Genomic DNA, 101,491 nt, shown 5'->3' on the forward strand with positions numbered 1-101,491 from the left:
GATCATGAACTGAACTGAAACCAAGAGTTGGATGCTCAACGATCAGAGCCATCCAGACACTCCAGGAATTCAGATTTCTTTTAAAACTTTGTCTCTGTTTCTAAAATTTGGTTCTATCTACTGCTGAATGTAGGTGTTCATAACCCACAGAACTAGAACTTTCAACTTGAGAGATACTCTCTGTGATTTTTTTTACACCCAAGTGGTTCTGATGTAGAAGACTACTGGTCATCGGCATTCTTTTTTGGGAGATTATATGAGGACACATTAAAGGAAAGTCCAGCCTGAATGTATTTCTGTGGCTTTTATATTCACAGTCTTCGCTTAGCTTTCATGAAGTGCAAAAAATCTGTGGCCTAATTGGTCAGCTGGTATACTGGCTCACCCTGAAAAGTAAATATTGTGTATCTGCAAGTGGAAAGTCAGTATGTGTAATCTAGCTGCCTAGTCACGCCTGCTCCAAACACTGTTGAAAACTTTGACCAAGGGCTATAAAACTGTCAAGAGCTGGGGCCCACATTTGCTTCCACATCAAATAGCTTGTAACTGAAGCTATTGGGAAGACAATAGGGCATACATTTGACTTGCTGAGATCCCTTGTTTATTACAGAAGCATCTGGCAGAGCTAAATAGCTTTGTCTTACATCATTTTTCATTTTTTGTTTTTTATTTATTCTCTAGTTGAATTTAATATCGAAACTTGCCCCACCCTCTTCTAAGTACACTCAGAATAAAAAGGATATCTTGATATCAGTGCTATAACTTCAAAATGGAATCTTCAGATTGGCACTTGGACCATTAAAAAATAAAACAAAACAGAAATTTACTTGGTGCCTTTGAACATATATTTAAAAATTTCACCTTCTTCCAAGGTGATCAAGGGCTGCTATGAGACTTCCCCATTGCCATTTTGTGACATTCACAGAAAACTTATTTCCCATTTTTTTTTTCATAATTTCATCAGAATGTTTGAAACATCTCTTGGGAAGGGGATGAAAATTACTGCTGAAGGCACTAATTCTTTCTTTCTTTCTTTCTTTCTTTCTTTCTTTCTTTCTTTCTTTCTTTCTTTCTTTTTCTATTTTCTTCCTTTCCTTATTTCTCTCTTTCTTTCCTCCTTTCTTTCTCTCTTTATTTTGAACAGGAAGTTAATGGTGTTTGTTGAAGCCACATGGTTACTTTCAGAATAGCCTGCTAGATTTAGAACAAGTGATGAAGAATATGCCATTGATGTGCGAGCAGTTACTTCTGTTAAGGTAAAGTAACCCAGGCATGTCTGTAGCTTTTTGTACAGCTAATAGCATGAACTTTCACTCAACAGAAGAAAACATGTCAAATCTTGAACAATTAAAAAACAAGGCACTTGTGTACTTTATTAAGTTGCAACTGGTATTCAATAGCTCTGCATTAATCTCTAAGAAACAAAGGAGGATTTACTCTTTTTATTCATTGCTCAACCTTGCACAACTGATTTTATACTTCAGGCCACAGAAATGTTTACTGCACCATAAAGATTTTTAAATTCTTATATATTTAATTGTGTCCTTTAGAGACTTGGTCTAAAGGGGGGTACAGTTCAGTGATCCAAAGAAGAATCATATAAGAGTTATGTGTGTTGTGCTTTTAATTCTAATTAGAAATCTTACTTGTTTAATGCTTTACTTACTCCATTTAGATCCTTAGTGTATCCAGACTAATTTTCACAGCTACCTTAGATATCCCTTTTAGGAACTTTTCACTTCTTCCCTATTTACCTTGGCTAGAGATGTGGAAGAGTCATCTCCAGACCCATGGTGTGATTTTGAGGGTACTAAGAATTCCTTGTTTCCCAAAATAACTCTCATAGTTTTGTTTGTTTGTTTGTTATACTGAAGTATAATTGACATACAGAGTTATATTGGTTTCAGGTGTACAGCAAAATGATTTGATGTACAAATGATGTACAATTTGATGTACAAATGATGTATGTTGCAAAATGATCACAAGAAGTCTAGTTAACATCTGTCACCATACACAGTTACAGATTTTTTTTTCCTCTTGTGGAGAACTTTTAAGATCTATTCTCTTAATAACTTCCAAATATGTAATAATTTTTATTAGTAATATTCCTTTAAAAGGCACCAAAGATCTTGATGCAATTTGCTTGTTCATGATATCTACTGGTCTCATCCCTAGTAGACAGGGTTTTGGCTTATTAACAGGTTTTTTTTAAAAAGAAGCACAGAAAATATAAATGGCCATACAGAATTAGCCACTGATCAGTAATGAGGTGGTAAGGACTGCAGGCTTTGGAGGCAAACTGATTTGGGTTATAGACCTTGCTCTACCACTTTCTATTTGTGTGGCATCTGTTTCTTATTTCTCTGAGGCTCAATTGCTTCCTCTTTCAAATGGGATGAAAATGTCCATATCACAAAATGAGGTGATATTTGTAAAGCACATCAAATGTCTAGCACAGCTTTAGACCACAGAGTATGGCGTATAATAGCACTTAGTAAATGTTAGCTCTCCTTATCACTATTTAGATAACCTAGGCATTTAAAAAAATGATTTTCTTGGAAAAGGCTAACATAGATTTGCTGACACTAAGGTATACCTTGAAGATGTTTAAAAGATATGCCTTAGATTTTTAACTGAGGTACTAGCCTAAATCCCATTTTAGGAGATTAATGTGAACTGACCAATACCTAAATCCTTGCTCCCAAACCTCACTTAAAATATTTGAATCCAAACTGCTCTGGCAGCTTCTGCCTCTTGCATCTACTTATCTGATGTCTGGTACCGCTTACCTCTGTTGTTGTGGTAGCCAAAGTTTGGACTTTTCCCTTGGTACTCCAGTTCCAGAAAGTTTGGCTTTGTTGTGCCACCTCATCCATCCAGGCCTGACTCTCTGTCCTGAAATCTGTTTTTTTTTTGGCTTTGTTCTACCAGATCAACATTGATGGACTCATCTCATGGGCTCCATATAGGACACTAAAATGTTGAAGTTCTCAGTTAATGGGACTGGTGGACTCTATACCAAAATACTACTGAACAGGCACTCCTATGGAAGATTCTGGTAACCCACTCCCAGATTTAGTTTAATGCCTGGATGTAATTATCTATCATATTCCCAAGTGCCCTATGGCTTCCTTGAGTTTGCTTTGAATTTTTAAAAAAGAACTTTTTTTTTTTTTTTAAAAGATCTTACTTATTTATTTGTCAGAGAGAGAGAGGGAGGGAGCTCCATAGAGAGATAGAGAGCACAAGCTGGGGGGACAGGCAGAGAGAGAAGCAGGCTCCCAGCTGAGCAAAGAGCTCCTTATAGGACTCGATCCCAAAACTCTGGGATCATGACCTGAAGGGAAAGCAGAGGCTTAACTGACTGAGCCACCCAGGCATCAGGATTTTAGAAGTAAAAAAGAACTTCTTAATCTGACATGAAACTCATTGTAAAAAAGGTAATAGAATTGCAGATATAGGAAAGCAGAGGGAAGATAATACAATGTTGTTTCAATCCTATCCCAGAAATAAGCATAGTTAACATTTGTTATACTTTTTTCTTCCCGTACATATATTTATGTGATTGAGACAGTATCTCCTATTTTCTACTTAACACTGTATCATAAACACCCCCTGCTCCATATAAATCTTTTTTTAAAAAAAGATTTTATTTATTAATTTGACACAGAGAGAGAGATCTTAAGTAGGCAGAGAGGCAGGCAGAGAGAGAGCGGGAAGCAGGATCCCTGCTGAGCAGAGAGCCTGACTTGGGGTTCCATCCCATGACCCTGAGATCATGACCTGAGCCGAAGGCAGAGGCTTTAACCCACTGAGCCACCCAGGTGCCCCGACACTTACATATTTATTGAATGAATAAAAAAGTATTGAAAAGGTGACTTGCCTTCTTTAAAAATAAATAAATGGAAATGTGGAAATAAGGATTCTACTTACCCCTGAACATAAGAAGTACACTACGGAAAAGAGAGAATTTTGAGGGGGAAATAAGGATGGGGGAGGTTAAGGGAGAGTTTCCTAACCAGTACCTCCCTTCCCACCTAGGTTAATGATATGCATGCAAAAGGCCTAAAGAGCGAGGTGGAGGGAAAGCAAGAAGGCAAGCTTCACCACAATAAACGAAAAGCAAACAATATGCCTATCAGCATCGTAAGATATACCACTCTGCTAGGAAAACCCAAGACAAAAGAATTATTAGACACAACAGCAACAGTTCAAAGCACATTGCATCTGTCAAAATGTCCATCATCTTGTATAGAAATGTACCATTCTAAGAGAGAAAAGGAAAACTTTGGCAAAATCACTCAGGAACAAGAACTTACTTTGTCTTCTTCATCCGGTCAACTCCTCTATCTGAAAGCCATTTAGCTCCATGCTAAGGATTGTGTGAAAGGACAATAGGGAGGTCTTTTTCATTGCTAAGGACAGGTACACTTTGAAGATGACACTCAAAAGAGGTTAAAATGAATCAACAAACAATTGTTGGACTTATGCAAGGGCATGTGAAGCTCATGTTAAAGCCACACACGCAAGAATCTTGATCTCAGAGAATTCAATTTTAACCTAGGGGAAGGGTGGGATGGAAGGAACAAACATGCAATATTGATTTCATTCCAAAGAAAATTTAAGGGGGTAGAGATCTACCTCAAGATGATTAAGTTAGTGGATGTTCTGGGGATGGTCTTTGTGATTCCAAACAACTACCTACGCTGTGTATTAGAAGGACAGTAACTTGAATTTAAATAAAAATTTGAAGAGAAAAAAAAGAAAGGTAAGTGTAATTTGGGACAAAGTGAGAAAATGTGACTCAAAAAATGATGTAAAATATGGAGGTGGTGCTAATTCCATGCAGGCTATTACATTTGTAAGAATTGTATTTTCTGGATGCACTTTAGAAAATACGTGAACATTTAGGGAGATGACAGGTAAATGGCTAGGTGTGTGTGTGTGAACATATTTAAATGGCAGTTATTACTTCTGTGTAATTTCTTAGATATCCTTAAAAGGAAAGCTTAGAAACCATCTGAGAAGAGCTGATCTAGAGAGAAGTAGCATCGCAGATTTGAATCAGCCTGCCCAGGTTTATGGCCTGGCTCTGCCTTATATAGGTCATGAGACTTTGCACAAGTAACCTAACCTCACAATCCTGTTTCCACTTGTGCAAAAGAAGATAACAGGGATGCCTGGGTGGCTCAGTCTAAGTGTCTGACTCTTGCTTTCTGCTCAGGTCATGATCTCATGGTTGTGGATCAATACCTCTTCTCTCTCTTTCTCTCCCTCTGCATCTTTTCCTGCTCATGCTGTCTCTCTCTTTTTCAAAAAAAGGTGGGGAATAATAATAACAGGTCACAGGAATACTTGGAGCATTAGAGACACTATATCCAGGAGACATAAAAATATATGCTTACACAAAAACTTGTACACAAATGTTTATAGCAGCATTATTCATAATAACCAAAAAGTGGAAACAACCCAAAAGTCCATCAGCTAAAGAATGGATAAACAGAATGGAGTGTCGCCAGAGGATGGAATATTATGTGGCCATAAAAAGGAATGGAAAACTGCCACATGCTACAACAGGCATGAATCTTGAAAAATTATGTAATTCCATTCATATTAAATGCCCAGAATAGGGAAATTAATAGATATAGAAAGTAGATTAGTGATCATTTAGAGCTGGGGGATAGGGGTAGAGTAGAGGGTAGGAAGATGATAGCTAAAGGATACAAGGTTTCTATATGAGCAGGTGAAAATGTAAAATTGACTGTGATGGTGCACATATCTGTGAATATACTAAAAGCTAGTGAATTGTATACTTTTAACAGATGACCTGTATGATATATAAATTATATCAATAAAACTGTTAAAAATTTTTTTAAAAAGAAACAAAAATAGAGAAGGGATACAGAAAAAAATAAACGAAGCCCCAAGTAAAGCTAAAAGTAAATCTGAGAGAAAATTATTCTCAGTGGGTGCCTGGGTGGTTCAGTTGGTTAAGAATCTGACTCTTGACGTCAGCTCAGGACATGATCTCAGGGTCATGAGATTGAGCCCGGCTCCACGCTAAGCATGGAGCCTGCTTAAGAGTCTCTCTTCCTTGGTGATTCACAGACCTGTACCCCTGGGGATAAAAATATATGTTTATAAAAAAATAAAAAATTAAAAAAAAAAAGAGTCTCTCTTCCTTTCTCTCTGTGGCCCTCCTCTCTGTACCCCCCCATTAGCATGCTCTACACCCCCTCAAAAAGGATGAAAAGAAAATTATTCTCTTTTCCAGTGGAACACTCCCATTCCTAGAATAAAGAATATACTCATTTGCTAGCTTCACCATTGAGGTAGAAACTGCTAGCTAGTGACCAAACCCATTTTCTTATCTTCTGGACACAGCCAGACTCTATTTCCCAGCTTTTCAAAGGAAAATGAGCATGGTAATGGAAGCCACTTCCAGGCTGTCTAATAAAACGTTTTCACATTCCATCCATCATTGATCCATCTTTTGATGTAGATGAGCACAGTGACCTTGGAAGACATTTGAAGATGACAGAGCCCCAAAATGAAAGGAGTTTAAATTTCTGAATCTCTGTTTGTAAACAATTGCCTGCCTATCACGTTATGGGAGCCAGAAACCTAGCTCTCTCACTGTCTATGTCCAAGCCATTATTGAATTCATTGCCTCCTATGTGTATTGAATTTGTTACTTTCTCTTCATGCTCTCCACCAACACTTTGTCCAAGTGAACACCTCTTTTCTCGGGCTCCTGGCATAACTTTCTAAAGGGCATCAGTTCTGGTCCTCTTCCAGTTTATCAAAACTTGTTTTTCTTCTACTACCTACACTGGTTCTGGATGCTAAGATGTTAGGACACATTGTATTGTGATAAGATCATTGGATTGGCCTTGAGCCTTTGTGCATACTGTCAACACAGAGGGTAGTAGGAATATTTCTGAAATCAGACAGGAATGAAATTAACTATATATAGAAGTGACTGTGAAACTCAAACAAATGCACCCTCCTAACTTAATTTTTCCAGGTTAGATTCCCAAAAATCCTTGTGACCACTCCAGTGCCATCCACCATGAAAAGAAATATGATGTGATAAAGGAGGAGGGGCAGGCAGGAAGCAGGCAGAGGCTAAGCAGAAAGAGCAGTCCTAATCAATTCAACTAAAATATATTACTCTTGCAAATTTTGCAAAAATATGACCATGTGAACACATTGCTAGGTCCATTCAGGACGTTGGAAGAGACGAGTGTATGGGAAGGGTCTTAAAGATTTATCTTCATTAGCTTCTCTGAAAGTTCACCTTTGAAGGGCAACCAGTTTGTTTTTTTTTTTAAAGATTTTATTTATTTATTTGACAAAGAGAGAGAAAGAGAGCACAAGCAGGGGAACAGCCTTCAGAGGGAGAGGGAGAAGCAGGCTCTCTGCTGAGCAGGGAGCCCGATGAGGGGCTTGATCCCAGGACTCTGGGATCATGACCTGAGCTCAGGGCAGATGCTTAACGCAAAGCCCTGAAGGGCAACCAGTTTTTTTTTTTTTTTTTTTTTTTAAGATTTTATTTATTTGACAGATAGAGATCACAAGTAGGCAGAGAGGCAGGCAGAGAGAGAGGAGGAAGCAGGCTCCCCACTGAGCAGAGAGCCTAATGCGGGGCTCCATCCCAGGACCCCGGGAACATGACCCGAGCTGAAGGCAGAGGCTTTAACCCACTGAGCCACCCAGGTGCCCCGAAGGGCAACCAGTTTTATACAGTAGTCTGTAATTGGACTTGTGATGTGCTTTGGAATCTCACAGGCTCATGGTATTAACCGTATGATTCCACTTTACATAACTTCTTATATGTCTTTGCGTCTATTTCAGAACCATGTGTCTTGGATGTGGTTGGTCCCTCACTTGTGAGGAAGGTGATTCTTGGAGTGGAAAACTAGAGTAGAAGAAGAGAAAAGTAGAGTAAGAAAGAAAACAAAAAAAGATGGAGAATCAACAAAAAAAAAAAGTCAGGAAAGAGGTTCATGTGATTTGAAGCCATCCGGTCAGTTATGCATGCTTCAGGTGTCAGACTCATCATGCATTGAGCTGACCTCAGTCAGCAGATTTTCATGCCTCCTCCAATTCCTTTCAGTCACTTGAGTTTACTGGGGCTGCATTTGAAATTTCTAGCTCCCTGACAGTATCCTTTTGCAGGCAGTTATAAGTGGGTGAGGTGTTAGTGCCCCTGGGGCAACCCCCACAACAGAGTTGGAAGTTAGTAGATAAATGGCCCAGCCTAGGCAGCTAGGCAGCTTCTGGTGGGATGCTTTTGAGGTAAGTTCCACAAGATTTCTCAGAGGCTCCCTAGAGGAAATGTGTACTAGTTATCTATAGTAGTGATTTACTCATTAACTCATTTATTGGCATCTCTCTTCTCCCTGACTCATTTTCCCCACTTCCTTGCCTGTTCTTTCTGAGTTAACCTCTCAAACTATCCACACTCAATTATGTCAGGTTCTGCTTTGGGGGCAATACAAACCAAGACACCTGGTTTATTTTAAGTCACAGGCAAGTAATTTACCACTCAAAGAGAGAAATGTAATCTAAATATTAAAATACAAAAACATGGAATACAGTTTTTAAAGGAAATAAACAATTTGGAGATACCAAGAAAATGCAACAAAATTATTTATTTGGGTTATATGCATCTGTTTAAAAATAATGCTGAGATTCTGCAGAAACTAATTTAGTTTCTATGGGAAGATAAAAAAGAACTGAATTCTTGCATTCAGGTCTTTAAAATTCTCCTGCATTTGTATTCTGACTCTGGCTTAGTAAAGGGGTCTGTGCTCCATTAACATACACATGCGCTTACAATATAAACAGCTTAACTAGACATCTGTGTTGACTACATACAAGAGGCAGTTAACTTTTAGCCTTGTTTCTGTTCAACGATCTTGATATTTTAGTCTGCTGGCCAGATGAAACAAGATTGGTTTTTTTGGTACCAGATGTGTCACAGTTTGGGTTTGTATTTTGCAGGTGCTCCCCCCAGCTGGGAGGATGGAAATGTGCCATCTTTCTGAGAAGATGATTCGGGATAGAAATATAAGTCTGTTAAAAATAATTCGACATATTAATGGAAGGTTTTGTCCCTTGTGGGCTTCTTATGCATACCATATGAGCAGACCAGCAGCTGTTCTATATTTTAAAAGAAGAGTTAGAAAGTTAGAAGCATACACCGCTGTTCAAAACATAAGCAACATCTTGGAGTCATGGAAACAGGATTCAACAATAAACTTGTATTTGTGAAGCTTCCCAAAAATAATAATCCCACTGGGCTGTGTTCAGGTGGTCTTAAGATGCTGAACAATCTTCCTATTTCCATCATTTGGCTTCACTAAAACATCTCCCTTGTAGAGGCAAAGTGGTAAAGAAGACTTTATTTATTCGATATGGGGATTGGTTTCCAACTGATTTCTGCCCTTCAATATTTATATTTTTAAACTACAGTTTTTAAAAAAAATTTTTTTTTAATAAACATATAATGTATTATTAGCCCCAGGGGTACAGGTCTGTGAATCGCCAGGTTTACACACTTCACAGCACTCACCATAGCACATTCCCCTCCCCAATGTCTATAACCCCACCTCCCTCTCCCTACCTACCCCCCCCAGTTTGTTTTGTAAGGTTAAGAGTCTCTTATGGTTTGTCTCCCTCCCGATCCCATCTTGTTTCATTAAATTACAATTTTAAAAGCCCTACTTGTTTTTGCCATTTTTATTTAAACACAGTGTGAACGAACTAAAAACCCCACAGAGGACTGAGTCGTTAATAAAATGAGGCATCTTATCTTACTCTGGGTGATGATGTTCATTTTTTGTTCCTTCAGAAATCACCTAATGTTAGAAGGCATTCATCAAAACCCATGCCCACTTCTCAGGTGAGGTAACTGAAGGCCACAGAGATGAAGTGCCTTGATCAAGGTCACTGAACCAGATAATGGGAAATTCACAAACAGAATGCCTATTTATTTGTCAATAAAGTGCTCACTTTAAACCGTGAAAAAAAAATCCCCTAATGAATATTAACCAATGTCAAGGAATGGCAATAATCTACACAATAATCTCTAACTTTATAATAATCCTATGGAAGGAAGGACTCTGCAAGTGTTTTGGCCCAGCTTCTGAACCGGGAGAGTGTTAGCCTCACTCCCTCTTCACCACTGTTGCTCTCAAAGCTCCCCCAGGCAGAGAGCTACATCTGGATCTTTAGTAATAGACTTTTTCTTTTGGGAATTGCTGTCCTCTCCAATATAGTAAGGTCTACATGATTGGTCCTTGACTTTGAATTTCTAGAGTTTAGGAGTATTTCGTGTAACACGATGACTTCTGCCTCTATGGAGTTTTTAAAGAGAACAAATCAGCTAAAGTTTAAGAAAATAAATGAGAATCAGGTTGGCATCTGTGTTATTTCAACACAATTGCATGTAACAGCAGTGGTGACAACTGGTCACAGCAATCAGCAAAGCTGGTCCACGATTTGGGGTGGAAGCTTTGCAGGAAAGAAAGCGATTGCTTGCTGGTGTTGAAATTTGGAGTATGGCCCATGAAAGAACTTAATCTAAATCAGAAGACCTGCATTCTAGGCACAGCACTGTTGCCTAACAAACTGTGACCTTGAGCAAGTCTTAAAAATAAAATGACCTGACTAGGTGGCATCTGAATTTAGAATCCTATTATGGTTATTGTTATTAAAAAGAAGTGCACCCATGTAATAAGAGGTTTTATGTTTAGAGGGAGTGGAGATAGCAAGTTGTTAAAGAAATCAGTTAAGAAGGAAATTTTGCAGCTGAAGGGATCTTATTTTGGGGGAGGGGGCAGTCTTAATAACCAAGAGGCCTTTCCTAATCACTGTCAGAATGGAACTGTCCAGTTATAGAGCACGGAAGTCTCTGAGCCCAAGAATGGTTAACAGAATGGTGAAGTGATGGAAATGATCCAGTTATGTCTTTATTACTGAAACTTACTAAGAATATACATATTTCCAGGGAAGCATGTTTGGAAGTGTGGGAACCCATGGCTGAACTTTTTTCACTGGTGAAACAAGGCAAAATGACTTTTCATTTAACATGAGTATTTCTGTTTCAGTATCAGTGAAAAGGAGCAAAAGCATGCATAATTTAACAGACCAAATAGCAAAAAAAATATTTTGAATTGTGATTTAAAAATTTATAGCTAGGGTGCCTGGGTGGCTCAATTAAGCAACTGCCTTCGGCTCAGGTCATGATCCCGGAGTCCTGGAATGGAGTCCCACGTTGGGCTCCCAGCTCCATGGGGAGTCTGCTTCTCCCTCTGACCTTCTCCCCTCTCAGGCTCTCTCTCACTTTCTCTCTCTCAAATAAATAAATAAAATCTTTTTTAAAAAAAGTAAAAAAAAAATTATAGCTAAATTGGTCCTTGGCCCCAATTAATGAACCCACAGTGTGAAGATCTATTTTGGGGAAGGCACTATGAATCTTCTCTTCTACCAATGTCCAGTGCTCCCAATAGTCACTGGACACAAGGAGTGCTCAGATGCTTTAAAAAATTTGGCAAATTGAGATAACTTATCTGTCAATGCAGCCCAGGGGCAGGGATTAGTTACAGTTGTTAAAACTGGAAAAGCTCCTTCTTTCAATATCTCAGTTTAATGGATAAAGAAAGCTAAGTATTACAAGTGGTTAATGTTAGAACTGGTTCTTTTATAATACATCACACTCTTAAACGTTGGAAAGGATTACTATAGAAGTTGCTCAATAAATGTTTGCCTCTGAATAATCATGATTCTGGGATGTATTTGTCTTGTAATTCCCATCTATGAGAGCTGGTTTAAATCAGTGTTTCTCATTGAGAAGGGGAGGAGGGAGTCATGTGTAGTTCGAAAACAAAGCAGGTCTTTGTCTTACTGGTTTGGTTTGTTTTTAGTGAACATGTTTACTTTATTTTGAATTTCAAATGACATTAAAAAGAGAACAGGAGATTTTTCTGTTTACTGAGGATTGGTGTACCTGTAAGGGAAATCATGTGTTAGCTTTCCAAATCTCTTTCCAGGATTTTGCTTCTGAGAATGAAAAATATATATTTTTTTCACTAGCTAGTTTTTTTTTCTTTTCTTTTTTTTTAGTTAAAAATGAAACTAAAAATGGGTGATTTAGGTAAAAATGGGTGAAATTAGTGGATGAGTCATCTAAGAATCAGTTTCCTTTTTGTAGCTAAGACAAAAAGGAATTACAGGTGGGAAGAACATATCAGCTTATGTTCCTCAGCTGATGAATGTGAAACAGGGAAACTGAAGGACTCCATAAAAATCTGCTTTTTGCTTCTTTTCCTGGTTTTATTCATGCTAGGACCTGTATCCCCACTTTACACATGCCTTAGAATGCAAATAGTGTATGTCCTCCTTGTAAAGAATAAGGAGTTAACGATTCCTTTAGAATAGAGAACATCTAAAGAAGGACCAAAGCCATCATAAGCATATTCTAAACCACCATTGGAGCTAGACATCTTGACGCCATGACCCCTGCTTCCAAGGAATAACACCTAAGTCCTTGTCTTTGTTCTAACTGGTTTCTGGATGCCTAAGAGGACACATACACCAAACCAAAATCCTCAACAAAAACCTCCAACCCCAAGCAAAGACCAGACTCCCACCTTTCCTTTCTGAGTCTCCCAGACACTCCATCTGTATCCGCTCTCTCTATGTTTTCAGTAAACTCTGCTCTCACTCCCTGCTGGCTCACTGCAAGGACCCTCTTGGCTTGTCCTATGGGACCCCATTCTGGCTCCTTGGACCTGGCCTGCCAGCATCAAAACGGTAAAATGTGGTATGTCTACACTATGGAATATTATTTAGTCATAGAAAGGAAGGAAGTACTGATACATGCTACAATATGGCTGAAACTTACAAATATCATGCTAAGTGAAAAAGCCACAAAAGGGTATCTCTTGTATGACTCTATTTATATGAAGTGTCCAGAAAGACAAATTCAAAGACAGAAACTAGATTAGTGGTAACTCCTGCTACTTTGTGGGTTGGGGAATGAGACGTTACTACTAATGAATATGGGGTGTATAATGGGTATGGGACTAGATAGTGTTGATATTTGCATAACATCGTAATATACTAAAAGTCACTTAATTGTACACCTTTAAATGAATTGTATTGTGTACTTTACAATTAATAAGGGAATCACATCAGTGACATTTCATTGTATCAACCCTTCGGATCTGTCTATGATTTGTGAATAGGGCTAGGCTTTGGGATGAAAGTGCAGCCATTTTGCCTATAGTTAATGCTTTCTCTTAGTTTCTTTCCTTTTTATGATTTCTTTATTTATTTTAGAGAGGGAGAAAGGGCAGAGGGAGACAGTCTTAAACAGACTCCACGCTAAGCAGGGAGCCCAATATGGAATCAGTCTCACAACATGGGACTGAGATCATGACCTGAGCTGAAACCAAGAGTTGGATGCTTAACCGACTGCCCCAGGCAGGTGCCCCTGCAGTTAATGATTTCTGTATCTATCTATCTATTAATTAATTTAATATTATTATAAAAATGCAGTTTAAAAATTCTTATATATTATAACATGTTTTATATCTTAATTACATAAAACAGAAATAATTTATTTACTTATATATTTACATAACATTTAATATCAAATATATTATTCCATTATATATAGGATATAATTATATAAGAGTAATATGTAATTCTACAATATTATATGAATGCTTAGAAGTGGGGGTGGAGGGCCAGGGCTTATACATAAATATTTCAGAGAAATTTCTGTTTCTTCTTCTATAATCCTTTGTAGAGTTATAGATAAGAAACTGTCTTCTTACTTAAAAGTGAAAGTTATTAGAGGTCTTAGACTTTCTTTTTAAACTCTCTCCATTCCCATCACTGATTTGAGAACTGTGTCTATCTGTAGAAAAATCAATAGACTGATTAAGAACAGAGAAGTTTAGATCAAGCCTTAATTTATCTGGACTGCAAGTACTCATGTGGAAGGAGTGACGGGAACGCCCTCACCAGCCCTGCTGTGTTGAGGCTGCTGTTCATTCTGCTTCTTTGTATGGCTCTTGGCCAGACCTGTTCTCTCATCTCCGTTTCTATGCCCCTTTAACAAAAGCCCATCCCCTGTTCACATAAGAAGTTTGTGTTTTGTTTCTTGATTTCTTGGTGAACTGACTTTCTGACAACTACTGCACATTTAGTCAACACTTTGAGAAACACCTGTTTCAGGGCTGAGCTTGCCTGGGTGTCAGAGGTTACTCATATGTGTTTTGAAACCGGATATAAGAGAAAATTGGCTGCACCCTTCTTGTGGTATGATTTTAGCAGTCTTTCCTCCTCCCTTATCTCCTAGATTATCTATTAGAAAAAAACCAAATGGATGTTCTTGTTCTAGCAGCTATAATTAATTTTTTTCCCCAGACAAAATGATATTGACTGTTACTGGTTACACTTAAAAAAACCTCCAAAGATAGAGTGATCCTCTAAAAGAATATTTATTTTTATTTAAAAATATGATACATCAAAGTGAAGCAGTTACACTTTAAACAAATAATACATAAAACCTTTCCTTTGAATTCAGAGGGAGGGCGGTTTGCTTTAGTTCACGGTCACTGTGGATGCTAAGAATAAGAACCATTCTCATTTTCTTCCTCTGTGAGCCTCACATATAAAGATGAGAATTTTAGTTATAAGTGAATCTCTAGAGTTTTAATTTTATTCAGAAGCTAAAGTTTCCTCAGTACAATACCTATTAATACCTATTCTTCATTTTGCTCTACATCTTGTGGAAGACCTGAATTCAGGGATGTACTTACATTTACTGAGTGTTATACATTGAGCTTTTTGTCCTCCCCGAATGCTGAAATCCTAACTTCCAATGTGATAGCATTACAAGTTGAGGCCTTTGAGAGGTAATTAGGTCATAAGGGTGGAGCCCTCATCAATGAGATTAGTACTCTTACAAAACGGACTTCAAGAGAACCCTCTCACTCTCTTTCTAGCATGTGAATATACAAACAAGTCTGCAACCCGGAGGACAGCTCTCATCAGAACGTGACCATGCTGGAACTTTGATCTTAGACTTCCAGCCTCTAGGCTGGAAGAAATAAATTTCTGTCATTTATGAGTCACCCAGTCTATAGTATTTTATTACAGCAGCTTGAACTGACAAATACATTGAATTTGCTTCTTCAGGTCAACTCCAATATAGTTTTAAAATGATTTGTTTTCTTATCCCTCTGTGATGTCTCAGTATAATAATTGTTCTATGGATAACTTATTCACTTTGGGAATTTTGCTTACTGTTTTGTTCACATTCACAATAAAAAATTTCTGACCAAATTTAAAATATTCAACAGAAACGAGCAAATATACAATAATTGTTTATTACTAAGTAAGTAATAAACAACTGTGTTTAGACTGATAATGAAAATAAAAACAACACAAATATGGTAGATCCTCATTTTCTAAAGAAATATATCTTTATTGACTTTTTCCATTTTCTTAAAAAGCAGTTAAAAAATTCATTCTTGAACTTGCATGCTGTTCAGTGTTACGATGGTTGCCTCCTTATGAGACTGTCAGTGGAGCTGTGCTAAGTTTCCTTACGCACCACAGAAGATAATCATTGCTTTGATCCACTTTGACAGAAAAGAATCCAAGTTTCATTGGCTAGGGTATGCTTAGCTCTCTTGAAGAAGACCAGTTTAGTGGATTAATGTCTAATTTATATACAGTAATAAAGACAAATTTTGAATCTTTACAGATTAAATGCCCACTTTATACCATGGTGTAATTGTTTGAATTACTGGTGAGTGTACAGCATATAGATGTAGATGTACTAGATACGTCTATAAATAAAATAGTGCTTTATGGTAACAATATTCTTTGGCTGATTTAAGTGCCTATAGTGGACTCTTTGAAAAGACTAAAATGAAAATGGCCCCACTATTATTGTCAATCTTAACACTGAGCTTGTGCGGAAGGTTCCTATACTGTTCACGGTTAGCATCTCCAGGTCCACGATATATTCTCTTGGTCCTGATAGCGACTTCACCAGCACAAGCATTGCACTTACAGGACTTGTTTGCTAAAATAAAAGAAAAAAGAGGGAGGGAGAGAATAATTTTTCTTGAACTGAAGTTTCTATTATTTAAGAGTATACCAAGTCCTATAAGAATTAGGGGAAGAATTTTGAGGGTAGGATAAAAGTCACTACTTAATTCCTTCTTGGTTTTGACCTTTCTTGGTTCTTTCCCCCTTGTCCACACATAGTCATTAGTTCCATGGTCCTGGGACCTGCTTTCTTGATAGTTCTGTGTTTTCTGTTCATCCCTCTCTGTTAATGTTTCTCTTCACTTTTATTGAGTAGTACCAGCCTTTATAAAGACTGTAGTTCAGGTGAAAATCTGATAATTTTTTTGAACAAGTAAAGAATGTTATTACCTTTCACTTCTTAGCATTATGCATTTGTTTACATTCTAGTAGCCAAAGAAATGTAAATATGTAAATAGTTAATTTCAATAGAACATAGCAAATGCTAAGATACATGAGGTTATGTAGGATATACATAAAGAAGACACACAAAGGGAAAAAGAGGAGGAAACTTGAAGCATTGAGGGGAGACTTTTTAATGTCTGAGGAAAGTCACCAAATATAATTGGAAGTTTTATAAAGAAGTATGTTCAGGAGAAACTCATTCATTTTGATGAAGAATGTAATGGGTACTGGAGAGTAGGTAAATTGGAGGAGCAGGCAGGCAGGCAGGCAAGCAGATGTGTGAATCTGAATGCCAGAGGAAAGCAGGGGTACAGACAGTGGGTTAGGATTTAACAGTTAATGTCCAATGGGTGGACATTTAAACCAGGGGAGAAAATGTATATGTGGTAAGACTGGAACTAGGAGAAGCCACTATTTAAGGAGTGGGCAGAGAAGAAGCCATTGAGGGAAGCTGAGAAGAAACAGATGATGCAGTGGGATACAGACGAATGGCCAGCAGTATCCAAAAGAATAGTAAGGCTGAAGGAGACTGGAACTGAAAAATGCTCTCTGGAGGCGGCAGTATGGATGTTATTGGTGGCTTTTTTCAGAGCAACTTCAGTAGGGTAATGTGAACAGAAGATTGAAGGGTGACTAGGAAGTAAGAATTCAAACACTGTGTTTATAGGCTTTGTTTTAGGAAACTTGGGTGGGAAGGGAGAGGAGAGAGAGGGAAACATGTAGGGGGAGGCAAGTTGAATACGTAGGAGGTAGATGGGAGTTTGATGGAACAAAGTTCTAGAGGAGATGGAAGCAAGAATATAGGTGGTGAATTAGCCTTGATTGACAGAAGTAAAACCTCATCTTTGGAAAACTCAAGGGAGAAGGTAAGAAGGAGGACACATGAACCTAAATTTGTAGGGGATGAGTGGAAAGTTCAGGTAATTCATGTCTCTTGGCCTCAGCTGTTTCAGGAGAGTAGGAGGTGAGGCCACCTACTTAAAAGAAGGGTCCAAGCTGAAAGGATGTCCAGACTGAACTCACTTTCCTCTCTATACTGGCTCCTTCTTCCCTATCTTAATAAATGGCTCCATGATCATTTACTGTTGCTTACAACAGAAACTTATGTTGCTTTGGTGCTATCTTGGTGCCTCCTCTTCCTCCACCTCACCATAGCCAATGATTCACCAAGTCATGTAGTTCTTCCTGTATCTTCATAAATCTCTCCACTGTTTTTGGACTCACTGCTACTGCTGTAGTACCCCATTCTCTTGAACTACTAACTGATCTCTTCATTTCTATTCTTGTCCCACTCCAATCCAGGCTCTGCAGTGTAGCCAGGCATCATTTTTTAACATGACAATATGACAGCCATTCCTCTACCTGAAACCTTAATATGATCTTTAAGGTATTCTGTGATCTGCACCCTGCTCATCTCTCCAGGATCCTCTCAAGCGACTCCACAGGCAGTACTCAGGAGTTTCAGACCAACTGGACTGCTTTTTACTCCTTCCATTTGCTAGTCTTCAACTGCTGGTCTTCAGCTTAAGTCCACTTTTTCAGAGGGTTCTGGACTGCTTCTATCTTCTTAGCAGTTGACTGGGTAGGCACTCATGAATACTTGCAACAATTGTAATATTCAGCATACTTGAGAGCACTTGCTCAGTGTCTTGGCCATGAGCTCCACTGGGACAGGGATTGGCTTGGTTTTATTCACTGTTTTATCTCTAGGACCCAGCATGGTGCTTGACCCTTGAAGGTAATAGTAATACCTTGAAGGCACTAGTTGAATTAATTCATTCATTTAAAAATATTTTTTGAACAACTGCTCTGTGCCAGGTATATTCCTTGGGATGAGTATAGAAGAGTGAACAGTCTGCTCTCATTATACCCACACTGTAGACCATACAAGAAAATAGGCTCAATAAGGCATAGATACTGGGTGGGACGGATGGGGAGAATGGTATTCTACCTTCAGTTTTATGGACTACTTCTTTACACTATATCCTCTTTTCTAAGGAGAAAGGTTTTCTCAGTATTCTCCTAAAAGGAATATAAATAAAATCCTATATTCTATAGATCCTTCAAAGATCATGTCCAGTATCATGACCATCAAGAAACATTCTTTAACTGTTCAGCCAACATTAATTCTTTGATGTCTTGGACCATGGAATTAAACAAACACAAAATTACCTCCTTCCCCCCCCATAGATGTAAACTTTTGCCACATGTAATATTTAAAGCTCTTTAAAGTAAGGAAATATATATTACATGCACCTGACATGGGACTGAGCATACAGTAGGAGCTTAATTAAGGTCTGATTATTGATTTTAATGCATCAAATACCCTCTACACAAGTGGATTTTCAGTAGAAAAATTTTGTAGGATTTAACCCAACTACTTCTTCAATTATGTGATAAGAAATAATCTTAAAGTGACTTTTTATTTCAAATAACTTAATATTTAACTCTGGGATTAGCAAAATTGCCAAAGTTTTATATCATTCATGGAAAAAAAAGATTTTATGTGAGAAAAACACTGTGAGAATTTATACTTGAAAATATCTAGTCGATTAATGCACTGATAGGAATCATAAAACTTTTAAAAGTGCTATGTTTATTGCAAGGAAAATAAAATGCTGGAACTTTGCTTAACTGTTTGTTGATTATGCTAGTAATTTTATTTTCTTAAATAATAGCTAAAAGTTCAAAGTGGAAAACTTTTTAAAAAAGATTTTGAGATGAACCTATTTTATTGCTATGGGTTACAAATAATGTTATTTGTTTGGGCTAGAATTATTAAACTGGCATTATCTGAACTGCATCAAATTCATTTAGAGTAAACTTCTTACAAATATCTAGTATACCTCAAATTTAAAGCATCAAATGTTAAAGAAGTTTATTCTTAGCTATTAGAAAAAAAGAACAGTAATAAATTTTGGGTTGGATTTTTCTCTTCAGAAGTTGGTCATGAGAAATTAATCATTTCTAATTTACTGGCAAAGAAGCAGAATCACATAATTCTGGAGTTGGAAGGGAACTTAATATATCAAAGAATGGGATAAACATGTAAACATTAAAAATCTGTAAACTTTACCACAAGGATGAATTTCCCAATTTATTTTTCATGTTCTTAAAATGAAATATTGGCTTTAAAATTTGATTAAAAATGAAGAGTGCCCAAAGGAGTTTTGAGAAAATTATAACTTGATGAATAACATCCTTAGCGTGAAACAGTTACCGGAACCCTGCAAACTGCTTGGTGGGGTGCCATCATTTGCACATGAAGTGGTGAGCCCTATTTAAAATATGTCAGGATTTTCACCTAAAATGACCTTGCTGAGATGTTGCCTGGGGCCTGGAAGGCTGAGGCACTGGAGTCAGGGAGATCTGCTTGGAAGCCCTTAGAGGGATGAGGGGGTACAAGAGCCAGTTTAAAGGAAGAGAGGCAGGGGCAAGGGGAAGCAAAGATAACCATGAAGAAAGAAATGGCAGAATTGAGAGAAAGATTTCATATAGGCAATGAAAGAAATGGAAAATTCAAAGGTGACCTCACATTGTCTGCCTGGAAGTTTGCAAGAAGGCTGCAACTATTGGCATATTTGGTGCCGGGGGTTGGGGTCATTGCTCAGAGGCTTCTAGGATTCGGTTTTTTTGTGAATGTAAATCATCTTACAGATGTAACAACAAGGAATTTATGGTTTTTGAAAAGCTCTCCAGGCATTATTTTTTTCTATGTACAATGAAAGAACTATCACTGATTTGCGGTATCTATTTGGAGTGTGTATGTATGTGTGTAGGCTTGTGTTCTACTGGTCACACACAACTCCATTAGAGCCTTCAACTTGATATCTGAGTGACTTTAGAGAAGCTACTAAATATGTGTCTCACTGTTCTGCAAAAATGGAGAAGAAGTATCAGTATCTATCTGACAGTGTTACCAGGAGGATCCAGTGAGATAATGCACACAGGAAGATCTTACACAAACTCCTTAAATGTTAGCTTTCCTTCCAAGTGAATACTGCCAAACCACAGCAAACTTGCACCTGTTCCAACAGCTACGGCTGCCCTCAGGGTACTACTCACTCTTAGGTAGAACTCTCCATTTTCATTTCCAGATTTAATCCGAAAAGTATTGATGGTGTTGGCATAAATGGTCGTGGCCTGTATCTGGAAGATGTCTGATGGCACAGACCTATCCGATCGGATGCTCATGTACTTGTAGACTATAGACTGGGGAAGTTCTCGGCACACCGCACTTGAGACTGGGCAAACACATCGGCTGCGGAGAAAAACCAAAGTATTTCCCAGTTTAGTGTGGTAAGATCAGAAGCTTCTCACTTTCAAAAGCTCTGATTTTTCTTACTTCTCTGATGTTAGAACGTAGGGATCTTGACAAGGATTTCGCGGGTAACAACGGAAGCCACCATGGTAATTCCAACACATTTCATCTTCCCGACATTCATTTGTGGTCTCACACTCGTTTATGTCTGTAAACACATAAGATTAAAGAATTTACTGATGTGAGAAAATTGTATAATACTTCGCAGCTTCACTTCTTGTGCTGTGCTGCCCTTGGGCCGTGTAATCTAGTCCCAGAGCATCAAGTCTCCACCCGCATGCCTTGCTTACCAAAACCACACCTCTAGGCTCTACCTTTCTGGGAAGCTCCTGAGTCAGTCAAATGCCCTCTCCTTTGGTTTTGCTTGCTGCTTTGCCAGTGAGAAGGCCCTCCCCACCCTAATGATAAAAATCTCATCTAACCAGCACACTTCAAGGCCAAATTGAGAAGCCTCTTCCTTCCTCAGCCTTCTAACCCTCCAGGCAGAATTTATTCTAATCATTCAGTGCACTTATCCATCTCTTATTTAAGTCCATTTTATCTTAAAATTAACAATTGCCATATCTATATTCTTAACTAAATTATAATCTCCCAAGGGCAAGAATTGTTGTCTTTCACTTTTATATAAGGTCTGTCAATGGCTAATGTCTGGCTTTTGAATTCAACAGTTGAACAACAGGTGCTTGATAAAAAGATCATAAAATGATACATATACACAAATCTGCTCGGAATGACTCAGCTACATCTGTCCTCAATTAAATGCAACTAACTCAGGTCCTATTCAGTCTCACGTCTAAAAGCACATTAAACTTAGCCCAGATCCTCCATACAACCTGAATCTGTCTGGATCTGTTGCACCTTGGGTGGCATAGCTATTTAGAGACAGTGTGGAAGAAGGTGAATTAAAGAAGGGGCTGTGGTGAGAGGCAAGCCAGGAAAAGGCAGTGCGAGTAAGCCAGGAAGGGAGAGAGTCCCAGAAAAAGAGGGCTGTGAGAAGGCCAGGCTGGATACAGACTGGTTTGGGACTTGGGAATTAGGAGCCTCCAGATGACATCTGAGAGAACACTTCCACTATTATATTTACTATAAATATTATAGCCATTATATTTACTATTACAACAGCAACAATGAAAACTATATTAATATTCACATCCCTGGCTATGTCTACCTCCCTTTACATTTGAATAATGATTTAAATTTTATCCATTATAAGGCTTTTCTGAATCTTTCTGCTTCAGTTAACCAGACACTTTCGTTCATTTATTTACTCATTTCATAAGTGATTTACCCAATCCCTGCTGCAAGCCAGAAAAGGGCTAGCTGCTGGGGTTAAATCTGTTTTTCCTATCAGAATTCTCATACCCCATGTTCTTTTTGGGGGGGCCTTTATTGCTCTCTTCTTTACATTATTGAAATCTGCATGTTTGTCTTAACCTTCTCATTAGCTTATAAACCCCTTTAGGGCAGGACTATGGTATCCATCTTTACATCCCCTTACCACCGAGCACTAATGCACACAGGGGCACCTGGCTTTTAAGAAATATGAAATGAACTAAGTTGCTCTTCACACAAATCATGTAGACATAGGTGAGAGAGATATATTCTCTACTTGACATGGAGGAAAAACAAATAAGGGTTAAGTAAGTGGCTCAAGTTCAAACAGGTAGTAACAGGCATCTTTCCACTGTAAGGTAGTACATCTAAATGAAAATAATTCCATGCCTTTTCTTCAGAGGAAAAAAAAAAATTCTTTTAGTTTCCAAACTGGCCAAAGCTATCTGGAACCTAAGAGGAGACTGGAAAATTTCCAAGAGTTTCCAAGGGTCAGTTATACAAAGTGTCTTCTTTTGGACTGGCTATGGCTAAAGAAAGAATTTAGATCCCTTAGAAGAAAGCGTAATTGACTTGTCCTTTCAATATTCTTGACTTCTCTGAAGAATAAAGATGCTGTTAGCTACAAGTTAAACTAGGACTGGTTTGTGACATAGAGACCAGGAATGGCAAAAGGAAACGTTATGTAATAATTTCATTCATTACTTCCATTAATTTAGAGCCTGGCATAATCAATACCTTAATCCTTCTGGAATGTTTTTCAGGAATTATCAATAGTATTAAAATATTTTATGAATGTGCATCTGTGTGTATGTATATTCTCTGTCTCTGTTTCTCTGTCTCCTTCTCTGTGCCCCCCTTCCACCCAAACACACAGAGTTTTCATTTTTGCAAGGTTGTGGAAATGAGCACAGTTATTTCATCCTCAAACTAAGCCTTTTGGTTTTACTTTAGTCTATGAATGAGTTTGGGAAGAGATAATTTTAGTGGAGAAAACCAATTGCTTTGTACCTTAAAAGAATGTTAAGTCTCTCTCATAAAAATGTTTTTGCTTAACTAAACATTCTGGAGCTGCATAGCTTCAAGATATGACACTCATGAATCCCTTATTTGCAATTCCAGTGCATTTTACTCCTTTAATTGTAATGGATATGTTTCCATACACATAGAGTAGGCAGGTAAGATTCTACTGTATGTTAATTTATTTCTGTCTTTTGTGGAGTACCAAATCCACTAATGATCAGAAACACAGAGACATTTATTTGAAGGACTCCAGGGAAACGGGTTAAGATATACCATTGGCTAATATCTTCCTCCATGTAATATTCATTTTAAAGGTTTCAGTCTCAGAAAATAAAATCACTGGAATGCAATGTTTTTCCACAATTAGCATTAGAGTGTCTAGGACCCTGGAAAGGGGTATAAAGGTGTTCATTGTGTGTGTTCTGATTATGCTCATACTTAGTGGTTGGAGTCTAGTTGAATGATCATATGCATACTATAAAATCCCAGGTCCTGGGTGTTTCTCTGAGTTAATATTCTCCTGTAAAATTATAGACTGAGAATCCCTAGTGTCTCCTTTCCTTGATTTTTTCCTTTCTTAAAGGATTTTACTACCATTGTTATGTCTTTTCTCAGTTCTGATTAAAGGGGACTTTCTAGGGCAGATTTGCTACTAATCACTTGTGTTGCTAAGTAAGTTTTATGAAAACACCTTGGATTATAAGGCTTTATAGTTTACAAATAATTTTTATGTATGTTATCTCATTTCATGCTCACAACTCCCTTTTCCAAATGAGAAAGCTGAGGCTTAGAGCTGTTTGATAATTTGTTCAAGATTATACAGCTAGAAGGTGGTACAGCTAGGACTCAAAAAAAAAATTTTCTGTCTTCAAGTTCAGTCATTTTCCCCACTCTTTCACTGCTGTATGTAAATGTAAGTGTCTATTCTAGCTTTTCTAGGATTAACTATACTTTTGATTTTATCTGAGCAGAATTTTCCCTGTTAAAAAAATTTGAAACTACATGTAGCATTGAGGTATGTAGGTATGAAGACCACCTGAATGTTTATTTTAAAACTGGACCCTAGGATATTAGCTATTTTTGGATCAATAGTTTTTTGGTGAAGAATTTATGCACATTTAAATACACATGAGGCTGATTTTCTCAGCACCTAAATTACTACCCAGTTTATAATCTTGGTGTTTTAGAGGGTATGAGACCGCTTTGAGGCTTGTCTAACCCACATATTAATTTTATTCTCTAGACTCAAACTCATGGTGAAATATTTTAATAATTTAATCTTTTTGGTCAGGTGATTAGAAGATGTATATGATAGAGATTATGTAGGCTATATAGAAGAGGTATCAATATTTTATTAAAATTTTTTGTACCTTAAGAAAGAAAAACAATTACTTTAAGTTTTAAGAAGTCAGTGTTGAGGTGCCTGGTGGCTCAGTTGGTTAAGCGACCGCCTTTGGCTTGGGTCATGATCCTGGAGTCCTGGGATAGAGTCCTGCATAGGGCTCCCTGCTCCGCAGGAAGTCTGCTTCTCCCTCTGACCCTCCCCCTTCTCATGCTTGCGCGTGCGCACTCTCTCTCAAATAAATACATAAATAAATCTTTTAAAAAGTCAGTGTTAACTGAATAATTCCCTTTTTAAGAGATGTGCATATTGAAATATGAACAAAGGAAAAAGACCTCAGATTTTATTCAAGAGAGAAAAAATGAAAGTCTATGGTAGAGAATCTTAAAAGTTTCTCCCTGCTTTTACTGGTTAAAAATGAACACTTAACAGATATGAAAACAATAAACTCACCCTGACAGGTTCTACTTCTCACCACTTGGTATCCCTGGGGGCACATACATGAGAATTTCCCAGGTTCATTGACACACTGATACTGACACAGGTAGCTTGAGGTTCTGCATTCATCAATGTCTATGGAATCAGACAAGAGCAGGGACACAGAGTTGAAAAACTAACAGGTCACTACTTTGGTAATAATTTTAAAGATAAAGTAAGACGGTAAAAATACTGCAAACTCAAAAACAGAAATATAATACTTTGTAAGATGCTTGAGGGAAAATTCTATAATATCAGCTCATTTCCTTGAGAACTTCACCACACAAAGAGTTTTTTTACCATCAGTTTTAGTCAATCACTGATGAATGTTTGGCAAATCTTGGACCTAACCATACCAACTGAGCAGACTGAATGAATTGAGAATTAAGGGGAAGAATGCTTTGCATTTCTCAATTGGTGATGTCCTTGTAGTTTGCTCAGATGTGCAGAGGCAGCTGTCCAGAGCCAGTCCCTTTTGGTTTTCAGTATAGTGGCATGATATGAGGCCTCCCTGGGTGGGGTATGACCTTCGTGGCCCCAAGTAAAGCTGGGAGGAAGTCAGAGACCTCAAGTGTCAATGGCATACCCCTCAGGATGTCTTATGCCTTCTGAATTGCACAGTGGAACATGCATGGGCAATGGACTCTGAAGGTCATCCTTCCAATTAAATGGTCCTCTTTTTACTCATGTGAAAAGTGAAACCGAGGCAACTTAAGAAATGTGTCTAAGTCACACAGTGGCAGGAGGAAGGCTAGAGGACAGGCCTCTTGGTTCATATTCTAACGTTTTTGACATGTGATTACCTCTCTTCAAATTTAAATGTGCATACCAGCCACCTGGCATTCTTGTTAAATGCAGCATCTGACTCAGTAGGTCTGGTCTGGGGCCTGACATCTGTATTTCTCCCAAGTAGAGACAAGGAGGTGTCAGTGCCGCTGGCCATCAGATCACTTTGAGAAACAAGACACTGGAACACCCCCTCTAATTATTAGACTCAGCCTACATCTAATACTTCAGTTATTTTGTTCCTTCTCCTTTCACTTTATAACATGCTAAAAAGGCAATTTTATAATTGAACTTAATTATCTGGATCTTAAAATAGAATTTCCATGGTGAAAAATTTGTTTTCATAAACAGGTACAAAATTGGATAAAGCAACAGCAATTATACAGATTGAACTGTTATTACAAATTATTTGGAAAATATTTTACCTTCACAGTTAAGTCTGTCACTGCTCAGCTCATATCCTTGATTGCACTGACAGATGAATGAGCCGAGAATGTTGTAGCATTGCTGAGCACATTGATTGCTAGCATCACATTCATTTATATCTGAAAGGAAACATTATATACATTTATATATCTATGTCTTAAAACATATCCTTGCTTTTTTGTACTTATGTCATCTAATGATAAGTGAATGATTCCTGGGTTGGATTCTTTGCCCTGCAGAAGCTCACTGGAGAATATCCACTCAGGTTTCATATTTGTTGGAATAACTTCAAACGTCTGTCATGTACTTCTTTTAGAAATACCAGAATATTTATTTCTGGGAATGACAGTTAGTTTTGTGTTTGATGAATCTTTCCAAAAGAATTTAATGATTCTAATAAATATACATTCCAGTATCTATTTTCTTTTTATTGTTGTTCAGATGCAAAGTGCCAAGTCTATAAATAATTGATAGAAGACATTCATATTGATACAGTCTCTCAGCATGCTGTGGTGAAGATTTATCTGTGCTATTTATTACTTTTTAAATGGGTTCTGTTAAATTCCATTACAATTATAACATAAGCCGTTGAGACCCATACAGAGTTTTGCAATGCTCTAAGGCACTGAAAATATTGTGAAAAGGCATTTTTCCTGCACTAGATTCTTTCCATGTCATGCCAATCCTAAAACTGTGTGCTATGACACTGCATTCTGAAAGGGGAGAAGCAGCATGTAAAAAATCAGATGCACTTTCAGTGAAAATTTATGTACTTGGACTTACAATAACCCATTGGCACCTTCAGCATTTATATCACACACTGTTGACTAATTAGTGTGTGTATATCAATTGATCTGTAGTTTTTTATATCTTTGATACACCCACAGAGGATAACTAACACCAACAAAGTTTTCCATTCACATCTTGATGTGTTTTAAGAAACAGATTGGTTATTGTCTTTTCAGCTTTACGTAGGGAAGATAATGCCAGTTCACTCAAGAGCACAGAAAACTGGAAATATTGCAACATGCCCTGATGTTTGTTCTGAAGACAGAAATCAGTCACTATGGCAGTTTCCCCAAATCTTACCTACGCAGGTATAGTTGTTTGCGGCCAACTGAAATCCAGGACTGCACTGGCAATAAAATGATCCTGGTGTGTTCACGCATCTTTGGTGGCAATATGGAGGGATGGTGCATTCATCTATGTCTAGGTTATCAGGTACACAAAGAGAACCCCATTATTGACTATCCACAGCTGTTAGTTCTTTAGTTCTCACTGGAACATTATCTAGAAAACCTAGCTGGAGAAAAATCTCATTTTCAAGGTAATTCTTTCCCTCTCTTTCTAAATTAGGATTTGCTTTTAAAAAATATACTTTGGTTTGCATTCTGCAGTTGAGTGAGATGTTAAAAACAAAGACTTCATAAAACTGGTTGAGTGGGTTGAGATTTAAAGACAGAAAAACAATGAAGACTATTTCACATGTGTATATATATATATATGAATATGTATGTCAGTTTGGGGATCTAAAAGATTATCTGTAATTACAGAAGGGAAAAAGGACTATGGAAGAATCAACGGATGTAGCATAAAACTAAGAGAAAGGAGGCGTGGCCTGCCGCTCAGCTGGTGACGTTGGCCAAGTAATATAAACATTTGGCTTCTTGGTTTTTTTTCTTTTGTAAAATGTGGACAGTAATGCTTGCTATGTGTATCTTACGACATTTCTGTGAGAACCAAATGAAAGAACACTGTGGAAGGAGGAGGATGCTAAACAAATTACCTCTTGAGAGTGCCCTCTGACACTCTGGTGAAATGTTCCAGGCTGTGTTCTTCTCAGATAAATATTTCCAGCTATAAAATGGTCAGTTGAGAATGTGTGGAGTAGGATCAACATCTTAGAAGCATAATAAAATTTCATTAACTCTACACTTTGTGACAACTCTAACATGGCGTGTGTAACTTAAAATCACAATCATGCATCTACAAAGTAAGACAGCAGGGACACTACCTTTGGTAAAAAACGAAAACAAAACAATACTTGATGCTGAGTCCCTCTGACTGAAACGATGCTCAAGTGGCCTCAGGGTAACCTGGGATGACTCTTTGTTCTGGCACTTACAAGCATGGTCTTAACCTCTCAGAGCTTCCATTTCCTCTTCTGTAAGTGGTAACCCAACAGTGTGGTAGACTTTTGGGGAGGATAACATGAAATTATATAGACAAACTTCCTCGTAAAAAACAGGTAAAAATAAATGGCAGCTATTATTAATAGACTGCCAAATATATTTGATTTCACTTCAATATTGAAATAAAAGGTAATGACATTGGCATGGTTTTCCACCTCATTTATTGAGGTGTCTGCTCAGATGTCATCTCAGGGAGGCCACCTCTGTCCATCCATATGAAATGGCTTCTTCAGTCGCATCTGTCCTTTTTTTCTGCTTTGTAACCATTTTTTCTTTCTCTGTAGCCACAGACACTCCTTCCCATTGTGTTATGTGTTTATTTGCTTCTTATCTGTCTCCCTCACTATAATGCTTGGCAAATAATACCTGTCTCCTCTTTAGGTGAAGGTAGAAAATTTTTTGTCCGTTCACTGTTGTGTGCTTAATACCTGGTACAGGGTCTGGCATAGTAGGTGCTCAATAAACATCAGTTGAGTGAGTGTAGACTTTATACTAATTAAGACCAATTTTAGCATAGTTCTTCCTACTATCCAGTACTATATCCAGTTGCCAGTATTGACAGCTAATTTGTATAAATGGTCCCTTTTAACAGTTCTGTGAAGAGCGTGATTCTGTAAAATGTAGGCCCAGCACTTAGAACAGTATCTGGTACACAGTCAGCGCTCAGTAAATACTTGATGAATAAATGATGCCTGTCTTCTCAACCAGTGAACATCCAGTGAATCATTGTTACTTTCAAGCACTGTGTTTGGCACTGTAGTTTTATAATGATGATAAATACCTACAGTACATATTATTGCATGGAATGATAAAATCAACGGTAGAAAGCTATACAAGGGACAGAAAGCACCTTTCTGCTCAAGGTGTGATCTGCTGACTACTGTTGGTCCTTGTACTATTTGGACCAGTCTGCAACAAATAACTACAGAAAATGAGGATATGTGTTTAGGAATAGCCATTTGTGTTACCACAACATTTTACTGTACTGTATAATAGTATTGACCTGCAACAGACTGGAAATTAAAAAAAAAAAAAAAGAAAGACTCATTTAGATTTGAGAAGTAGTGAGGTAGAGGAGGGAGTAACTAATCATGGCTGGGTAAATCATGGAAGACTACCCAGAGGAAGTGACCCTGAGCTGGGATTTGGAAACTGAATCGGAGTTTTCCAGGGCTGCATGTTCCTGGTGCTGAAAGATTTTATGTAGAGGCACTAAAGTGTGAAACTGTGTGATGTATGTGGGGAACTATAACTAGTGGACAAGCCTGCAGTGTAATATTCTGGGGGGAGAAAGGTGTTGATACAACAGAGCTGGGCAAGAATTTGATGGAAGAAGACCTTAGATGTTCTGTTGATGATGTGGATTTGGTTCTGTGGGTGAGGGGAACAGCAGGGATGCCACATAATTAGATCTGAATTTAAGAACATTTCCTCCTGCTCTATCATATAGGGCTATGGTCATACATTTTACTCCCTTTAATTGCTCCCATAGTAGGTTGAGTTAGTTCTTTTTCTGTACTTTTTACACCCTCAATTGTTTATTTTCCTGACTAATCCATCAGGCAAAACTTTGGTGCCTGTGGTGTTTTCTACACAGTCTTCTCCTAAATCACAGCTTCAGTCACACAAGGCCTGGGCCTTCCTCAGAGGCTGAGCATTTGCTCCAGTACCTGGACAAAGCCCCGTGGTGAGCAGAACTGGGACAGGGCCCATGACGGGCTCAGTGTTGACATTCCTGATATCGACAATGAACATTCTCAGGCGAAAATTAATGCTAGCTTCCTGTCCCCACACTCTTATCCTCTGTTCCAAAGAGGAAATAAAGACTCCTCACTGATGTATGTTAAAAGGTGGTATGTAAATTGCTATTAATATCATATAGATAGAATTGACACAGGGAGTCAGTAAGAAAGTTTTACTCCTATTGCAGGATGAACCGCTTGACTAAACTTAGAACACATTTACTTTTTACTGTTCACTTCTCATTTGCCAGTCAATCTCCTCACACTGTGTTCTTCCAGTCATTAAAAAATGCACAGAGCAGGGCACCAGGGTGGCTCAGTGGGTTAAAGCCTCTGCTTTCGGCTCGGCTCATGATCCCAGGATCCTGGGATCAAGGCCCGCATCGGGCTCTCTGCTCAGCGGGAAGCGTGCTTCCCCCCCTCTCTCTGCCTGCCTCTCTGCCTACATGTGATCTCTGTCTGTCAGATAAATAAAATCTTAAAAAAAAAAAAATGTACAGAGCATCTACTTGGCAGGCACTTTTCAGGTTCTGGGGAAATAGCAGTGACATAAACCAGACCTGACCCCTGCCCTCAGGTAGCTCAAGTAGAGCTCTCAAGTAGAGACACGTGATGGACTTGGCTTTGCCTTCCCAGGACTGCACCCATGTGCAGCATAATGAATATTTTGTATGTGTCTGTCAATTCGTCACACAATGATAGCACACAGCTCTTCTACCCAGGACTCATCGCAGCTCTAAGCACTCCCACGCATGAGCTCCTGAGTATATAAGTCATTTGTCCAAAGCCTCAACACGAGTCAGGAGTAGAGCTTGGATTTGAACCTCACCATGTGCCCTATAACCTATGCTGTTTTATGAACCAGTGAATGAAGGTCACATAATCAATGTTGTGGTACTACAGCCTCCAAATAGCTAATTTAAAATTATTTTCTTGGTTGCTTTTGTGGTCCCATTCATACTCCAAATTTTTGTTTTTGCTTAGTCTAACATGTAGGCAACACTTTGATATCCAAAATATGCTCACCCTTTAAAGCTAGCTCTTTCCTGTTAATGTGGAAAATGGACCAGGAGTCAATGAAAGAATAATAAGTTGTTAGCTATCCCTCTCCAAATAAATAGGAATGCTTTGTTCTGAATGACTGAGGTTTAAACAAGTAAGAAGTCTAGAACAGGATCTGGGTTACTGCTCTGCTGTACTTACCTACACACTGCTCTCCTCGCTTCTGGTACCCCGGGAGGCACTGACAGGTGAAGGAGCCTCGTAAATTGATGCACACTTGGTCAGTTCTGCAGTTGTGAGTCCCTGCAGTGCACTCGTCTATATCTGGTAAAGATAGCCAGCACAGAGCTTGAGTTGGTTGTACAGATGTTACTATTCCTCCATTTAAAAAAACCCAAAGGAGTATAGTTGACACATAAGTGACATTAGTCTCAGGTGTACAAACATAGTGGTTCGACAACTCCATACAATACCTCATGCTCACCGCAAGTCTAGCTGCCATCTGTCACCATACAATGATACTATTGCAGTACCATTAATTTACCTTCCCTCTGTTGAATTGTCATCATACTTTTTCTTAAAGAAAGTTTTTACTTTATTCTTAAAACAATACTCTGTAATTTTATTATATTAGACATGTTTAAAATAATAAATGATTTCAAGTGTTCAGAAAATAATTTCATAGGAGCCATGCTAACATTAGCCATGCCTGCTTTGGCTCACTTCATTTTCAGAAATGAAACTTTTGAGACATAGCTAAAGACAGTGAATTTTCATCTCTTTACGCATCCACCTACCACTGTCCTGGTAGGTGTGAATCCTTCCCTGAGATGTTTTTATACTTTTATTATAAATCCATCCTTTAGAATATACAGTGTATCCATTAGAATATACAATGTTGTTTTATGTGTTCTAGTGTAAATTGTATAATACTTGCTTTTTCTACCCAGTATACTGCATTTGAGATCATTTATGTTGACATCTCTAAAGATCTGTCCAGATATAAATCAGACTTTAATACTGTGCATTTTCTGTTGCTTTTTTTTTTTTTTTTAACTTTAATTGCAGGGTTGCCTGGGTGACTCAGTTGGTTGAGTCTTGATTTTGGCTCATGTCATGATCTCAGTGTTGTGGGATGAGCCCTGAGTCAGGTTCCACGCTCATTGTATAGTCTCCTTGAGATTCATCCCTCTCCCTCTGCCCCTTCCCCCCATGCACTGCCCCCAAACAAAGAAACAAACAAACAAATAAATCTTTAAAAAACCAAAAAACAAAAATCAAAAAAACCCCAACAAAACGCTTTTGGAGTGCCTGAGTGTCTCAGTCCGTTAAACATCTATCTGCCTTTAGCTCAGGTCATGATCCTCAGCTGGGAGCCTGCTCTCCCTCAGTCCCTCTAGCCCCCTGCTCATGCTCTCTTTCTCTCTCTCAAATAAAAGCAAACAAACAAACAAACAAACAAAAACCCCTTTCATTGCAAATTTCAAGATGCAAAGGATTCAACTTGATCATATTGTTCTAGGAGAGATAGACTGGTGTAGTTTAAAATATAATATTTTCTCCAAGCACTTCATTTCAGTTTAAAAAAGATATTTCCCTAAACCAGTTCTATAATCTACTAAATGTGCCCTAAGGAGTAGGTAGATTATAGTTTTAGAAAAGTAAAATATGCTCAGTCATAATATAATAAATCTGTTATAATGAATTTCTTTGGGTTCAAAATGTGATGTGAATTAGTGTGCCTGCATTCATATTATAGTAATTTATAAGTGAACTTTAATTTTGCCTTCTCAACATTACCTTCGCATTCAATTAACTCTCTCCCATTATGAAGTTAAGTAGGTGAGTTAAGAAGATGAAAGGCTTATGTGATTTTGGCATTCTTCAACAACTGAAGAGTCTAAGCTTTGTTAAAAAACATCGTCAAACTTGGAATTCCTAGATGACAAATTTTGCATGAAAATGAAGAGCCTTAGATCATCACTGTGGCAAACCCAGGGTGGTGCTTTGGAACAGGCAGTGGGCTAACATTCAATACAACAGATGAGCCATCAGTAATGAGAATGTCTTCCTTAATTCCTGCCTTCCCTTAAAGAAACTCAGAGAGTGGTTCCTGCCGTGTTGCCTTTTAAGTCTATTTCCAAGGAGAGCTGTTGCACCAGTGTAAAAATGTAGGAGGTTCCTGTCCTGTGGTAAGAGAGTTGTCCTCAGATATCGGTTTTGAATGATAACAGAGATTCTTTCCAAAAGAAAGAGGGAGGGAAGATGAAAAATACTCAAGGGATGTATGGCCGTTTATTGGATAATACCCTATAAAAGCATCTACTTACTTCACATGATTCTTTGAACGTGGTTTTAAAGTTGTGGTGAACTTTTTGTGTTATTTTTTTTTTTTTCATTTTTGCTTTGACATCCATCATCATCATCATCATCACTATTTTCAAATCAGTGATTCTAACTCTGTCCTTTTAAGGTACTGTGCAGAAGTGCCACGATCTTGCTTTGAAATTATCTGCTCTTTTTTTGTGCGTCTTATTATATTCTCATATGCACTTGATGAAAACATTTCTACTGGGGTTTCTTTCAGAGCTTTATGACTCGCTAATGCAGAAATGACAGCAGAATTCCTATTGTTTTATGTCAAGAGCATCTGCCAGCATTTGCAGTGATAACAGCCCTGAGAGATACCGAAATGTGAGATTCAGATGTGGCAAGTTTCCTCAGTCCATGCTGGCAGGAGATCAAGGACTGGGGCTGGCTGCTGCATTTTCTAAGAGAGGGCTCACCAGTGACTGTGGCTTTTCTTTCCGAGACCTCTCTGCAAACCGCCCCCACCCCATTGCATTCCTGATGTCCTACAATTTCCTTCCTACTTTCTTGTTCAGTTCTAAGGCTCTTTGATAAATAGGCTAATATTTCCAGTGGACTTAATATATCATTAAATGGTTTATTTATTTATTTATTTTTAAGGTTTTTTTTTTTTTTTTTTTAATTTGACAGACAGAGATCGCGAGTAGATAGAGAGGCAGCCAGAGAGAGTGAGTAGGGAAAGCAGGCTCCCAGCTGAGCAGAGAGCCGGAAGCAGGCTCTATCCCAGGACCCTGGAATCATGACCTGAGCTGAAGGCAGAGGCTTTAACCCACTGAGCCATCCAGGTGCCCCCATATAGGTTTTAAACATAAAACTGTGCTACCTGGACCTACCCCTTCCTAAGAACCAGGTCCGTTGAACTTCTGAGAAAGATTATCGAATAAAAATATTAGGCGAGTTAAAATAATTCAATAATAAAGAAATACCACTGCCTCCACTACCACTATATTCTTTTCCTTTCTCTAGCAAAACAAACAAACAAAACTGCTCTAGGACTCACCACACCTAACATTGACTGGTGATATTTTTAACACACTTTGTATATACTTGGACTCACTTTAATTTTTAATTCTTTTGGATGAGAAACTTCCTGAAATTCAATAAAACACAATTGCATGAAATCCCCTCCAAGAAATTATTCCAAAGGAGTTGAGTGCAGGCTTTGTCATATATCTTGAACTGGATCTGCTAGGCAATGAATGGCCTACATTTTCATTTACAACTTCTCCAACTCAAACTGAGACAATTTATCTTCTCCTTTGCTATGAGCAGTTTATCTAATGCTGAAGGACACATCAACAGGATTTCTTTGAACTATCTTCGATTATACTACCAATTCATACCGTTATTTAAATAACACAATTTTATTATTTTAAAAGTTGTACTTTGAGACGCTGTTATTACTTACTCACAGAGCATATGTCATATGAGGCAGTCATGTAAGAATTGTTACACATGTTAAGCTCTCTTACACTTTTTTTTTTTTTTAAAGATTTTATGTCTTAAATAATCTCTACACTCAACACGCTGTGCTCAAACCCACAACCCTGAGATCAAAAGTAGCTTGTCCCACTGGCTGAGCCAGCCAGATGCCTCACACTTTTCTTTCCTACTTGAGTGCCTTTCTGTTAGTCTTAAACATCAGGAGGTTGACGTGATAAGTCACCAAAACCTACGTCTATGTCAGAGACTCGAAGAATATCCATCCACTTGTGCTGGTGTATCAGAAGACCCGGTTTCCCCAGGTTTTTCATTCTATGAAAGGCCTCTGTGTTGGGAGTATCTTAAATGGCAAAAGCACTGCTTTATTCATAAGGTAAAGGACTCAGGTCAGCCATGATTTTCATGGTAATCTAGGAGAAAGTACTCCAGGAGAGGTGTTTTTTTGTTTGTTTGTTTGTTTGTTTTTGTTTTTGTTTTGTATTTAAACAATCTATAATTTATCATCAAGAGCGAAGCTTACCATGTTCTTAAGCAATTAGTTAACACATTCCCTAGGCCCTGCTTCAAGCTCTTTGAGGATGGTGTCTATGTCTTACTTTTTTCTGTACTCCTGATGCCTAGCCGAGTGCATGAACCACTGTGGGTTTTTAATAACTGTTCAGCAAATGGATGAATAAATAAATGAATGAATGATAATCATTTGCTGGAACCCATGCCTGGACTTTGAGAGAAGTAGGATCAGTGTTTTATCTTATGGAACTAACCATTTCCAAGGAAGGGCGATGGGCAAGATGTGAGAAACAGCAAAACCAGCAAGATGTCTGCACACGGAAACTGTAGGAAAACAATGATGTTGAGAAGTGCAGAAATGAGGAGACATAAGGCAGCATTGGAGGCAAGTGGCTGTGGCAGGTTTGCTGCGCCTGGGGAGTTTTGAGCTGCATTTTGAAGAAGGTGGGGAGGCTATTTCTAGGCAGGAGGCAGGCTGCAGTAGAAAACATCTGATGAAAAAACGTGGTCTGCAAGACAGCTGGGAGTCACCATGGCTGAAGGGCCTGTGTGTGAGGAGCCCGCTGCCCAGCCTGCTTGAAGGTGCTCATAAAGTAGGAGCTCAAGTCAAAAGCAAAAATTCAGGACCTTAAAGGTGGGATTGGAATTCGAATTGGACACCACAGGGAGCAGCTCTGAACTATGTAGACACAGCTTAATGTAAACATACCCAAAGAACAAAATAATAGAGTGTGCTTCCTAAAATATCACAACACGTAAATCAACTCACATTTCATCATTCTAATGCATTAAGAATAGCTAAGGGCAGTATTTGGTGATTCCCTCATTTTTCAAAAATGTGCCCACACTCTCCCTCCTAGTGATTTATACTGTTGTGGGTCCCTTTCTTGCTGACTTTGGCACCATCCTTTCTTCAAATAATGCAGTCTGATCTTTGCATGGCTCTCACTCCTAACCTCTTTATCATGCTGACCCCCAGTCTATGGAAATGCTTATTTGGTTTCCTCTCCGAAGTTAATGGAGGCAACTGTGTCCACATCTCTGTGGTGTCCATTAAGTCCCTGCTTAGGCCCTCATTCTCTATGTTTTTGGCTCCTTCCCGTCATTCTGACTCATATTTCCCAAACCCCTGACTCATGCTGCTTTCTCTCTCTTATGCAACATTTTAATCTCTGCAATGTTCTTTTCATAATTTGATAACTTACCACGACATGGACATTCAGTATGTTTTCATGGGCGAATGTTTTCTGTACCTTAAATGCTCTAGGTGACCATGTAGACTTTGCTGCTTTAGGTTTAAAGAATAATTTAGAACTACTTTTCAAATAATACACCACTGACAAGGGATGAGAACATACTGAAATAGGAGGAAGGGACTAAAGTGATTTTGCATCTGTCACTGTCCAGGTGATCTTGGAACATGGCATCAAGTCTTTTTCTCTGTTCCCCCATCTGTAAAATAGGCTATCCATTCTTACTGATGCATGGATTTTTTTTTTTTTTAATTCAGAGTCTTGAAAATATATCTTTTTGTTTCCAGACTGTACACTTTTATAGTAAAGCAGCCACACCTTTCCTAGTTCTGTGAGGAGCACTGTGCATGCTTTGTGAGTATTACTTGATGGCTCTGTCCTTTGAGCTCCTGTGGTTAAAGCAAAGGCAGTGGTTAAATTCAAGTTGCTGTTTCTTCATCTGTATGGATTTATAATCTTATATCTTCGGCAACCATATTAATTTAACCTCATAAATGGAGTAAAGGTAGAAAAAAGGGGTCAGGGATTCATGTTTGCTGTGAGAAGGAGCTACTTTATTCCTAGCCTCTTCCCTTCTGTTCCCTTCCGTCTCCCCATCTTTCCTTCTCACTTTCTCTCTCTCTCTCTTTCTTTCTTTCTTACTATCTTTTCTCTCCTCTCTCCTTCCTTCCTCCCTCCCCCATCTCTCTTTTTTTCTTTCACATTCTTAACAATTTAGATAGATACTTATCTGCTCATCCTTTCTAGTGACAGAACAATAAATTAGTTCCCAGCACTTTTTTTACTTTATAAAACTTTTTAAATGAAAGGAACTCATTGGGTAAGGCTCTTCTTGTTATTTTGGGTCTTTGTTTTATTTTTCGGTATAATCTTGCAAAGTAGGAGCTATCTCAATAAGTGCTGAGAGCATTGCTGTTTTACTACTTCCTCATCCATTCATGGCTCTTAGTAATCATAATGGGAGTATTTAAGACAGTAAATTATATTGCTTAAGCTTTGACTAGGAAGGAGGTGTGGATATTTTATATAACTTCATATACAAATCTATTAAAATTCTAAAATTAACTGGGATAAAAATAGATATTAGCAATAAACATCTATTATTTGATTAGAAAATCTGATCTGTGATCCTCTGATTTAATCCTGATGACAGCTTTGTGGAATAAGTGGTCGCATCATGCACAATTTATGGAAGAGGCAGGAGGACATCACTGAAACGAAGATTCATGAGGTGACCTACCCACAATCACACAGAGTAGCAATTCAAATGACAGATTTCCATTTTGCCCCTAAGTTTAGGTCTCCATAAAGACTTATTTCCTAAGAGCTCTGAATAGCAGACCTTTAACTGTAGTTTTATGTATGTATATATATTTAATTTTTCTTAGAAGAAAAGAGAGGGTCCTTCATCTGTAGTGCCTTGATTCCTCCCTTGTGTCTTTCTTCCACATTAGAATAACATTCACAGCTCTCCAAGTCTTCTGTTTCCCTCCCCAGTCCTTAGCCAATTATCAACAATTTTTGTCAAAGACTTTCTATTTCCCTTGCTGCTTCTTTCATAGTACTGGAATCAGATTTATCTGGGCTAAATGCCCAGTTCTAGTTAGCTTTTCACCCTTCTGAAATTAACAGCTAGAATTCACCCAAGCTAAGCAGTTCTAGTGGAGAAAATAAATACTGATATTAAGTAACAAAAGAGAACTGTCTTCATCTATGGCCAGCAGTAGATTTATAGTTCTAGATTCTTATCTGTTCTGGCAAAAAGGACTGTTAATAATTTGGTGTGCTTTAAATGATAAACAAAAATATCACCAAAATCAACAAACATCAGCCTCCCTGATAGTTCATTTCTTTGTTTTATAGAGTGGTGAATCCAGTGCCCTGGAAGTCCCTGTCACTGCACTGCGTTCTCTCAGAACCTTGAAACATGCTGCTCTCATATGGAAAAATCATGCGACATGTACTTGGAGTTTCTTTTCCAGCAATGATGATTGATTTGCACTGCAGATCGACCTTTTCTCACCCAGTCTCCTTTGTGGCTAGTGGTGTTCATTTGCAAGACGATGGGATGAGGTTACACATACAGTTCATGAACAAGGGGGAGAAAACCAAGTGGCACACAAGGTCAGTTCAACTTGTGACTCATCTTTACTACACACAGACCAAAGGCACCAATTGCTCATAGGCTAAAACAGAACCAGCAAGGAAACAAAGGCCTTAATTATTCTTCAGCTCTTTTTGCACACTGGCAAAGTGAAGCTTAATGCTTTCAGAATCTTCAGGAAAAACATTTTCTACTGATAAATGATTGCTAATCGTTAAGAGTGTTCTCTGGCATCTTTGTGAATGTGTCATTCCCAGCTAAACTTCCTTTTTTACTTCTTTTTTTTTTTTTTTAATTTTATTTATTTGAGAGAGAGAGAGCAAGAGAGAGATGGAAAGGATGAGTGGGGGTGGGGCAGAGGGAGAAGCAGACTCCCTGCAGAGCAGGACCCTGGGATCATGACCCAAGCTGAAGGCAGTCGCTTGACCAACTGAGCCACACAGGTACCCCCTTTTTTTACTTCTTAAACTTAATTATCCATTACAAATATGTTTGGGGAAAGGCGACCTTGGTATTTGGAGTGATATTATAACCAGTCATCAATCCACAACCTTATGGAGGTAGGACTGTATTTTGAAACAAGTAGCGTCATTAACCTTTGCTTAAATATTGAATTAAAGATGGTCTGTGTGAAAGTTGAAGCCGAGTCTACACGAGCTGGGGACCAGCTTCCAACCTGAAGGCCTTCACAGGAATTATGATCCCATCTTATTACGGGAGACCTCTGAACTGACAGTTAGTTTCTGGTGCCTTACACCTCTTTGCCTTATTCCTCCCAACCACCTTCCATCCCCAGCTCCAGATCAAACCCCTGGAGAGTGATGAACTGAATGGACACTACATTCAGCGGAGTCCACCAGGCCCTGCCTAAGCACTGGAACTTGATTTCTGGCCCCCTCCCCGAGCCTTGCAGCCAGATTAGTCAGTCTCCCTAGCCCAAAGCACACACATTCTTGGCTTACTCCTTCAGGCCAATCATCGCTTGAGGTCGCACAAGCCCCTGGCTATGGCAATGCCAATTATAACAAGCATGGCTTGGTGACCTCCTAATTGTATGAAACCAATTACATTATACTTGTTGTTCATTCAACAATAAACAGCTTTTGTGCCCACTAAATTGGGGCCCACTACTAAATTTGCTGAGTGTAATTTGGCAATACTTCTCCAAATCATTAACTGCTTAAGGCTTTTTAAATAAAGCATATCTTTGTGCTTCTTGCCTTCAGAGCATGTTACCTCCTTGTGTATATTTTCCTACCCATTTCATTACATCTTACTTATGATGTTTCTGCACAATGTTTCCCCATATGCCTCAGGGCCCTTTTGTTTTTCTGAATTCCAAATGAAGCTGAGGTAGGATGAAGGAGGGGTGGAACTCACCAAACTTGCACTAAATTCCTTTCTCTCTCTTTTTTCTTTCTCTTTTTGATTCAAAATTCCAGCACAATGAAAAGCAATGAAAGGATAAATATGTGAGTAAATCTAAATGAATACGGACTGTATAAAACAAGAATAGGAAGGTCTTTTGGGATTTATAACATATTTATAATTAAAATACATGAGAATAGTAAGTTGGCAGGAAGAAAATAGAGTTTAAGTACTTGGCGGTCCTTGCATCATTAGGGAAGAGGTAAAACTACTAATTTATTTTAGACTTTGATAAATCAAGGGTGCATGTTAAGTAGCCCCTAGGGGGAAAAAAACCTAAGGGAACAGTAAAAGCCGAAAAATACAAATCTAATATGGGGGAGAAAGGAATAATATAAACTGGTCCATTATTTTAGAGAGAAGGCAAGAGAGGAAAGAAAAGGAAACTAAAATATGCAGAACAAATAGAAGACAAATAGTAAAATGGCAGTTTAAACCTAATCATAGCAATAGTTGCATTAATGTAAACAGATTAAATGCTCTTGCTAAAACCCCAAATTCTCAGATTGATTACAAAAGCAAAACCCAAATATGCTGTTTCAGGAGAAACAATGTAAGGATGGAAAGAAAAGATAGGTTAAAGAAAAAAGATTACTATGCCAACACTAATCAAAAGAAAGTTGGCTTTGTAATATCAGTATCAGACAAAGTTGACCTTATGGGAAAAAAAAGGATTACTAGAGAATAAAAAATACTATGTAACGATAAAAGTTTTGGTTTACCAAGAAAATACAGAAATTCAGAATTTAACTACAGTTAATCACACAGCCTCCATATAGACAAAGCACAGACAGGCAAACCTAAAGGGAAAATGAATACATGCAATTACACTAAGAAATTTTAACATACCTCTCCTGGTAACCAAATGAAAAAATGTATTTTCAGAAATGAATAGAAAATATGAATAACATGATTAAAAACTCCGAACTACTTGACATAATATAGAACACTGTATAGAATATATAACCTATTCGAGCACTGAGAGAATTTTTTTTTTTTAAAGATTTTATTTAGTTATTTGACAGAGAGCAATCACAAGTAAATGGAGAGGCAGGCAGAGAGAGAGAGGGAATCAGGCTCCCTGCTGAGCAGAGAGCCCGATGCGGGACTCGATCCCAGGACCCCGAGATCATGACCTGAGCCGAAGGCAGCGGCTCAACCCACTGAGCCACCCAGGTGCCCCGTCGAGCACTGAGAGAATGTTAAAAGAAAATAATTATATGCTAGCCTTAAGGAAAGTCTATAAATACATTTCAAAAATTATAATATACAGATTTTTGTTCCCTCGCTACACTGCATATATGATGGAAATGACAATGACAATGACAATGACAAAACTAGAAAAATCCCCTTCTTTCAGAAAAGAGGACCTACACTTCCAAACAACCAATGGTACACGGAAGATAAAACTGAAATTTGAGACGTTAAACTGAATGAAATGAAAATATCCTGTATGAAACCTTGTGGGGAAAAAATGCCAGCCCTTAAGAAGGAGTAGAGCTCCTCCTACTCTCATTACATCTCCTTCTCTTTGTCCCCACTCTATTCAACTTACAATGAAGATTTTCAATTTTCTGAGATTTGTATTTTAGATAGTCGAAAGTGAACTTGAGGGATTTGAAGGGCCACTTAGATAAGAAAGAAAAAGTCTTGAACTTGTCTTTTCAAAGGCAGAACTAGAATAAATGGGTAGAAATTTAAGGAACGCAGATTTTAGATTGGGGTTAAGAGAAGAATATGGTCATTGGACTCTTTAATATATTAGGAAGTAGCGAGGTGCCTATGACCAGAAATACACAAATGGTGCGCTGTGGATCTCAGTAGCAGGTGGCGATTTGACCAGTCATCTGTGTTGAAAAATGATGCTAAGGTGCTGCATGCGAATATGGCTGAATGTTAATTTCTGAAACTGGATGATGCATGTTCAATGTTCATTGTATTGTACATTGAATTCTGAGTTTGAAAATGTTACTTAAGGGAGCCTGGGTAGCTCAGTTGGTTAAGCATCTGCCTTTGGCTCAGGTCATGATCTGAGGGTCTTGGGTCACCTGACGGTCATGGGCTCAGCGTCTTGGGATCAAATCCCACATTGGGTTCCCTGCTCTGCAGGGAGCCCGCTTCTCCTTCTGCCTCTCTCTCTTTATCTCTCATGAATAAATAAAGTCTTAAAAAAAGAGAAAGAAAATATTAATTAAAAAGTTGAAAAACAGGGCACCTGGGTAGTGCCTAGTTGGTTAAACTTCGGACTCTTGGTTTTGGCTCAAGTCATGATCTCAGGATTCTGAGATCAACTCCGCGTCTCGCTCCGTTTGGAGCCTGCTTGTCCCTCTCCCTCTGCCCCTCCCACAGTTCTCCCTCTGTCGAATAAATAAATAAAGCTTTTAAAAAACAATTGAAAAACAGGGGTGCCTGGAAGGCTCAGTCAGTTAAGCGCCTGCCTTTGGCTCAGGTCATGATCTTAGTGTCCTGGGATCAAGCCCTACATCATCAGGCTCCCTGCTCAGTGGAAAGTCTGTGTCTTCCTCTTACTCTCCCTCTGTGTTCTCTTTCTCTCAAATAAATAAATTAAGTCTTAAAAAATTGAAAAACAGTTGCTGTCTCCACCCAAATAGAGAAGGTTGTAAGGATTCAACAAAATGAATGAATATCTCTACATTCTCTCATTTGACACATGATGCACATACATATATCTTTGTACTGTTGTGATGTTTACTTTTATACCTTCATAATTTATCCTCTAACATCTGAAAACCTTGCTTTATGATAAAGTATAGCAAGGAAAGATCTTACCTTAAGTGGTTATTTATTTTATCCCTCTTCCTTGAGCAACGTGGCAGTTAAAAACTAGACTTCTTATTCCTTGTTCTGTATGAATGATTTTTTTCAGGAAGGAAGACTCTGCAGCTTTCATCATATTAAGGCATAAGGTTATTCAGTGACTAAAATGTTAAATTTGAACAACTATCAGCTTATGTCCAAATCTTTCATATACCATTTTTTTAAAAAGATTTTATTTATTTATTTGACAGATAGAGATCACAAGTAGGCAGAGAAGCAGGCAGAGGGAGAGGAGGAAGCAGACTCCCTGCTGAGCAGAGAGCCCGATGTGGGGCTCGATCCCAGGACCCTGGGATCATGACCTGAGCCAAAGGCAGAGGCTTTAACCCACTGAACCACCCAGGCACTCCCTTTCATATACCATTAAACCAAGAGAGATTTAACTTTTGGTTTTGTCTCAAATGGACACTATGGTTGCCATTTTCCCCAAGTTATTCATGAATTTGCATGCATATTTGAATTTAGTTTGCTGATAAATTGTGTTTGACATATGTAGGCTATGGGATATCCCCCATCCGTCTATATTAAAACGCTTTCAGTGTTGTGAGGTAATACCATTCAAGTAAGTCCTCTGAGTTCAAGGAGTACCTAAAGGCAATAGGGAACTAAAGAAAATACTGTTCAATGAAACTATTGACCCTGTGAGTGTTTCAATCCTAAAGATTTCTCAAGCTAACATATAAAATAGTCTTTCATTTTTAAATGAATTGGGGGGCATTTTACCTTATATTTCCATCAGAGGCAAAATTATGTTTGGACTCGACATTGTCTGTGCTCGCTTCAGCAGCACATGTACTAGAATTGGAATGATACATAGAAGATTAATATGGCCCCTGCATAAGGATGGCTCTCAAATTCGTGGACTATATGTTCTCTGAGATCTCTTTCAGTTTTCAAAATCTGAAATTAAAGCTCATTTTACTGAATTCCTGAATGCTGTTGTAAAAATTGCTCATTTTCCAGCTCTTACCTCTTCTTCCCTCTCTACCTTAAAATACTGGATCCTGGGAAACCTGAAAAACATCCTCTTGCCTTTTGGGGACCATGATCATATGTCTCTATTTCTTCTTCCCTTCTTTTTCTTTTTAAAAAGATTTTATTTATTTATTTGATGGAGAGAGACACAGTGAGAGAGGAAACCCAAGGAGGAGGAGTGGGAGAGGGAGAAGCAGCCCCCTGCCAAGCAGGACCCTGGGATCATGACTGGAGCCCAAGGCAGATGCTTAACGACTGAGCCACACAGGCACCACTTCTTTTTCATTTTTCAGCAGTGGTTTCTGATCTGTAGAATCAAAAGAGGGTCTAAAAATGGACTAATCTTTCAGGATTAAATGGCTCTGTTAGTAGAGTGGGATGAATAGAAAGTTCTCTTCAGTGTTTAAATGCACTACTATGTACCTGCAAAGTTACACACTTTCAGGAATTTAGAGTTGCTTAAAGCCTGTTTGGCAGCATAAACTAGAAAAAAAATCTCATGGGGAAACATGCCCTGTACACATGTTTCTATGTCTGTAGAATACAAAGGAAGATGGACCTTTGCCAATTATACAGTTGATACATTAAAGGTAAATGCCAAACTAAGTCTTTAAGGAGATTTCTTAGCATGCATAAACATAGAAGAAAAAAAAGACTATGTTCTTAGATCTGATATATGTGTGTGTGTGTGCGTGTGTGTATACAGTGTTACTGTGTGTTACAGTGTTACAGTGTTACTGTATGGAGCATATCCATAGAGTCTATCATATTCCAAGTTTTCGGTTTAGAAGAAAATGGAAAAATTGAGCAATTCATATTGTTAATTTTAAAATTAGCCTGGAATTATTTTTCCCTAGAAATGTAATAATTTGTTTATGGAGACCTTTAAATTAAAATCTTTGGCTTCAGGCATGTGTGTGGTTAAGGGGGATGACTGTGAGGTGGCCAGAGAGGTGTAGGGATCTCTTTCAGAACTGCAACAATCATACTATTTTCTCACTGCACACAATTTTAAAATTCTAAATTTTTTTACTTGAGATCATTTCTTTAGTTTCTTGTGCTACCTTTTTTCTAACCTTATTACACCAAGAATTTATTATACCAAGAATCGATGGGAGGACTTGTCGATCTTTTTAGAAAGTCTGAGAACCACAAAATAACTTTTTTTTTCTTCTGCAACTCACTGACAGAATGCTATGAACTGTAATTGAGACAGAAGAGTGGGAAGATCACGGGATTTAGCATCACTGATCTCAGTTCAAACCCAAGCAACACCACATTTTAGGTGTCTGTTCAGGCCAAGTTCTTTAACCTTTCCAAGTTGCATTGACAAAGTCTGTAAAGAAAAGATAATATCGATTTCATAATATTATTGTGACTACTAACTGAAATAAGACACCTCTCAAATGGTACCTGCTTGACACTAAGTGCTCGCGAAATTGTACTTAACACGTTGTGAAATGGCTGTAAGTTGGTGCACATCAGGTTGGTATTACTGTTGTCTGCAGAGTGAAGGAAGCAAGAAACTGCAGAAAGTCAGGTCTTTCAGTATAATTTGCTATTCATTTGTATATAATTCCCATCTCATCTTCGCTTCCTTGCCCCATGTCATATTTTGAATGTGGTCTGTTATGACTGAAATCCAAACGGGAAGAACATCACAGCTTTGACTGACTTCCCTTCCTTAGCTGTATTCCAGATGAACAGATAGGAGAATAGGCCAAATCAGCCTTTCTTTTTAAAAGCTATTTCTTATTAGGGAAGTTGCAAACATTCAAACAAAAGAGATATGACAAGGCAAAAAGAAAAACATAGCATCTTTTGTATTTCATAATATTTTGCCATATGAAAGGACAGTTAATAACTATAGGACCCCCTTCATAGCAATGGAGTATTAACGTTTATAAAGACTACTTGGCAAACATAGCTCCATTAGAACCTATAGGAACTCTGAGAAAGAACTTTTGTGTGAACAAGTTCCAACTGTGAAAAAGTTATGAAGATACAAATTTCAGCAGCAATTTTTATTATATTGGCTATGTCAAGGACATTATGGTCATCATCTTTCAAGGCAGTGATGAAGTTAGAAATCAGAACTAAAGGACAGATGGGGAGTATTTTCGAATGTAGTGGAAATAACTACATTTAGAGTTAGGACAAGTATTTCCGCTTGTTTATTCATAAGGACAAGACTCTAAGATAAAAACATCGATGTCTGACTTTTTGAATGAGCAGGGGTCTCCACAAAACAGAGTGGAAGATAAAGATGGCAAGGGCACCCTGCTGAGCTCCCAAAGGGTACACAGGAAGATCACAGAACTGGGCCATAGCACTCACAAACCACTGTGGACATAGCAGGGCCAAAGACCTATCCAAGGCGGTTGACTTTCTAGAGAAAGCAAATTTGTCGCTACTGCTCTTTCTTAACAAGGAAATAGCTGTCCCAAAGTCCGCTGGACAAGCTGCTTTCTGTAGTGATCTTACATTGACCAAAGGAACTTGGGAAAAGAAGCGCAAAGAAGGTGGGACCGAGCTGAACATTGAAAAGGAATCTTTGTGCTTCTTTTCCTAGTGAAGGTGTGTCCTTCGCACTTTATCTGGTTCAGGGTCCTAAACACATTTTGCTCCAACTACCAATTCCTGGCATTCTTCGTTAGGAAACCAGCTGCTGAATAACCCTAGGTACACATCAGTGGCCTATATAAATTTTATGGCCCCAATTTGTTGAAGGTACCAACTGAGCTCTCCATTGGGTCTGATGCATAAATTCTAGCACCGTTAAATTACAACATGGCAAAGCATAATAAATAACACTCAATGCTTCCATAGTATTTATACAATTGTTATTATATTTTTTACAAGACTAAGAAATGCCATGCCAAATACGGTGAGCGTGTAGAACTTCTTGTAGCTTCTACAAATTCTGTGTTGAATTTTACTCTCAAATTAGTCTTCCAATAAGTTTTAGTACGAGCTTTAAGATGGAACAAACCTCAAGTAGTAAAAATCCTTTAAGAATTACAGTTATATTCTGGGTGGATAAAATCATAATGACCTAGAACAATGCACTAAATGCTGAGTGAATTTTAATGCTGATGTTTTACACTTTCCTTTGAGCTATGATATTTTCCCCACTGCATTTTGTTTGGTTAAAAATGTGATCTGGGCTATTTTTAGAATAAAATTCATACTTAATTTGCCTCTGTAGCACTAAGTAGAGAATAAAACCTGTCCTAATTACCTACAATGAAATTATCTAACTGGACTAACAAAGTTAGGATTCAGAAATGTTTTGAAAGTAAATGATGTGTTTCCCTCCTCTGTGACCAAAGAGAGTGGACTTAATTTAGATTTGCAGAAGTTTCATGTTTGTTTAGGATATCTTTCACTTGGTGCAGATGAAAACTCATTATGTCATTTTCCAGTGTCTTCAGGATGAAATCCAAACTTTCTAAATGTGATATGCAAGGCCCTTCATGATTTGATCCTTGCTTACCACCATGTACTACACATTGAATCATACAAAACACTTACTCCCTTCTTCTGTCTTTTCTTTAGGACTTTCATAAGGGCTATTCTCTCTGCATGGAACATTCTTTTTCCTTCTGTCCTTCCCTTCCCCCATTTGTTAAAGGCTAATTCCCACAACCTCCTTAGAATGAAGCCTGGTGTCACCTTCTCTGGGAAGTCTTTAAAATGAAACTCAAAATGTCACATTGTAATTACAGTCCCCTCCCTCTTAGACTGTGAGCTTTTCAGGGTGGGCATTACAAGCATTTTTATCTTTGTATTCTCAGCACCTACTGTGCTTTGCACACACTAGTTACTCAGGCTTCTTGAGTAGTCTTACAGCTATAAAGATATTTAGTGGTCTTGTGCCATCTCCCAAACTGTAATTAAAAAAGCAAGTGTCAAAATTTCTTTTCCCCGTCTTATCCCCAAATCCAGCATAAAACAATAAAGTAAATCTAGGCAACTAATACATCATCCCCAGAAGACCCCACTTTTAAGGAGAAGTATAGGCATTACTACTGCTTATGGAGTGTTTTAGAATTGAAACTTAAATAGATCAATGAACAGAACAGGTGTTTTACCTTTGCAAAATTCTAGCTGTTGGATAAGTCTTAAACACACACACACACACACACACACACACACACACACACACTATCATGACTTAGTGAAGTGATATCTAAATCCAGTTAAAATTCTTTTGGATTATTTCATAAGGTAAACTATATATTCTTATGTTTTTAAGTTCTTGCTTTATCAGCTTAGCCGTCCAGCTGTACTCCCAAATAGCCCTTCTAAAGCCCTCCTCCCCTTTTTGTACTCCATTTAAATTCTCATTTTTTAAAATTCTCATTTTTAATTAAGTAGCTGTTAACTAGGAAATGCATTTCCCCTAGCCATGTTGGGAGAACCTTTTGCTCTCCTCTCTTTGTAACCAGATTATTCCTTGGTTCATGCTTATATGCAAAATGGATGGTAGGGGACTTACTGGGGCAAGTGGGCCTTTGTAATTACCTCTTGCCATAATTTCCTGTAATTGTAAACCTTGTTATAATCAGGGCATGACTCTGCCTAGGCTACATTCATTGCATTTCACAGCATCACAGCCTTAACCATATTAGAAATAAAAGCAATTCCTGTTAAAGGTCTATGTTCAGACATAGTTTATGGTTAGAGACTTACTCTATATTCCTTCTGCCATATATTATGACTAATGATCATTCTACAGTTTAATGGATGTGAACACAAGGCAGAAAGGCTGATTGTTCGTAAGATCACTTAAGGGCTTGTTTAGCTTCTAATTGGTTATTTCATGGGACATAGGAGCTGAAATTACACCTAAATATTATTAATTGACTATTTTATGTTTACCTTTATAATATCTATGAATAAATACATTGATAAACAATATTATAAACTGTTTATCCTACTTGGAGTGGAACTTGTTTAGAATGGTCTTTGACTCAGAATCTGACTCATCACCTATGTGCAAAATAGGTGTCTGTTAGAAATGACTTTAAACAAATTTTTATGATCCAGAAAATAGTCCTTGTGGATCAAACTCTTTTTATGCTTATTAGAATTGTTATTTTATGTACAGTACTTGAAAGTTAATTTCACTCATTTCATTCTGAGGAACTTATTCACTTTACAAGAAGTTGGATCTGCCCCCCTGTCCCATCCCAGCCCTATTAAGATGATTTAACACATTTACCCATATGTGCACACTTATGTTTCCTCTCTAATCCTACAACTTTTTGGAGGTAGCATTTTTAGTATATCACTCTTTGCTCAAAATCTTTTCCCAAGTTATGACATTACTAAATCTAAATGGCTTAACTAAGAATTCAGGATTCATACAAACTATGCCCCTGTTTCCCTAAGCATTATTCTGCATATAGGGCATCTACCCAGCAAAGCCTGCCTTTTCTCTTCTCAGGATTATTTATATACAGCTCATCTGTCATGATCCAGATTACATTCACTGCCTCTGAAAAACCTGTTATGGCCCTTGATTGTTGCAAGCAATCCCTCCTCTGGACTCCCACCACTGCTTTTACCATTGACTCCATGGGGACTGAGGCTCTCAACCAAAGTTTTTTTTTTTAAGATTTTATTTATTTATTAGACAGATAGAGAGCACAAGTAGGCAGAATGGCAGGCAGAGGGAGTGGGAGAAGCAGGCTCTCCACTGAGCAGGGAGCCCAGTGCAGGACTCCATCCCAGGACCCTGAGATCACGACCTGAGCTGAAGGCAACTGCTTAACCAGCTGAGCCACCCAGGAGCCCCTCAACTAAAGTTTTGTTGACCTTAATTGTTAAGCTAATTATTTGTATCATTTAATTTTTTAAAAATCCAACCTTACCTTATGCCTGGAAAGTCCTTGCAAGAAAGTGGATATGTCTAGGCATCTAGTACAGTTTGGATACATAGTAAGTGAATACAAGGATGCATGAGTTGATGAATAAATGACTAAAAATTTAACAAACAAATGCATGAATGGTGCAGATGTCAGAGTATACATGAGAAAATATATCCTAAATTTACATGAACAACTTAGGGTCTGGAGAGGGAAAGGTGGAGTTCTTTAAAGCCAAGTCTCCTGATATTTAAATGATCTTTTAAAGTAGTGGATCCAGCAAGAATGGCCAGAAATAGGCTTTTTTTAGTTCCATATTCCCTCAGTTGAGCCCTGCATGTTTGGGGATTTAAGATCAGCATGAACTTGTGGCGACAACTGGCCACACAATGTCCCCCTTTCCTTCTACCCAAGGAGGGATTGTGACCTCATTCTCTGAGAAGTGGATTTCCTCCAAAGCATTCAAGAACTATCTCCCTGAAATACTAAATGAAATGCAAAATGGGTGCAGGATATGACCAGTTTTGCTCAGAGAGCATGCATAAGTTCTGGGGGGGAAGTCATTGCTGAGTTTTATAATTTTTTTCTTTAAAACCTTTGAAAAAAAGAGATCAACTCTGGTTTCAGTTTAATTTAAAAAAAAAAAAAGAAAAGAAAAAGAAAAAAACCTACATGGCCACTTCTTCAAATTTGTTCCAGATGGATTTAGTCATAGAATGATTGATTATCCACTCAATGTGAGCTATGTGGTTAAGCTCAGAAACCTACAACAAACTGGTTTGGAGCTGTGTTTCATGGTAAATGGCAGAAAGGATAATCCTTAAGCTGTCATTTTAGAGTTAATGATGAGGAAAGAGGAATTTAGTGGGGCTACTTATGTCAAGAGAATGTATTAGCAAATGGATGGTTGAATATGAAGAAATCTTATGAGTATAATACTTTTTTTGTTATTTTTTTTTCTTCTCTGGACTTCACGGTAAGGGGAACCAGGGCTGCCAGTCAGAGCTGGTTCCCAGCTCTGACTGGCAGCCCCCTTGAAGGCTTCCCCAGCTCTTACTGCCTGCTTCGGGGACCAGACCCAGCTCCCCAGGATGCTCCAGGCCTGAGACCAGATGCTGGCCTCTACCTGGAAGCTGAGGCATTCATTTATCTTAGCCTACTCAGTAGGCTCACAGAAGCTTTTATTATTGGTATCAGAGACACGTGGGCAAATCTGGAAACGAATGCTGGGGAGAGTGAACCAAAGAGATACCATACTGCATTCTACACAGAGCTGTAACATGCACTTTAAAAGGCGATTTAACAACATTTCATTTTAAGGAAAAAAAAAAAAACACAAACTTCCTTTGGATTTTAATTACTCCTTTTAATAGCTGCCTTAGCCTTTTATCTATTCTTTCCATCTGGTTAATTTACAATTTAGCTACTAGAATATTCTTTTAGAAGAGACTGGATGTGGCTGGTGGTTTTCTCTACCTGCCGCCATTTGATTTTACACGTTCTCCTATATGTTCAATTTTTTTGGTTTCCATCTTCGCTGATTTTTCTATTTTTGCTCATACATCTTTTCTCTTATCTTCTTTCCCTCAGAGGGATCTTCTATTCATTATTGTCTCCTTGTTGAAAAACAAGTCACTATTCCTGCCTCTTAATCAAGATACCTACTCCTTAGAATCCTTTGAAAATCCATGTTGGATTTTATGGCTTCTGAATTTCTAAGTCTTATGTAACATATTTATGGTAACTTAAGTTATGCTCAGCACATGTCTCCTAATAGACATTTGAGGCAAAACAAAAGATGTAAACAAGTGTAAACATAAAAATGACAGTTCAAGGCACGGGTTTTTGACTAGGCTGAAGAAAGAAAAATGTGACCAAAACAGAATAGAGGTTTCTATGGGAGAGATGGAAAACATTTTCCATGACTCCCCAACAAACACACGAATATCACAGATGTCTAGGACAAAGTTAACATGAAGCAAGAAGAATTTTTATTAAATTTATTCTATGTAACAGAACTATAGGTGTATGCTAATCTGCAAGAATAAAGGTAGTTGTTCTGTTTGCTTGTAAAGTTTTGGTTTCATGGATATTGTTTACTTATAGAGTAGATTAAAGGGGTTTTTAATTATGGAGTTTCAGAATCGAAGGACATAGTCGTAATTAGTTAGGAGTGGTTTTGGAGAAGACTGGTAGTGTTTTAGAAGTTCCAACTCCATGAAGGAGAGAAGGGTGCATTCATTCAGAAGGAGCTGTCAGAAAAGCGAGGTTGTTACACGGTACTCTGCCTACTTCAACCACACCCATCAGGCTATGTATCTGAATGAGTCATCTGGTCTCCTGCACTGCTGGGGAGGTGGGTGCATTTTGCTTTTTAACTCCTATTCTCCTTTTCAATACTGTTCAAAGTTCTAGATTTAACTCTAAATGTTTGGGCTGGAATCAATGGAGGGGGAACTTTCATTACAGATTGTGGTAGGCAGCTTCCAACATGGCTCCCTAGGATGCCAGACTTCTGGCATTCATACCGTTGAATGTGGACTGGATCTTGTGACTTGTTTCTAATGAACGGAATATGGCAAAAGAGTTGGGTTGTCACTTTCATGATTATGTCACAAAAGACTGTGACTTCAGTCTTAGTAGCATTCTCTCTCCCTTGCCCCCTCAATTGCTTACTCTGATGAAGAAGATTGCCGTGCTGTAAGATGGCCTATGGAGAGTTAGTTATATGTGGCAAGGAGTTGAAGGAGGAAGGACTCATGACCAACAGAGGCAGGAAGTAAATCCTGCCAACAACCACTAGTGAGGGAGCTAAGAAGTGGATCTTTCTCAGTGAAGCCTAGAGGTGATGTCAGCCTTGTGAAAGACCCAAAGCCAGGGGATCCAGCTAAGCCACATCTCAATTCCTGACCCAGAAAAAATGTGAGATAATAAGGGTTTGTTGTTTCAAGCCGCTGAGTTTTAGGGTAATTTGTTCTGTGGCCACAAATAACTAGCGTGTAAACTTCCTTATGGTTTCTATGTGATGGATAATAATGCATACACTCAGGAAAGACTGGTAACTTCGGTTGTAAACCTAGTTTGAGTCTGAGGTTGCAAATATCCCCAAATGTGAAATGAACAGACTTGTAGAACTTAAACAGATTGCTCTTTGCTGAAAGGTACTTAGGAAGGCAGGAAACCTTAACTGAAGGCAGGAAATCTTAATTCAGAATCAAGAAAATAATACAGAGCCTTTAAAGTTTAGTGTTAGCACCTTTACATATTAAAGCAGTTTATATTAATACATGCAAAAAATTATATTTACTGTGCACCAAAATAAAAATAACTCCTTTCTCTGCTGGGATTGAAATGGAGTCCTGGGCTATGACATGAACCACAATAATTACCCCTGTCAGTGCCTGCGGAAAAGACTGCCGTGATCAAGCTTTAAAGCTTCAGTGATTTGGTCCAGACTTAAACAACCAGTACTAGGTGTGAACTGTTTTGTCAATAAAGCTTCACGTCTTTAGAACTCTCTGGTTTTTTTTGTTTGTTTGTTTCCGAGTAATTAATGCTATTATAATCACAGAATGCACCTGCATTCTTCCCAGGGCAGATTTTAACTTGTTCTGGTATGTTTTCCTGGTAAAAATACCATCTAAAAGGCACTGAAGGACTCCTATCGATACGAGCAGTTTTAAAGGCCAGGCCCGTAGCAATCAAGAGTCACAAAGCTACCATACTTCGAAAGCTTATAACCGAGACAAAGTGCACTCTCTTTACCTCTCTCTTAATTTCTCTCTCATTCCTTTAAAATTGTTTTGAGTAAGAGCTGGGAAGGACAACTTCTTAATTTTAACAGCTGAGAAAACTGAGGCCCAGAGAGGCTAACCAGCTTAATACAGTCAGAGTCACTTAGGGGAAGACCCAGATGGGAACCTTTGTCTCTTGCTGAGTTTCCTGGGGTTTCTGCCACACTTTGCTGCCAAAGATTACTTTCCGGGATCCTCCTGAGCATTCAAGCATAAAAACATTCCACTACAGGAGAAAATTCTGTTCATTAGTAAGCAAAGGAAATATCTATGTATTACAGCTGTAGCTTTAACAATGGAATTTAACGTGGGAGAAAATGAGTACTGACCAGAGGAGAAAAAGATCTTTTTGAAAAAACAAATGAACAAACAAAACTCACCACATGCAAATTATCCCAATTATACCACATTTTGCTAAAGGCAGAGAATAGAGGATGAAGAATCACTAGACATACCAGCTTCCTAGTGGGAAGCACAAACTTTCAACTACTGGAAGACAGGTTCTGTATATATATCCACAAAATCTGGGGGCTTTATAGAAATGTGAAATCTCAGGTCTCATCCCACACCTACTGAATCCAAATCTTCATTTTAATGGGCTCCCCAGGTAATTCGTGTTGCATTGAAGTTTGAGAAGCACTGGTCTATCACACACAGCATACAGAAGACTCTCAAAAACATATTACACAATTGAATCGCAAATGTAAAGCCTCCACTAGCCAATTTTGTAAAAACAGTTAAACTGATTTATTCAAGTCACCCTTCTTCCTTTTTCTCTTCTTCATAAGGTTCTTTTTTGAGGAAAATATGCATTTACACATATGAACATAAGTGGAAAGTTGGTAATTGTAATACTGTTGGATGAGATACTTCAGTAGAACATATTTTCGATTAGTGTAGTCTACACTTGCTCATTGCCCTTAAAGCGTCTATCTTGCTCTCCTTTTTTCTCCCTTCCAGTTCCATTCTACATCTCTTTTTTACTGTCCCCCATTCTTCTTACAGTTGCTCCTGACTCCCAGGGTAAGAGGAGATTCCTGGAAGAGAAGGTTATGGCTCAGCTGTTTGCCTTCTCTTGCTTTTTTTCTCCACAAATGTGTGAATACGGTCTTGGCCTCTACCCTAACAGGTATTTATTCACTGAATTTTTTTTTTTCTTTTTCCCTAGGTGATTGATTTTCATCCTGAGTGGTATGTGGTGATTGCAGGTAGTGCTGGGGGGAGAGTGTCACTGTTACTTGAGTCTCTCAGCAGAAGAGCTAGGGAGGTCCCATAACAGGCTTCACCATTTCACCCTAATAATATTTGGTATATATATTTACAATCAGTTAATGAGCAAGCCACACTTAAGTCATGAATTTTCAGCAACTGCTGTTACTTAGTTGGGATCTTTGTGGATAAGAGGTTCACTCAACTGTCACAGCAAAGAGAAATTATTTCTTCTCCTTTACGGGAAAGTGGTGTTTTCTTTCTGCTGAGTAGTGGAATTGACATACCAATGATGTGTCATTTTTAAGAAAAATTTGTAAATGTAGCTCTCCAAATCAAGTACAAAGACATGGTCTGAACTTGAATCTGCCCTGATTCTTCTTTCCTAACTTGAGAACTACACTGAGTAATTAGCAGGTAGTTTTACCCACTTCTCAGGACCTTTATTTGATTTGTTTAAGCTCTTGAGAAAATTCAAAACACTATTTGAATTTTGATCAGATAATTCATGCAATCCTCCTTGTTGAGGTCTTCCTTATTTTCTCCTGTCACTATAAACTGTTCCCTTAGTATGAGACAAAAAACTGTATTTCACCAAGAAAAACCATGTATTTTACCAAGAAAAACCATGTTATGACTCTGTAATACTTTTGGTAATGTGTAATTCTGCCTACTCCTGACTTGGGTAGTATAACCAGATTTCCAACAATTCTTTAAAACTTTCTATTAGAACCCTAATACTGTTTGTCACTGGGTTTTTACACTGGCAACCAAATAGCCCAAGGTCTTCTAATAGAGAAGTATTCTGTTGGTCTGTTTGGGATTTTAACCATCTGTGACAGCTTGGTTTATTGAAAACTATGGCTCTGGCATGCTTACACAATCCATTTTCCTGCTTAAATTGAAAAATCAATGAAAAGATTTTTTTTAGTTTTCTTAGAGTTGAACTCTAATTTACAATGGTTTTGTTATTTAACATTTTTTTTTTTTTTTTGAATGAGCTGTTCATCAAATAATCTTTCCTGGTATTTCAGAACTATCATTAGCTGCTTAAATTGCACCATGATTAAGTTTCCTTCTTTCATTTAGCTTCTTTTTTTTTAATCATTAGCTTATTTATTTATTTATTTTTCAATCACTGAAGAAGGAAGGTCATGCAACTGAAGTTCAGAACAAAGCCCTGCAACTTTACCAGCTTGTGTGGGAGGACTCCACCCCCCCCCCCCCCCCCCGCCGCCCCCCGCTCTGGCTTCTTCCCTGGATTAGGGTTCTTCTGATATGCCAGGTCATGAACTATTTTTACAAAAAAGACCCACAGCTTTTACTGGGAAGTTTAATTAATCATGAATGACTGGAATTTTCTGCCTTGCTTGTTGAGTGGACTTTTATTCTGGGCTACCTTCTGACTATATAATTTACGGAAGTCTGAAGAATGAAAGAGCATAGGGATTCAGTGTCACACCCAAATAAGCTATTTTTTAATCTGTTCTATGAGGTTCTACCTAAAAAGTTTATTTTGTTAAAAATTCTCTTGCTCATTGTAGAATACAGAGTCAGGATGGAGTCCAGATAAATCTCCAAGAAGGATTAGTGAAGAAATGACCAGGGTGCTGTAGAAGTGTAAGACAACAGGGCCTTAGAGGTCACCCCTAATACTTTTAGTTTTATTCTGTTGACCCTGTCTCTACTCCATCTAACAAAATTACTTGTTGATTAAATAATGCAGTAGTTGTCCAAGGTGTCCTGTTCCCCTATGGTAGGTAAACACATGAATTTAGAAAGCAGTTTCCAATTTCGATTTTACAGAAATAATGAGAATCATTTTAGAAACTTTATCAGCTTTGATTGGTTTGATTTGGATACATGTTAATTTTCTACCAAAAATGACTTGCCTCACACATGTCTGTGCATGTGCCTGTATATGGGTATGAACCTGAGTAGGTGTATGTGTGAGTACATGTGTAGGGGTGGGAGTAAATCCAAGCTAGGTGAAAACGAGGGCCTTGAGCCTGCAGAGGCAGATTTCTGAGGTGTCTTTTAACAACTTCTTTTAGAATGTCCTTTCCTCTTTTAGATGAGGTGTCTTCTGATACCACAAACTGCTCAGGAAAAAACACGGATAAGGAGAGAAAACCATCTTATATAACATTCTCTCTTCAGGCTTCAAATTATGAAATGCGGTGATTAGAAAAAAATTCATCAGTGGGTTTAGTTAAAGTTAAACAATGCCAGGTATGTCAACTGCTCCTGTATTTTGGGAGAATAATTAGAGTTGAACTAATTCTCTAAGAAGCCTCTTCAACAACAGTTTGAAGGATTCAACAGCAAACTCTGAAATACAGATATACTGCTCTTCATAATTAAATGAGTAAAAATTTGGTAATTTTTGGTAGAAAAATTATTTTTTACTACTATTTGGTTAAAAAAAAAAAACCCTGAGATATCTAAGGTTTTTTTTTGTTGTTGTTGTTGTTTGTTTTGTTTTGTTTTTTACCAAATAGTAAAAATGTCAACCACAATTTAATGGCATGCTCATCTGTGACTATAGGTATGACAGGAGAACTTTGCTGCAAAATATTTCACAAGTAAAATCTAACTAATCACCATAGAACAAAAAAAATCTTCCTTAATTCAGATTGTGATAGACCTGGTTTCCAGGGAGGACACTGAATAGAATTCTGTGAGTTGTTTCCCATTTTGGATCATGTTCTACACCTCTACTCAAGGGAGTGGGGTATATTCCTTACAACACACATAGCTGTTTAGGGAGCAAAATTTGTTTCATTACATTTGCTGGAACTTTTTGGGATTTAACAATATGCACAGTGGTAGTTCCAAATTCCCATGATGATTCTTATTTTACCTGGACATACCTAAAAGCTATACATGCAGTTTTTGCAGATGACTCTGATTCCATTTCCTACTTGACACTCTTACTTCATCTACAGTTCAAGTATAAGCTAGTTATTAGCTCCCAAGGGGCCCTCAGTAAGCTGGGTTCTTTCTTCCTGGGTCCCTGGGATCCATGGAGTTTCTTCTTACCTCCCAAGCAATTCAGGTCTTCCTACCTTGGGAACAGAAATGCACTTCTTTAAGTCACCTACACCCAACTAAGTGATTATCCTAGACTCTACCCTTCAGCATTTGAACAAAGCTGACTTGAAAAGGATAATTTCTGGCTAGTAGTTGAGGAAAATGACCAATATGGATTGCTCTGAACCTTTCTTATTTTAGAGCTTTAGCAAGTGCCTTGAGCTTGTTCACAACATCAGAGAATTTATGTATTTTCTAACATTCCCCTCAAACAACCATATTTTCATTATTCATCATTAGATTTCTGAGGAATTATATATTTGATACAAAGAGGCATTCACAATTTAAATGACTTTTCAGAAAGTAAAAAAGAATCTAGTATTTCCAATTAGTAGTTTTGCTCTAGGGATAATAGAAACCTGTTTATTCACCAACGTTTATTAAAACAATCTAGGATATAAAGAATAGACTTTATAGCTCCTTTCAAGCTGCTTAAGCTTAAAATGGGAACAAGGTATCTAAGACCCCAATTATTAATGAGAAATTTGATAACATATATAGTTGGGAAATATATCTTATATGCATTTGGTACTTAATAGCTCATTTACAAGGATGGTTTTAGAACTCAGAGTAAACTATAAGCCTGAGCTCTCTGATGCTTAAAAACCATTCATTTATTCAATTAGACACACACACGTGCACAAAAAAAAAAAAAACAAAACACATTTGCTTAGTGTCTATTCAGTAATAAATAAAACAGGACACAGTTCAGGAAGATATTTAGACAAAGTTGGAGGAACATACTAGTATTTTGCTAGGGAGTTACTGAAGATGGCACTGGTCATAGATGTTTGCTGTGCAGCTCAGCATCAAGTGTACTTTCTGTTTAAGTTTTCCTCCACCTACCGCTTTGCCTTTCCTCATTGGCCTTCCTATCAGCAGCTCACTGTCTCTGGGGACTGTCCTGAGAAACCATTCCAGGGTAGAAGAAACAATGCTGATTCTCACCTATTCTGCTTGGCTACACTGATTGTTACTTCCTCTACTGTTTGGATTTTAATTTCCTTATGAAGCCTCTCAACTTCCTCTCATCATTCTCTTTTAAACAGTCCATTCTAGGGGTGCCTGGGTGGCTCAGTGGTTAAGTGCCTGCCTTCAGCTCAGGTCATGATCCTAGGGTCCTAGGATTGAGCCCTGCATCAGGCTCTCTGCTCAGCAGTGCCCCCTGCTAGTGCTTGAGCTCTGTCAAGTAAATGAATAGAATCTCTTTTTTAAAAAATGGACTTTTCCAGGGAGGAACCGAACTTTTATTCTTTTTTTTTTTTAATTAAATTGATTTATTTATTTTCAGAAAAACAGTATTCATTATTTTTTCACCACACCCAGTGCTCCATGCAATCTGTGCCCTCTATAATACCCACCACCTGGTACCCCAACCTCCCACCACCACCACCCCCCCCCCGCCACTTTAAACCCCTCAGATTGTTTTTCTTGACCACATTTCTGGGGACATCTTTTTTTCTGTCCAAATATAGATTTCAGAAAATTGGAAGGATACCTGTATTACAAACTGGTGACACTTTTAGCAGTTCGCTATGTACTTCTTGTGAAGTCCTGTGTGTTACTTTGCTGGACTATATTGTTGGTTTCTTTTATTGCTTTTTGTTCACTGAAGGGTTGATGATGCCAAATTCTCTAAGAACAATGAGCACTTCTTCCTTCTATCTTGATTTTATCAAAGTGCCCACAATAGATAGTAGTTCTCAAACTGGATTGTGTTCATTGAGCATTAGCTGAATGGGTTTGTGTTCTATTTGATCAGTTTCACTCATGGTATTGCTTGGTTACCCTTCACTAGGACAGATGCACAATTATTTGAAAAGTAGGTCAAGGTTTAAAAATTGATTTTGCTTAAATCTTAAGTTTTTCAGTCTATTTAATACACATTTACATAACATTGGTTCACTGTCTCTCCCTCCTTTGAATCTGTAGGCATATGAAATTGACAGCAATAAGCTATCCATGCTGCTGCTGATATCTTGCCACTCAGCCTTCCTTTCATGTCATTTCTTCACTTCATCTTTATTAAATGTTTACAAATCAGTTAGGTTCAAACTACAAGCCTGAAATTGTGGCTAAATGCTTGCAATGACAGCTGCAGTTTTCTGCCAATATTTGAATGCAGTTTTCTTGATCAGTTTTGTTTTTGAGTGTGCAATTTGCAGATACCTCCTGGAAAAAGAAGCATGCTAATGGATTTCAGATGTGGTGTGAATTACTTATTTGTACATTCGTGCAAAATCAAACACATTTGGGACAAGTTTTGTTTATTCTTTGGTTTCAAAGAACAGAATTGTGCCAGTAATTCAGCAAGTGTAAAGGCAATCCCTACAAAAGGGGCAACTGGTTGATTTCAAAGAATACAGTTTGAAACTTTCTGCTGGAGAAAGAAATAATGAGCCAGCAACCAGTGCACATTCCTGAAGTTACCCAGGCTTGCAATCCTACTCTCATCTGCTTCCTTTTGCTGCTACGGGGAGAGAGAAATTCATTCCACAGATTAAGTGTTAACTAGTTGTTTTCTGTTTTTTTTTTCTTTTTTAAAGATTTTATTTATTTATTTGCAGAGAGAGATATTCACAAGTAGGCAGAGAGGTAGGCAGAGAGAGAGAGAGGGGGAAGCAGGCTCCCTGATGTGGGGCTCTATCCCAGGATGCTGAGATCATGACTTGAGTTGAAGGCAGAGGCTTAACCCACTGAGCCACCTAGGCACCCCAGTGTTGACTAATTTTAACAAGGATCTCATCTTTGATGAGAAGTAAATCTTTGATCAAGTTTAGTATATGTGCTGCCGAAGCGAGCACACTTTGATCAAGTTTAAATAGAACAGAAGACACCATGGGAACACTCTTAAGTAGAGCGAGATGTCAGCTGGGCATCCAGTAGTGGAAGGATCTCCTATCACTTTGGTAAATTGGTAAATGAAAGATGCTTTAAGGCCAAACTCAGAGTCAACCTCCTCATTTGTGACTCTGAATGAACTAAACCTCAAGACAGCATTAACTCATCTTGCCAGTTTGTGCTGTGAGCATAAGGGGGATGCCTATAGAAGGTGTAAGCATCTCTTAGCACCAACCATTACCACAGCCAGAGCAGAACTTAGAGTTTCACTGGCAGTTCAAGACTGTTATGGTATTTCACATTTGCAGGTTTTATAGAGAAATGCACAGTCTCTTGTTTTCTTCTTTAGATGCTTCCTTTTCACTCTAGACTACACATATCATACCCTACTAACTAGAACTCATCATCACTCATGTTTAGGAATCAGAGTCCTGGTGATGACAATAAGAAAGGTGAGAGAAGTAAATCAAATATTCTCTCCTAGAAACAGAATATATATTTTTGATAGTTTCTTTTTCCTACTTCACATTTTCCCACGTGTGAGGGGACCGTGATAACCACTACACTATGGAAACTACACTTTCCCATGTAAAGTATTATGACTTGACCTCTGATTTTTGTAGCTGAATTTAATTTTCTGAAGTTAAGATTAAGTTGGGGCATTGATTCTCAAACTTGAACACACATCAAAATCACAGGATTGTTAAAACACAGATTGTTGAGCATCGTTCCCCAGAGTCTCTGATTCATAGGTCTGATGGGGTCCAGGAATTAGCATTTCTAATAAATTACTGGATGATGCTAATGCTTCCAGTCTAGGGACCACACGCTATGGAAGGTAGTTATACAGCCTAGTCTTTTGTGTGCAGAAGTGTGATCATACTGACCTCTTTCATTCTTTCCCATCAAATAGTTGCCATTTAATTTTTATGAAGAAATTTTAAGGACACTTCTTGAGTCCTTATACATATACCTATACACATTGTTCACAATTGTATATTAGAAATATTTCTTTTTTTAAGATTTATTTATTTATTTGCGGGAGAGTGAGACAGTACATGTGCATGAGGAAGGGGGAGGAGCTGAGGGAGAGGGAGAGAAGAGAATGTCAAGCAGATTCCCCACTGAGTCTGGAGCCTGTAGTGGGGCTTGATCTCATGACCCTGACATCATGCCTGAACTGAAACCAAGAGTCCAACTTAACCAACTGAGCCACCTAGGCGCCTGTATTAGAAATGTCTTAAATTAACTAGGCATTCAGTGACTATAGTAATTTGGAAAAGTAAATTATGAAACTGTGCTAGATTTTTCAGGAGAAAATCAGTCAATTCCATTGCACTGCATCAGCTTATTTAGGAAGTTATTAAGTTATCCCAAAAACTCGACTCCCATTTATTTACATGGCTTTGGAGAATTTTTAGATACTCAAAGGCAATTAACAACTAAAAGCAATGAAAAGCAGTAAGCAAGCTAAATACCCATTTTCCTTTCTGCTTGAAGTATTTGTTTCTGTTAATATCATAATTTACTCAATTATAGTCTTCCTTTTGCAAAATACCTATTTTCTAAGATCAGAGTTCTTCACTGGGTTGTATAATTATACGTAACAAAAATTGGGCTTCCTCACAAAACTAACCAAAACAAAGAGAAACCCTAGTGACATTCGTTGAGGATCCAAAAAAGAAAAAAACCCCAAAAAGATAAGTGTTTGAAAGCTCTTTTGTTATGACAATGCCAGGTATGTTAAGCCACTTGATTATACTATAATTTATAAGTCCTCTTTTGTATATGAGATCATATAAGTTTCAAATGAAAGAAGTCAAAGAAAGACGTTCCTAGCATCTGAGAATCTGTACAAGTTAGTTCAAGTTTCTCTTTTTAAAAGTACATGTATAGATAATAACTTCTTTCCTTTTCAAAATAGTATTTTAGTTATCCTTATGTTTATAAAGAAATGTGCAAAAGATAATAGGTGATCCCCAACAATGCAGAGCTTTTTAAACCCTGAGCATAATTTTTTTTTGTTGTTCCTTTAAGCTTTACAAAAAGGCAATTTTTTCTCTTTGGCTTTTTAGTTGCTCTTGAATCACAGACAACAGTGATAAAAATGAAATCATTTAAAATACAGCTAAATTTTTTTTTCAGTTTGACAAAATTTTATAGTTGAAGCATGATATTTAATTTGGCTGTGTGGTACATTTTTTTCCCCCAGAAGAAATGTGGAAAGATGAGCTACCTATTGTATGACATGTATCTCAGTATGTAGGTGCTAATGTCTAGGTATTTGGCACATGAAAAGTCTAGAACAATGGGGAAACCTGCTTATTGACAAACCAGCAAGTGGGATCTGGACAAAGTCCCCATCCAGGTACTTAAAAATCAGGGAAGTTTGGTTTTTGAAAATTCAAAACAAATTAAAAAAAAAAAAAACCAATTTCACTGGACAAGCAGGGCCATCACCTGAAAAAAAAAAAAATGGCTTTAACGTTGAGAAGTTCTCACTCTTGGCTGTGAGGTGCAAGAGATTCAGTTATTGGGGTGCACTAGGGTGATCAACCACCCCATTTGTTGAGGACAGAGGCATTTCCCAGAATGCGGGGGTTTCAGTTTTCGAACCAGGACAGTCTTGGTTCAACAGAGACAGTTGGAAACCCTGGGTTGTGTTTTCACATCTGTCGGTCATACTTTATATAATACAAGCCAGGTACTGTACTTGGCTTGAGTCCATAATCAGCTTCATTAGGCATTTGTATCAAGTTGATTTTTTGATGTGCAGTTTCTTTGGCAAGTTAGTAATGATACCTGGGAATCCTGACCGATTTTAGTAATGGCTTAACTATCAGCTATACAAAATACCTTATGTTTAATTTTTTTTTTTTAAAGATTTTATTTATTTATTTGTAAGAGACAGAGGGAGAGAGAGCAAGCGAGCACAGGCAGACAAAGAGGCAGGCAGAGGCAGAGGGAGAAGCAGGCTCCCCGCCGAGCAAGGAGCCCGATGTGGGACTCGATCCCAGGACCCTGGGATCATGACCTGAGCCGAAAGCAGCTGCTTAACCAACTGAGCCACCCAGGCGTCCCTTATGTTTAATTTTTTGAAAGTTGACTTAAGTAAACAAATTCCTTTAAATTGAGCAATCAATACTTTCTCCTACTTGCCAGTTCCCAAATGATATTTTTCTACGAGAATGAGGCTTTTAGAAAGTTATATATGCTTTTTAAAATCCTTTCTTAACATGAACTAGTGATTTTGAAATCCATTGCCTTTAAGGAAGATACACAGAGAGTAGACAATAAAGTTGTAGAAAGATTAAGTGACCCATCAATGGGTTATAATCTATTCCCCATTCATTCATCTCCCTTTTGGAGCAGATGAGTATCTGTTGACTTTTATGTAGATGATAGCTCATGGAGAAACAGTTTCTAAAAATTTATTTATATATGACTCCAGGTATGTGACAATACAATGATATTCATGTAGTTTTTGTGATGTAGTTTGTGATGATATCCATGACAGTTTTTATAGCTGTCAAGGATGGTGCCTGTCATTTGAAATTCTCAGTGCAAATTTCTCCCCCAGTATAACCCATGGTTGGCAAAAATTGTCTGAAAAAAATTCCTCAGTGTGAACTGATATTTGGAGGTAATATTGCTTTTTAAACCTCCTGCTTTTGCACAACACTGAAAAATTCTGGACAAATACATGAAAAAGGAGTAAAAAAAAATCATGTTTTCACTGATTGTTAAAACACAGAGGGCTGGTTAAAAACATATTTATAAAATAGGGGCACCTGGGTGGCTCAGTCATTTAAGCATCTGACTCTTGATTTCAGCTCGGGTTGTGATCTCAGGGTTGTGAGATCAAGCCCTGAGTGGGGCTCCATGCTCAGGGGGAGCCTGCTTGATTCTCTCTCTGCCCTCCCCTCTGCCCACTTTCTTTATGTCTTTCTCCAAAAATAAAGAAATAAAATTTTTAACAATATATTTGTGAAATAGAATACACTTAAAATATCTATAGGTAGTTAAATTATTAGGCGTCATCTGTAACTGGTACTAGTGTGTTCAAAGGTACAATTGACTTTAACACCAAAGCACAGTACAGATTTCAGCCATTACATAAAAAAAATCCCCTCAGCTTTAGGTTATGTAATGATAAACTGTACCTGTTGAAAAATATATGTGGAAAAAAGAAATAATTTTAATACAAATATGACTCATCTGCAGGCATTCATTTATTCCGATCCAGCAACCATGGTAAATGTGTTTGGATTACTGGGCATAGTATGAAACATTTAAAAGGGAGTGGAGAACTTTATTAAAACAGAAGGCTCTTCAAACTCTACAATGATGTCAGAAATATAGGTCCTTGGAGCACATTATTGTTTTAAGCGGAGGTCCCCGCACTTTCACATTGGTTATAAAACATTATTTTGTGCTGCTGGCCTGGAATGAGAATGTCATACATCTGCAGGCAATTAGAAGAAGCTGGACTGCATGTTTGATTAGCTCAATAATAAACGGGCACAAGTGTGACTCCACGTATGTTAGTCAGATTCCCTAGACAGATTATCCTGTTGTTATCATATGAAATAACCCCCTTTTATCAACAATTAAGTAAATCCACATTTATGGGCACTTTGCAAAATTGTGAGGTGGGAAGAAATCCAACTTAAGCCTTAAGTCATCCAAAAAACTTTTAACCCTGCTTTCAATGATACAGACCCCAATCCCAAGTCTTAAAGAAATTGGTTGAATTATACAGAACAGTTGGGTTAGAGATACCCTGTGTGCAAACAATCAGTAAGTATGTTTTTAGCATCTATCATAAGCCAGGCATTTAATAGTTTTAGCTTATAACTAAAGAAAAAAATTCTCACAGAATTAAGAATTACAAATGTTTTAATCTGTGAAAAGTAATTTTGTAAGGTCTAAGTCTTTTTAAAAAAATTAAATAGATTTCATTTTTATTATTCACATTTTATTACGCAGTTTCTACTATAACCAAGTGAATCTTGTAAGTCTTGAATATACTCTATCCTAGAACTTCTTCATTCAGTTCTAGGCATTGTTCTTAAATTCAACCATATTTGCCAATGATAGGTATAAGCCACTTTGGGAAATGACCCATTCATTTTTCTGTTTATTTTTTTCTCCTAGGTACCATTAAAATATATAACTGGATCATGAAAAATAATTCAGTATAGAAAAGCCCATACTTAAAAAAAAACTTCAGTATCACTTTCCAGTTTCAGGAAAAACATCACCAAACCTTCCAATTCAACTAGATATTTAAATAACACAATTAAAAGTTGCTGTCTTAAATAAACTCAAGATACTTTTTATCAATATTCACTCAAACACATATACATAAAGTAACCTCATGAGGCTATCTCCTTGACATAATCCTTAAATTAAATATCAGAATATCAAGCAGATGCTGAAGCATTCATCATCATTATTGGAATTCTGACTCATGGCAGTAACACAAAACAGATGCTAATATGATGCACCCTCTGAAAAGTGACACCATCACGGCATGGGTTAGCTCTTGATGTGGGGTACTTAAAAATTTGAACACAAAATATAAAATATTAAAAGTCAGGGTATGATAGGGGTCCTTCATTTATAAGCCATTTCAAATCTATCTCATACAGTAGATAAAACTCCACACCAGCGCATAAAGGGCAGCATCTCAGGGAAACAGAAGATGCTTCTTTTCCTCACTCGGAACAGGTAGAAGGTTAAAAACTCCTGGACCCTTTCTGTTGGCCAGTATGTACCAGGCACCTGTGGTATAAAATGGGGTCTACTCTGTCAGCCCCAGGGCTGTGCAAAAGGAGTCTGGGGCTCCTATGGCCCTTGTCAGTAACGAGCTCCACACCAGGCAGATCTGAAAGGGTTGGCTTAGTAGGAAAAGGGAAACAAAATCTCATAGCACAGTCCAGTTAACTAATATCCTACACATCTTCAAAGCCCAAGATTCTTATCATTTTGTTAGCATGAGTCTACAGCTGTTTCTAGAATACACAGTGATGTGTACTCTTTGTGAAAATAAACAGAAAAACCCAAGCAGATGGTGCCATGGTGCAAGTGATATAAGAGAAATGGGCTCAGATGAGAACTGAAAAAGATAGAAATGTGGAGTGGGGAAGACTCCTCAAAGGTAACGAGAAACAGAAGTCCCATTTCTTTATTCCTCAGTGAGAAAAATAAATTAGTGGCAAGTTCAATGAAAAGCAAACTTGAGAACCCAAAGGAGGACATTTATGGAGTAGCTTGACGCACAATTTCAAAGTCCAAATGAATAACCTGACTGTTCCTTCTGACAGCTGTTGACTCTGGCTCCGCCTGCCTGGGTTTGAAGGCTAGTTCTACTCTCACCACCCGTGTGACCCCTGATTCCCAAACTTGGCTGCAGGCTTGGAACCACGTGTGGAGCTTTAAAAAATAGGGAGGCCCAGAACCCATCCCCAGAGACTGTTATTTAATGGGGCTGGGGTGTGGCTTGGATATGGAGGTTTTAAAAGCTCCCAAGTGACTATAGATGGTTGCTATGGTTGAGAACCACTGATGAGTCCTCTCTCCGAGCCACGGCTTCCTCATTTGTAAAATGAGATCGATACAGGCAGCAACCACCTTTTAGGATTTTTGCGATGATTAAATGATAATTCAGGCAAAGCACTCGGCACCATGGCGTGTGGGAAGTTCTCAGTAAACTGGCGCTGTTAATCCTCACCACGAGGTGCACTTGGACAAGAACGTTCTCATTAGCATAATAAGTCATGCTTACCTTGGCACACGTTATGCTCACTCTGCTCGTAGCCTGTTGCACACTGGATCCGGTGAGAAGGGTTGGAGGGGATGCGCTGAGGGTCAGCTGGGTTTCGCCGGATGACAAAGTTATTTCGGCCAGTCTGCACTTCGGGGCCTGCAACTGCAGCAGCGCTGGCCACGAAGCCGCCCCCGGGCATCACTCCACTGGCTGCCATGCCCGTGGCTGCCACGCCCCCAGCGCCTGTCCCTGACGAGGCGGCTGCATTCGCCGCTGCACCCACGCCTTCCGCAGCGGGTGTTTCTTGCTGAGGTTGCTCATTATTGACAATAATCTGGGCTGTTTTAGGAAGGCAGAGGTATCCTCCGTAGTGGTTGACACATTTCATTCCACCTTTGCAAGCGTCTGGGACAATGTCACATTCATCAATATCTGTGGTCAGCAATAAAATAAATCAGGAATCTTCTCAGAGGGAACACAGAACATGTAAATATACGCTCACGCCTTTTTGGTAGAGTACAAAGAGGACAGGAAGAGTGACATGAGATGGAGACAGAAAGCTATGTTCAGACGGGAAGTCTTTGAAGTTGGCTCACCTTTGCACTGCTGTCTTACAGGATCCCACTCATATCCATCTGTGCATTGCTGTGAAGAAAACATCAAAGATGGGGCCAGGAGACAGTTAATGGGTGTATCCACTTCCTAAGAAGTCACTCTAAAAGCTTCATTCCTATGACAACAATCCTTGCTCTAGAGTCCCAGCTAGATCATGAGGTGGATAGTTTAACATTCCCTAGATTTTCTCCTTCCCTCCCTTCCTTCTCTCCCTCCTTCTTTCCTTCTTCCCACCTTCCTTCCTTCTTTCTTTCCTTCTCTCTCTCTTTCTCTCTCTCTCTCTTTTTCTTTTTTTTTTTTAAAGATTTTATTTATTTATTTGACAGAGAGAGATCACAAGTAGGCAGAGAGGCAGGCAGAGAGAGAGAGAGGAGGAAGCAGGCTCCCTGCTGAGCAGAGAGCCCGACGCGGGACTCGATTCCAGGACCCTGAGATCATGACCTGAGCCGAAGGCAGCGGCTTAACCCACTGAGCCACCCAGGCACCCCTCTCTCTCTTTTTCTTTTGACAAATCTGTGCATTGGATCGCTTCCGGGCTCCCTTCTCAATCACCAGCTGCCTCCACTCTTGTGTTGTATTGGGTACAGTTGCCCATCACCATCTCAGAATTCTTTTCTCTGTTTCAATACTGATCTTCCCTAATCTCCTTGAATGCCTGTTTTTTTGCTTTATTTGCCCTTCTTCCACATTAAAAATTTTGCCAAAAGGAAAAAAAAAATCAACCAAGTTCCTTTTTTTTTTTTTTTTAAGATTTTATTTATTTGACAGACCGAGATCACAAGTAGGCAGAGAGAGAGAGAGAGAGAAGCAGGCTCCCCGCTGAGCAGAGAGCCCGACTCGGGGCTCGATCCCAGGACCCTGAGATCATGACCCGAGCCGAAGGCAGCAGCTTAACCCACTGAGCCACCCAGGTGCCCCTCAACCAAGTTCCTTTATTTAGCCCTTGACTCTTCCCCTCCTCTCTCAATTCTCTTAGAGCATTCCAGCACCTGCCTTGCCTTACCTGTTCAGCTGAGTCTCAAGCCGCCCACTCACACCTTGGCCCACCTCCTAGCTTCAATTCCTACGAGTCCTCTCTAGTTCACTCACTAAACAAACCATCTACTGAGTACCTTCTCCTACGGGGCACTGTTCTAGTCCCTGGACATGCAAAATCATGAAGACCTTGTCCTTGTCCTCAAGTGGCTCACAGACAGAAGAGCAGACAGACAGGTAGACAAGTTGGAGCAAGATGTCAGGTGCTGTGACCCATACATATATGTGGAAAGAGTGATGAACTCTGTCCAGGGCTGTGTGTGGGGCATGACAGAGTGGAAGAGAAGGCTTTATGGGGAAGTCACAAGTGAACTGGGTCTTACAGGATCTTTCCAGGGAAATGTGGGAATTCTAGGAGGAGGGACCATGAGAAAAAAGATGCAACACTGTTAAAGACAGAAAGAGCTGCAAGTAGTCTGAGTGGGGGCATGCAGTTAGAGGGACAAGAAGGAACCAATTCCTACCTTGAATGTCAGCGAATCTCAAGCTTTATGATCAAGCTTAAGTCACCCAAGGTGCTTATTAAAATGCAGACCCAAAGGATCAGATTCTGCAGGTCTGGGTAGGAGACTTGGAATTTGAATTCCTAACAAGCATCCCAGGTGATTTTGACACAGGTTGCCTATAGGCTACTTCTTGAGAAACACTACTATAAGTGATAAGAGGCCTCTGAATAATTTTATTTATTTACTTATTTTCCCTGAAGCATTTTTAAGCTCAGGAAAATATTTGAACAGATGCAGATTTGAGGAAGATGCTTCAGGAAAGATAGAGCAAAAGTAGAGCGAACAAACCAATACTTGAATTCTTTTAATAGAGGTGAGAGTTGCTTATGCACACAACAGATGCTCGGCAAGTAAATAGCTGACTGGAGACAGCTCAGTTTAAATGTTTTAGTGGGATCTGAAACTTCACAGGGTGAAAGCTATACTCACTTTATCTCTGAAGCTAATTCTTTCTAGTTTCTCCAACCTGCCCAGAGCTCCACCACCCTTCTTAGGACCTTGGATTATAACTGTAACACGCACACTGACTTTTCCATTTATTTTCCTTTAAATTCTGCTGACTTCGTGTCCATGTCTGTATCTACCATGTTGGTGTGTAAGCCTTCTTGCCTCGTGAATAGGCAAGGCTGTCTGGCTGTCCTCCATATCTCTGTGTGCTGCACACAGCCTCCAAAACAATCTTCCTTGCTCTCTTGATTGTATTACTCCTATATTTAAGACCTCATACTGACTTGCAGACCTCTCGCCTCCCACTTCTGCCATCTCTGGGCTCCCCTCAGCACCCAGCACCAGCCCACCTAAACTTGTCACCTCCTCAACTTGTCTTGGGTTGTTTTTACCCCTAGACTTTGATCATGTCACTTTCTCTGATTCCGATGCCTCTTCAGCCATTCTAGATTAATCTGACGTCATTACTTCTTTCAAGATTCCGCACAGAACTTGACCTCTTCCAATATGCCAGTGCTCACACTAATTACTTCCTTGCTTTTTCTATCTCTTTAGCATTTATATAATTGATACAATTATAATACGTGTACTTGCTTATGAACTTTGTAGTTCAACAGTATTTTCCCAGCGTAAATTCCATGAGGTAAAGGTCTAGATTTTCTTAGTAAACAAGTTCTTTTGCTGGTGTAAGAACTGCTTATGTGCATGGTAGCTACTTGGCAAGTAAATGGTTGAATGAACCCTAACTTTAAAATGGAAAGGGGATATGATGCTGTCTTGTGAATATGAGCTCAATTTTCCAAAAAGTACCTTTCAAGTCAGGCACAATGACAGTACACTGAATAATCTATTTGCTAACTAGAGAGGGCATGCAGATTGTGATAGGTATTTAGTTCCAGTATATTTAATATGGATCTGCTATTAAACAAGCCTAGACTGACTAGACCACTTGCTGGCTGTGTAGCCTTCAGCAAGTTAGATACTCTCTCTGATCTTCAGTTCTGCTATTGGTGAAAGGAAGATGATACCACTTCCCTCAACCTTTGCTATGGAAATGAAAGGAGATAGTATCCCCACAACAGGGTACTCACAGAGCAGTTATATTTTATTCTTTAACCATAAATTATTAGGCATACACAGTTCAAGAGACAATAGACCTTAAAGGATGTCATATCTGGAAAATATCCTCTCTAGTTCACTCACTAAACAAACCATCTACTGAGTACCTTCTCCTACGGGGCACTGTTCTAGTCCCTGGGCATGCAAAAATCATGAAGACCTTGTCCTTGTCCTCCAGTGGCTCACAGACAGAAGAGCAGACAGACAGGTAGACAAGTTGGAGCAAGATGTCATATCTGGAAAATATGCTATAATAATAATGAACCCTAGTTAGTGGTCTAAAACTCTAGTGTTTAATCCACAGGGACCTTTCTCTGCTAAAGATAACTGTGATTTAATTGATGAACCAAAGAGAAGGGGGTATAAGATAAGCAACTGTAAAAGCAATAAAATATTTTATTGGATGAATATAAAAATGGGTAGTTAATTTAACTTTAGCTCCTTAAGAAAGTAGTAAGTTTAGCCTGAATAACAAAACATTCTCATTTGAAGATAAACAGCACATGTATTCATTTCTCATGTTTTATTTATCTTCAGCAGAGGAAGCAACTACATTTATCATTAAGTTAACAAAATATTTATGTGAAATCCTACTTGATTTATAGTTGATCTGAACAACAACAAAGAACATTTTCCAGATGAATACTAACATTTCGGGGATAATAGGATACCAAAAAGTGAGATAATGTTTATTATCAGTAATTGACATTAGCTCACTTTTAGGAGTTCTTTTTTCAAAAATTTTTCACATTCTTTTGAGTAGGATTACTTCATTTTAAATTGGGAGCAAGTAGAAAAATATGTTTTTCATATTGTGATCCAGGACAAATGTCACTTGCCTCATGACACTGGTTAAAGACTAGAAGACACAAAACAAAAACAAACAAACAAAAAAAGAAAAGAGAAAACAGAGGTGTAAACAAACTCACTGGAAGTGAGGTAAGTACTACCCTCTATTCTCACTACATCCATTCCTGATAGTCAGATGATATTTTCGATATTTTATTAAACATTGGTAATATCTATGCAATCAACTAATTAATCAAATATTACTTGGAAATAATCAGATGTAATTAATTAGAAAATGCAAATTTGCAAAACCAAATTTCACACAATGCATTTTAAGACCACTTTAGCCAATACGCATCCTGGTAGCACATAAATTCTACCTGAAGGGCATTTATATGAATTATCAGTTATACTATAAATGGATATATATAGTCTTTATAAATTCAATAAGGGCCATTTACATGAGAACATAAGTCATATATACAAATGAGGTATGTGCTTTTGTGATGTTTGTTTTTATTTGACTTGTCTTACTCTGCAAGTTTTGGTTTTATCTGCATGTATATAGGAATCCAGGCTTTCCAATTCCTTACCCTCATTAATTTATTGGATGTGTTAGAAACATGTAGCTTACTTTGGTTTTTGTTTTAAAAGGGTCTCCTTTTTCAGTCTTGCCAGAAATCATTACATTTTGGTTCCTATCTCAATTGGTGATCTAAATGAAATTTTGGAGGGACCACGGGTGATTTAAACAAATCTTAAATGTGAACCACACTAAAGCGTTGTTTAATTTATTACCCTCCACAGCCTGCAGACCACATACACTGGCAGGGGTGGATAAAGTCACCCTTGTGTCACCGAATCCCGCTGAACCGCACTTATCTCAAATTCCATCACCCCTTACCGTGTACGTGATGGTTTCTTCGGTGTCCTGTGACTTGACCAGCGCCAGAGTCAGCATAGTTAGGAAAAGGGCTTTCAACATCGTGAATCTCAAAGAAAACACAGGACAAACTGATGCTTAGTATCTGCTGCAGGGGAAATAACAAAACTTTAGCTGTGCAGTAATAAGCAAGGAAGGACAGGAGGGAGAGGCTGAGGTTCCATCATACCCGATTTCCAATCTCCTGTCTCATTCCCCTCCCCCACCTCAACCTTCCCTGGGCCAAGAGGCACCAAAGACTCTAAAACGGCTGCAGAGTTACATTTCACTTTACTCCATCCAGCTGCGCTGAACATATACAAAGGATATTCAGCGAGGAGTTTCTACTGTTCCTTCACAACAGGCTCCAGAAAGGGTGTGGAAGGGAAGAATAGAGGGTAATTAATTTCAACGGAGATGGTGCATTTATTTGTGTGTGTGTGTGTGTGTATGAGAGAGAGACAGACAGACAGACACACGGGGAAGAGAGAGAGAGAGAGGAGGTGGGGCAGCAAATCTCATATTCCTTGAATATTCAGGTTTTGCCTATATGCTCACCTCCAACTAGTGAAGTTCCTTGCACAGCTTAGCAGAAATACCTGTGAACTAATACAAATTACCTTGACCTCAAACTTTTTTTTAAAGCAAAACACCAAAACAAAACTCAAAGAGCTATCTCCTCCCCTAGTAGAATACCTGCCCTTCAGAGTTCCTTCTATCCCCCGAACAAACCCTCAAAGTGACATTTCCGTGCCATTCTCTTCGCGCAGTTTCGTGTGAAAGCCCCAGGTCGTGCGGAGGAGCTGCCCCAAGCGTCCGATTCTCGGTGCCTTATCAGTCCCTTGGTACCCGGCACGCTACCTTCAGGATCGGGCTGCCTAGAGCCAGAACCCGGGGACCACACCGCAGCCGCGTACTAGTTTCCAGGCGGCCGACCTGGCGCCCCGGGGGAGGTGAGGTTCCCGCTCCTAAATTAACAGGCTGCAGCCCCGGGAGCTGCTCTGCGCTCCCGCTTTTCACCAGCTCCTGTGGAATCCAGGTGCGGCTTAAATCTCGTACATTAGCCCCCTGAAACTTTCAAAACTTCGTTTATGGGCACAGCCCAGTCGGCTGATTGCGGGCGCGCACACACTTGCCCATCCAAACAGATGTCACCCCGGTACTCGCACATGCTGACAGATCGCATTCCGAGACCGCACACCTCCACCTCCCTCTCTGCCTGAGAGATCTTGCACAGTCCGGGGGCAGTTCTCGGGTACCCGGCACCCTTGAGGTTACCCCACTTACCTCCCTGCGCGCGGCCCGGCGGGCACTGAGGGCGCCAGGGGCTCCTACCTGCGCGGCCGCGCTGCTCTCCGAGCCTGGGCAGCAAGGGGAGAGCGGCAGGGGAGGGCAGCCCGGTGGGTCTGAACTGGCGAGTTCTGGCAGCGGCCGCGGCGGCAGGAGGAGGAGGAGGAGTAAGGGAGGGAAAGGGGGAGGGCGAAGGGGGGCGGAGGAGAGAGCCGAGGGAGGCGCAAGGGCTGAGCCGGGCGCCGCAGGCTGGGCGGGAGAGCGCTCTGAGCAGCCGGGTCCGCGCCCCCTCCTCCGAGCGCCCTCTCCGCCTTGGCGCCTGCCCTCCTCTGCCAGCCGTTCACCCCAGTTCCCAGACACGCCGGAACCCCAGGCCGAAGATGGCATGCTTGGCATGTGAGGTCTTGGGTTTGAATCAGCCTTGGTGATGCTCCAGCCTTCCCGACAATATCTCATGCCCCCGTAGAGGAAAAACATCTCTCCCAGAGAGCTGCTCAGGGTCCTGAGAAACTGGTTAAACATCCCCCCCCCCCCCATAAGTGAATCCTAGGACAGTTAATTAACCCCATTCATTGGACTGGTTGTTGTTGCCCTTTCTTTCAGATTATTTGTTTATTTATTTATTTATTTGTTTTCTTTTTGCGTGGGGGAGGGTCTGCTTTCTCAAATGTAGAAAAAAGAGAATCCGTTCATTCAACAAGTATTGATGACCTACTATGTGACAGGATTGGCAATGGGCCACGTATAGCTCATGCTAACAAAATTGTGAGGTCAGGTTTGGTTTTGGTCTCACAAACCTCCCCTGTGTATGGGCCCTTTTCTTTACCTAAGCTTCTCTTCTCTCCACTGGTTCACTTGCAAGAGTCCCCAGTTCTGGTCATTCAAAGTTGGACATTTCATTTTCACCTTTCATACTAATGGTGGAATTTAGGGAATCTGGAGAGCAAAAAAAAAAAAAAAATTTTTTTTTCTGGCTTCTTCAAATCATACCACACAGATTGCTGTTATCTCTGAAGGCTCCAACTCTATGGTCAGATTAATAGTTTGCTTCCAAGGCAGTCATGTCTTCTAAGAAGCAAACAGCCAAATACAACTTCATGAATGAGACGATGTGCCAACTGAAGGTACTAAGGACTTTGACCCCCAGCAGGAGACAGAGGGTGGGAGAGAGAGGGTCAGCTTCTTCCCCTTTTCTGCTGGCCACCGCAGAGAAGATGGTAGACAGTGTAAGAGGCAGAGGCTGTTGGGTGGAGGCCTCTCTCCTTATCTCTGGGGTATGCAGTGGGTTGTCTAGACCTTGCCAGATTGGTTGCAAGCCACACAATATTGAGCAAGATCAAAGGAGCTTAATGACCCTGAACCTTACATAAGTATGTGGGATTTTGCTAATGGTATTGAAGATTTTTACTACCAAAATTCAAATAAGTTTGTTTTCCCAGTCACTAATGGCCTCCAAACTTTAAAAAAAAAAAAAAAAAAAAAAAAAAAAGAGGAACTTCACCTTTGTATAATAAGAAGATCTGTCCACACATTTTCTTCTGTTCTTTTTTTTTTTTTTTTTTTTTTCTATCCTTGGCCCTCTCCCCAGAAAAAGCGGATTGAAACTCCCAAATTTCTATCTCCAGCCTGGAGCTCTTCTTACCTGAATATCCAGCTGCTGACATTGTTATCTTCCTCTGTACACCTGATGGGCATTTCAAACTTAGCCGGTCTGCTGAGTCTCACCCTCTCTCCCAGCCTACTCTATCTAGCTGCTTCACCATCTTGATTAATAGGAATTTCATCTTTCAATTTGTTCAGCTCCAAGATCATGAGTCACCCTTGATTTCTTTTTTTCCCCCACACGCCTTACATTCAATCCTTCAGAAAATTCTCTTGGCTCCACCTTCAAAATGTATCCAGAATCAGACCATTCTGCATCACTTCTTTTGTTAACACCCTGGTCTGAGCAACCAGTGTGTTCCACCTGGGTTATGATGATAGCCTCCTGCAGTTTTTTTCTCAGCAGAAATTCATAAAGATGGATCCTAGAGTAGGTACTCTTTCATGTCTTGCTTCCCTCACTTAGCATGCATCCATGTTGTTGGGTGCATTGGAAGTTCATTCCTTTTTATTGCTGAGTAGTATTCCAATGTGTGGATAGACCCTGACTTGTTTATCTCTTTACTTGCTGATAAATATTTAGACTGTTTATGAATAAAGCTGTCATGTATGTTCATGGAGAAATTTTTGTTTGAATATATGTTTTTCTTTTAGGTAAATACTTAGGAGAGGAGCTGCTGGGTTATATGGGAAGAATATGTTTAACTTTGAAATGAAATGCCAAACTGTTTCCCAAAGTGACTGTACCATTTTACATTCCTACCAGCAACATGCGAGATCCCATTTGCTCCACATCCTTGCCAAAACCCGATATTGTCAGTCATTTATAGTGTTGGCTGTTATAGTGTGTTATTTAAGCGGCATCTTATTGGTGATCTCATTTCTAATGATGTTGAGCATTTTTTATCTCTTTTTTATTTATTTCCTAATGTCCATCAATATATATTCTTTTGTGAAGATCTCATTAAAATCGTTTTTTTAAGCAGAGGGAGAGTAGGGAGCAGGGGGAAAGGGAGAGAGAGAGAATTTCAAGCAGGTTCCATGCCCAATGTGGAGCCTGACATGCGGCTCAATCTCACGACCCTGAGATCATGACCTGAGCCAAAATCAAGAATCAGATACTTACCTGAATGAGCCACTCAGGTACCCCATCCTTCCTATTTCTAATGATAGGGTATCTCTTTACTAGTTGAAAAATAGTGAAATTGGCAATGGCTTTCTTGGGCTACTGATTCAGGGGTGAAATATCGTCCCACTCCAGATTAATCAGAACTAAAAGGAAGTACTTCTTTTCCGTAGTTAGGGGAAGGCCTTCCAAGCGCACAGTGGAGGGGAACAATGGAGCCCTTTGCCTCAGCTGCCACTGGCAGTCTTGTTACCACCTGGAGGTAAGCCAGCCTGATCATGAAGGTGGTACATGCTGTGGGTGGCCAACATGTGGACAGAACCTACATCCTGGATAGACTGTTCATAGGGTGGACTGGTCCTAGGGCCCATGATACTTTTAAGGGTTCTCCACAATATCTTATTTTCTTATAAAGTCAGAGGAAAAAAATAAATGTCATCTAGCCTGATTAAGTGTCTTAATAACATTGCAGTCACGAAATACAATTTTTTTCTTTATTTTCCTTTTTCTTACTTATTTGCTTGCTTGTTTGTTTGTTTTAGTGGAGGAAGGGGTTCATGAAGGCAAAAGTACCCAGGGACCATGAAAGTTATAATGTGGCCCTGATTGTTGCACTTCCAAATCAGGCAAATGTGGACTCTGTTTTACCTCTGCACTCCAGTTTTGTGAGGTAATATATTTTCTTATGATTCAAGCCAGTCTGAGTCAGGTGTTCAGTTACTTGCGGCAGAAAATGTACTCACCGCTAGCATGAGGAAGTCTATTCTGGAAGCTCTGGCCCTTGTGATGTGCTATGTTTGCATCCCACACTCCAGAGTGGCAGGCTCTGAGTGTTTCTTGGGAGAAGCTGTTCAGAGAGATTCCCAGCCTTTCTGTCCTTGGGCAAGCTGAGTGTTCCAGCCACTTCTGCTTGGATCAGCTTCTGAGCTCCTCCCCATCACCCACTAGCATTGGGATGTGTGTGTGTGTGTGTGTGTGTGAGATTTTTAAAGATTTAAGACTTGAACTCTCCCTTTAATTCAAGAAGCCAACTCTGCCTTCTCTTCCATTTGAAAAGTAACCAGTGACTAACTTTTATAAGGGGGCCCTCTGCTTCCTAGTTTACGAACTAGTACACTGTATCTATTACAAAGAAAAATTTTTATTATATTTTCTTTAATATTTCCCTTTTTAAAAAAATCCCCTGAAAATAATTAGAAGTCTCAAGGACCCACAGGCTCTTTAATTAATTGAGTAATGGAGTCTACAAATCCTGTGGTTAAAACTTGATTAAGAATGTTCACTGATGTGTGGACAGTTGGAGAGTGAAATATGTAAAAAACAAAACAAAAAACCCAAAATGAATTAAACAAAAAGGCAGTAAATATGAAACAATTCCATAGGGATTAATGGCAAGGTGATCAATTCACCCCAGTTTGCCCAGGACCTTTCGTTTTTGCACTAGCAGTTTTGTGTCTTGGGAAAGTGCCCAGTTCTAGACAAATTTAAATGTTTGTGTAGTGGAAAGAAAACAGGACAAGTAGCCAGGAGTTCTTGCCTGGACTTTGCTATGCTCTAGCTGGGTAACCATGGCAGTCACTCAACTTCTTTGAATCAGTTCTACACAAATGTTGACCAGGGTAACAACATTTATCACTGTTGTTATTATATTATACTTAGCTATATTAGTCACCTTGTTTTTGTTTGTTCCTCATTTATTACCTCTTCTTCTGGTAATTATATCCTGATTTTCCTTTGGAAACAAACCCTTACAGTGATAGGCCATGACCATCCCTGCCTACAGAATGCCACTAAGTATACATTAAGGGAAAACTCATAGACCCTAAAAATAAGGGGAAGTGGCCCAATGCTGGTACAAGAATGTCAAGAGCAGACTTGGTTCTCAGGCCTAGTGATGTGGCAGAATTATTGTCTTCTTAAGTTGTTTCCATGTGCTGATAAGAATGAGGATACAGAGAACACAGGGCCCATAATTCCACGCTCCCTGTCTGGAAGGAGCCCATTGGACATGGGCTGTCAAGGCTTCTAGGCTTTAGGCCTGCCTCTCTGAGCTACAAGGCAGGCAGAGAGCTGGGGCATACCCCTTGAGCCCTTATTTCATTTTATCCTTTGCCGGCTGATTCTTTCTATCCCTGAAAACACACATCATGGTTTGCTCCAGAGCTCTTCCAATCCCTATGATTTGCATGGAGATTATTTTTCCTGTGACTCTGTGGGTACATGTGACCCAGGCTCTGCCAGTCCTAACATCAAATCTCTTATATCCACTGGGATTCGGTCAGAAAAGCAAACCCACTGTAAGACAACCCCCATTGAAGGGTCAGTGTGGCACAAGATCAGGATTTTAGAGTCTGGGTTCAAATCCTGACTGCCACTCACTGGTTGTGGTTGGTTACTTACGCTGTGTCAGAAACTATAGTAAGCAGTTCGTATGTGTCAAGTCAGCAGCACTATTATTATGCCTGTTTTGCTAAAAAGGAAATTAAGGCACAGAACAGTTCAGGAACTTGCCCTGGTCATACAGCTAGTGAGCAGCAGAACAGGGGTTCAAAAGCAGGAGGTGTTGTGCCCAAGCCCCTGCTCTACATGCTGCTTTGTGTCTCTTCCTCCCCACCATCAACTGAACCTCAGGTTGCAGGGACAGAGCAGAGGCATGGGTTGTGTCTTCAATGTAACACAAGCGCACAGATCCAAGCTGGGTTGAGCAGACTGCAGTTGGAGAGTGCAATAAATTCGCTCTGCTGAATTGCTATGAGCTCAAGGGAATCAGATTTTGAGGATTTGAAGATCTGTTTGGTGGTGGGGGAAACCACAATTTCAGAAGAGATTCACAGACTTTGGTGAACCTGCATCGCGCTTTAAGTCTCTGTATGCTTTAGAATGTGTCCCTGAATCGAAGATGTCCTGTCAAGTGTGGCTCAGTTCTAAGAGTGACTGACTAGAGCACAGGCTAACAGTACCCAGCAAGAACCCACAGTGAGTATGCCTGACATTCTAGAGACCAAGACATGAATTGTAGAATTAGCCTACAATTTCTGGTCGTGTAGCCAAACCAGACAATATTTGGGTCCAGTTGATTTGTAAAAGTATATTCCCTTATGAAGCTGTTGAAGGAGAAGCCAAGACTGGAGCCAGAATTGGCTGTATAAGCCTTTGCCTTTCATAGAAAGAGTTCATTTGTTAAATACTAGTATTCTTAGTGACATGACAAAAATTGATCTCTGCCTAATGATGTCCTTGTAACATACTCTTTCAAGAGTAATGTTGATTAAATTATTTATTTTCTTGGGATGCTTTCATATTGATGTTTAAAAATTCAATATTTTTGAATAGCTAGATTTACTGTTATTATTTGTGAAAATATTCTCATGGTGAATACACATATGGATTTCTGATATGCTTGCCATTTTGAAACAAGTCCTTGGAAAAGATAGCTTCTAATACTCTTTTTAGTGCTAAGATTCTTTGATTCTATCTTGTCTTTTGGAGTCTGGACCAGGCCAAGAGAAATTTAAGTGGGCTTTCAGCAGATACATAGTCTTTCCTAATACACCCACTTGACATACCCACATATACAAACTGTTATAAACTTGTCACAGAAGATAATGTGTATTTATTAAATTGATTGCTATAATACCCCAAACATTAAGCCATATAACTTGTGGCTTGTGATTTAGAAGAGAACTCATTGAAATACCTGGAAGTGGGATTGCAGCTCTAGCTTCAGAGAATATTGGCAAATTTACATCTATGTGACATTAATTTGCCTCAAGTATGTCATCGGTGAGTTCTTTATTTTAGTGAGTGCAGATGTATTCTCCTTCAGAATGTATTTGGTGAAATGCTCTTCCTGAATGCCAAACTGACATGAGAAAACTTTCAGTCATCTGGAGCTTGTAAATTGTTCTGAAATTTTTGGAATTTTATTGAAGGCTTGATTTCATCATAGAGCAGAGAATACCTTGGATGAATAAAAAGCAAATCAATCAGAAATGATTGGAACCAGTAATTAAAATTTCCTTGGAGAGATAAAATGTATGATGTAAATCCACCGCCTTGCAAAAAAGATTGCTTTCTAACAAGTTATCAGATCTTACAGAGCAACTTCAGATGCCGACACAGATGTGAAACTTTATTTTGTTTTCGGCTATGAGCTCTTCCCTCTCCTTTCAAACTTGAGTTTTCCGGAAACTTCATTTGGCTAATCAGGGCTGATGGGGTTTCAAGATGATTGCATTATGGAGAATGAAATTAGAAAAAATACCTCCTGAAAGTTAGTAATTTGATTTCAATATGTAACTTAAAAAAATGGATCATTACTCTCCCACTTTTCTCAGTTTGGAATCTTTACATAGTATTTTGTTGACTTTTAGAATTTCTATGTTCTACTTTCCAACTTCATTTTACCTTATGTGAATTATTTTTCCCTCACTCTGGATTTTTATTAAAATAGAAAGTCCTCTTTATCTGTCCTTTTGTGAATACTTAATCTTGTATCTTGATACTGAACACAGATAACAAAATGGGTTTTGACATCTTGAAAATACTTAAATTAACTTTTTAGGAAGCAATGGTTCAAACAAAACTGAAATGTTTTCATTGAAATCTAGAATTTAAAGAAATGTGTAATATTAGTAATAAATATTTATGATTTTTTTCCTATTAATATGTCATATCCTATACAAATGGAACTGTTGAGACCAAAGCCTAAAATGGAATAGACAGTATTGTTTTCTCTCTGCTCTTTGAGGAATTTTAAGGCATAAATTATTCTGATTAAATATCTTTAACTTCTTTCTCAGTGTAGAATGTGGAAAGGCCAAAAAAAACCAAACCCTTTCTACTTGGAATTTATAGTATGCTGCTAATGCAAAAAAATATAAGGAATAACATATCTCACTTTTATTGTTGATTAAATAGGGCAAATGTGGAAACTCTATTCAAGGTAAGAGGTTGAAAGTTTACATATCCGCAAGGGAGATATCACAGGGATATTGTTTAGACATAAATGTTGGTTTTTTTTTTTTTTTTTTAAACTCTGTTCAAGCACATGCTTCAACTGTAGTTGATTTTTAAAAGGACCAAGAGTTATAAAACACTTAAGTTTGTTCAACTCGGTTGGAAGAATGGCAGGATGAGAAAGTCCAATCTGATTGAAGATTGATGTATTCATTTTATGGTGAAAAGGAAATAGAAGGAAAATGGGGTCTTTGCAACCATCTGTGCCAACTCCCTCATGAAACTGGAGCTTAGATAACTTGTCCAAGCTAACCTAGTTAGTGGCAGAGCCAAGGACTAGAACCAGGTGTCTTGACTCCTTGTCTTGGGAGTGTTCCACCTCCCTGCCTTATCTCTCTATCTTCAGCCTCCTTTGTCTATTTGACATAATCTTCGTTGTCATCATCCATCTGTACAACACAAATTGAACATTTGACAGAGGTATGTTTCTAGGCATGGGGAACTATTGGGTGGAGCTGACGCATACATGTACAGAATGAAATGAGGGTTATCTCTCTTTTTCACCAGGCTGTGATCTTGAAGGCAGGGATTGTGTTTGTTCACCTCTCGCAGCCCACATTCCACATATATGCTCCATGAAACTTTATGCAGAATGCACTCAGCCTCAGGAAATTTCTCCACCTGTCCCTATGCAATGAATCCTCTTGTCTGTTTTGATTTCTGTCCCATTGTCTCCTACTAGGAGCCTCCTCTCTAGTACCCACTTTGGACTGACAATTCTCTTGGTCAGCCTGACTTTGATTTTGGTCTCTCTCTTGGAGATTACCTTTTATGTTATTTATGCTTAACACTATGCTCCTTAGGCAAGTGACCCAAATATCTCTCCCTGTTGCAAACTCCCAGGACACTGCCCCAGCCCACCCTAGTGCCCAGGCCTCACTTGTCTGGGAGCTGACATTGACAGTTTTATCTTTGAATTGCTGAGAAAATGAGGATAGCCTGGCACTTGGTAGATCCTCAGTAGAGATTTGTCGAATGAACAGTAAAGACACTTCATAGCGTCATCTTTGTCTCTATCTTCTTCATCTTTTTATTGAACATTTAGTTTGGAGAGATGATGTTAAGCACCCTGTGTGATATAAAATGGTTCATTGTTCATTTGATCCTACTCAGATACATAAATAAAACCTACTCTTAGTCTTGAACCTCCAGATAGTTGGCTTTAGATACTTGGAAAATTCTATAAATAACTGGTTATTTTTCTCCCTTTCTGTGTATTGTAAAGTCTTAGTTTGGATATAACTTTGTGCTATATTAAGGGATTATTTTCTCTTCTCTAATCAGTGATGATTGTGCTATAAACACCTGCTGGGTTTGTATCATTTAGTCTTCTTTCAAACACTTTCAGAAATTCTGGGTTGGAACTAACTAATACCTAGCAGTTTAAAAATAATGTTTGGGGGTACCTGGGTGGCTCATTTGGTTAAGCGCCGACTCTTGATTTTGGTTCAAGTCATGATCTCAGGGTCATGACATTGAGCCCCACATCAGGCTCTGCACTGGCTTCAGAGCCTGCTTGAGATTGTCTTTCCATCTCCCTTTGCCTCTCCCCAGCCCCCTTTACCTCTCTCCCAGCCCCTGAGAATGCCCCAAACTCTTTCTCTGAAAACAAGGAGGAAAAAATAAATAAAAATGTGTGAATCAGTTATATTTAGAAAAAACAAATGTATTTTTCTTCCACAGAAGTATATTAAAGGAGATAGCAGAGAGTTTAAAAAATGACAATCTTGATTAGAATCTCCTTTTTCAGTGACTTCTAACATTTCAACATGAATTTATTATGTTTCTAAACATTCTGTAGTTTCCTTCTTCCTAGTGACTTTCAAATAATAGTATTTTTGTGTTTTGAAAGTAATATATGCACAATGTGGACATTTTACAAAATATACGATAATATAAAGATGTAAATTAAAGTTATCCATAATGAAATTACTTAAATGTTATCTAAAGAGAACCAGTTAACATTTTGTTGTATTTCTTTCCAGATTTGTGTATATATGTGTGTGTGTGTGTGTGTGAATACATATATATACACATTATATATGTGTGTAAGTACACATATATATACATACACACACATATATACATACACATATAAAAGTATATATATATATATACTTATTCAGTCTTCTCTGATTTCTCTCTCCTCCCATATATATTCTAAATACATATGCAAATATAGATAATGGTGTTATTTTGGAGCATATACATTATACTCCTTTACCAAATGTTGTATATTGTTTTTTCTTTATAACATTTTGCTTTATTTTGTTTGGTTTGTTTTTTATTTATTTATTTGACAGAGAGAGAGCACAAGTTGGAGAGTGGCAGGCAGAGAGAGAGGGAAAAGCAGACTCTTCGCTGAGCAGGGAGCCAGACCTGAGGCTCAATCCCAGGACCCTAGGATCACGGACTGAGCCGAAGGCAGATGTTTAACCAACTGAGCCACCCAGGTGCCCCTCAACATTTTGTTTTAAGCGTTTCTTCATATTTTTAATGTTTTGTAAAGCTTATCTTTTATTTTCTCTGTGAGCAATCTCTACACTTAGGTTCTGGTCACTACTGAATTGGATGACCATAATTTCCTGGATAATAATCATGCTCTACCTTCATGGGTTGAAAATCTCCTTTCATGGGAAAATCATCCCTTCATTTTATGACACTCACAGATTGGCTTAAATACTTGTCTACACTATAACAGCACCATATATATTTCTCTTTTCATTACACTGATCTATAGTTTATGATTGCTGTGGGCATATCCATCTGTGTATGTATTTCCCTTATGGGACTAAAAGCTTCTTGGTGGGGTCAGGTCATTTTAATTTTGATATTCTCAGCACTCAGCAGTGTGGCTTTAGTTGGTGCTCCATATGTGTTTATTAAAGAAAAATGAAGAAAAGGAGGCCCAGAAACATTACATGGTCCCAGTGAGCAGGATTATTCTAGATTCTAGGCCTCTTTCCTAGAGGACAGGGTTGATCTTAGTTTCTTTGTTACTGAAGTTACTGCTGACCACAGCAGGCCTACATTGAGAATAATAATTTGCTTTCTGGCTTTTGTAGCTGGGTTTTTTTTTTTTTTTTTTTTTTACTACAGGATTTTCAGTCCCAAAGTCTTTCCTCCTGGGTAGGTCAGATCTGGAGGTGGAGGTCCCACAAGGGCTCATGAATGTGTCCTTCTCACTTCTGCTGATAGCTGCCGAGTCTGCAAAATGGTGCAACTCTCCTGGGAATGCAGTCTAAGGCCTTCTTTTGGGCACTGAAGCTCCCATGGTTGGGTTGGAGGCCTCAAAGTTTCCAAAGTGAGCTGTTTTCTGGAGCCTCCAATGCTCTGACACTGCCCTGGACCCCTGCAGAGGTAAGGGAGATGTCTCTTACTTCCTCCTGAGCTACATTTTATCACATGGGCACCAAAGTGGCATTGCATTGGACATCAGTATTTACCCAGTCAACAGCAGGTAACAGTATCTTGAGTCTATTCTCTCATCGGCCCCTTTCTTGGGAATCAGTGTGTGAGGCCTTGGCCAACGAGACAAATCTGGATGACAATATAATACTCAAGACACGCTGCTACCCTCTTTTCTTCCTCTCAGCAACTGTGCTTTGGTATTGAATCAAACTGAGGAGGCTCCTCAGACTCCTAGTGCAAACCATCTTCCAGCAGGCCTGTGTTACCAGTTCACCAGACAAACTCATATGTCTGGATTTCAATGGAGAACATGGTAGATGTATCTCTATATCAAATTCAACTTTGGTCTGCAAGGGTCTGCAAGGGTCTGCAAGGGTGGTCCGTAGCTCAATAAAAGATAATGAAGATGAAAAAGAGTTTGAACTTCCAGCACAGACCGAAGAACTTTTGAACACTTGCTAATTCTAGATTTCCTTTTTGATTTTCCTTGAAAAGTTTTGCTATTCTTGCTACATTCTGGCTTTTACTGGTATGCTTAATTATTATTACCTTTCTTCTCTTCTCCATAGTATCTGCTATGTTCTTTCTTCCCAAACATCTTTTAGCCCTTCATTTATTTTTCTCCTAGCTGCTGAGGAAAGCCAGATTTCTTAAACGAACATCATTGCATTGACATAACAACTGAGACACAGAAAATAAGGGTACCCTTGTCCCTTTCATCCTTACTCCTTTTTCTATAAATAGATTTGAAACTGGAGTTGGGCAAGGTAGGAATTAGTTTAAATAAAATAAAACATATCAGAGTCTAAATTTTAGCCTGAGGATCCTTTTTCAGGCTCTTCTTTTTTCCATATTCTCATATTTATCAAAATCCTGCAACATTAAACAAGCACTAGATCTTTAATTCTTTGACCTCCTAGGCCGTTTTTGTTCTTTTGTGACTGTACTCCAGAGCTAGAGGTTTAATCCTATTCTATTCTACAGAAGAAGAAATTTACCTGTAAAGAGACATACACACACAGTGAATAGCAGAGCCAGGTCTGGGATTCTGTTTTCTTGATTCTTATCCTATATAATATCCATCCTTTCATTCATTCTTTAGGACTTTTTGAATACCTGCTACGTTCCAGGCCCTGGGTTGGATATCAAGGATACAAAGAAGAAAGCTCAGTCTGGAGCCCATCCTAATTTGGGAGACGAGACAGGTAATGTGTAATCCTTTCCAGAGGGGTCAAAGGTATTTTTGGAGACACATAATATACATTTGTAAGGTGGTTATCCGGGTCTGAGAAATAGTTTATAATAACAGAGTAAACTTACAAATGCATAATTTGGGGGTAAGAGTTAAGAGATTCAGATTTTTTTTTTCTTCAGTGATAAGCTACTCTCAAACATACATTACAACTATCTAAGCTCTCTAGGGGCAAGGGCTGTTTCTGTCTGACCACTTCCATGTCTCTGCTTGCCATGTAATAGGTTCTCAAAAAAAATGTGTTGCATGAATTATTGAATGGTTAGTTTTTCCTTGGAAGCTGTGGTCTAGTTGAAGGCTCTCACAGAACACCATGAGGGTATTATCAAGACTATGGCTTCTTTTCTTCCATCTTCTGCTAAAGATGATTGGCTTCAACAAATGTTTATTGTCTTCCTTTTGCAACTCTTTTTTGCTACTTTTTTTAATATTGAAAAGCCCAAGAAACTTCTTGTTTAAGAGACCTCTGAAAGAGTTCATTTGAGTATGTTCTAGTCTTAGAAAGAGTTAATTTGAGTATGTTCTAGTCTTCCCAACTAGATTTCTTTAGATGCAGATTTGTAAAGTGAGAGTTTATGTCTTTTTCTTTGATTTCTACTTTGGACAACAGTGAGATTTTAAAGCACATAGGATGTTTAAGACATACCCAAATTCAAAAATCCTTTCCAAATGAAAGTGAATGTGTATTTCCGTTATTTGCAAATGGTAATACATTAAGTCTGACTAGCTTCCAGTCTACGGAAATAATGTTTATGTGAGGAAGCTCCCAGTCTGTGTACTAACAGACTGTGTACAGTAACAGACTGTTTACTAAGTATGCAATACTAGGTCCTAAGCACTGGCTTTACCACCATGCCTCTAAGGATATTATAGTCTGGAGGAATGTCAAACACCTAAGCAGGCAATATAGCACAATGTGATGGGGTAGTACAGAGAGGTAAAGGAAGAGGCAACTAATTCCACCTGGGGAGGCCATGGAAGGTTTGCTTTGGAAGGAGAGACATCTAAGGGGAGCCCTGGAGAATCAATTGAGTTAGCCAGGGCAAGGGAGGAAAGAGCCCTTCACAAAGGCTCATAAAGCCTCCAGAGGAGCAGTAAACAGTTCATCTGACTGGGGTAGAAAGAACAAAGAGGGAAGTTGAGGTTGGAGAGATAAACTGGGGTTAAATTATGAGGCCTTTTTTTTTTTTTTTTTTGCCAGCAATTTTTTAGGCAATCAGGACTATTCAGTACTATGTAAATGGATTTTAAGTATATTTGTCTTGAACTGGTAAGTGTTGATGGATTTAGAAACAGAGGTTATATTTGACCTTGAAGAGAACAGTTAATGGGAGGGGTGGGAGTGGAAACCAGAATGCAGCAGATTGAAGAATGGATAAAAAATGATGGTATAGAGACAGTGATTGCTGTCGAGAAGTTAATTTATGAAACAGTTAATGTTTGTATGCCCTTAAATGTATAGAATTAGTATGGAATTTTAGTTTGGTTACAATAAGAGAGGGTAGGATTACTGTAATATATCTCCCTTGATGTATGCTAATTTTATTTTTCCCAGAGTACTATGAGGAAAATAATGTTAGGTGATAAAAATGTTTCTTCCAAAAAGTCTTCATGATCAAGGTAAATGCCTTATATTTAAGAATTATGGTGCATAAGAGATCTGAGAAGTTTCTACAAGGTTTTGTCTCATAGTGACTAGTTGAGACAACTTAAAATAAATTATATTGTACATGGAATCTAATTTAGAAATTAAAAAAAAAAAACCTGAGCTCATAGATAAAGAGAACAGACTGGTGGTTGTCAGAAGCAAGGGCGGGGGGCGGGTGGGTGAAATGAGTGAAGGCAGTCAAAAGGTTCAAATTTACAGTTATAAAATAAATTAGATATGGGGATATAATATATAGCAAGGTGATTGTAGTTAACAATACTATATTGCATATTTTGAAGTGGCTAAGAGAGTAGATCTTAAAAATTGTCACTACAAGAAAAAAATTTTGTAACTTTAAAATGGTGATGGAGGTTAACTAGACTTATTGTGGTTACCCTTTAGCAATATATACGATATTGAGCTATTATGCTGTAGATCTAAAATTAAGATAATCTCAAAAAAAATTTTTAAGTAGTCTCCATGCCCTACATGGGACCCAACAAGGGGCTTGAACTCACCAAGAACATCATGATCTGAGATTAAGAGTAGGATGCTTACTGAACTCAGTCAATTTTTAAATAGTTACAGCTATAAATAAAGCAGTAAACAGGAATTTAATTTTTGAAGATAAATTATTCATTTTATATAAGAATTCTTGACATTATAAAAGATACTGGTTGTAGAATTTCTTTGGCTTTTTTATACATGTAAAATTATTTGATTTATAAGAATTCCTCATTCATAATACTATACAAAATAGTGCACCTGTACTGTTAAGTGCCATGCTGCCTAGCTTTCAATAAAAACTTTTTTTCAGACTATAGCATTAAAAATTAAGCTAATAGATGATACTTCCGTTGTTAAAACTCTAATCAATGTTGGATTTACCATGAAGTTAATGAAACTTCAGAACCCCCTCACTTGCATAGCCTTGTACCTAATTCTGGATTTCTAATTCCTAAGGTCTTGTACCTAATTTGGTATTCATAATTTCAGACTCCTTTTCTTAAAGAGGGCCCCCAAATTATATAAGGTTCAAACCAACAAAAATCTAGGTCTTCCTTAATATCTCTGTAACAGATAATCTCTAGAAAAAGAATCTCTGTAAGTATTTAAAACTTCTTTGAACTTTATCAACAAACTGGGAGAAGAGGCTATTGAAGGGAGAAGCACACATGCCTAAATTTTACACAAGTGTCAATGAGTAGAGATATTCTTGGAAACTAACAAAGCAAAACATTTCTATAATGAAGTCATTTATTGTTATTTTTGTGGGGCATTGTTATCTAGTAAGACCACAATTTTAGGGGTTGCTGTGAACTAGTCTTAACTTAATCTACACGGCAAGACTGGGTAGGATCTATTTCTGCTTTGCATTGCACAAAGATGAGGAGACTGAGGCCTACAGAACTAAGACTGATCTGGGTCTGCCCATTAAGAAAGCATATAACTGGGGTGCGTGGGTGGCTCAATCATTAAGCATCTGCCTTAGGCAGAGGTAATGATCCAAGAGTCCTGGGATCGAGCCCCACATTGGGTTCCCTACTCAGTGGGAACCCTGCTTCTACCTCTCCCACTCTCCCTGCTTCTGTTCCCTCTCTTGCTCTCTCTCAAATAAATAAAAAAAAATCTTAAAAAAGAGAAGGAAAGTGTAAACTTAGTTGTGTATTGTTCAAATGCTTATTATGTTCAAGTGGTTCAAATGGTGAGGTTTTTCTGTTTCATACCTGGACAGTTAACTCTTCACAGAAAAATATATCTAAAGACAAATGCCCTGTCCATAAAGGAACTATTAAGAGCTATGGCTGGCTTAGGGCATATTCATGACCACACAGGAAAAGGGACTTCAAGCATATGTCTTGTCAAGAGTGACTCTGTCTATGGTGTCATTAGCATACATAAATGACTGCTTATTGCTTTTGTATATTTTAGATAGCTGTTTTACCCAAGGTATTTTATTAATTTCCCACCCCAGGAGAGCATTAAACCACTCAAAAACCACTGGTTGTCCATAATTGGAATCTTGTTAGAACATTGAAATGACTATCAGGAAAATAACTTCTGAAGAAAGGAGCCATAAAGCTATCGTCTTCTGACAGAATAAAATGAAAGAGATAGGCCTAAATTAACTATAACCACGGTAAAAAGAAAAATTCATAAAAATATTCAATAAAAATACCCATGAATTGGGACACCTGGGTGGCACAGTGGGGTAAGCCTCTGCCTTTGGCTCAGGTCATGATCTTAGGGTTCTGGGATTGAGCCCCACATCGGGCTCTCTGCTCTGTGGGGAGCCTGCTTCTTCCTCTCTCTCTGTATGTCTCTCTGCCTACTTGTGATCTCTGCCTGTCAAATAAATAATTAAGATCTTTCGGGACGCCTGGGTGGCTCAGTTGGTTAAGCGGCTGCCTTCGGCTCAGGTCATGATCCCAGCGTCCTGGGATCGAGTCCCACATCGGGCTCCTTGCTTGGCGGGGAGCCTGCTTCTCCCTCTGCCTCTGTCTGCCACTCTGTCCGCCTGTGCTCGCTCTCTCTCCCTCTCTCTCTGACAAATAAATAAATAAAATATTAAAAAAAAAAAAAAAAAAAAAAAAAAAAAAAAAAAAGATCTTTAAAAAAAAAAACCATGAATAATTTGTATATGACAGAGATACCTGTTGTCACACAAACAGCCTCAGATTTATTTTGTCACTAAAATACTTCAGTGTTGGGGTGCCTGAGTGGCTCAGTTGGTTAAGCAAATGACCCTTGGTTTCCGCTTAGGTCAAGATCTCAGGGTTGTGAGATTGAGCCCCATATCAGGTTCTGCACTCAGCAGGGAGTCTGCTTAAGATTCTCTTTCTGTCCCTCCCTGACTCACACATGCCCATGTTTGTTCTCTCTCTCACTTTCTCTCAAATAAATAAATAAATCTTAAAAACAAAAAACAAAAACACTTCAGTGTGCATGGGGCTTGTGGTAGACATAGCCAGAGTTAGGAATCTCATCTATGCTAAAGCCATCCATGAGTATCTGAAGAACAGGTCATCCCATTTTTGTACCCAGCTGTCAAAGCATTTATATTACCAAAATGGAGTCATGTTATTCCATAGAACCAAATGGATGTTTAATTGAATCCTCCTGTGGTAACTGTGTTTTCAGACCGATCCCTGGTCTCCAGAATTCTTTCTAGAAGCCTGGAAAGGGTTTCATTGTTTATTACAGGCTTTCCCCAGACTATTAAGGCCTCCCTTACTTTCCTCCCAGTCCAGCAATATTTTATTTTTAAAGAGCACCTGGTACTCTAAGCATAGTTTATTTTTATGTTTCAAATCTGAAATCTAGTTTTTAGAAAAAACAAATAAAGAGCTGAGATCAGGTAGAATCTACTAGTTTTAGCAACATTGTAGGGTCTCTGTATTTATTAAATTACAAAAAAAAAAAACCCTGTTAGAAATTTACCAGATCATTTTATAGCTGAAAGTGCTTCTGAATGTTACATTTAATCTGAATAGCTGACAGATTTATCCTTTCAATAACCTCCCACTCCTGCCCTTCTAACCCCCTACCTACTAATTTTGTCCTATTTAGTCATGAATAAATAACATTTATGATTACAGTATGTGATGGCTCTTGGGAACTGTGAGATGCTCTCAACTGGAATTTAAATTTCTACAAGCAATAATCTGATTTGTCAGATTTTGGGATCTTAGCCATGTATACTTAGCATTATTCAATCACCAGAGTCATATCTCTAGGAAAGAGCAGGTCTCACCACATAAATTTAGTCTCTGAATGAAAGCCAGCATGAGTTAAACAGACTCAACTAATTGGGTCTTCATTATAAAGAACATTTCTTAGAAAGTTGTGGCATAATTGTTCATTATCTGTTAGAAAACTCTTTATTGGTGAGATGTTTTGTTATGAAAATAGAAAATATATGAATTGGGGTTACTTTTGGGGAGGTAATCACTGGAAGGTTTAAATCATGCTTTAAATGTAACAGAAATCTTAGAATTTTGATGCCAGGGAAGCAAATTCGAAATGAAATTTAAGATATTTTAGTATTGATCAAATTTGTCTTCTAATTATAGCATGGTTTACTCTGTTAAACAAAAAGCTGCCAACACTTGTGTAAAAGTTGAAGCTGGATGATTTTAGGTGGAATTTAAGCCACCTGTTTCCCTGAATTTTTTACTCTTTCATTTCCTCTTCCATACATACACAGTTATTTAAAGAATGGGTAAAATCAGGAATGGTCTTTAATTTCTAAAGTGTTTGCAGGGTCCTAGTAGAAATGCCACCTCAGAGGGTAGCTTTTTGGATTGAATAAATTTTCTCCAGGCAAGGGGGACCATGTAACTGCTGGGAATGAAGTGTAGGTTGTAATTCTTAGTTATTTGTTGATGTAGGCCTAATTCCAAACAATGAACTAGAGGTGAAAGTCCCTAGGTCCTATTACGAATCCCCATGGCCTCTTAGGTTCCTTTCGTTTTTCTTCTCCTTACGTTATTAACTATATAATGTCAGGGGATACATCAAATGTCCATAATGGATGCCTAAAGTACAAACAATTTATAACTTAGGAAATTCTTCATTTTAGATATAGGAGTCTCATATTTAATGTATACACACTGTTATTGAGCTCTAAATAACTTTTTCTTTGTTAAGTTTCTGCAGATTTTTTCATTTTCCCCCAGATATTGGATTTTAATTTTGACTTCTTTACACTTATTTATATTAAATTTGTGGCCACATCAAATATGCCATTTTTTAAAAAACAATTTCACCTGTGACTTCCACTATGTTTCCTAGTTGTATAGTCTTGTATTGGACTCCACAGTCCTTTCTGAGCCTCCTCATGTTCCCTTTGGAAAGTGTTGGGTTTACCATAATGGAAAAGGTGAAGTTTTAAAAAGTGGCAGTGGTATTATCTCTGGTGTTATTTACACACTGTATTATTTTTCTAAATACTACATTTAAAATATTTTTCTTTTGAAGTTTTCATTATACATGACTTTTGTACAAAATAAGAAAATAATGACAGGCAAAGAGACATAAATTTCAATCACCTCAAATCCTACCACTCTGAGGTAACAGGTATTAATATACTTTTTTGGGTGTGCTTTATACCCTTCAATATCTTTCCATGTATATACAGACATAGATTAAATATATATAATGAGGTCATACTATGCCTACATACAGCACGACTGGTTTTTCCAATCTAATATTAATATAGACACATTTTTCGTGTCTACGATTAGATATCTATGCTATCATCTAGTGGTTGTTTAATGTATTGTACATTGCTGTAGTTTATTGAGCTAATGCCTAATTATTGTACATTTAAATTGTTTCCAACTTTCTACTGCCATAAAGAGTTCTACAGCCAGTATCCTTATACATAAATCTTGCGATTTGATTGATCATTTTCCCAGGATGAATTTTTAAAAGCATCATTCTGGGTGACAGAGTAAGTACATTTTAAAGCTTTTGATTTCTTTGCCAAATTGTTTCTCAGAGGGATGCCTGGGTGGCTCAATCATTAAGCATCTGCCTTCAGCTCAGGTCATGATCCCAGGATCCTGGGATCCAGCCCCGCATTGGGCTCCCTGATCCTCGGGAAGCCTGCTTCTCCCTCTCCCACTTCCCCTGCTTGTGTTCCCTCTCTCGCTGTGACTCTTTCTGTCAAATAAATAAATAAAATCTTAAAAAAAAATTGTTTCCCAGAAATATTACATCAATATGTATGTTGTCCCTCCTGTTGAATATGAGTGATCTTTTATCCTATAAATCCCTTTATTCTTAATCTTTGACATTCTTATCATCGAAAGTGACATCACGTAATTGTTCTGATTTCTATTTCATTGATTCCTAGTGAGGTTGAATACTGTTTTATGTATTTACTTGCACAGCTATGATTTTTTAAGGAGGATTGTCTATTTCACTGTTTAGCCAATTTTTCTATTAAATCTATTTGCAGGATTTTATGTTTATTTATTTATTTATTTATTTGTAAAGATTTTCTTCATTTATTTGACAGAAAGAGAGATCACAAGTAGGCAGGCAGCAGGCAGAGAGAGAGGGAGAAGCAGGCTCCATGCTGAGCAGAGAACCCAATGTGGGGCTCATCCCAGGACCCTGAGATCATGACCTAAGCCGAAGGCAGAGGCTTAACCCACTGACTCACCCAGGAGCCCCTATTTGCAGGATTTTTAAAAAGGCAATGACTCTTTATTAGATATGATACAAGATTTAAAATACTTTGTCATTTGCCTTTTAATGTTTGTGATATTTTAAATTTACAGTTTAAACCTTTAAGTTTATTTTAAAGATTAAATATTTGTATAGCAGAACATGTAAATACCATACATATAGTGTTTGAACAACAGCAATAATAAAATAGTAACCATGTACTCACATCCCAGTTTAAGGATAGTATATTTCCAAAACACCTATCATATCCCATTTCCCCTTTTTCTAGAGGCAACCAAATTTCTTAATTTTGACTTCTTTTCTTTGTAGTTTTGCCACATATGGATAATTGTTAAATTCCTAATATGGATAATTCCTAAATAATGTATTATTTAATTTTGTATATTTTTGAATAGATACAATAAGAATCATACTTGATGAATTCTTTTGTGATACCCGTTATTTATTGTTTTGACTAAACATAACCCATTGACAATCACCCACATGGAGGCATCCTTTTTAGTGCATGTAAAGTGTTCCATTATGTGGCCATATCACAATTTATTGATTCATTCCATTATTTCTGGATTTTTTTTGTTATTATAAAATAAAAATGCTACCCTGAACCTTTTGTACATATCTCCTGGTGCTTACATGCAAAAATTTTATTCTTAGTATTGGAATTGTTGGGTTGTAGGGTAGGTGCATTTTCTGTTTAAAAAAAAAAAAACCCAAATGGTTTTCCAAAGGGTGTGTACCATTTTGTACTCTCACTAGCAGTGTTTAACTTACTATTGTTCTACATTGTTCTTAACACTTGATAGTATCAGACTTCAAAATGACTAGTGGCTTTAAAATGGTTTCTCATCATGATTTTTGCATTTCTCCAATTACTGATGAAGCGAGCATCTTTTTCATTTTTATTGGTCACTTGTAGATTCTCTTCTGAGGAAAACTTTCTTATGTCTTCTCACATTTTTCTGTTGAGCTGTTTTTGCTTCCTTTTTTTCCCCTTTCTTCCTCCTTTCCTCTTTCTTCCTTTCTTCCTCTTTTTCTTCCCTTCTTCCCTTCCTCCCCTCCCTTCCCGTCCCCTCCCCTCTCCTTCCCTACTCTTCCCTACCCTTCCCTACCCTTCACTTCACTTCACTTCACTTCTCTTTCTTTCTTTCCGTGTTCTTTATATATTCTGGATACTAGTCTTAAGTCAGCTTTATTTGTGAAAAAAATGCCTTCGTTCTGTTTGTGACTTATTTTTTCCACTTACTTATAGTATATCTTTTGGTGTCATAGTTTAATTCATCAAGCTTTGTTTTCATGATTTGTGCTTTGTAATTTTGTGCTTAAAATTATTTTCTATTTTGAGGACATAAAGATATTCATCTATTTTTTTTCCTGAAAGATAAACAGGTTTGTTTTTTCATGATTATATTCCTTTACACATCTGAAATTGATTTTCGTGAATGGTTTCATGTGCTGTGGTAGGTTGTTTTATTGGTCTCAGTTCTTCACCCCCCTCATATCCTCTTTGACATGCAGCTTCAAGTTCCTCCCACAAAGTTAGAAGTTATTTTCCCAGTGCTTTAGTTGGGTTGCGTCACCTGGCTTGTTTTGGCCAACAGAATGAGCAGAAGAGACATCAGTTTCAGGCCTCGGCCTTAAGAGGCCTTGTGTGTTTTTGCTTCTTCTATTGCTATGAGAAAAACAGGTCTAGGCCTGTCTACTAGAGAGCTATCCCAACCAAGCATCCTGAGCTGAGCCCAGCTGATTTCAGTAGAATTCTAAATAACTGAAACTAGTCAGTAATAATAAACCATTACTGCTGTAAGCCACTGGATTTAAGCTGGTTAGTTCTGTAACACTAGTTAACTGATACAAGTGCTGATTCAATTTCATTTTTTTTTTTTTCTGGATGAAAATCAACTGTCTCTCTTTTCATTATATATAGTGATGTCTCTAGTCTTGGTTTTCTTCTGGTTAGTGTTTTCCTATTACTTTCTTTTTTTCCCCCATCTTTTCCCCTTATGGGTTAAATATCTATCTATCTATTTATTTATTTTTTTAATTCTAGTCTAACAATTTTGTTCTTTGAAGGAGAAAACATTGTCATTTTATTTATAGTGATTATTGTGTTTTTTTTAATTATGTTCATTTAGCCACTGTATAGTACATCATTAATTTTTGATGTAGTGTTCAATGACTCATTAGTTATATATAACACACAGTGATCATTACAGCTTGTGGCCTCCTTAATACCCATCAACCTGTTATTATTGTGATTTTGAATTCATCTCTACCATCTTAAATTTCATTTTCTCTTTTTTTTAAATTTAATTAAATTTATTTATTTATTTATTTTTATTTTATTTTTTATTTTTTAATTTATTTTTATTTTATTTTTTTATTTTTTTATTTATTTTAATTTTTATTTTATTTTATTTTATTTATTTGACAGAGAGAGATCACAAGTAGGCAGAGAGGCAGAGAGAGAGAGGAGGAAGCAGGCTCCCCACTGAGCAGAGAGCCCGATGTGGGACTCTATCCCAGGACCCTGAGATCATGACCCGAGCTGAAGGCAGCGGCTCAACCCACTGAGCCACCCAGGCGCCCTCATTTTCTCTTTGTCTTACTTTTTCTCTGTTCTTTTTTCTCCCTTTTGCTTTCTTTGGAACTGGTTTGTTATTCTTTTTTTTTAATTCTACTTTTTCTTCTAGTTTTTAATTATATATACCATTTCTATTAGTTTTGTGTTATCTTAAAATTTTTAGCATGCATATTTAACTTAAAAATGTTCAAAGATAATCACTGTCTTCATCTTCTTGGATATTATATGGGCTTTAGAACACTTTAATTTTGATATCCATATTCTATACTATTATTTGCTTTTACTTTTGCTCTTTTTAAAATGCCACATATTAGACATTGTTGTCATTGCATTCAATGTCTATTTAATTTGACAGCATGTTTACTATATTTTCTCTCCGTATTTCCTCCTGTATTTCAGACTTTTCTTCAGGGCTTTGATTAGAGTAGTTTCTTTAAAAGTTCTTTTTGTAAGTGTCTGCCAGTAATAAACTTTCTCCGTTTGTTAGAAAATGTGACTTTCTCCGTTTGTTAGAAAATTATGCTCATCTTGAAAGATACTTCTGCTGTGTATATAATTCTAGGTGGAGAGTTATTATCATTTAGCATGTTGAAGGTATTATTTTCATAATCTTCTGGCTTCCATGATTACTCTCAAGATGTTAGCACTCATTTTAATTGTTTGTACATAATCTTTCTTTTCTTTCTAACTTCTTCTAAGACCTCTTTAATTCAGGTATGTGGCAGTTTCTGTGATGTGTCTAGATAAGGACTTATTTACAACTGTTATTCTTGAAATTCTTGTTACTGAGGATTTATATCTTTCCACAATTCTAGCAATTTGCTGGCATCTCCTCATCTTCTTTATCAACTTCTTTTGGCTGTCCTTTTAAACATATTTCTATCTTTTCTGTTTTCCAAGTCTCTTGACCTCTCTTTTATAAGGTCGATCTTTGATTCTCATTGCTACATATGGGTACTCAGATTTATGTTCTGGTTTACTGGTTCTTTCTTCAGCTTTGTCTAATCTGATGATTAATCTGACAATTAAGTTTCTAACCTTAATTGTTATAGTTTTCATTTTATTTTTAAAAGCCTGTCCATTTTTATAGTCTCTTATTTCTTCATAATTTTCAGTATTTTTAAAAACACATTAAACTCACATTTTTTTAGAAAATATATTATAATTCCAACACTGCCAATTTCTGTGTCTGATTGAGTGGCTTGGTTTTTCTGCTGACTCTTGTTTATGGTGACTTTTTCCTTATGTATTTTGTGATTTTTATTTGTAAACTCACAATTATTGGAACTCTGTGAGGCTGGAGTTAGTATCTTCTGTAGAGAAAATTTTCATTTGGTTCTCTAAGCCAATTAGGTGCTACAAAACGCGAGAGCTGCTTTGGTCTACTTTAATTTTATTTTCAGTCCCATAGACAATGTGAGGTCTGTTACCAAACCAAAATGAAAGATAACTTGAGGCTGTTAGTTTTCAGGCATTCTCATCTTGTTTTCCAGAATCCAGAATCGAGAGCCCTTCCTCTGTGGGACAGAGGAAACAGAGGATGGTGTTTTTATTTTGTTTTATTTCATATTTTATTTATTTATTTATTTTACATTTGCTTTATTTATTTATTTATTTATTAACATTTGCCTTATTTTGTTTGTTTTTTCAGTTTATCTTTTTTACTGAAAATGTCTCCTTTAATGAGTTCTGTGGAAGTATCTTAATCTTAATTTCTGCCTTGGATTGACTCTATTTCCCACTTCTCATTAAAATTGAAATCTTCAAACTGCCAGGAATCAGAAAATATCAGCGAGTGGCCACTTTAGTGCTTGATTATCTTTTTGGATTCTAACTATTAAGTATTTTTTGCCTCTGAAGAATTCCCTTATTCGCTTCCACTTAAGCTATGCTTCTAAAAGGTTTTAAAAGTGTTTTAGTCTGAATTTTTTGGTACCCTGTACAGAAGCATTCCTTGGTGTGCACCATATTGCTGGAATTATAAATGGGAAATTTAAGTATATGATGTAGTCAAATATATGAACATTTTCTTTAAAGGGTTTTGGTTTTGGTGTTAAACATAAGAAGTCCTGCTCCACTTCAAGAATATTCAAATATGCACATATATTTTCTTTTTGTAATTTCATGGTTTCATGTTTTAAATGTTTAAATATTTAATTTATTTAGAATTTGTCTTGGTGAAACACAAGAAGTAGAAATCTAATTTTATTTTTTTTCTCAGTTAACTTGTCCCAAAATCTATGTAATTTGTCAAAACATAAAAATATGAAATAATTAAGGCTGAAGTAGTTATCACCAATCAAAAGGGTTGTGTTGAATAGAAGTCATAAGCATACTTATTAGCTACATAATACGGAAAGTCAATTATGAAAATGAATACTTTTGTATTTTTACTTAACTATCTTAATTTCCATTGGACTACTTCCTTGGTTTTAGTTACCAGTGCCTACTGTGGAAGAGCTCTCTCTCTTTCTCTCTCTCTTTTTTTTTTCAACAGAAATTCCCAGGATACTATAAAATGGGGCATTAAAATAGAAACCCTGGGGAACTAAAGATTTTTGCTGACCTCATGTATATATTCTGTTTTTCTGAAATCAGAATCTTGCGTGTATTGAATTTCCCTATTGTGACACAATTATTGGTGGTCTAGTAGAGAATTAGAAACAGACACACATTAACTTGGAAGGCAAAATTGGAACTTGAGAAGGGTGTGTGGCTTACTTCTATAGAAGAATATTAGGCTCTTTTTCATAGATTAAATTGTGCTTTCTAGTGCTTCCCTCTATCTATAGACTCATTTCCTTGCAAACTAAAAATTCACTGTTCTGTGTGACCTCACATTATGAACATAAGCTCAGTCATTCAGCAATTATTTGTCAACCCTTCAAAATCTCATGCTGGGTTTTGTGTAGGGTACAAAGAGATTTCATCCCTCATTTATTTAAAATGTTGGAGAATAGGCTAGTTTTATTACTAGAACATAAGAGTTAGTCACATTTTTCCATGAGGTCAAATAATGGGAGTACCTTTGAAACTAAAAGTATATGGAAGAAACTTGGTACTTCCAAATTTTACAGTGATTTTCACTTATTGCCAGAGAACTGGCTGTTATTGGCCTGTGGTTAGAGATGAACAAGGCAGTTTGGAATTGAATCAGGATTACTTTTTGATGTGTTAGAAATTTTTTTATGGACTACATTACTTTTTGATGTATTAGAAGTTGTTTGTTTACTTGTTTTTTTTCCTCATAAAGGGAGAAGTTATGCAATTCTAAGTAATATTTGTGACATATACATCAGTGTTAGAAACATAATAGGCATCCAATAAACACCTGTAAATTAACCGAAAAGGAACATAGGAACACATCAGCCTGTTTATTTTAACATTCTTATTGATTGCGTTCTAGATAAATGGCAGTTTATTGTAGAGAGAAAAACAGGACCTGATGGAATCTAGGAAAGATGTAGAAAGAGAAGGTTTGTCTAGCAGGTCAGGAAATTTGAACCCGTTGTCAAGAGTTCTGAATGTTTTTCCTGTTCAATGTTATGAGGTGCTTACCCATCATTAATTTTAGTTCATTTTTATGTGAGCTTAAACTTTGAATGATTTCTTGACTAGTGCTTTCTTTTTTAACATCATTTTTTTTAATGATTTGCATTTTGTTTCACAACAGTTGCCCAAAATATCCTTGAAAAAGGAGGGCTGTGTTCACCTTTAATACTTAAAAATCACTTGGCGGCAGTTCAATTGAGCATGAGTATGTGTTTGCAAGAAAGTAAAACATAACCAGAATGAGTAACCTCTGTTCTCTGAGGCTTATTGCATATCATTTATGCTTGAAAAAACAGAGTGAATTTATTTGTTTTAATGTCCAAAAACTTTGACCCAAGAGTTAAAAAGAGCTAGCTGACCAATACAGTAAAAATAGCTACAAACTTACTTTTTAACTGGGTTGATAATTTAACCTCACATCTCTTTATCACAGAACATGCTGAAAACAGTTTGAAATAATTTTCTAGTGTTTGAGGCACATTTAGAGTATCTACTCTGGTAATAGGAAGTATAGGTCGGTCAAATTATCTGAATAACCCAGGTCGACAAACCCACCCTAGAGATAAAGGACAGTTGTTTTTTTAGTTTAAATTATCCAAATAGCTTATCTTCATAATCCCATGACACTCAGTAATTGCTCAATCTTCCTCGGATCCCTGCTGCCTTGTGGACAGAGTTATATTAATAAAATGAAAGGATTTAAGGAAAC

At 38.1% G+C, this 101,491-nt stretch overlaps 1 protein-coding gene and 1 non-coding gene across 5 annotated transcripts; one reads left to right on the top strand and one right to left on the bottom strand.

The window, feature by feature from the left end:
- Positions 1-13,727: 13,727 nt before the first annotated feature.
- On the bottom strand, positions 13,728-74,541 carry EFEMP1 (EGF containing fibulin extracellular matrix protein 1). Of its 4 annotated transcripts, none has more exons than XM_032352177.1 (11): positions 74,439-74,541; positions 73,086-73,173; positions 68,267-68,315; positions 67,689-68,102; positions 31,369-31,491; positions 27,321-27,440; positions 26,231-26,350; positions 24,996-25,115; positions 20,870-20,993; positions 20,590-20,785; positions 13,728-13,933 (listed from the first exon to the last, which is right to left on the bottom strand). In XM_032352177.1, the coding sequence occupies exons 2-11, from the start codon at positions 73,164-73,166 to the stop codon at positions 13,889-13,891; spliced, it is 1,392 nt and encodes a 463-aa protein (XP_032208068.1). In that variant the 5' UTR covers positions 73,167-73,173; positions 74,439-74,541; the 3' UTR covers positions 13,728-13,888. The 4 variants fall into 4 exon arrangements, with proteins under 4 accessions (XP_032208068.1, XP_032208064.1, XP_032208067.1 ...); XM_032352173.1 differs by lacking the exon at positions 13,728-13,933 and adding an exon at positions 14,504-16,114; XM_032352176.1 differs by lacking the exons at positions 13,728-13,933; positions 74,439-74,541 and adding exons at positions 14,504-16,114; positions 74,391-74,411.
- LOC116596649 lies at positions 43,885-43,991 on the top strand. Its single transcript, XR_004288237.1, has one exon. It is a non-coding gene; the product is annotated as a U6 spliceosomal RNA (small nuclear RNA).
- Positions 74,542-101,491: the final 26,950 nt, after the last annotated feature.

The sequence above is a fragment of the Mustela erminea genome, chromosome 7, assembly GCF_009829155.1.
Source record: "Mustela erminea isolate mMusErm1 chromosome 7, mMusErm1.Pri, whole genome shotgun sequence".
In the NCBI taxonomy this organism is placed as follows: Eukaryota; Metazoa; Chordata; class Mammalia; order Carnivora; family Mustelidae; genus Mustela; species Mustela erminea.

Coding starts and splice junctions, on each gene's coding strand:
- EFEMP1 (XM_032352173.1), bottom strand. CDS start 73,166: ATGTTGAAAGCCCTTTTCCTAACTATGCTGACTCTGGCGCTGGTCAAG. Junction 27,441..31,368: donor GCGAGGAGAGCAGTGTGTAG/GTAAGTACAGCA, acceptor CTGATAACCTAG/ACATAGATGAATGCACCATC. Junction 26,351..27,320: donor AAACAACTATACCTGCGTAG/GTAAGATTTGGG, acceptor GTTTCCTTTCAG/ATATAAATGAATGTGATGCT.